Source organism: Erithacus rubecula (assembly GCF_903797595.1).
Source record: "Erithacus rubecula genome assembly, chromosome: 3".
Taxonomy (NCBI): domain Eukaryota; kingdom Metazoa; phylum Chordata; class Aves; order Passeriformes; family Muscicapidae; genus Erithacus; species Erithacus rubecula.
Window position 1 is genome coordinate 475,487 of NC_136689.1, and position 118,947 is coordinate 594,433.

At 54.4% G+C, this 118,947-nt stretch overlaps 3 protein-coding genes across 5 annotated transcripts; 1 reads left to right on the forward strand and 2 right to left on the reverse strand.

Annotated features, from left to right (window-relative positions):
- Nucleotides 1-542: 542 nt before the first annotated feature.
- Nucleotides 543-7,488, reverse strand: CSPG5 (chondroitin sulfate proteoglycan 5; the record flags this gene model as incomplete). The annotated part of the gene is given in 9 exon segments (XM_079302218.1): nt 543-832; nt 2,442-2,514; nt 3,392-3,580; nt 4,843-5,637; nt 5,639-5,889; nt 5,891-5,950; nt 5,953-6,047; nt 7,426-7,467; nt 7,470-7,488. Coding segments are annotated over 9 exon segments (1,680 nt in total). The 3' UTR covers nt 543-676.
- Nucleotides 7,489-14,894: 7,406 nt separating this feature from the next.
- Nucleotides 14,895-81,415, reverse strand: SMARCC1 (SWI/SNF related BAF chromatin remodeling complex subunit C1). The gene is given in 29 exon segments (XM_079301198.1): nt 14,895-16,289; nt 18,173-18,295; nt 25,326-25,584; nt 28,996-29,130; nt 32,651-32,805; nt 33,702-33,816; nt 35,082-35,137; nt 42,165-42,326; nt 43,866-44,124; nt 50,892-50,951; nt 52,470-52,583; nt 53,088-53,168; nt 53,170-53,242; nt 53,873-53,986; nt 57,533-57,604; nt 58,090-58,211; nt 58,901-58,938; nt 59,552-59,611; nt 60,221-60,345; nt 60,834-60,952; nt 61,358-61,483; nt 62,194-62,269; nt 65,502-65,571; nt 66,545-66,614; nt 67,841-67,933; nt 68,610-68,691; nt 71,962-72,047; nt 74,501-74,620; nt 81,179-81,415. Coding segments are annotated over 29 exon segments (3,270 nt in total). The 5' UTR covers nt 81,401-81,415; the 3' UTR covers nt 14,895-16,206.
- Nucleotides 81,416-82,880: 1,465 nt separating this feature from the next.
- Nucleotides 82,881-114,693, forward strand: DHX30 (DExH-box helicase 30). 3 transcript variants are annotated; one of them, XM_079301193.1, is made up of 20 exons: nt 82,881-83,047; nt 86,389-86,438; nt 96,032-96,162; nt 98,166-98,276; nt 100,985-101,340; nt 102,636-102,762; nt 103,671-103,820; nt 104,286-104,438; nt 105,174-105,995; nt 107,053-107,131; nt 107,615-107,719; nt 108,727-108,902; nt 111,229-111,435; nt 111,699-111,780; nt 112,428-112,621; nt 112,697-112,856; nt 113,035-113,192; nt 113,641-113,744; nt 113,822-113,961; nt 114,363-114,693. In XM_079301193.1, the coding sequence occupies exons 2-20, from the start codon at nt 86,408-86,410 to the stop codon at nt 114,596-114,598; spliced, it is 3,522 nt and encodes a 1,173-aa protein (XP_079157319.1). In that variant the 5' UTR covers nt 82,881-83,047; nt 86,389-86,407; the 3' UTR covers nt 114,599-114,693. The 3 variants fall into 3 exon arrangements, with proteins under 3 accessions (XP_079157319.1, XP_079157317.1, XP_079157318.1); XM_079301191.1 differs by lacking the exons at nt 82,881-83,047; nt 86,389-86,438 and adding an exon at nt 90,428-90,635; XM_079301192.1 differs by lacking the exons at nt 82,881-83,047; nt 86,389-86,438 and adding an exon at nt 90,692-90,846.
- The last annotated feature ends 4,254 nt before the right edge of the window (nt 114,694-118,947 follow it).

Here is a 118,947-nt window from a genome sequence, read left to right on the forward strand (position 1 = left end):
GAACCTGGGAGCTGGGGGGTGACACCCAAAATCCCGCGGGCATCCTGGGCAGCTCCACTGAGGGATGGGGATGGAGCAAACCTTGGAGCAGCCCAGGCACCTCCAGACATCCCGGGGTGTCCCAGCTGCTGCCGGGGTGTCCAGGGGGGCGAGATGTGCTGCACCCCTGGCCTGGCAGAGGCAGGAAGGTGCCTGCAGAGGGTGACAAATGGGGGCCTACTACCCACCACCCCCGGGTGTCGCTCAGATGGGACCCTGTGCAAGCAGGGACTGAATCCCTGTCGGGGGACAGGAATGTCCGTGTCGGGAGATTGCAGGCACCGGAGAGAGCCTTAACTTTAAAAAAAAAAAAGGTTTATTTATTTCAAGATCTTCCCTTTTTTTTTTTTCCCCTCCTTTTTTGTTGTTTTTACCTGTATTTCAAAAAAAGTGGGGCAAAAGTACAAAAAAAGTCAGTTGCGGAACGGCAAAGGTTTAGAAATCACAGCGCGGAACGAACCCAAGCGAGAAACACGGAGCACGAACCAAACACCCCCCACGACACGGCCGAATTATCACCGGAATTTTGGCTTTCCTCTGTACAAAACACACCAAAGCATGCCACGGAGCGGGAAGGGGAGGGCGGCGGGGGGAGCGGGAGCGGGGCGAGCCTGGCTGCGCCCCCCGGCCCCGCCGCTCACGTCAGGTTGTTCTGGAGGCAGTTCAGCTCCCCCACGTCCTGCTCCCCTTTGTCGTGCTTGGGCGACGTCGAGTTGTGGATGTTGAAGGGCTCCTCGTCCTTCAGGCAGGATTTCAGCGAGTCCTGCAGCTTGTGGGGAGCGCTGGGATCGTCCTGCGGGGGGGAGGAGAGGGGGGGTCAGGGCAGGGTGATGGGGGACACCCAGCGAGGGCAGCGCTGTCCCCTGGCAGAGAAAATCCCCTCCCCAGCTCAGAAGGCGGCACGGGGGCACCGCGGGGACAGGGTGCGACCTCCCTGTCCCCCAGCACGGCCTCCCCACCTCGGGGTGCTGCGGCTCCCAAAGCCACCAGTGCCCACGGGCTGTGCCATCCGGGAGCCCCTGTGCCATCCCGGAGCCTGTGCCAGCCACGGGCACATCCCCCCGGCCACCCGCCCCCGGCCCCTCCCGGTTTCTCTTCCCATCCCTCGCATCTCCCGCTCCCCGCCACAATCAGCCACTCCCAGGGGAGGCCACAGGGGTTGGGTTTATTGGGTTCCTCAGCGTACAGCCGGTGTCCCCGCGCCGCTCCAAGGCCGGGCACGCCTCTCTGTCCCCGCTGTCCCCCCTGAGCGTCTCCCCGCGCCAGGGCCGGGCTGTGCCCGCACGATCCCGCAGCGGGGCGGGGCGGGGGGGCTGTCCTGGGGGGCCGTGCTGGTTCCGATGCTGCTGCTGCCACTTGGAGAGCGGCACAGTGACGCGGACACTCAAGGGCCGCTGTCACACAGGGACAGGATTCTCCATCTCCCGGGCAGCGGCCGGTCCGGAGCTGGTGCCATCGGCTCCACCGCTGCAGAAGCCCCAAAAAGCCCTTTCCAGGGGTGTCGACCCTGCTGACCCCTCCTCATCCTCGGAGTGCTGCGTCCCAGGCACCGCGTGCCGAACCCTCCGGCTCCGGAGGGCACGAGGGACGTGTCAGAGCCCGGCACCGAGTTCATCCCGAGGTTCATCCTGCCGGCAGCGGGGACGGGCCGGGCCCGGAGCCTCCTGCCCGGGCTACGGCTGCTAAAGGCGCTCGGAAGACGGGGAACACCGGCCATGGGTGGGGAAAGGCTAAAGGGACCTACGCTCCTCCTCCGGCTCGCGCTCCGCAAAGCCCTTGGCTTCTCTCTGTTCCGAGTCGAAAGACAGGAGGTCGGGAGGGAACCCGGGAGATGCCGGCGGGCGCATCCCAGCCACGGCAGCATCCCGGAGCGAGCCATCCTCCTGGACACCGCTGGTCCTGCCCAGTGGTGCCACAGCCAGGGAGCATCGTCTGTCCCGGCTGCCCCTCCCTGCAAACTCCGGCACAGCCACCCCTGCCACCCACACACCGAGCCAAAGCCACCGGCAGCTCGGGATGGCGGCTCCCCGGGGAGCCACACGGGCAGGAGGGGACAGAGCGGGGACACTGCCCCCGTGCCCGGCCCAGGTCCGGTTTGGGTCATTGGGGACCGAACAGTGAGGGGACAGAACGGTGACACTGCCCCCGTGCCCGGCCCAGGTCCGGTTTGGGTCATTGGGGACCGAACAACAAGGAGACAAAGGGGTGACACTGCCCCTCTGTCTGGCCCAGGATCGGTTTGGGTCATTGGGGACCGAGCAGAAAGGGGACAGAGCGGTGACCATGGCAGGATGGGGACAGCAGAGCAGCGCTGGAATCACGGGGAGGGGCAGAGGTTACAGACAGAGGGACACGGATGAGGTGGGAAGGGGGACGGGGGGTGGTGCCACACAGCTCCTTACGTTTGGGTGGGAGCCCTCGGCGATGGTGGAGAGGGAGAAGTTGTCGTTGTGCAGCTCGGACGGGGTGCGGTATCTGCAGGAGAGCAGCGCTGAGAGCAGGACCCCGCACAGCCCCGCCCGCGGACTGGGGTCACCCTGGTTTGGGGGAGTCCCAAACTGGAGTTCTGGGGGGATAAATATCTCCAGGAATGGAAGTCCGAGCTAAATACTCCCAGATCTAAGGGCTTTGGAGGGATGAATCTTCTCTCCTCTGCGGGTTTGGGGTTTTACACCCCCAGCTCTGAGGATCTGGGGAGCTCAATGCCTCCAGGTCTGGGGGGCTTGAGGATTTAGTGCACCCAGGGATGGAGGTCTGTGGGCTTAAATGTCCTCAGCTCTGGAGGTTTCGGGGCTAAATGCACCCAGAGACGGAGTTGGGGATAAACGAGCCCAATGTGACATTTGGGGGGGCTCGGTGCCCCCCGCTGTGGGGTTTTGGGGTAGCTGGGCTCTGGGCAGGAGAGCAGGAAGGAGAGCCCGGGGCAGGGCTGGAGAGGGAGACCCGGGAGCTGGCGCGGAGCTTCCCTGCTAATTACACTTGGCATTTCCAAACACTAATTAACAGCTCATTAGGGACTGGCTGGGAAGGCTCCCTCGTCCCTGCTCCGGGAGCCGGGCAGCAGCGGCTGGGGCGGGGGGGTGACCCCAAACCCTTCCCTGTCACCCCCCAGCCCTGTCCCCAGCCGGAGCGTCCCCGATGGCAGCCCAGCCGGTGTCCGCAGCTCCCAGCGAAGCAGATTAACTGGTGCCAGTCAGGAGCAGCTTTGAGGGATTAGCGGTGCAGCAGGAGCCACATCCACGCCTCCCGCCCCCGGCAGCTTTCCCAGCCACCCTCACCGGGGGTCCCGGTGACGCCGAAAGGACGGGCTGGGGGTCAGGGCAGGGGGTTTGGGGGTGTCCCCGTCACTCACTTGGTCTTGCGCAGTTTGCTGTTCTCCGTCTTGAGCAGGTAGAGCTTCTTGGCGAAGAACACGGTGAGCATGAAGAGCAGCAGCACCACGAGCGCGGCCGAGCCCACGGCCACGCACATCACCTGGAAGTCGGTGACGATGGACTCGCAGCGCGTGCCCTTGTGCCACGTGTAGTCCTGCGTGTTGCACCTGCCGGGGGACGCGCTCAGAGCCAGCCCCCGCCCTCAAAACGCGTCCCCCCGCCCCAAAACGTGCCCCCCGCCTCACAGAGCATCCTCGGGAGATGCGCTGTTTGTGCCTGGAGGGATTACGGGTGTCTGAGCGGGGGTGACACCGAGTGACATGGGGACACTGGGGGACACCGGGAGCGGGGCCGGGGTGTCCCAGAGGGCGCTGGGGGCCCGCACCGGTGACTTGCAGCCCCAGCGGGGTCCCCCCGAAGCGCGGGCTCGGTGCCAGCCGCAGGGCACAGCCCGGTGCGTGCGGCGCAGCCGGCATCGCCTCCCGGGCGCAATCTGCCGGGCCCGATTAGCGCGGCCGCCCCGCAGCCCCGGCTGCGCGGCCCTGACCTAATTCCTGCCCAGCCGCCGCTCGGGGGGCAGGGAAACCCCCGCGCCTCCCGAGGGATGGGGCTGGGAGCGGGTGCAGGGCCATGGGCAGCCCGGGAACGGGGTGCCGAGGAGATGGAAAGGTCCGGAACGGAATGGACAAAGGAGGGAAAGGCTGGGAACCGGCGGTTCAGGGGGATGGAGAGCCCAGGGATGGAGTAGAGAGAAAGCAGAGCCCAGGAATGAGGGGAGTGGAGGGTGGAGGGACTTGGAATGGAGATGGGGAGCCCAAGGATGGGGTGCAAGGAGGATGGAGAGGTGGGGAGTGAGGTACACAATGGATGGAAAGACTGAGAATCATCCAGGAGGATGGAGAGCCCAGGGATGGGGAAGAGGGAATGGAGAGCCAAGGAATGAGGTACTTGGGGTTGGACAGACTAGGAATGGGATGAAAGGGATGGAGATGCCAGGAATGGAGTGCAGGGGGACGGAAACACTGGAAATAGGGCACATGGGGGGTGGAGAGTCTGGGGCTGGGGCACAGTGGGATGAAGAGATCAGGGATGGGATGCATGGAGAAGGGAGAGACTGGGGGTGGGGCTGCACAATAGATGGAAGGACTGGGAGTGAGATACATGGGAATGGAGAACCTGGGGATGGAAAGATTGGGGATGGACAACTCCGGGATGGGACACAGGGGATGGAGAGCCCCGGGATGGTGTGCAGGGGATGGAGAGCCCCGGGATGGGCTGCAGGGGATGGAGAGCCCTGGGATGGGCTGCAGGGGATGGAGAACCCCAGAATGGGCTGCAGGGGATGGAAAGCCCCGGGATGGGGCACAGAGGACAGTGAAGCCCGGGATGCCGAGCCCCCACCCGCAGCCCCCGGGGCCCCGTCCCTTACCGGCAGAAGGCCCCGTGGCTCTCCACCAGGTAGCACTGGCCGCCGTTGTGGCAGTAGCTGGGGACGAGGTCGCAGAGGGAGCGGCAGGAGCTGTTGTGGCGCACGTAGCCGCTCCGGCACTCGGAGCCGTTGTCCCGCTCCCCCGGGCGCGGCCAGGCCGTGGGCGGCGGCGGCGGGGCCGCGGCTCGGTGCCCGGTGGGCCGGGGCTCCGGCGGGGCCGGGGCGGCGCCGGGCGCGGCCGAGGCTGGCGGCCGGTAGCCGTTCTCATCCTCCAGCCCCCCGTCTTCCTCCTCCTCTTCTTCCTCCTCGTCCTCCAGCTCGTCCTCGTCGTCCCCGTCGGCGTAGAGGAGGTGGTGGGGGTAGAAATCGGCGTCGTCGAAGGGCGTGAAGTCGTCGTAGAGCTCGTGCAGGGCCCAGGGCGTGGCCGCCCCCTCGGGCTCCCGCCGCCGCGCCGAGCCGGCCGCGCCCCGGCCGGCCCCGGGGAAGCCCCCCAGTCCCTCGCCCCCCTCGAACAGGTCGTAGTAGTCGACGTCGATGATGTCCGAGCCCGCGCGCTCGCCCGGGGGCTTGGCCGGGCCCGTGGCGGCGGTGATGGGCTCCTGCAGCCACGTCAGGTCGGTCCAGCCGCGGGCGCCCTGCGCCGGGGCCGGGCTGGAGGCGGCGGCCCAGAGCTCCGGGGGACCCCCCGAGTCCCCCCCGGCGGCGGCCGCGGGGCCGGGCTGGCCCAGCGCGGGGGTGCGCGGCTCGGCCGAGCCCCCGGCCGCCGGCAGCAGCTCGGGTTCGGCCGAGTCGGGTGGCGGGCTGGGGCCCGGGGGGGCTGGGCAGGGCGGCCGGCAGCCCCCCGGAGCCCCCCGGGCCGAGCGTGGGCCGGTCACCGCTGCCCGGCTCCTCGGGGCTGCCCAGAGCCCCCGGCAGCGCGGCCCCGGCCCCGGGCCAGGTCACGGCTCGGGGGGGGCACGGCGCTGGCCTCGCCCTCGCAGCCCGGCACCCCTCGGGCCCGGCCGAGGGCTCGGTGGTGGCCGCGCCCCCCCCGGGGGGCTCCAGCTGGGGTCCCCGCTGCGGCCCCCCCGGCGCTCGTGCTGTTGTTGGGTGCCCCCGCGGGGTCTCCCACTCGCCGCCTCCCCATTGCGGGGGGGCTGCTCTCCAACGAGCCTCCCAGGCTCTCCCCTCACCAACGCTGGAGTTTTGGGGGGGCCACGCGGATGCTGGGGGGGAGCAAGGAGAGAAAGAGGTGTCAGAGGTGCCCCCGCACCCCTGGGAGGACGCGGCGGCCTGGGGGGGTCCAACAGGTCCCCACCTGCTCCGCCTCGCACCCACCAGCGCCACGACAAGGATCTGGGGGGGGCAGAGGGGGCTGCACCCCGAATCCTTGAATCTCCCGGCGACTGATGGGCTGAACCCCACAGAACTGCGGGTGCCCCCCACCCAATCCTGTGACACCCCCCTCAGCACAGCCCCCCACAAGCCCAGCTGCCCTTCAAGGGGATCCATCCCCCTGCAGAGGGATCCAGCCCCTGCTGCAAGGGGGGCCAGCCCTTCCCCAAAGAAATCAGCCCCCCACAAGGGGATCCAGCCCCCCCCCCCCCAATCGATTCAGCCCTTCTGTGGTTCTCGTAAGGGCACTGCACACATACAGCCCTGCGAGGGGATCCAGCCCCGCTCCCCCCCCCATGGACCCGTCTCTCTTTGCCGGGGGTCCAGCCCCTGTGGCCGCTGCGGATGCAGCCGCTGCACACAGCGGGATCAGCGCCTGCAGCGGGATCAGCCCCTCCGCAATGGAATCCAGCCCCTTCCGAGGGGATCAGCCCTCTCTGCCTCCCGCATGTCCATCCAGACACACGGCAGGATCCAGCCCTCCCCACAGCGGGATCCAGCCCCCTGCAAGCGGATCCAGCCCTCCTCGGTTCGTGCAAGTGCACCCCATACACAGAACCAGATCCCGCCCCTGCAACAGGATCCAGCTCCCTGCAAGGGTACCCAGCCCCTTCCCAAGGGTATCCAACTCCCCCTGCAATGGAATCCAGCCCCTTCCAAGGGGATCCAACCCCCTCCGCTTCCTGCAAGTGCACCCCATAATCATTCCCAAGAGGACCCAGCCCCTGCAAGGGAATCCGCTCCCTCCTGCAAGGGGCTCCAGCCCTTCCCCGGCTCCTGCAGATGCTCCCCCTGCACACGCGGGGATCCAGCCCCTGCCGCAAGGATCCGCCCCGGCAAGGGGATCCGGCCCCGGCAAGGGGATCCAGCCCTTCCCTCAAGGGGATCCAGCCCCACGCAAGGGATCCGGCCCCGGCAAGGGGATCCCGCTCGCCCTGCAAGGAGATCCAGCCCTGCCCTGGCTCCTGCAGATGCCCCCCCATAAAAGGGATCCAGCCCCCGGCGACAGGATCGATGCCATCACTCCCCGCAGTGGGATCCGAGCCCCCGCCCAGGGGGATCCACCTCCCCCCGGGGCTGCAGCCCCCGGCAATGGGATCCAGTCCCGCTGAGGGGATCCCCCCACCCCCGCAGCCCCCCCCGGGGGATCCCCCCCGCCCGGGATCCGCCCCCCCCGCGCCCATCCCGTGTCCGGTCCCCGGTACGCACCGAGGGCGCCGATCGCCAGCAGCAGGGCCAGGGCGCGGGGGCGCGGGGGGCGCAGGGGGCCATGGCGCATGGAGGGACCCCGGCTCCGCCAGGGGCCGGCACCGGCAGCGGCTCCGCCCGCCCCGCTCCGAGCGAGCCGCGCCGAGCCGAGCGGAGCCGCGCCGAGCCGGGGGGGCCGGGCCGGGCGGCGGGGCGGGGACCGCGGGCGCGGCGGCGGCTCCGGGCACGGGCACGGGCACGCACCCCCCCGGCACCCCGCGGGCAGCGCCGGGGGCGCGTCTCGGCACCGCCAGCGCCGGGGGACACAGCCCGGTACCCCCCGGCATCGGGGGACACACCTCGGTACCGGAGGGGGACACTGGGACACATCCCGACACCCCCAACCCCGAGGGACACACATCCTGCCACCCCTAGCGTGGGTATCCTCTGGGGGGGGCAAGGGGCACATTCGGCACTCCCGGCCTTGGGGGGACACCCTCCGAGCCCCCCAGCATCGCCATCCTCGGGGACACCGGGGGACACATCCCGCACCAGCATCCCTGGGCAGGGCACACGCGGGCACATCCTGGCACCGCTGTCCCTGGGTGACACTGGGGACACATCCCGGCACCCCGAATGGGCATTTCTGCAGTGGGGACACCGAGACACCCTCCTGGCACCCGCGCGGGGTGTCCCGGGGTCCCCCAGCGCCCGCACCCCTCTCTGACCCCCCAAACTGCTCCTGCACGGGACCCTTCCATCCCTGCACCAGCACCGGATCCCCCCCAGTATCCCAGCTGGTGCGGGCGACCCCACCAGCACTCCCACCCCCCCTCACCTGCCCAGGGCGTGGCTGGGACCGCTCAGAGACCCTGCAGAGACCCCAGGGTGGCTTTGGAGCCTCCTGCCCCCCGCCTGGGCGCCCCCGGCCCGGGCATTGCTGCCACCACGGCCTGTGTCCCAGTGACCATGGGCTGGCTGTCCCCAGCGGGCAGGGGCCGCTCCAGCGCCTTTGGGAAGCCGGGCCAGAGCCGGGCCAGGAGCAGGCGCGGCCGTGCCCGGGCCAGCGGGACCCCCGCCCCTCGCCCCGGCTCCGCAGGGGTGTGGCGGTGCTGGGCCGGCACCGGGACACCCCGGGCTGCTCGGGGGACCCGCCCCTGGGAGCCGCTGCTCCTTCGCTGTCCCTGCTCCACGGATTCCTCATCCCCCGCGGCCCCTGGCAGAGCCTTCCCAAGGTCACCGCGTGTCCTTGGACACCTCCACCTGCAGCGCAGGAATGTGTCCGGCATGGCTGCTGTACAGCCTGCATCCCGCATCGGGCATCCCAATGGGCATCCTACATCCCACATCCCGGATCTTGCATCCCACATCCCAAATCCTGCATCTCACATCCCATATCCCAAATCCTGCATCCCATATCCCAGATCTCACATCCCATATCCCAGATCCTGCATCCCACTTCGGCTGTCCCACACCAGACACCCCGTACCCCCCACCCCGCTGCAGGACGCCCGGGGCGGTGCCGGGGGCTCCCTGGGGACCCCATTTCGGTGTCCCCACATCAGCTGGGGTGTGACCCCCCCCCCGTGTCTCCCCGTGTCCCCCCGTGCGGGGCTGGGCTGGGGGCACCCCGGGAGGGGGGTCCCCTCTCCCCCTGCAGCCGCGGCTCCTGGCCGGGCTCCGGCCGGGAACAAGCCCCGCTCTGTCCCTCTCAAAGGGGGATTGAAGGGGCTGCACCTGCTTAGTATTCCCCAGGCTTCCGGGCCGGGATGCGTTTCCAAGGGGACCGGCCGAGGGGCCGCCAGCACGGGCGGGGGACACGGCCCTGACGGTGGGAAAGGGTGGGAGGGGGCTGAGGGTCCCGGGGGATGAGGGTCCCGGGGGTTGAGGGGTCCCTGCCTGGCAGCAGGAGGCTGAGGGAATGAGGGTGGGATTGGGAATGGGGCTGGGGCTGGGTAGGATTTAGGATTGGGGATGGAGCTGTGTGGGATCTGGGAATGGAGATGGGGCTGGGATGGAGCCTGGGCACGGCAGCAGCCCATGGAAGTTTCCAGCACCCACAGTAACTCCAGGGGGCAGGAGGCTGGGGGGGCTGGCAGGGACCCCAGGACCAGGCCTGGACCCCCCCAGGGTCACACCTTGGACCCCTCCATGGCCGGAGGCTCTGCCAGCCCTCGGGAGGGGCTGGGCCCTGTCCTGGAGCAGCAGCTCCTTCTCTCCAGAGGTTGTGTGCCCAGTGTCCCACACAGCCCTGGGGCACCCCATCCAGGGGTGCTCCCCATCCTGAGGGATCCCCCTCCCACCCTCACCGCTGTCCCCTCGGAGCTCCAGTGTCACCCCAGGGTTCAGAGCCTTGTGCTGGGGACAGGGGGGTGTCAGCATCCCCACCCTGCCAGGGACATTCCCTGAGCCCCCGGCGTGGGAGAAGCCCCCAGCTCTGGGCAGGAACATCCAGAAGGGAGAACCCTGGAGCCTCCCTGTTCCCACACCCAGGGGCAAAGCAGGGCTGAGCCTCGAGGCACCAATTCCACCACTGTGCCCAAAGCCAGGAGCAGCCGAGCCCAGCCTGGGTCAGAGCCAGATCCCACATCCCTACAAACCTGCCTTGGGCTGGGCTTCCTCTGCAGCAGGGGGTTGGATGAGGGATGGCAGGACAGACAGGCAGGTGGACAGACAGACAGGATGGACAGACAGGCAGGATGGACAGACAGGATGGACAGACAGACAGGATGGACAGACAGGCAGGATGGACAGACAGGATGGACAGACAGGCAGATGGACAGACAGGCAGGATGGACAGACAAACATGATGAACAGACAGACAGAATGGACAGGATGGACAGGCAGGATGGACAGACAGACAAGATGGACAGACAGACATGATGAACAGACAGACAGGTGGACAGACAGGCAGGATGGACAGACAGATATGATGAACAGACAGACAGAATGGACAGGCAGGATGGACAGACAGACAGGTGGACAGCCATGGCTCTTCAGTCTCAAAGGAGAAATCCAGCACCAGCTCCCTCATCTGGGAAGAACCAGCTGCTGTTGCCAAGTCTGGGTTTTCCTGGGAGAGTTACTCAGAATATTAAAGATGATTTGAAAGACTGGGAATTGCAGCCACCCTTTGGGGCCATCCCAGAGCAAATCTGTGCACTCTGTGCATCTGTGCTGTGACCTGGGGAGGGGTCTCACCCCAAACCCCTCCCTGCCCAGTTCAGCACTGGCTGTGGGGTTTGAATCCTGCCCTACCTTGGGATCCCCAGAACCCAAGGGAGGGGCTTGGCTCCCCCTGTCCTGCTTCACGGGCAGCCCCACACCAGCACCTTCCTCCTCCCTGGGGGCTGCAGGTGCCTGGATTGTGACCCAGGGATGGACAGACAGACAGACAAGGCCTGGGAGAGGCACAAGCCGGGCTGGGATCCCCCCCTTCCCAGCTCCCAGCAGCAGCTGAGCTCCAGGAACCCTCAGTCCTCATTCCCGAGTCCAGCGGTGATCCCGGGGTGTCCTTGGATGAGGGGCAGGATGGGCAGGGTCAGCACCTCCCTCCCACCCTCTCCCTGCCCCTTTCCCTCCCCCTCAGCTGGGTACTGGAGCGGCTCAAATCTCCTTTTATCCACATTTCTTCCTTTACAAATATTGGAAAAGTGCAAAGGAAATGAAGAACTGAAACACAGAGCCAGGACTGAGGTTGATGTTCGCTGCTCCCCCCGGACACCCGAACCCTCCCCTGGCTCACAACATCCTGAGCCCGGCTCAGTCAGGCGCGGTTTTAGGCACAGCTTTGTCCTTGATCGGGGCTGGCACCACCCGGGCTGGCTCCGAGGTGACGAATCCCGATGCGACACCGATCCCTGGAGCAGCCGCAGCGACTCCGGGCTCAGCCACAGTGCCCAGCGCTCTGTGCAGGGAACAGATTCCCCCTCCCCAAACCGCACCCGAACCGCTCCGACAGCGCTGACCCCAAAATCACCCGGGGCACAAACACGCACAGACCCACAAACTCTGTGTGTCCTGTGGGGCTGGAACAGGGATCTTCCCAAAAATCCCTGCCCGACCTGCACGGGGGCTGGTGCACGTGTGTCTGCAGAGGCAGAGCTGCCCCAGGCAGGGGCAGAGCAGCCTCCAGCTCTGCTGGTTCGTGCTCTCCCGCCCATTCCCGAGCCACATTCCCCCGGGGCTGCAGAGGGACAAGGTGGGAGAGGTTTAATAATCACCTGCCGCAGCTCTGAGCTGCAAAGAGTGAGGAGAACACTGAGAAAAGCGAGGCTGAGCTTTGGGGAGAGGAGACAGCAGGGAGCTGCATCTCAGGGATGGAACCCTGCATTTAGGGAAGGAGCTCTGCATCCCAAGGATGGAGCCCTGCACCCCAAGGATGGAGCTCTGCATCCCAAGGATGGAGCCCTGCACCCCAAAGATGGAGCTCTGCATCCCAAGGATGGAGCCCTGAATCCAAGGATGGAGCCCTGCATTCAGGGATGGAGCCCTGCATCCAAGGATGGAGCTCTGCATCCCAAGGATGGAGCCCTGCACCCCAAGGATGGAGCTCTGCATCCCAAGGATGGAGCTCTGCATCCCAAGGATGGAGCTCTGCACCCCAAGGATGGAGCCCTGCATCCCAAGAATGGAGCCCTGCATCCAAGGATGGAGCTCTGCATCCCAAGGATGGAGCTCTGCACCCCAAGGATGGAGCCCTGCACCCCAAGGACCCATCCCAGCTGTGCCCAGCCCCTTTGTGTCTGTGAAGGAGCACAGTGTGCACAGGTGACAAAGCTGTCCCTGACCAGGGTAAGTGACTGTGAGCCCCAGCTCTGCTCCCACACCTTCCTCCCTCCCACCTGGAGCAGCTGGTTTAGTTCCTGTGATTTTGCCAAGAGGGCACTAAAGGCCCTTCAGAAAAGCTTCTCACCTCCAAGGCTTGGCTTGTTTCTGCTGGAACGTGGGTGAGTCAGGGAGGCTGTTCCACAGTCAGACAAGGAGTGAAGACACAGCTTCACCCCTGAGACACAGGAGAGGGTTGCAGGAGGGCTGAGCTAAGCCTGCAGTGGTGAACATGAACCTCGTCCCTCCCACAGCAGTTTCACCACCCCAGGGTCTGGGATCTGCAGGAGGGAACCCAAAATTGAGCAGTAGAGAGAACCAGACCTGCAGGGCACCAAAATGCACCTGGAGCATCCTCTGAGGGCAGCAGGCAGAGCCAGAGCAGTGGGACACAACAGCCCAGCCCTGGCACTGGGCAGGAACAAGGGACCATGGAATGGGTCATGGGGGTCTGGAGGATCCCCAGCAGCAGCTCAGTGAGATGTCCCTCAGGTCCCTGATCCTGGCACAGCCCTGGCACTGCCCTGGCACTGTCCTGGCACGGCTCTGGCACAGCCTCCTGTGCCGGGCTCTGTTATTATCTGGGGGCGCTGGCACTGCCCTGGCACAGCCCTGGCACAGCCCTGGCACTGTCCTGGCACGGCTCTGGCACAGCCTCCTGTGCCGGGCTCTGTTATTACCCGGGGGCGCTGGCACTGCCCTGGCACTGCCCTGGCACTGTCCTGGCACGGCTCTGGCACGGCCCTGGCACTGCCCTGGCACGGCTCTGGCACAGCCCTGGCACTGTCCTGGCACTGCCCTGGCATGGTTCTGGCACAGCCTCCTGTGCCGGGCTCTGTTATTACCCGGGGGCGCTGGCACTGCACTGGCACAGCCCTGGCACAGCCCTGGCACTGTCCTGGCACGGCTCTGGCACAGCCCTGGCACGGCTCTGGCACAGCCCTGGCACTGTCCTGGCACGGCTCTGGCACAGCCCTGGCACTGTCCTGGCACGGCTCTGGCACAGCCTCCTGTGCCGGGCTCTGTTATTACCCGGGGGCGCTGGCTCGGCCCGTTCCCATCCCGTGACCCCTGCAGGGAACAGGAGCTGCCCTGCGACCCCGGGGGTGGCACAGCAGCGAGGGGACACCGTGCACAGACACCTCCAACCCCAGCCCCAGCACCGGGGGCTTCAAAAAGCAGAAAATGGCACCCGAGGCAGGGGACGGGGGGCTCCGGGTGTTTTGGGGAGGGACAGAGGCTGAGCCTGCTCCTGCTCTGTTCAGGAACAGCCCCCGGTCACCTCCCCCCTCTCCAGCAGGATCCCATTACTCGGATGAAGATGCAAACCCCTCCCAGCCGTGCTGGGAATTTTGTGGAGCAGGCAGAAGGATTCACCCTGAGCACTTCCCTTTATCCTAAGGACACGTTGGATTGCAGTGACCTCAAGAGTGGTTTTGGAGCAGCCACAGGCAGGTCAGAGCTGTGTCCTCACCCTGCACCAGGGAACAGCAATAAATTCACTGCCTAACCCTGCTCCTGCTGCAGCCCCCAGCCCATCCCAGCCCAGCTGTGGGATCCAAACAGCCACAGCAGCATCAGAACCCCAGAAGGGTTTGGGTTGCACTGGAGGGACCTCAAAGCTCATCCCACCCCATTCCTGCCATGGCAGGGACACCTCCCACTGTCCCAGGTGATCCAACCCCAATGTCCAACCTGGCCATGGACACTGCCAGGATCCAGGGGCAGCCACAGCTGCTCTGGGAATTCTCAATTCCCAATATCCATCCATCTCATTCCTCTGGCAGTGGAGCCATTCCCTGTGTCCTGTCCCTTGTCCCCAGTCCCTCTCCAGCTCTCCTGGATCCCTTTAGGAGCTCTGAGCTCTCCCTAGAGCATTCCCAGCTCTCCCAGCCTGGCTCCAGCCCTGCAGGGAGCAGAGGGCAGAATCCCCCTTCCCTGCCCACCCTGGCACTGGGGGGTCTCTATCCAATCCCTCACCCACCAGCATTCCCAAAACTGGGATCCCCAAACCCATCCATTCTCTCCTCACTCCAGCCCTGCCCAGCAGCTGCTGTGACTACCAAGATTTGAAGTCTGTGAACAGAAAACTTCCAAAACTGACATTTATGACTTACCTTTCTGTGCATCCCTCAGGAAAACCATCTCCAGGATGAGAGGAGGAGAAATGACCAGTGCTGGCTGTGCTGCAGGTGAGGAGCTCATGGTGCCAGGGGACAAGTCCTGCTGGAATCCAGGAGCTCCTTCTCTTTTCTTCCCTTTTCCTCCCTTTTCATCCTGCCCAGTGCATGAGCAGCTCCAAGGAGCCCACAGAGGATGGTCAGGACACCCAGCCCTGCAGACCCCCAGCCCATCCAAGGAATTCCCAGCTGGGAATGTGCCTTTCATGTCACCCTGCTCCTGGGGACAGAGCTCTGTCCTTGCTCCTTCCCAGGAATGAAGGGCTGTGGGCATTAGGGGCCACTTCTGAGGCAAAGCAGTGGGAATGGGTGGAAAACAACCCAGACTGGACTCTGCTTCCAGCTCAATGTCTGCCCCAACTCAGGTTTAGTGTTTGCTCCCCTGGAGTTCACACTCAGCCCCAGAACAGCCCAGGATCACAGCAACAGTTCCCAGCTCTTCCCACACACAAAGGCAAAGCAGACTTCACAAACTCCACAGGCTTTGTACAAAAACCACTTTTTTTTTGCTTTTATTTCACAAAATTGGGTGGCTGCTGCAGGAATCAAACGGCCCTATACAGAGATCAGGTGAAAAAGTGGGCACAGGGATTATTTATACAGAAACAAAACAGAGCCCAGGATCCAGGCCCTCGGCAGGATCAGCACTAGGACAGTAAAAAATAGTCTCCACCTGGATCCTGGGATCACTCACTAAAAACAACCTGAGCTTACTCTAAACTGGACTAAGGGCTGCACCAGAAACCCCACACTCACCCCAAAGACCCTGGGGGGAAGGAAGCCTTGGGAAGGGGGATGGGAAGGCCCTGGCTGCTCTCTGTGCACCGTGGAGTCGTGCTGGAAGACCTGGCAAACCCTCAGTTTTTAAATGGTGGAAGTGCTTCTGGAGGTTCCAGGGTTTTTGGGAGCCTCTCTCCAGCCCAAGCTCAACTGCCACCTGGACAAAAGGCACCCCTGGAATCCAGGAGCAGCTTCCAGACCCTTGGCAGGGAAACCCCAAAGGCTCCTGGGCCAGGATGAGGGCACAGAACCCGAACCACGGGCACAAAAGGACTTTTTGCAGGACTTTCCCCCAAGTTTTGGCAGCTCTGGGGTGCTCCCAGATGTGCCTCTGCAGCTGTTCCCTTCCCCAGCCCTGCAGCTGCACTGGGGGGGTGACAGGAGCTGTCCCAGCCCTGGCTGTCCAGAGGTAGTTCTGGCATTCCCATCCCAGCCATCCCAACCCAATCCCAAATTCTAGCACTTCTTCGCTACCTACTTTAATTTTTAATTTTTTTTTTTGTTTGTTTTCTTAGTTTTAAAAAGTACAAAGTATATGCTCCAAAAAGAGGGACTAAAAACAGGGGGGTTATTCCTCAGTTGGCTACTGCACCCAGCTACTCAGGGAAGGTCCAACTACCACCTCCAAAGGCAAAGCAAAGTAAAAAGTGGAGCAGGAACCTCCTACCATGGAGTGGTTTTATTGGGACTGAGTCACTCCCAGGGATCAGTATTTCCTGTAATAAGTTAGAGGCAGCTCCAGGCACCACCAGGACCCCCAGCTCCGGTGTGGCCTCTCCCCTGGGTGCTTTGTGCACCCCAGAGCACCCTAAAGCTCAGCTCCTGCCCCAAGCCTGCCCCGCTCCAGGCTGGGCTGGGCTGAGCCCAAAGCACCGAGAGGAGAGACCCCGCCTGGAGCCTGCAGGGGAAGGGGCTGCCGGCCCCCCGGAGCTGGGACACCTCCCGGGCACAGCAGGGAACTGAGGAATCTCGTTTGGTCACCGGAGTGGCTGCGCAGCTCCTCGTCCCGCGGCGCTCAGGGCGCGGCAGCGGCGGGCGGAGCCCCCGCCGGGGGGGGCGTCACTCCTTCCGCGGGAGGGGCCGGGGCCGGGCCGGGGTCTGCGGGGACAGGGGACAGTGAGGGACACGGCAGGGACACAGGGGACAGGGCACTGTGCCATGGCAGGGACACAGGGACAGGGGGACACAGCACTGTGCCATGGCAGGGACACAGGGGACACGGCCCTGTGCCATGGCAGGGACACAGGGACAGGGGGACACAGCACTGTGCCATGGCAGGGACACAGGGGACACGGCCCTGTGCCATGGCAGGGACACAGGGACAGGGGGACACAGCACTGTGCCATGGCAGGGACACAGGGGACACAGCCCTGTGCCATGGCAGGGACACAGGGGACACAGGGACAGGGGGACACGGCCCTGTGCCATGGCAGGCTCTGCCCAGGGGGAATCCTGCACACCCTGCAGCAGCAGCAGCACCTTTGTTTTGTTTTCACCACCCAGCAGTGCACGGGTTGGTGACAGAGATAAGAATTCCCGTGTTTTTACAGGAATGCAGCTCAGCAGCTGGCAATCCATGCCAAGCAACTGGCACCTCTCAGCCCCAGCTCCCTGCCCAAATGCAGCTCTCTTCTGTTTGAGCCATGGACAATAGGTTTGATAGGAGCAGAGGCTGCTCTCTGAGGGATGATGTGGGTTAAAGCACAGGGATGCAGGAGGCAAGAAAGGAGGGGTGCCAAGACAGGAGATGCTAATGGAACATGACTGACTTGTTCAGTAGGGGAGGAAAAAAGGAGAAAGGAAGAGAAGGGAAGAGAGCAAACAGGAATCCAAGCTGACACAAGACATCCCCAGTGGTAAGGGCTCAGGAAAAAGGGTGGAAAGCTCAGTGAAGCTGGGGGAGCAGAGCAGCAGGAGCAATGGCCAAGCAGAAATAGCACAGGCTGAGCTTTCCCAGGCTGGGAATGCCCGTGAGTCAGAGCTCACAGCAACTCCTGTGCTGAAGCCAAAACCAAAAGGGCTTTTCCCAATTATTTTTTGGGAGAGGTGCTACAAGTGATGACAATGCCTGCTTGCCTGGTGGGAACCACACTGAGCATTTGGGGGTGAAGATTCCTGAGCAGCAGCTGGGCCAGGCTGCAATTAATGGCAGATTTATTGAGGAGTTCCTGGTGGAGAATTCCTCAGCCATTCATTCCCCTCTGTGCCAGCTTCTCTTCTGCCTTCTGGGCTTGGCCACTCTCACTCATTCAAGCAACTCCCACACCATGGCTCCTGATCCAGCTGCTTTTTTGGCTGCCATAAATCAACTTCATTTTTAGAGGTGCAGATTTTATACTGGGAATGTTCCTTACGTGCTTTATCTTCTTCCTAATCAGGACTTCCTTGCTCCAATTCAGGGTGCAAAGTTTTCAGTAAGGAATTATTGAATTGGATCCTACTCTGACCTCCACTATTTAGGAATTATAGTGAATTCCTGACCCTCCCTAAGTCAGGAGAGGCTTTTGATCATCACCACCAAGCCTCTGTATCATTATAAATAAAATAAAGGATGCTATAAATAAAATAAAGGACAATGGGATATGTTGGGATGCCCAGAGGGCTGAGGAGCACTTAAAGCTTCCAGCACATCCCTGGCACCACTCTGGGGCTGGCAGTGTGCACAGACCCTGCTGCTGCTGCAGGGAGCAGGGAATTCCCAGCACAGAGGAGCCCAGGAGTGTCCCAGAGCCCCAGGAGTGTCCCAGAGCCCCAGGAGTGTCCCAGGAGTGTCCCAGAGCCACAGGACTGCCCCAGACCCACCCCAGATCCCCAGGATGCCACAGACCCACCCCAGACCCCCAGGACTGCCCCAGACCACCCCAGACCCCCAGGACTGCCCCAGACCCACCCCAGACCCCTAGGACTGTCCCAGACCCACCCCAGACCCCCAGGATGCCCCAGACCCACCCCAGACCCCCAGGTGCCCCAGGGTCACTCACACATCCCGTTGGGGGCTGCCAGTGGCACACGTGGCCCCAGCAGGTTGCCAGCCATGGGCACAGACATCATCCTGCCTGGCATGGGCTGTCCTGGCATCATGGAGCCAGGCCCTGGCATCTGACCTGCAGGGAGGAGAGAGCAGCATGAGCCCTGCTCTGGCTGTGCTCCCTGCCAGGAAATGCCTTTTCACCCCTGCACACCTCCAGCAGGGGCAGAGCACTGCAACCTCTGCTCCAGGGAAAAGTGGGAGACACCAGAGTGAGAGCCAGCACTGCACTGCAACCACAGCAGAAGGACATCCCATGGAACACAAGTGCTGGGATCAAAGGGAATAACAAGGCAGAGGAGCCCCTGATGGGAAGGAGCAGCCATGAGGCCTCTAGGATAAATTCAGTGGCAGAACTGGAGCCACACAGTTAAACTGGGCTGCACAGGAGCCCCTGCTGTGACTCCCTGTTTTGCTGTGAGGGAGGATTCAAGGCTCCTCCTCACAAACCAGCTCTTGGGAAACCTCCCTGGGCACCCCCAGCCTGGGGCTGAAGCTTTAAAACCTCACTTGAGGGATGGTTTGGCATAATCCAATTCCATTTCCTCCACCACACCTCCATGGAGGGCCAGTATTTAATTGAAATGGCTCCTTGCCCCTAACCTCAGGCAAGGGGGGAAGGAGCTCAGAGCCAAAGGGGCTCCAGGAGAGCTGGAGAGGGACAGGGGACAAGGGGTGGAGGGACAGGACACAGGGAATGGCTCCACTGCCACAGGAATGGGAAACATCTCCACTTCCAACCTCCCCAAGACTTAGAGGCTTTGGAGCAGAAGATATTCACAGTCTCATTCACTGGCAAAATCAAGGTTGATCAGGGAATAAAAACATAAAAACTGGAACAATACAGCTGTGTTTGAGAGGCCCAGAAAAGGTGGGAACTGAGCAATTCCCAGCCTGGGAGCTGCCACCTGACTGAGCCTCAATAATTTGGCCATCCCTGAACAGCACAGGCCTATGAGATTCTCTCTCACTAACAAAGTGATTAATGTTAAATCCCTCTTCTGGAACATCCAAAGCTGAATCAGACTTTACTACACCCTGAGAGGCATCATGTGAAACTCCAGCACTGGGCAGGAATTCCTTCAGAAAGGATGTCAAACCTGCAGGGACATGAAGGTTCAAGGATGTTTTATATGCAAATCAACCCCAGCTGAGCTAAAATCACCACTGAACAGAACCTAAATCCACTTTATAAAATGTCTGTCCTTCATAAATGCCAAGTGTGGCCCATCCCTGGAATGTCCCAGGCCAGGCTGGATGGGCTGGAGCAGCTGGGGCAGTGGGAGGTGTCCCTGCAGGGCAGGGGGGGCACTGGGTGATCCTTGAGGTCTCTTCCAACCCCAAATCTCCCAGCAGTGCTCACAGGGAAGCTCCCTCCCTCCTGGACCAGCTTTTTTCCCCTGTTAAACCCTGGAGGTTTAAATCCCAGTGGTGCTGGAGCAGCTCCTCTGAGTGGGGCTTTGGCTGCTCATTCTCCCCCTTCCTGGCATGGGAGGCAACATTTTGATCCCAAAATGCAGAGGAACCAGCCCATCCCATCCCAGCTCCAAAGCACCTGAGTGGGATTAACCAGGGAAATCCCTGCTGCCACCATGGCAAAACCAAAGCCCTGCTTCTACAGAGATGGTTTTGTTTTTGGTTTTTTTTTTTCCCAACAGAAAGCGCTCCAAGACAGAGGCTCAAGCAGAAAATGTGGAAGTGTGACCTACATAGGGGGGAGAGCTTAGAACAGCAGCTGTGGGAAGAGATCCAGCCCAAAGGTTCAGCACAAGGAGACTGAACTGCCTGAAAAGCCCTGACAGAGGGGCTGGGCAGGTTCAGCCTCCCCTGCTGCCAGGGCAGCTCCACATCCTGGGCAATTGGGGAGGAATTGCCTTTAGAGGCTCTCCAAGGTATTTATCTCCATGAAAAAGCCTCTCCCTCTATTAAATCAGCACTTGAGGAGCACTGGGCTGATGAGCAGCCAGAGGGGTTTTGTTTTGATGCACGAGGCTTGGAGCTGATCCAAATCCTGCCCAGCCTGAGCAGGGAGAAGCTGTGGGCACAGCACAGGCAGGGCTGTGCCCTGGGCAGGATTTGGGAGGTGGGATGAGCCCACACCCTGTGCTGCCATCCCAAGGTGTGCTCCTTCCCCCTGGGAACAGCTCCCCCAGCAATCCTGCAATGGTTTGGGATGGAAGGGACCCTAAAGCTCATCTCACTCCAGGGATATTCCAACAGCAGATCCATCCCTCCCTCCTCCCACTGCCCCCCCAGCCAGCCACTGTGAATAATTAACCACAATAACTCATTTAGCCTCGTGTCTTGGGGAAGGAGAGGCACAGTTTCCACTTCACTACCCCCAGCACCTCTGCACCCAGCACCTCTGCACCCAGCACCTCTGCACCCAGCACCTCTGCATCCAGCACCTCTGCATCCAGCACATCTGCACCCAGCACATCTGCACCCAGCACATCTGCATCCAGCACCTCTGCATCCAGCACCTCTGCATCCAGCACCTCTGCATCCAGCACATCTGCACCCAGCACCTCTGCATCCAGCACCTCTGCACCCAGCACCTCTGCACCCAGCACCTCTGCACCCAGCACCTCTGCACCCAGCACCTCTGCACCCAGCACATCTGCACCCAGCACCTCTGCACCCAGCACCTCTGCACCCAGCACCTCTGCATCCAGCACCTCTGCACCCAGCACCTCTGCTTCCAGCACCTCTGCATCCAGCACCTCTGCACCCAGCACCTCTGCATCCAGCACCTCTGCACCCAGCACCTCTGCACCCAGCACCTCTGCATCCAGCACCTCTGCACCCAGCACCTCTGCACCCAGCACCTCTGCACCCAGCACCTCTGCACCCAGCACCTCTGCACCCAGCACCTCTGCTTCCAGCACCTCTGCACCCAGCACCTCTGCTTCCAGCACCTCTGCTTCCAGCACCTCTGCACCCAGCACCTCTGCATCCAGCACCTCTGCATCCAGCACCTCTGCTTCCAGCACCTCTGCACCCAGCACCTCTGCTTCCAGCACCTCTGCTTCCAGCACCTCTGCACCCAGCACCTCTGCACCCAGCACATCTGCATCCAGCACCTCTGCACCCAGCACCTCTGCACCCAGCACCTCTGCACCCAGCACCTCTGCACCCAGCACCTCTGCATCCAGCACCTCTGCATCCAGCACCTCTGCATCCAGCACCTCTGCTTCCAGCACCTCTGCACCCAGCACCTCTGCTTCCAGCACCTCTGCTTCCAGCACCTCTGCACCCAGCACCTCTGCACCCAGCACATCTGCATCCAGCACCTCTGCACCCAGCACCTCTGCACCCAGCACCTCTGCATCCAGCACCTCTGCATCCAGCACCTCTGCTTCCAGCACCTCTGCATCCAGCACCTCTGCACCCAGCACCTCTGCACCCAGCACCTCTGCTTCCAGCACCTCTGCCCTCCCTGCCACTGCTGGGATCACCATCCTGAGCCCCCTGGGAAACACTTAGGATATACTGGGAATTCCTCCTGGATACTCTTGGGAATATCTCCTGGGTACACTAGAATATTTCCAGGATACAGTGGGAATTCCTCCTGGACACACTGGGAATATCTCCAGGATACAGTGGGAATTCCTCCTGGATACAGTGGGAATCTCTCCTGGATACTCTGGGAATTCCTCCTGGATACAGTGGGAATCTCTCCTGGATACTCTGGGAATTCCTCCAGGACACACTGGGAATCTCTCCTGGGGAAGCTGCTGCTGTTCCCCTCCCAGGCAAGGACCCTCCACCCAAGGGCCCAGGGAGAGAGAGCAGCACAAGAGTCACTCCAGAGGAGCTGCTGGCCTGGGCTCACTTGGATTTACTGTTTGATTCTAGAAAGTTTGTAATAAATCAAATATTTACTCCTTTGATTCACTATCCCAGACCCAAACACCTCTTGCCTGGGGCAGGTTTCAAGGGTGGTGTCAATGTTCCTGTGCCAGTGACCACCCTAGAGCTCCAATCCCAAATTTCAGCCTGATTCCAATGCCATGGATCAGCTCCAACCCCAAATTCCACCCTGGTTCCAGTGCCATGGATCAGCTCCAACCCCAAATTCCACCCTGGTTCCAGTGCCATGGATCAGCTCCAACCCCAAATTCCACCCTGGTTCCAATGCCATGGATCAGCTCCAACCCCAAATTTCAGCCTGGTTCCAGTGCCATGGATCAGCTCCAACCCCAAATTCCACCCTGGTTCCAATGCCATGGATCAGCTCCAATCCCATCCACCACCCCCTGACTTGCATTTCCTCTCATCCCACTGCACCTCCCCAGCAAGCTCTGCACATCTGATGGAGAAATAAGAAGCACTGACAGCTGTTAGGGAATATTTATCTAAAGGAAGTGAACTCAAAATCCTTTTCTGCACCCAAAAAGCCCCCTGGAATCATCACCAGTCTAATAAGGAAGCAAACAGTATCCAGGAACTTAATTTAAACCCACAAATAATTAAATGCTCAGCAGGTGAAAAATTTCAAGCCCCAAATTCCTGACAAAGTATGGTTTTTTTCTTTTTTTTTTTTTTTTTTGTATTTCAGCTATTGACAGAAAATGAAGTAAAATGTGTCAGGGAAAAGGTTATTAAAGTTGCTCATCCAGCTGTGGTGGGAAGTGTATCCTGCCCTCCTCACTCCATTTCTGCCTTAGGTTAGAAATTATTTACCAGGTGAGAATCTCACCTGGAGGAAGAGTTAATAATGACAGCTACTAATTCCCAGCTATCTCTCTTCCTCTAAGAATTTCCACAAGTTTCTTGTGTTCCACACCCACCAGAACCAAGAGTTCTCATCCCACTGAGCAGCAGCCCAGAGCTTGAAGAAAAATCAATGAAGTGCCCAAAGTGATACCATGGGAAAAAATTGGGAATTTGATTTTCTGCTACAACAACAAGGTGCAGCTTTTCACAGTGAAACTGGAATCCAACTCTGTTTTCCTATTTTAAAAGTTTCCATTGCAGGGCAAAGGGGAGAACAAAATAAGCTCAGTGAAAATGAGTTCCATGGTGCAGCAGAGGCAGAAGGGCCATGGCAAGGAGAATGGGTGACCCTGGGCTGGAGATGCTCTCCATCACCTCACCCACTCCCCAGATTTTGGGATCCAAGGCTGCAGAGACTCAGGGGATGCCCTGAGGGAACTCACAGTGTGGGGCTGAAGTTCACCAGGTTTCCCTTTCCTCTCCATGCTCTCAAGTCAGAGTCAGCTCTGGCACCTGTGGCTTCCCAGCCCTCCTACAAATTGCAGTGAGATTTCAGGCAATGAGGCTGCCCTGCAGGAGCAGCTGGGCTCTGCACTGAGGGCTCTGCTCCCTGAGCAGGGCTCACACTCCTCCTTTCCAGAGCTGCCAGACAGAGGCAGAGCCTGTCCTGGGGATGGAGTGAGAGCTCTGATGCTGCCAGGAGCCAGCAGTGCTGAGCTCAGTGCCCCCTCACAGGGCAGGTGCTGCTGGAAAAGCCAATCCCCTGAGCTGGGAGATGCTCTGCTGTCACCAGCCCACATTGCTGTGCCTGCCCTGGGAGTGAGAGCCTGGGGGCTGGGAGGGGCTGGGTAACACAGGGCTAAACAACAACTAAACAAGTTGAGAATGGCTTTTCTGGGGTCATATAGAAGCCAAACTGGTCATATTAGCTAAAGGCACTGAAACATTTGTTTAAGGTTGCTATTAGTAGCTCAGATTTCCCAATTAGCCAAACAAAGCAAAAAAACAAAAGCATAGCATAAAATCCAAAACCATGTTTCCCTTTAACTAATACATAACAAGAATTCTACAATACTACCAACTTCTTCCCCCCTTTTCTCTTTTTAAAAAAGAAACCCAAAGTCTCTGCAGGTGAATCACAAATTGGGAGGTGCAAGCAGAATTCTTTGGCAGTGTGTGAGCCAAGGGTGGGACCAAACCAGCACCCAAACAGGGATTTTTGTCCACAGTAAACCAGGATCTCCCTGAGCCTGCCCAGACCCTGTTCCCCTCCTGCCCACCTGCACCTGCTGAGGGAACCCACTTTGGTCACTCTGCACATCCAGCTGGATTAGACACTCCCAATTTTCCTGGTCACCTGCAAGTCCTGCTGTTTTCCTGTGCCCTTCTGCTCCAAACCAAACACTTTTTGTCCCAAGAGGAAAACTCAAGTTCCTGCAGCTCCTTGTTGCCATGTTCTATTTGGATCATGGCAGCCAAACTTTCCACCTTCTTCAGCTGCTGCCTATGAAAAATCTTCCCAAATATTTCTGGCTAATAACTGATCAGGTCTTCCTCTGGAACAGCTGTACCCTGCCCCAGACAGGTTCCCATGTGCCAGACACTGTTACTTGATTTTAAATTACCATTTCAACAGGCTTTGGCAAGTAAAAGCTGCCAAGTCACATCATCACCTCTGGAATCAGGAGCACCCTGAGCAGGACAGGGCAGGAGAGGCAGGACTGGAGACTTCCAGGGGACCCCTGTGAGCAGCAGGGTGCTGTGACCCTCCCCTGCACCAGACACAGCCAGGAACCTCTCCCAGTCAGCTCCTGCCCAAGGAAGCTCCTGCAGGAGTTTCCTGTCTCTGCTGCTTGTCCCAGTCCTTCCCTTTGATTTCTGTTCCTGGTTTGGTGTGCCACGAGCTGCAGAATTTGAGGAGTGATTGTTTTTGAAGGAGCACCTGCTCAGATCACCGAGTATAAAACAAGTCTAAGGAAATACAAATAACCTAAAAACATCTGGAAGGGCTTGGGGCAGTTTCATATTTCATTTTACTTGTGAGCTTGACTGTCCCAGGCAGGAGACTCCCAGCCCTGCTGGACAATCTGCTCTGGATGAGGGAAAAAGTGTTTTCCTGTGGCTGGAAGGAATTTCTCCTGTTGGTGCCCACTGCCTCTGGCCCTGCTGGGGGGAGCCTGTCCCACCCTCATTCCTGATTTTTGGGGTTCCCCACCCTCCACAAGACACCTCCACCCCCACATCTGGAATGAATGAGCTGCAGAACAAGCCAAGCTCCTCCTTGCAGCAAACTGCCAGTGGCAGCACCATAAACCAGTAACCCAGAGCAGCCCTGGGCAGCCTCCTCTGGCTGCTGCTCCCCTCAGGGCAGCCCCTGCAGCTCTTACCTGGCTGAGGTGGGTGAGGAGGTGGCATCTGGTGGTGCATCATGGGGTAGGGAGGGGGCTGCTGGTGGGGCAGCAGCCCTGGGTGGGCTGGAGCCCCCAGGGGGGTGATGCCAGGCCCGCTGGGGTGCTGGTGGGGCTGCTGGGGGGTCTGGCTGTGCTGCTGCTCCAGCTGCTGGCGAGCCCTGAGCTCGGCGTACTTCAGCTGCTCCATGTGGAAGTTCTGCCTCTCTGTCAGCAGCTGCTGCCTCTGCTGCTCCAGCTGGCCAGGAACAGGACAAAAGCACAGCTCAGTTAGGAATGGTGTGTTTGTAACACCAGTCAAGGGGCTGGGGTGGAAGCAATGCTTTGGGTTTTTCAGAATCTCTGCTGCTTAGTGTGTAACTCTGACTCCATGTTAGGTGTTAGTAAATTCTCTTCACAGGGAGTTGGACAAAACAATTCCTTCCCAGCTAGAGAATCAAGGACAAGTGGTACCAAAAAGCAGAAACAATGGCAAGGGAAGGGGGCAAAGCAGGGGCTGAGACTGCACAGCCTGGGGCTGTGGCTGGATAAGCGACCCCAAAGTGTAAAAACTCACCTGGGATCCATCTGGGATTTGATTTGGGTGTAGCCCCATTCAGGCCCTTGCACTGCCCAAGGTGAATCCTTTCAGTAAATTCCTATTTAATCCCTTTTGCTCTGTCTGGTCTCTGTTCCAGGTCAGCCTCTCCAGGCAACAGAAGCCTCTCAGCCCAACCCCACCAAACCAGACTGAATTACTGTCCTGTGGGTGTCTGCAGCAGCTCCTGGGAAAGCTCCTGAGCCTTTTCTAGCTGGAACAGGAACTCACCTTGTTCTGCCCCAAAATCTCTCAGAGCTCTGCACGGAGAACTCAGCCCTAACACAGCTCTGGGAGGAACTGGGGGTTTTTCTCTCCCTCTCCTGTGTGTTGGAATGAGAGAGAGCAGGAATGTCAGGGGATTTTCCAGGTAAGCCTGAGGCAGAATGTGTGTGCAGCTGCAGAGCTCAGCACCACAGGCTGGATCCTTCCACCCCTCTGAGTGCAGGAATTGGATGCCACAGCAGCCAGACACCACTGACTGCCACTATTAAGGGCTTTATGTAAAAAAAAACTCCTGTCAGGCCAATTAACATCAAAGAGGCTACTTTGATTAATTATCAAGTCATGTAGAGAGTGAAATCTGGTGTAGGGAAGGTGTTGCTGCCCTGGATGATCCAGAGGATCCTTCCAACCCAGACCAGTCTGAGACTCCAGGAAAAGACAAAAGTGCTACAGAAAGCATTTCCTGCCAGGGGGCATTTGTGTGATGGATCAGTGCCCTGGTGAAGGATGTTTGATTTATTTCAGGAATATTGACCCATTCCCACACTGTTACCCGACCTGGGGCTGCGTGACTGGGGTTCAGATACTGGAGGAGTGTCTGAAGGTAAACTGCAGAATTGATCTGAAAAGCAGGTTGCCAGGGAGGCTCTCACCTAGCAGAGCCCCCCAAGCCCCCCAGGCTGCCTCAGCAGTGGTGCTGGCAGCCTGGGATGGGCTGCAGCAGCTGACAGAGCTCCATTGAGCAGCCCCAGATGGGCTGAGCTCATGAATTAACCATCTTCCTCCGGGGGGGCTGAGGGCCCACAATGGCATCATTCACACTGCCCTGGCTCTTTTCTGCTCCAGCTCCCTGATCTGGCTGGGGGAAGCCCCCACTGACCCACCCACTGCCAAATGGGCTGTGGGGAAACATTCCCGAGCTGGCAGGCAGCTGCAGGAGCAACTCCTGCAAACGACCCCAAACAAAGGCTCAGCAACACTTTGTTATTCCTCTGAGACCCTTTGTGACCCTGCTTTGCTCTCTTTGTGGCACCCCATCCTGCTGCTGTTTACAAGAGTCTTTACAGGGATGAAAATTCATATTTGAGAAAGGAAAAGCAGGAAAAACTTCCCTTCTACACAATCCCTGTGGCTGGTGAGGAAAGACAGCTGGACAGAGGGAAAAAAAGGCACAAAACTCTAAGTTATAACACCCATTTCTGTGCTGCTGTGCTACAGCACAGAACCTCCTCTCAGCAGGAATTTCCCCATGGAAAGGTGCTCAGGAATTGGAAGTGCCCATCCCTGGGGGTGCCCCAGGAATTCCTGGAGGTGGCACAGAGTGCTCTGGGCTGGGGACAAGGTGGGGATGATCCTGGAGGGCTTTTCCAGCCTCAGGATTCAGGGATTCCTCCCTGAACAGAACCAGCAAAGCTTCAGGTGCCATTAGAAATTCTGGGTCAGTAAAGCTGCAGCAGCAGGATTCCCACACTCAGCACTGGCATCAAACACAAATAAAAGTGTTTTGCCTGAAATGCAGCAGCACTGACTCCTGTCAACACTCCCAGTCCCTGCTCCTCCCTGCAAGGAAAAGCCAGGGCAGCAGGAGTGACAGGCACAGTGTGCAGTGGCAGCAAGGAGGTTTTTCTGCTTTAATTATTCCACTAAATATCCACAATGACAGGTGAAAAGACAGAATTTAACCACCAGGAAGCCAAGGGGGAAATCTGTATGCACATTTTTAAAAAGGGAAATGTCATATGCCTCAAAAGGGAGGGAAAAAACCCCTTCCTGTCACTAATGGAATATATCCCCAAAGAAAGAATCTGCAGGGAACCTTTCCAAAAGAGTTGGGTCCATTTCCTGAGCTGCCAGTCAAGCAGAGGCTGAAACAGGATGTGGAGCAATCCAGAAATTCCTGCTGACATCCTGCTCCAAGAGAAGCCCATATCTTAAACTCCACCAGTGTGTGAGGGGGGATTTTGGGTTGGGAAGGGGCTTTCCATGGGGAGGGATGGGCTCAGCAGAGCCCAGGGAATGCTCTGGCTCACAGGATGAGCTCTGGGTGCTGTGAACAGCAGGATGCCCCTCCCAGCCTCAGACAGGATCCCAGCAATGCCAAATGGAATTGTAATTCCATTCAATTCACACAGAAGGGCAAATGTGGAAATCCCTGGAACTATGAATCAGCACATTCCAGGCTGAATCTTCAACCCATCCATAGTAACTGTCTGCTCACAACAATGAGGCACAACAGAAAAAGGAAATTAAGGATGGCCATTCTGACAGAAATGAGATTTTGAGTCATCTTTGCAGCAGCTGCAGAGGAAGCACTTCCCCAAAGCCTCTGGCCCTACAGGTGACAACTCCTTGTAATTCCTGAGTAATCCAGGCCCAGACAGCTCCTGTCCATGTCCTACCTCCACTCCTGCCTTCCCAGCTCAGGCAGACCCCTCCTCATCACCACAAAGTGACTGAGCCCTCCCCTCCACCTCCGCACCCCCCCAGCTGCTCAGTGCCCAAAATCCTGACCTGTCTCCTTGTCCCCCTCTCCACTGGGGCAGGGGAAAGGCAGCCAGGGCTGGTTCCCTTTCCCAGGGAAGGAAGGAAGGGTTTCCCCCTTTCACTCCTTCCAGGGAAAAGCTGTTCTTGGATACAATCCATATGGAAAAGCCATAAAAAGTCTCAATTCCTGCTTGGAGCAAGGATGAGGAAGCAAACCCAGGATCCCCCAGAGATAAGGAGGAAAAGGCACAAATGCCAGAGTGGGAAGGAATTATGGGCTCCACACACAGAGGAGCTGCTGCCTCTGCAGATGTTGGCACAAGGTCTGTGCAGGGAGAGACTGAACCCCAAATTCCCACTTACTGCCTCCTTCTCCCTGTCCATGATGGTTTCCAGCTCCTCAAAGTGGCGAAGTTTTATCTCCAGCTTCTTCATCTGGGTCTCCACCAGAAGGGCCACCAGGGACTTGATCTTCCTCTCCTCCACAGCTGCCAGGTGCTGGGGATGGAACACAGGGATTGTTCTGTGACACTGGGCACTGCAAGGGGCTTGGAGGGAGGGAATCATCCAGCTCCACTTCTGGACACAAAACAGGCAATTAGATTGTCATATATGAAGAACCAGAGGCCCTTGGAAGATTATGAAGGTTTTAATCCAGTAAATAAGTGTGAAGGTTTAATACAAGAGGTGTGGAGGATGCTCAGAGCTCTGCCTTGGAGCCCTCCCAGCACTTCCAGTGGGAATGCAAATGAGGGAGAAGGGTCTGTGCAGGGGAGTCAGCTGAGGGTCACCCAAAAAGCTCCCAGCAGGAGCCACAGAGGGAGCTGTGACCCAGAATGACCCCAAACCAGGGAGATGGCACTGCCATGCCTTCATTAAAATAGATTTTTCTCAAGCAGAAGGCAAATTGATTCTTTATAAAGATTAACTTCACCCCATTTATGCACGCACAGAAATAACAGCAGAGATCTGTGTATTTATATTTGATACATGAGCCAGCCATGGAAGTGTTTCACACCCTCAGAGTGTGACAAGTGTGGTCATGATGCCTTTCCTCATTTTTGTTAAAATCCTGCTGCTCAGGAAGAGAAGAGCCTGAGGATGCACCCACCATGCCCTGCCTGGGGGGCTCTGCATCCACAGTGTCCTGGCACATCCCAGGGCTGGGGCAGCAGGGAAAGGTGAGGGGGAAAAAGGAAAAAAGGAGCAGCTGGAGCTCATCCAGCTCCAGCTGCACACAGACCCCTGCTGAGGGAGCTGGGCCCCAAACTGGCTCAGAGCTGGGGGAAGCAGCACTAAACCCTCCCTGGAACACAGAATATAACCAGAATTTCTCAAAGCCATGTGATATGGGGCCATTTGACAAGTTCACCTCCCTGACCCCCAGCACTGAAGGGGGGCTCAGCAAATGGGGGTAAATGCACTCCTGACTCTCTAAAGTGAATTTCAAACCAAGTCTGAGAGAAGCACAGGGACCCCCAGCTCATCCAACACCACAGCCCTGTGAAACTCCAGCTGCTGCTCCAAACCTGACCCAAACTGCACACAAAATAAAGAAACAAAGCTGTCAGAACAGGAAACTTCATGTCAAGGACACTGTTTAGCAAAAGAAACTCATTTGTATGAAAATTCAGAGTGAAGGAATCACCTGGTGATACAGAATGTTTCACTCTGTTTCACATGTGCAATTTTAATCATGAAATGGGATGAACAGCTAATTAAAGCACATGACTAGGGAAAGCAGAGTCTCAAAATACACCTTGGAAAGGAAATTATCCCTGAAATTTTTCCTAGAGAGACTCAAAGAAGCTGTTCCTCAGCCTGGCATTGCCCAAGGCTTTCTGTGGGCAAAGGACAAATCCCTAGAGCTGCAGCTGAGGGAAATCAGGAATTCACAAACCACAGAATCACAAATGCAGTGGTGATTTGAAAAGCCTGATAAACCCAGCACTGCACCAGCCTCAGCCATGAATGAGCAAGTGATCCCCAAGGGCTTTTCCAACCTAAATGGTTCTGTAAAAAAGAATCATGGGATGCATTAATGGTTTGGGAGGGATCTTAAATCCCACCCAGTGCCAGCCCTGTCATGGCAGGGACCCTTCCCCTGTCCCAGGTGATCCAAACCCAGTGTCCAGCCTGGCCTTGGACATTCCAGGGATCCAGGGGCAGCCACAGCTGCTCTGGGAATTCCCAATTCCCAATATCCCATCCATCCCATTCCTCTGGCAGTGGAGCCATTCCCTGTGTCTGTCCCTCCATCCCCATCCCTCTCCAGCTCTCCTGGCAGGGGGAATTGTTGGATCCAGAGCAGGAGTTCTGCAGCTCAGCCCCAGCTGGAGCAGAGATCCATCAGGGATATTCTTGCACAGAAAGGAAAAACCAGCTCACACTGGGTGTCCATGGAGAGGAAAATGAGCAGAAGGCACTTAAATTTTAATGCTGTTTGCTCAGAAACCAGAACCTGCAAAAACTCATTTAAATTGTTGGTCTGTATGAAACAGAGTGTCACCCTGAACATTCATGTTCACCATTTCTCAAACAGCACAACTCCACTTCTGGAAGCCAACAGAAAAAAAAAAAAAAAAACAACAAACCACAAACAAGGAAAAGAACCCCAAACAAACAAAGCCCCCATTTCAATCACTTGTCTTTAACTCCTGTCTTCCCTCAGAATCCAACTGCAATATTGCTGTGGTATAAAATCCTAGGGAAAACAGCTTTTCACATGAGCAGGCCTGGAGTTTATGATGAAGAGTTTAATTACCCCCTCAGACAAGACACAGACCACCCAAAGCTCTAATGTTGTCTGGATTTTTAAGTGAGTGGGAAGAGAAATCCCTGTTGAACCTGAATTCTACTCTGAAGTGTCAACCTCCTAATTACAATGCATTATTCTCTGTAATGGAGAGCTGAAGCTCTTCCAGAACATTATTAATTATTGCCATAATGAAGTGCCCCAGGCAGGGCCCTGCTCCCTCCAAGGTTTTCTCCAGAGGAAGGGGAGCAGCTCATCCTTATGGGTGCCATAAAACAGATGGAATCTCGTGGTTCCTCATACAAATACAGGATTTTCCAGCCTGGTGAGGATATCTGTGAGTCTGATGAGGTGAGAGTCACCCTCAGGTCCAAAGGGATGCACTGGGAACCCCCCTGGACTCTGCACTTCACCAAAATGCTGAAACTCAGCTTTGGCTGCAAGCTGGGATTTGCATGGACAAGGAAATCCACCAGGAATAAACACCACCCATGCCTTGCTCTTGGTTTCTAGAACAGGTGGACATGGAATGGGGAACTGAATAAAAAAAAAACCCAAATTAAAACTTGAATCCAGAGAAAATTTTAAAGAGAAAGCAGATTTGATAAAGACACTCTAAAAGCAAAGAAAGCAGTGTGGCTCCTGCAAGAAGGAAAAGCAAAGACAAGGTGCAATTAGCAGTGACAGGGTAAAGAAAAGCTGATTCAACACAGCTCATTAGAGACCACACACAGCCAGGAGCCCAAGGGGAGACACCAACTCTGAATTCTGCTCTGACAAAACACCAAAGCACAAACTGGGATCATCAATACAAGTGTGCAGGAAAACTTACATCACATGCAGGAAAAGTCAGAGTTGAAGGTTTTGGAATACAGTAATATATATTTAAAGCAAAATAGAGGTTTTAAGGCAAAGGGTAGTCCTTCTTCACCTTCTTCATGGTTTTGAGTCATATTGTGTAACTAGATAAAAAAAATTCTGCATTATGAGCCACAGGTGGTTGGTTATGGAGTTAAAAGTAAAAAAAATTAAGTAACATTTCATAATTGAACAGTTTACCCTTAAAAACCCATGTAGAGAAAGAAACAGAGCTCCATTTAAAATTTTTTTAGCTTGAGGTGCTGCAAAACTCATGCTTTATGAAACTGTAATATAAATAAAAACCAATAAACATCTAAATAAAAAAAAAAAATTACTGTCTTGCTAATTTAGTCCCAAACCTATAAAAACCCCCAAAAACCACAACAGTGGGACAGCACCAACCTTGGCCTTGGTGGCAGCAGAGGCCAAGGCAGCAGCTGCAGCTGTGGCCACGTTTCCCTCTGAGATCTCATGCTCCACTTTCTTCTTGCCAGCCTCAGCCTCCTTGTCCTTGCTGCCATCCACGTTCTCCTTGTTCTCCTCTGCCTCCTTTTCCTCTGCAAGACACCCCCAGCCCAGCCTGTCACACATCCCCAGCATGGGAGGGCACCAGGCTAATTAGGCACTAATTAACTGATGCTCAGCTCCAGCACTGCTCCCCATCCACATGCTGACAGGGGAGCCCCAGATTGAGAGGGTCTGATCCAACAAATGGGGAAACTTTCAATCTTTAAATGTTTTTCATTCCCATCCTTGCCATCAGCTCCCCCTTCAGCGTTTCCAAATCAACTCCAGCAAATCCAAATGCTCCCTATTCCACCCACCCTAAAAACCTGAATCTAAGCTGCAGGAAAAAAGCAAATTATCCATTTCCATCCCTGGCAGTGCCCAAGCCAGGCTGGACAGGGTTTGGAGCTCCTGGGACAGTGGAATTGTCCCTGCCATGGCAGGGGTGGCACTGGGTGATCCTTACAGCCCCTTCCAACCCAAACTGTTCCATGGTTTTATGAGGCACAGAGGAAATGTCAAAAAGATAAGGTTTTATGAAGATGTTTTTACTCCTCAGCCTGCCAAAATCCAGGCTTGGCATCACTTCCCAGAGAAACTGAGCTGAAACAGGAACTCCCAAGGGGAGCAGTGAGCAGAGAATCCCAGACTGGACTGGGCTGGAAGGGACCTCAAATCCCACCCAGTGCCCCCCTGCCAAGGCAGGGACCCTCCCCATGCCCCAGGCTGCTCCAAACCCTAAACACCTCCAGCAGTTCCACTTGTCTGCACCCAAAGGGATCAGAGGGAATATGGGCATCCCCCACTCTATGGGGCTGCAGCTCCCTATGCCCAGGGGGGGATGTGGAGCCTGGGCTCTGCAGGGAGGTTGGGGTGGCTCCTGAGGGGCAGGGGGGGTTCCCTGCTGTGCCTGGGGCTGTCCCTGCCCTCTGGGAGCAGCTCTTACCTGCCCTGGGCTCTGCAGCCCCTTCCCCCTCCGGCTCCTTCTCCGCGCTCCGCTCGCTCTCCCCCTCGGGCACCTTCTCCCCCTCCTCAGTCTCACTCTCAGCCTTGCTCTCCACCTGAGGGGCAGGGGGTGGACAGTGGCAGGGACAGAAGATGCTCATGTTAACTCTGGTTTTTCATTCCACAGTGGAAGAGGTGACATTTCAAAGGGTGGCTGTTGCTTCGGCCAAATCTGACAAACCAACCCAAAATGTGAATAAAAGCAAATGCTAAACTGGACAAGTGCAGTGAGCCAGACCAGGGTTACTCTGTGGGTACAAAACCTACTCAGCTAAGATCACAGAATCATGGAATGCCTGGGAATATGCAGATTTCCAAGCCCATGTCCCTGTTTATCAGGGAGGCAGAGTGGGAAATAACCCCACTGAGTAGCCCCAGGTTACCCTGAACTCCTCATCTGGTGAAGGAGGCAACAGAAATATCTCCTGTTCCTGCAGACTCCAGAAAAAAACACCCCCATTTATTTATTATTCAATTCCTGCTACGCTTCTGATTCATAAATAGTAATTTAAAAATTAAATGTACATATATAATTAAAATATTAATCTTATTAAAATACATATTAAACAACATTATATTAATGTATAAACAAATTAAATAGCAATAATTAAAAGATAAGAATAATTTAGCAGTAATTAAACTGCTATCCTGGAATTTCAGGTTACCAGTTTAATCCCAGTTCACATCTGAAACACTCACTACAGTTTGAGGGTTTAGAATTTGGGGTTTAGAATACAGTAACATGGGACAAGATGGAGGTTCTGGGGAATTGGCTCTTCTTCCTTCTTAATTTCAGGTAGTTTTGTTTGGATAGAAAATCCCACAGTGTGGGTCACAGGTGTTTGGTCACTGGGCCAAAAGCATAAATAATACAGATATCAGTTTCTAATTGGACAGTTAATTGGCTTTAAAAGACCTTGGAACTGGCTGGATTCACCAATATTTTCTCACTTTTGGCTTGTTACCTGGAAGTGCTGCAGAACTTACTGTAATAAAAATAAGAATCAATAAACAACTGAGTCTGAACATGACAATCTGTCTCTGTGCTTCAATCCTGACTGAGTGAAGGCAGAAAAGAACAGCCACTAAAATATGGGGCCACCAAAATGAGGGGGCACCAAAATGAGGGGCCACCAAAATGAGGGGGCCACCAAAATGAGGGGGCCACCAAAATGAGGGGCACCAAAATGAGGGGACACCAAAATATGGGGCCACTAAAATGAGGGGCCACCAAAATGAGGGGCACCAGCTGCCACAGCTGTCAGCAGGCAGCCAAGCCTGAATTCAGGGCTGAAGGGCCAGAGCAGCAGCCCCCACTCACCTTCTCTGCTGGCTGCCCCTCTGCCTCTGTCTCCATCTTCTCCTCCTCAGCTCCATCTGACAAACAAAGAGGGAAGGTTTCAGAATTGCCCCCACAGCCACTCCCCACTCTCTGTTTTGGGTTTAACTGAGCTCTGCTGGTCCCTGCAGTGGGGCCAAGCCCTGCCCAGCCTGGGGCACTTCCCTCTCCCTCCTGCCCCAGACAGACCAGGAAAAGCCCAGCTGGTGCTAAGGTGAGACCACCTGAGGCCAGAAGAAGAAATAATACAGAAAATGATGGAGGAGCCACTGCTGCAGGTGCTGGATGGAGGCAGGAGTGCATCCTGACACAGCCCTTGGCAATCCATTTATTGCTCTGTAAAACATTGATCTGCAATGTTCCTGTGATGTTGCTGGCTCTGGAGATCAGGGGGAACAACCAGCCCTGGAAACACCATGGAGGTGCCTGGATAATGCCCCAGAATCCCTGATATCTTCTGGGATTGTTCAGAAGTTCAAGAAATCCCAATTTATCCACAGCTCTGCAAGGAGGGACAGGAGGAAGCAGAACCTTGTGGTCCTGGCCCAGGATTTCACAATTTAATGTAGAGAGGCATTAAAGGAGCTTATGGGATCCTGGACTGGGGGGATGCAGAACTGCTGGTGACAAGTCCTGATCCATCTCTAAGCTTCTGAAGACATCAGCTGCTGCTGGGGGCTCATTTTCAGTAATCCTCATTTTCCTGCTAATTCCTGTGTGCTACACTGAAGAAAAACAAGGTACCAAGTGTTCTTCTTCAACAGCAACAGTTCTGTAGAGAAATTTTTACACAAGCCCCTTTCATATATAAGAAAAACCAACTAAAATATCTGACTGAAGGGTAATAGCTTTCCTCTGGGCCTATTTTAAGATGATAAACCCACTTATCTGAACTATCTGCCACCATAATTCAGTTTAGGGAGACTGGGGATGTTCTTCCTCACAGGTTTTATCTCAGAGTCAGGATTTAGTGACCCAATAATGTCACAGGGAGAATCTCTATTAGATTTTGTCAGACAGCTCTTTCCAGCCTAGAAGCAGAGTTCCAAACTGGGCTTGAAAGTGTCACTCCTCCCAGGAAAGGGAAGGATTTACAAAGAAAGCTGGATTCAATCCTTGAAGGAAAAAAAAGGGGAGACAAAGTGCAGAACACTGAGTGAGCCCAGGTTGAGGGAACTCAAACCAAAAAAATACTGCACAGAAATACCTGAATTTACATTCTTGGGTGGGGAGGATCATCAAGATCACCCCAGGGCCACCCCTGCCATGGCAGGGACACTTCCACTGTCCCAGCTGCTCCCATGTGTGACACCAAGATTACTGCAAACACCCTGATTTAACCTGGCTTCTCTGGTGCTGGCTGCTGCAATAAATGTTAGGTTAACATTAGGCTGACAGCTTCAGACAGGTTGGAGTCAATGGGTTTTGAAAAGTGTTTTCCTGCATCAGCTGCAGAGCCCTGATGTGCAGTGACAGTGTGGTGGCTGCAGCTCCCAGGCCACCAGGCCCCAGGGTGGGACAACACACGTGCAAGGGACACCAGGTCCCATTATCCACTGTCAGAGTGGGGGAATGGGTTTGCCTGGGTGGAATCAGGTTTTTGTTTCTCCATCCAACAGGTCCCATTATCCACTGTCAGAGTGGGGGAAATGGGTTTGCCTGGGTGGAATCAGGTTTTTGTTTCTCCATCCAACAGGTCCCATTATCCACTGTCAGAGTGGGGGAATGGGTTTGCCTGGGTGGAATCAGGTTTTTGTTTCTCCATCACAGGCTGCTCAAAGGATGCCAGAGTCATTAAGGCTGGAAAAGACTTTCAGGACTATGGAGGTCAAGCTGTGCCAGATCCCCACCCTGTCACCAGCCCAGAGCTCTGAGTGCCACCTCCAGACATTCCTGGGACACCTCTGATGTCCCAGGAACATCAGGGACATGGTTCCACCTTCCTTTAATATTTAACACCCTTTCCATGAGGAATTCCTCAGGAAGCACCTCAATATAGTAGAATCTGGTAAAACTTAATCCCTAATTGCAAAATGCAAGGATGACACAAAGCCCAGAGCATGCCTGACCTTCTGCACAGCCCTGACAGAATTGCCTCTGGGCCCTGGCACAGACACAAACACAACTGGACTGATCTCCCTGTGGGATAATGAGCCTAATGAAAATCCATCCCAGAGGAATTGATCAGCTGGAGATCTGTGTCCCTGGGACAAATGGGGAAGCCTTGACTGGAAGGAGAGAGCCCCTGAAATCCCCTTACTGCACCAAAGCTGCTCCTGAACTCTCCTCAGCAGGTTTGGGGTTGCACCTTGCAGGAGGTGGCAATCAAGGATGCCAATCCCAGACTCATTAAAGCTGGAATGAGACCTCTGAGACCACTGAGCTGCCCTGTGCCTGATCCCCACCTTGTCCCCAGCCCAGAGCCCCAAGTGCCACCTGCAGGAACTCCTGGGACACTCCAAACCACCCCCTGAGCACCTTTCCATGGGGAACTCCTGCTGCTGCCCACCCTGCCCTGCCCTGCCCAGCCTGAGGCTGCTCCCTCCTGCCCTGCCCCTGCTCCCTCAATCAAAGGACATTTCTCAGCTGAGGAAGGGGCAGATGCTTGTGAGCCACCACAGGACACCTCTCAAGAGGAAAAAAACACTGGGAGATGAGGAACCATCACCTGTCCAAGCCTCCCCTTCCACCTGAACCAGCAGCTGCTCTGTTTCCATGGAATTTTGCTCTGTTTTGCACAGAACACTGAGCCCTTTTTTCTAATACATGAACTTTGAGCCCAGTGACTTCACAGAGACCTGAAATGGACTTTGTGTCAACAAGGAAACCTGAGAACCATCTCCTGTAAGAATTCCCTGTTACCAAAGAGATGCAGAAGCAGCAGGTCAGGAAGCTCTGCTGTGGTGAGAGAACAAACAAAGCTCTGCAAACAAAAGCAGAGTCACCTGCCTGGCTGTGGCTCAGCACACACTGAGGATGCCCTGCAGACAGCCCAGACTCCTCCTGCCACTGGCAGGTGACAGCACCTGCCACAGCCAGGCTGGAATATCAATATTTAACTGAGAGGATCACACACTAGCTGTGGAAACACCCTGGATATGAAAATGCTGCTGCTATCTAAACCCTTCACATTTAAATCATTTAACCCTTCCCTTCAAAGCATTTGCATTCCCCACAGTGAATCAGGGCTGCACAGCCACCAGAGCTGCCTCTGCTCCTGCCCCACACAGCCTGGGGGCTCCAGGGGGGAACTGGGGGAGCTGCTGGGGGAACTGGGACAGACTGATGGGCTGAACCCCCCAGTCTGGGAATGCTTCCATCACCTGGAAAGCAGGAGAGAAATCTCCCTGCCTGAAATAGCAGTGTGTGTGTGCCCTCCTTGTGTGTGTCTGGGAATGACTCAAAGCCATCCCAGAATGGTCAGTGTGACCCTGCACTGAGCCCTGCACAGGCCAGGGCTCAGGAAATCAAAGCAGAACTCCCCCAGCCCTGGCACAGCAGCTCCAGCCCCAGGAGTGGTGTCAGTGGAAACACTGGTTGTGTAAAAGCTGAAATGCTCAGTAACTCCAGCACAGCCCCTCCAGAGGCTGCCTGGAGAAATCAGGGCCATTAACCACCTCTGCAATGACACCAACAGACACTTCCCAGGAATTATTAACCACCACAGCTGTGCTGGATACTCCCCTGCTCTGGAGCTCAGTCCCAGCCTGAGGAGCTGGATCTCTGCTCCCCTCAGGCCATTTCACTGGCACAGCAGCTCCAGTGGCTGCTCCTCAGCCTGCACTGGGGCAGGACTCAGGAAGCTCTTACATTTATGGTGGGAACTGTTTTAAAACCTCAGAGCAGCTGTGGCTGCCCCTGGATCCCTGGAATGTGCCAGGCCAGGCTGGGCATTGGGGTTTGGAGCTCCTGGGACAGTGGGAGGTGTCCCTGCCATGGCAGGGGTGGCACTGGGTGGCTTTGGGGTCCTTCCAACCCAAAGCTTGCTGTAATTCTATGAAAGCAGGAACAGAGACAGAGCCCACCACACCCACCACAGCACCTGAACCACTCCAGTCTCCTCCTGACTCCACTGAAGCCACATTTTATCAACTTAAAAGGAATTATCACCAGCTTTTAGAAAACCTAACAATGAAGACTTAGGAAATTCTTGGGTATTAACTTAAGCTTCTCCAATCTGTTCCAGTAATTTTCGCTTTTCATATTCCATATTGACTATAATTCACTGATGTTAAATAGTTTTAAAATTATTATGGAGATCTTTTTAAATATAACTACTAATGAACTTAAGTATGGAACCTTAAGCAGATGTTGTTGATTTGTCCATAGCTGCATTTAAATATAAAACCAGCACCCTGTGATTGCATTAGAGAATGGATGGAGGGACAGGACACAAGGAACGGCTGTGAAGAGAAAAAGGGCAGAGTTAGATTGGATATTGGGAAGGAATTGTTCCCTGTGAGGCTGGGCAGGGACTGGGATGGATTCCCAGAGAATCCAGGCTGCCCCTGGATCCCTGGCAGTGCCCAAGGCCAGGCTGGATGGGGCTCACCTGGGACTGTGGGAGGTGTCCCTGCCATGGCAGAGCTGGCACTGGGTGATCCCTGAGGTCCCCTCCATCCTTTGATTCTGACACTAGAGCAGCCAGTGAGCCCATTCCCACCTGGAAGCCCAGGCAGATGTTTCCATCCCTGCACAGCTGCTGTGAGGCACAAACCCTGTGTCAGAGCCCAGCCCAGCCCATGGCACAGTCTCTGCAGGGACACCCAGGTCCCTGTGCCCAGCTCTGGGGCTGGGAGGCACCACAGATTGCTGAGTGACCCAGTTCACTGGCTGAGCAGCTCCCCCAGGGAGAACCATCTGCTCCTGTCCTAATTTATTCCATTAGCCACAGCCCCGTGTAATCGCATTAACGCTGGGCAGGGCTGGGCTGGGCTGGGCTGCCCACCCCTCACCACTGACTCTGCCCTGGGGGCTGCCCTCAGACCCCCCTGCCACCCCTGCCAGGCTCCTCTGAGCCCCCATGTCCAGCCTGGCCCAAATCCTGCCAGAGAGAGGGCCAGCTGCAACCTGGCAGTGGGGAGAACTCCAAGCAGCAAACGTGGTACAGGGACAGGAGGAACAGCTCAGGATGTGCCAGGGGAGGCTCAGGCTGGACATCAGCAGGAATTCCTTCATGGAAAGGGTTGTTAGATACTGCCAGGGGCTGCCCAGGGAGGTTTGCAGTGCCCATCCCTGGAGGTGGCACTCAGAGCTCTGGGTTGGGACAAGGTGGGGATCAGGCACAGCTGGGACTGTGACCTTGGAGGGTTTTTCCAGCTGAAATGATCCTGAGAAGTCCCTAACAATCCACAGTGAACATGTACCAGGAGAATATGGGAAAGGGGAACAAAGTCTGGAATAAAAGTTTAACTTGATCTGACCTTATTTTAAAACAACTCTGAAATTAAACTCAGCCCCAGATGGAGATTTGGCTTATAGCTGACTTGTAAATGAACCCCCCAGCCTTGTCCTTCCAGCAGAGCTCCAGTGCCTGCTGCAGCTCTGAGGAACAGGGAACAGCAGATATTCCAGATGTTTCTCTTCCCTTCCCAGCACACCCCATCCCAAAGTCCTGAGCTGCCTCATGGCAAGTCAGTCCCACTGAGTGCACAACTGAGATATGTGACAGAAGGGCTGAGTGGTTTGTTTGCTTCTTTTCTAATTAAGAACTATCTTGCTGATTTAAATGGCATTTTGCAATCTAATTCACTGGGTAGTTTTGCAATGGACATTAAGTGCTATAAATAGCAGCCCTCCATGGGTAGCAGCTGACAACTGAAGAGCACCAAAGCCAGTCCCCTGTGATGCCATCCCACAGTCTGGCACCTTGCTGGTGTCCCTGGCTGGGGTGACAGCAGGTCAGCTGTGCAATGCAGCAGCACATCCCAAATCCAGCCCCCCAGTCAAGCTCCATCTCATCCTGCTCAGCTTCAGCCAGAGCCAGACGTGCCTTTTCATGTCCAGCCACTAAAGTCACTACAGTCATTTGTGATAAGCTCAACAAAGCAGGAGCCAACAGGGCTGAGAGGAAAATAACAGTGACAAGATGGCAGAGCTGCAAGCAAATGAGCAAGGTCTGAGAAAGCTGTGGGGATGGAGAAAACTGTGTCTGCTCCTCCTGCTGGGCAGGGCACACAGAGAGGGGCACACAGGGCTCCACCTGCCAGGGAGCTGCTTTGACATCCAGAGCAATGAGGAACCAATTTGCACCAGGCAGGGTTTCAGAGAAGAGACTTCACAGCACAGTATTTGCTGAACACAGCAGAAATTAAACCAGAGCTTGTTAACACTCACAGGTAATGCCCAGCACCATTCCAGCCCAAGCAGGGCCAGGACAGGCTTATCATGTGCCAGTCCAGCACTCCATCAGAAATCCCTGTCCTGCTGCCTCCACAGTGAGCAGCACACCCAGAGTGCCAGGTTCACCCCAAACCCCACTGCCCAAACCCCTCAGTCTGCTTTAACACCCTAATTCTATATCCTGCTCTGCAATTTCTGGTGAAGCCACTCTGTGCATCCCATGCAACAGCATTTCCACATAGTGAGAGCAGGAAAACAAGCTCCTAAAACTCAAGGCATTCCTAAATGCCCTAGCTCAGTGTCCAAGTCAATCCTGCAGAATGACCCATCCCCTTCCCCCTGCCCACAGCTGCCACCTCCTGCTGGAGGAGAATGCAGGGTTTGTCAGATGCCCCATGGCATTCCCCCAGCACTCACCCATCCTGTCAGACCCACAGGGAATGCCCCAGGCTCTCTCCCCCAGCACTCACCCATCCTGTCAGACCCACAGGGAATGCCCCAGGCTCTCTCCCCCAGCACTCACCCATCCTGTCAGACCCACAGGGAATGCCCCAGGCTCTCCCCAGCACTCACCCATCCTGTCAGACCCACAGGGAATGCCCCAGGCTCTCCCCAGCACTCACCCATCCTGTCAGACCCACAGGGAATGCCCCAGGCTCTCCCCAGCACTCACCCATCCTGTCAGACCCACAGGGAATGCCCCAGGCTCTCCCCAGCACTCACCCATCCTGTCAGGCTCCTCAGGTCCTGTGCCTGCAATGCAGCTGCTCTCCAGCCCAAAGGTTGGATCCACCTTCCCCGAGGCTCTGGCTGCCTCCTGCACCTTCTTCACGTGGGCTTCCACCAGCTCCAGGGGCACCTCCTCCCTGACCCTGGAGAACTCCTCTGTGGGACACACACACACACACCATGAGCCACTCTGGGCCTCCTGCAGCAAACCAAACCCCATTTCCTCTGCCTGTGTGCAGGTAAAGCCTGGGACAGGGGAACTCTCAAATACCCGAGCTCCTTCCTGCCACACGAGGTGCCTGATTTTGTCTTTCATGTGTGGTAGAAAAAAAGTCTCTTCCCAATTACATAAAATTGTGTTTCATGTGGAAAAACAAGGAAAAAATTGAAAGATGTTTTATCCCATGTCCACTCAGGACTTGAACCTTCTGGTGCAGGATGTCCCTGCCCATTGCAGGAGGTGGAACAGGACCTTTAAGGCCTGGGAATTCTAGGGTCTCTGGCAAGTAATTTCACACAGGTAAAAGAGGAAAACTGCAAGATCCCCTCTGAATTTACCCAGAGCTGCAGTGGGACAGGGGCAGAGGAACAGAGCAGGAGCAGTGAGGGCAGAAGGCAACAGCAGCCACTGCCAGCACTCAGTGGCCTTTGGGGCCCTGCAGCTTCACAGAGTGCTGGGGATGGAGGAACTGGAGAGCAGCCAGGCAGGCTCACCTGCAAATGGGATCTCAGGAAAGCACAGCACTGAGAGGTTCTGGCCTCCAGTGCTCCAACAGAACACAAAGCTGCAAGAGCAGAGCTGAGCCACATCACCTGCACCCACAGCTGCCATCTGAGGAGCCTGGACCCCTCTGGCTGGGGGAGGGACACGGGGGGCAGGGACACACAGGGGTCAGGGACACGGGGGTCGGGGACACAAGGGGATGAGGGACACAGGATGAGAGACAAGGGACACACAGGAGTCCAGGACACAGGGGTGAGCAGCACAGGGGTCAGGGACACAAGGGGATGGGGGACACAGGAATCAGTTACACAGGGGTCAGTCACACACAGGTGACAGTGACACACACAGGTAACAGTGACACAGGTGACAGTGACAGAGGCACACACGGGTGAGTCACACACAGGTGACAGTGACACACACAGGTGACAGTGACACAGGTGACACAGGCACACACGGGTCAGTCACACACAGGTGACAGTGACACAGGTGACAGTGACAGAGGCACACACAGGGGTGACAGTGACACACACAGGTGACAGTGACAGAGGCACACACGGGTGACACAGGCACATACGGGTCAGTCACACACAGGTGACAGTGACACACAGGGGTCAGTGACACAGGTGACACAGGCACACACGGGTGACAGTGACACACAGGGGTCAGTGACACACAGGGGTTAGTGACACACAGGGGTCAGTGACACACAGGGGTTAGTGACACAGGTGACACAGGCACACACGGGTCAGTCACACACAGGTGACAGTGACACAGGTGACAGTGACAGAGGCACACACAGGGGTGACAGTGACACACACAGGTGACAGTGACAGAGGCACACACGGGTGACAGTGACACACAGGGGTCAGTGACACACAGGGGTTAGTGACACAGGTGACACAGGCACACACGGGTCAGTCACACACAGGTGACAGTGACACAGGTGACAGCGGCAGGCTCCGGGGCCGTACCCAGCGCGGCCTTGGCGGCGGCCGAGGCCACGCGCGGATCCACCACGGAGGCCAGGAAGGCCACGGTGCTCATGACGGGGTTGCCAGACTGGCTGAAGGGCACGGGCTGGTAGGCCAGGGGGCCCAGGGACGCCTCCGAGTTCTCCAGGTAGGGATCCTCGATGGGCAGGCGCAGGAAGTGCAGGATGCACTCGTCCTGCGTGCGGCTGCCCACGTGCTCCGACACCTTGTTCCAGTCATCCTTGTACATCTCCAGAGCCTGCAGGCACACAGACAGACAGACAGAGAACACAGAGACACACAGACACAGACATACAGAGAACACAGAGACACACAGACACAGACAGACAGAGAACACAGAGACACACAGACACGGGCACAGAGACACACAGACACAGACAGACAGACAGAGAACACAAAGAAACACAGACACAGAGACACAGACAGACAGAGAACACAGAGACACACAGACACAGACACGGGCACAGAGACACACAGACACAGACAGACACACAGACACAGACACGGGCACAGAGACACAGACATACAGAGAACATACAGAAACACAGACACAGAGACACAGACATACAGACAGAGAACAAACAGACAGACAGAGACACACAGAGTACACACAGAGAACACAGACACAGACACGGGCACAGACACACACAGACACAGACAGAGAACATACAGAAACACAGACACAGAAACACAGACATACAGACAGAGAGAGAACAGACAGACAGACAGAGAACAGACAGACAGACAGAGACACACAGAGTACACACAGAGAACACAGACAGAGACAGACATACAGACAGACAGAGAACACACAGACACAGACAAACACAGACAACACAGAGCACACACACACACAGAACACACAGAAACACAGACAGCACACACAGAAACACAAACACAGAGCACACACAGAAACACACACAGAAACACACAAACACAGCACACACAGAAACACAGAAACACACACAGAAACACACACAGAAACACAGAAACACACAGAGAAACACACAAACACAGAGCACACACAGAAACACACACAGAAACACACAAACACAGCACACACAGAAACACACAGAAACATACAAACACAGAGCACACACAGAAACACAGAAACACACAAACACAGAGCACACACAGAAACACACACAGAAACACAGAAACACAGCACACACAGAAACACAGAAACACACACAGAAACACACACAGAAACACACACAGAAACACAGAAACACAGCACACACAGAAACACAGAAACACACACAGAAACACACACAGAAACACACACAGAAACACAGAAACACAGCACACACAGAAACACAGAAACACACACAGAAACACACACAGAAACACAGAAACACAGCACACACAGAAACACACACAGAAACACACACAGAAACACAGAAACACAGCACACACAGAAACACAGAAACACACACAGAAACACACACAGAAACACAGAAACACAGCACACACAGAAACACAGAAACACACACAGAAACACAGAAACACAGACAGCACACACAGAAACACACAAACACAGAGCACACACAGAAACACACAAACACAGAGCACACACAGAAACACACAGAGAAACACAGACAGCACACACAGAAACACACAAACACAGAGCACACACAGAAACAGACAAACACACACAGAAACACAGACAGCACAAAGCACAGGTGAGTGCACACAAATCACACAGAGAAACAGATCACAGGTAAATGCACACAAATGACACAGAAAAACAGAAATAGAAATATATATAAACCACATAGAAATAGCACAGGTAAATGTACATAAATCACAGAGAGAAAGATATAAATATATATAAATCACATAAATGCAAATATAAATAGATATATAATTAATAAACTAAAATAAATTTAATATAATATATAGTTATATATAAATATATAAATCACACATAAATAAATATATATAAATCAAATATATATAAAAACAAAAATAAAAAGAAATATAAAAGTAAACATCAATGTAAATATAAATAAATCTAAACATATATAAATCACTTATAAATATAAATGTAAATTTAAAAATATATATAAGTGTGTGTGAGACTGCTCGTGGAAAGCAGCACTGCTAGGGCCATTTTTAAATTTTTACTGCCATTTTGGTTGGGTTTTTTTTTTTTTTTTTGGTCATTTTAAGTCAGATTTTAAGTCAGATTTTCCCCCTGGATTTTTTTCCCAACCTTTTTCCAGATTTCCCTCCCAGGAATCTCTGGGTTTGGGGTCATTTTTGGGTGTATTTGTGCAGATTTTAGGACTCCCAATGCTATTTTCAGCGGGTTTTTCTGGCCATTTAGAGTTGGATTTCCCACAGAATTTTTTCCCCTGTGTTTGCCAATTTTTTTCTGTTTTTCCCCCTGGGAATCCCTGGAATCTCACTGGGTTTTGGGATAATTTTCATTTCCTTTGTGCAGATATTAGAAATTTTTAGGCCATTTTTAGTGCATTTGAGGGCAGATTTTGGGCTATTTTAAATGCAATTTTCCCCATATTTTTTTCCTTGTGTTTCCCAACTTTTTCTCACCTCAGAAATCCCTAGAATTTCCCCGGATTTGGGACCAATTTAGGGTGTTTTAGTGTAGATTTTGAATGTCCAGTGAGCAATTTTAGGACTTTTTAGAGGGGTTTTTTAGGAATTTTTTGCCATTTAATTTTTTGCCATCCTGGTTATTGTGGTGATGGATCAATACATGGGGATGGGACAACTACTAAAAATGGTTTTTATCTGGTATCAAGATTATCTACATCAGAAAAGGGAATTTCCCTGGGATATCACAGACATTGAAGGCACAGGGATCATCTCAGGAGATCCAACAGGAGCCATGGAAAAGCATCAAAAGGGGAAAAGAGGGAAATGCATCCCAAATCCTGAAGGCAGGAGAGCAGCTCTGCTGTGATTTATTACTGAAATCATTACTGGCTAGAGAAGGCACTTAAAAAAGGAAGAACTTCCAGATTATATCAAAGACATAATTCTAAATTTCAGCTATTTTCAAACTTCCTCAAGAAAAGTCTTAAAACAATTCAGCAGCTACTGAAGGCTTTGCTTTATTTCCTGAAAAACCAACATATTAATCCTGTAAAACCCTCCAAGTCACAGCCTAATAAATTATTACTCCTTAACAAGCCATTTTTTTTCCCTGAGAATTGTTTCAGTGAAGTATCTGGACAGTATAAAATAAATACTGACATATCCTGAACCATTAACTTTTACATTTCTGAGAGGATTCACTGTGCAGTCACCCAGAAAAGGCAAAGAATCATTTGAGCTTCTGGCAGAAGATGCTCAATGTGAAAATGAGTTTTCCCAAGTCAATCTCACCCACAAGGGTGAGAATTCCCAGAAATCTGAACCTTCCACTGAGAACTCCCAGAAATCTGAACCTTCCACTGAGAACTCCCAGAAATCTGAACCTTCCACTGAGAACTCCCAGAAATCTGAACCTTCCACTGAGAATTCCCAGAAATCTGAACCTTCCACTGAGAATTCCCAGAAATCTGAACCTTCCACTGAGAATTCCCAAAAATCTGAACCTTCCACTGAGAATTCCCAGAAATCTGAACCTTCCACTGAGAATTCCCAGAAATCTGAACCTTCCACTGAGAATTCCCAAAAATCTGAACCTTCCACTGAGAATTCCCAGAAATCTGAACCTTCCACTGAGAATTCCCAGAAATCTGAACCTTCCACTGAGAACTCCCAGAAATCTGAACCTTCCACTGAGAACTCCCAAAAATCTGAACCTTCCACTGAGAATTCCCAGAAATCTGAACCTTCCACTGAGAATTCCCAAAAATCTGAACCTTCCACTGAGAATTCCCAAAAATCTGAACCTTCCACTGAGAATTCCCAAAAATCTGAACCTTCCACTGAGAATTCCCAGAAATCTGAACCTCCCAGCCTGATTTAACTGGTTTAACTCTGATTGAACTCTGCTTTCAGAGCACACAGGGCTCCTGTGCTGGAGGTTTCAGCATTTCCCTGGGACCAAGATCCAAACTGAGCCACCAGCTCAGGGTTCCTCCACCTGGGAAGGGCCCAGAATATGGAAGAACTTCTGTGGAACACCAAAACCAGGCTGGATAGGGCTTGGAGCTAGCTGGGAGAGTGGAGTGTCCTGCCCATGGCAGGGTGGGGTGGGATGAGCTCTAAGGGCCCTTCCAAACACACAGCTGTGCTCAGAGCAGCTCTGGAGGAAAAGGGTTTTAGTATTTATTCAGTTAAAACAGGCTCTGAGAATTCCTCAAGGACAAAACCTTGACCTGGATGGGCCCTCAGGGACATGGTGGCTGCAGAGGCTCAGCTGAGCTGGGGGAAATGCTCCTGTTTGCAAAGATGTGGATTTGAGCAAACTGCCTCAAGGACAGAGCATCCCACCCAAAATGGGAGATGCACCAGGAGAGAAACACCTGAGCTGCCTCTGTGGGCAGCACCCCAAACCCTGCTCAACACCAGGGAACCAACACCCCAAACCCTGCTCCTTACAAACAGCACCCCCAAACCCTGCTCCTCACTGGGGAACCAGCACCCCAAACCCTGCTCAACACCAGGGAACCAACACCCCAAACCCTGCTCCTCACTGGGGAACCAGCACCCCAAACCCTGCTCAACACCAGGGAACCAACACCCCAAACCCTGCTCCTTACAAACAGCACCCCCAAACCCTGCTCCTCACTGGGGAACTCCCAAACTCTGCTCCTCACTGGGGAACCAACACCCCAAACCCTGCTCCTCACTGGGGAACCCCCAAACCCTGCTCCTCACTGGGCAACCCCCAAACTCTGCTCCTCACTGAGGAACCAACACCCCAAACCCTGCTCCTTACAAACAGCACCCCCAAACCCTGCTCCTCACTGGGGAACCCCCAAACCCTGTTCCTCACTGGGGAACCAGCACCCCAAACCCTGCTCCTCACTGGGGAACCCCCAAACCCTGCTCCTCACTGGGGAACCCCCAAACCCTGTTCCCCAGCAGAGAACCAGCACCCCCACCCTGAGCCCTTCTCCCAAGGTTTGGGGCACAGCAGACTCAGCTCAGTAGCTCCCACCCATTTATTCTCTGCCCAGCCTTCATTTCCCTCTCCCTAATTTCATCTCTGGGCTCTCTGCCTGTCTCCATTTTTAACCCCACACGAGCCCAGCTCTGACTCTCAGCCCCCAAATTTCTGCTTTCTGCTCCTTCCCCTTCCCTGTCTGTTGTTTTCCTGCCAGACAAACCCTCACTGGCAATAAATGTCCTTCCTAAAAATAGCTGAAAATGCATTTAACTCTGCCTGAGCCATGGAGACACTGTGCAGGGAGGGGGGTTTGGGGAGGAAAACTCTATTTCCTCCCCCAAATTATTCAGTCAACAGGCAGAAGGCCAATAATTATTTCAGATACAATTTATTATTTGGAACTTCACTGCCTATCTATTTGCCCAAAGCTACCCTGAGGATTTAATTGGACTGAGCTGGCTTGTTACAGCTGAATTACTTATGCTTGAACTGATATACTCTTTACTGATTTATTCATAGAGCAAGTCCATGAAAAAGGAGGAATAAAAACATCAATTTAAACTCATTAAACAGAATTGCAATCTGAAGAGTTAGGGGGGTTTGGTTTGTTTTAAGCACAGAATATGTCACTGGATTATTTCATTGGGCTATAATGTGCAGTGTATCATCATAAGCTAAAAACACACAAACCAATGAATTTTAAATAATGGCACTATTAATATTAGATATTTAACTAAATAAAAAAAAGAAAGAAGTCAATCTATCAAGGCATCAGCCTTGTTTGTCCTTGCACAAATGCCATGGAAAACATCTTAGCTGTTTACACTCTGTAAGCAAAATTTTTCCATGTGCCAATAGAAAAGTATTGGCTAAACAGTGAATATCAACCTCAAATAAAGAGGGAGAAAAGGGAGATTTTGGCTGTTTGATGACCACACTCCATATGTGTGAAGACTGAATCACAGCTGCTGCTTTGGCACTGACACAGGTCCATCCTCCAGGCTCTTCCCCAGGAAATTAACTTTTCAATGGGTTTATTGACACATGGGAAGACAAAAAAAGCTGAAACAACCAGGCAATTGCAGTTTGCCCTGAGCTCTGCAAGTAAAACCCAACAAAAAAACAGAGCCCCAAACTAGAATTCTCAGAACTCTCAATTACTTCAAAAGAAAGAAATCAGCCTCCACATCAGGAAAATGTTATTGTGAAAGCAAAGCTGGGGAGAAGATCTTTTCTTTGCAGCACTTTCAATTATCTCAGGCCACTGAGACTCTTCCAGAGAGGAAGAATTGCCCTGATGTGAGAGCCCAGAACCCTCTGCAGCTCCTGGAGATCCAAACATCCATCCCCTCCTGGGGCCACCAGCCTGCAGCAGCTCCTGGAGATCACTGGGAGGCCCCTCAGGGAACCAGCTCAGGGAATTTTTTGGCTAGACTTCCAGAAAAAGCTCAAAGAACACCCCAAGTGCAGCTACAGTGAAAACAAGGAGATGGAAGGGATGGAGGAACTACCAAAGAATTTCCCTTCTCCGTGGCCTCAACTGCTTCTCAACCACTTCAACTTCCAAAATCAGCTCTTGCCCTAAGCTATGGCTTGGCAATCAACATTTCCAAGCAATTATCTGAGTGCCAGGTAAGCCTGTACCTGAATTATTTACCACTATTTGACATTATTTACTTACTGACATTATTTCATACTCTCAGTGAGTCCTGCTGAATGAAAACACCTCTCTGCACTGCAAAACCTGTTCTTGACTTATTCAAAGTTGTTAAATGCTTCATTTCTGGCTTGCAGGTCCAAGTCAGCACCAAACCTTGGACACAGGCAGCCCCTCTCTCACAGGGATGCTCCTGCCATCTCTCTCTGGTAGATGGCAGCTGTTATCTAAGCCCAAAAAATGCACAGGTGGATTCTGAAAGCCTGCACTACCCCTCCAGGTTTGGTTTCCCACCCTTGGCTTGGCCTCATGAACTCACCTCCAACAGCAGCAGTGTCTCCTGCTCTGTCCATTCCCTGCCAGCACTTGCACCTTTACTCTGCAAAAGACAGGAGGGAAAAAAACCAAATAAAAAAGTGAAACACAGGACTTGCTGCACAAAAGCTTGTAGAAGAACACACTGAGGAAGAAAGGGAAGAATCTATGATTTGATCCTCTCAAACCTTCCCCCTGCAGCTGAGCAGCCCCTGGCCATGCCCTGCAGGGATCCATGTGATTTATTGACTCCTCACTGAAGTTACACATCCCAACTTCCCACCACACCTTCCCCAGGGGTGCAAAGGGACCTGGCACTCTCTTCTCAGTGATCTGTGCCTGCACACACAGCAGAGAGGAGTTCCCTGAACAATAAAGCCCTGAGTGGGATGGGCACAGTGTGGGCTGCTCCAAAATATATTAATTTATCTCCAAATTGATCAGTAACTCAGTAGAGAAATAAGAGCTCTTTACAGGGGAATGAGCTATGTGGGAAGGCAGAGTAATTCCAGCATCCAGCTATGATTACACCTTGTGCTAAACTGCTCAGATTGGATACAAATTCCAAATTCGTGGTGAAACTTCCCCTCCTGTGACACCCTGACCTCAGGACTAAGAACATCAGCACCCTTGGATGGCTTTGTGCTGGACTGAAAGGAAGAGGCTATTTAGGATAATAAATGTTATCTCCAGATGCATTTCAAACAGCTCATTAACCCACAGAGAACATTCATCAATGAGTCACCCAAGTGCTGCTCTCCAGAACCAAGCAGGGAAATCTGCCAACAAACCTGCTGCAGTTCACAGCTCCTGTAAACAGAGCAGAGCCCAGAACCACAACAGACTGATCAGTCTGGAGAGTATTTATATCTCCCTTAACAAGTGAGAAAAGCTATCCAGGGGTAGAGCCAGCCTTATAACAATACCTCTAGAACTGGTTTGGGGGTTTTGAAAGGATGGTCTGAAGTAAAGAGTGTTTAAATTTTCAGTTTAAGCAGTGACCTCTGAGGACAATGAACCAGTGACATGGAGTGAGCCTGGTGTCCCAGCAGGGGCTCTGTCCAGCTCTGGGGAACCCCAGTTCCCACTGGGGGCTGTGCTGGGGCACCCTGCACTCCCACAGCACCTCAGGGACACACAGGGAGCAGGGACAGGCAGGGGCTGTGCAATCAACACTGCACTGCAAGGATTGTCCCAGGCTGAATCATCCTGTGCAGCACTCTGCAGTGACACTGCCCTGTCCCCTGCAAGGCCCAGGACCCAAACAGTGGGAACTGGGAGAGCAGGAGAGCAGAGATCCTGCTGGAAGCTCTGTGCCCTCAGTCACTGGATGGGTTGCTGAAGCTGAACCATTCCAGCAGGAGCACAATGAGTTTGGCATCTGAGGGCTGACACTGTGCTCTGGGCTGGGAAGTTGTCCATGTCTTTATTCCCACAAAATCAGAATTCCAGCACAAGCTCCCACTGCAGTGTCCTGCACATCCAAACCAGGATGGGTTGTCACCTCAGTGACACAGAGTGGGGACACCTGAGGAACAACCAAGCCCACGGGGAGCTGTGGGGAGAGCCCCAGGACACCTGCCTTGGCCAAAGTCTTTTTGGAGTAGATGTCTGTGCGAAGGCCAAAGTTCTGCAGGTCAGTTGGCTTCTCCTTGTTCTTCTCAGGGAAGCTCAGCATCTGCTGGGCAGCTGGGACCTGGGAACAAGGGCAGGAACTGAAAGTTAGCCAAGGTTTGCAGACCAACCCTCAACAGAACATGGACTGCAGAGAGAAACTGAACACAAAACATTAACACAGATGTCTGAGCAATGTGTGAGTGGTTCTGCACAGAACTGGTCAGGCAGGGACATTTCCCCAGCTGGACACACAGGGGACATTTCCCCAGCTGGACAGGAGGTCCCTGCAGGAACAGGGGAGGTCCCTGCAGCACAGGGGGGTCCCTGCAGGAACAGGGGGGGTCCCTGCAGGAACAGGAACAGGGGGGGTCCCTGCAGGAACAGGAACAGGGGGGGTCCCTGCAGGAACAGGAACAGGGGGGGTCCCTGCAGGAACAGGGACAGGGGGGGTCCCTGCAGGAACAGGGACAGGGGGGGTCCCTGCAGGAACAGGGACAGGGGGGTCCCTGCAGGAACAGGGACAGGAGGGGTCCCTGCAGGAACAGAGGGAAGGGTCCCTGGAGGAACAGGGGGCTGGGCTCACCTGGGGGGTGCGGATGTGCAGGGGCATCAGCCCTGAGGGGGTGTCAGCCAGCACATTGAAGTGGGGGGTCGGGGGGGGGCCCCATGGCCATGGGGCGGCTCTCGGGGTCCACCTGGTAGTTGATGAGCCCCCACTGCTCCAGGAAGGCATGGACCCTGTGGAAAACAGGATGAATCCAACCTCTACCACAAAAGCTTGGCAGTGTGGGAGGTGACAAAGACAAAGCTGGTGTTTCTGCACCAAATCCAGACACAGGAGCTTCTCTAGTTCTTTATTAATCCCAAACAGCAAAATAAATCCCACAGCAGGAGCTCTGCACACCTGAGGGCACTGCAGTTGATGTACAAACCAAAGCCTGACTCTGTACAGCTCTGGGCCCCAATGAAAGACCCTGAGGGGCTGGAGGGTGTCCAGGGCAGGGAGCAGAGCTGGGGAGGGGCTGGAGAATTCCTGAGGGAGCTGCCAAGGGGCTCAGATGGAGAAAAGGAGGCTCAGGGAGAACTTCTGGCTCTGCACAGCTCCCTAACAGGAGGGGACAGCCCCAGGTCAGGTTCTGCTCCTGGGAACAGGGTCAGGAGGAGAGGAAACAGCCTCAGGCTGGGCCAGGGGAAGGACAGGGTGGAACCAGCAGGAATTCCCTCCTGGAAAGGTGCTCAGCCCTTGGAACTGAGGTGACCTAGAGGTGTCCAAGGACAGCCTGGATGTGACAGCCAGTGCTCTGCTGGGATGGAGCACAGGCTGGACTCTTTAGCTGCCACCTGGCAATGCCCAAAGCCCAGAGGCACCTCATGACAGCACAGACGTCCCCAGTGAGGTTCCTCCTGCAGGCTGTGCTGGTCAGGTACTCCTGCGGGTTCAGCCGGTACGTGTCGATCATGAAGTTCCTGTAGGCCAGGTATCTGCAACACAGCACAGCCTGTGTCAGTCAGAACAGCCTGTGTCAGTCAGCACAGCACAGGTATCTGCAGCACAGCACAGCCTGTGTCAGTCAGCACAGCCTGTGTCAGTCAGCACAGGTATCTGCAACACAGCACAGCCTGTGTCAGTCAGAACAGGTATCTGCAACAGAGCACAGCCTGTGTCAGCACAGAACAGCCTGTGTCAGTCAGCACAGCCTGTGTCAGTCAGCACAGCACAGGTATCTGCAACACAGCACAGCCTGTGTCAGCACAGAACAGCCTGTGTCAGCACAGAACAGCCTGTGTCAGCACAGAACAGGTATCTGCAACACAGCACAGCCTGTGTCAGCACAGAACAGCCTGTGTCAGTCAGCACAGGTATCTGCAACACAGCACAGCCTGTGTCAGTCAGCACAGCACAGCCTGTGTCAGTCAGCACAGGTATCTGCAACACAGCACAGCCTGTGTCAGTCAGCACAGCACAGCCTGTGTCAGTCAGCACAGCCTGTGTCAGTCAGCACAGCCTGTGTCAGTCAGCACAGGTATCTGCAACACAGCACAGCCTGTGTCAGTCAGAACAGCCTGTGTCAGTCAGCACAGGTATCTGCAACACAGCACAGCCTGTGTCAGTCAGAACAGGTATCTGCAACACAGCACAGCCTGTGTCAGCACAGAACAGCCTGTGTCAGTCAGCACAGCACAGGTATCTGCAACACAGCACAGCCTGTGTCAGTCAGCACAGGTATCTGCAACACAGCACAACCTGTGTCAGCACAGAACAGCCTGTGTCAGTCAGCACAGCCTGTGTCAGTCAGCACAGGTATCTGCAACACAGCACAGCCTGTGTCAGTCAGCACAGCCTGTGTCAGTCAGCACAGCCTGTGTCAGTCAGCACAGCACAGGTATCTGCAACACAGCACAGCCTGTGTCAGTCAGCACAGCACAGGTATCTGCAACACAGCACAGCCTGTGTCAGTCAGCACAGGTATCTGCAACACAGCACAGCCTGTGTCAGTCAGCACAGCCTGTGTCAGTCAGCACAGCACAGGTATCTGCAACACAGCACAGCCTGTGTCAGTCAGCACAGGTATCTGCAACACAGCACAGCCTGTGTCAGTCAGCACAGCACAGCCACTGCAACACCCACCCAGAGCCCTGCTGCTGCTGAGGGAGCACCAGCACATCTCCTTCACTGCTGACATTTCAGCCTGCACCAATGGATAAGTGGGATTTGCCCTCCAGACTCTCTCACTCTGCATTTCCCCCCGTGTTTGGGTCAGCAGCACATGGAAACGTGTTTCAGTTGTAAATCACACAATTATCTGCTGTAACTTGGTCACTGGGCAAATATTCCCACAATAGAATGGAAGCTGCAGGATGGAAATAACAGGGTCTGGTGTTCATAGAGGAACAGGATAAATAATCCTGTGTGAAGGAAGAAAGCTGCAGAGAAAAGCAGAAGTGGATGGAACACTGCTGTGAATGCATGTGGAGTTTCTAATGGATGAAGGGATGAGGCAGGAAAGGCTGGAGAAGCAACATGGAAAAGAAAAGATCTTTGAAAAGCAGAGAACAAGAGTCCAGAGGCAGCACAGCTGGGAACAGCTGGAGCAGAAACAAGCCCTCAGAGAGTCCCCCATTGCAGTAAGTTTCTGGAATATACTGATGCTTCCTAATACAAATTATCCTGAAGAAAATAACCTGCCATAAAGTTATTGACAGCCCTGCTCTTTAGAGGGAACAAACCCAATCTGGCACCACCCAGGCTGGATGGGGCTTGGAACAACCTGGACCAGGGAAGGTGTCCCTGCCCATGGCAGGTAGGTGGAATGAGATGGGCTTTAAAATCCTTTTGTACCCAAATTATTGCAAGATTCTATCAAGTGAGTATCCAGTGCAAAGCTCTGTGTAAAACAGTGGTTTAAAAGCAGATTTCTGCCTTTGGAAAATTCCAGGGGGGAATATTTCACATGCTGTGTGTGAAGCAGCTGGGAACCAAAAATATAAATCATCCAGGCAAGGCCTGAGCAGGCAGATGCTGCAAGCACATGTCCCTGCCAAAATCCCACATCTTCCTCCTGACCAAATCATATGTGCAACTGGCTGGAAGAAAATTGCTGGAGTAGGTGTTTGGCTCCATGTGGGATGTTTGGGAGGCAAGAAACAAAAAGGAGCTTTTTCCACAGAGGAATAGTGAGGAACATTTCTGAATGCTCCAGGGGAGGAGGGGAAGAACCTGCCCAGGAACAAGTCTTGGCTGCAAAAATTAGCATTTATTAGCAAAGGTCACTTGACGAGGTGGAGAGAGAATCCCAAGGCAGAAACATCCCCAGGTTTACTCTGGAGGGAGATGGTTCTGAGCCATGACACAACCCATCAGCTGAACCCTGTCAGCAGTGAGAAGAGAAGTCAAGCAGGATTTAGCTCAATCCCTGCTCAGCCAGGGCTCACCCCCAGGCACTGCTGTCACAAGGCTGAACCTGTGTGAGCTCCCCAAACACTCAGCTGGGGGCAACTCATCTCCATTCAGAGGGAAGCTCCTCTTTTATTTCAAAAGAAAACACAAAGCCAGGGCCATGTGCTGCTCCTGGCACCAAAAATAAATCTCCAGGATGACATGAGGACTGGGAGGAGCCCTCAACAGCCAGGGGCAGCCCAGGGAGGGGCACACAGGGGACATTTGTTGTGATGCCAGCTGGAGAAGGGCACCTGAGCCTGCAGTGACAGTCACAGGGGCAAGAGACCCAGGAGAGAAACTCCAGCTGCCTGTCACTCTGAGAAACCCCCAAATTACAGTCTGCTGGGCAGCAAGCTGCAGGAACAGAGCCAGTGCTGGCTGGACTTGGGAACAAACCCCCTTTGCAATGGCAGGGAGTGGAACAAGAGGATCTCTGCAGTCCCCAAGCCATGCTGGGGCTCTGGGGTCCAGCTCTGTCCCTCTGCACTCACACATGCAGTGAGGACACCATACACTGCAAATCCCTGGGGTGCCAGGGCCCTCAGGGGTGTATGGGCCAAGCTCCCACCCAAGCCATGAATTCTCACCAGGTTCCTCAGGGCTTTGTCCTGCCAGGCCTGAAAGACTCCAAGGAGGAGCAATCCCAAGTCCCCATCCCAGCCCCTCATCCTGTTCAGAGTTCAGAACTCCCCTTTTCTCCAGGCAGAACCTGTTTCTGTCCTGGATCAAGATCACTCTGAATAACCAAACTCAAAACAGAAAACTCACTGCACAGCCTGAGACAGGATTTACAACACAGGGAAATACAGAAATACAGCATGGCATGAGGAGAGAGGGAGGAACAAGGAGGATTGCTCCATTTCTATCCTTTCAGGATATTTTAACATGACTTTGAAAGTCTTGTACCACACTGAATTCAATAATTTGTTTTGGTTTTGCTCAGGGGAAAGTAGTTTTATTTTACCTGGATAACCCAATACCACTATACAAACATTGTACAAGTCCTTCTTTCAGGCCCTACAGGAATTATCAGGATTTATGGGATGGGAAGCTCCTTTATCCTGCCCACAGCCACAGGTTTAACTCACATTTCTGGAGTCTTGGATTTGTTTTTCCCATTGAAGAACTCTGGAAGTGCACGACGCTCGATCACGTGGATACTGCAACAGAAAAGTTCAGGAGTCAGATCCTGAGGCAGCAACAAATATCCTCCCTCTAGAGCCAGTGACTTCTCCTCAAAGTCAAGTTCTGGAGCAAAATAAAAAGGCTTTCAGTAGTAGAGACAAACTCAGAATGGTCACACAAAGACTAGAGAAGGGAGAAAGGAATGAAGGTGGGAATTAGAGGGAAATCAACCTAATCAAAAACTGCTGAGGAGGCAGAGTGAAGATCTCTGTTTGAAATTCTCCTCATTCCCAATCCCTGAGAACAAAAAGATTTCAACACAAAACACAGGAACCAGACCCAAACAAGGGTCACTTCAGCCCCCAGACCCAAACAAGGGTCCCCTACCCCAGCCTCAGGCAGATTTCCAGAACCCCAGTGGCAGTGCAGCCCCCAGGCTGGTTTCCTGCCCCAGCCCCCAGCCCCAGGCTGGTCTCCAGCTCACCAGTGGCAGTGCAGCCCCCAGCCCAGCCCCTCTCACCAGTTGTAGTCAAACCAGGAGGCATAGCTGGGGATGATGATGTGGTTGGTCTGCTCGGTGACATTGTCCTCCCCCGGGTCAATGGAGCGGCTCTGGTCACCCTTGTTGGGGTCCTCATCCTCCTGGGGACAGAGGGGACACAGGACAGCACTGAGGGGACAGCAGAGTGAGCACAGCCCCCCCAGATTCTGGGACAGCCCAGCAGGAGGGAGAGCTCTGCTCCCTCTCTGCAGCCCCAGTTCCATCTCCTGACCCCAAAGGATCAGGAGAGGGGCACAGGATGGGACAAGAACTGTACAAACACCTCAGGTGTTGTCAGAGCAATGGTAAAAATAACCACAGGCAGACCCTAAGGAGTCACTGGTATCAATAATGGATCTCCAAACAACAAGGTGTCACTCTGAACACAGCCAGGGATCTGACAATTGTTAAAAATAGTGCCTGGCCTGCCACAAATGGAATTCAATACAGAAACTACCCCTGCAGCTCTATTGAAATGATCAGGAAGCCAAAGCAGGGTTTAGATTTAGTCCTAAAACCTCAAAAAAAGAAAAAAAAATAAAGAAGAACCTCTGAAAAACCTCTCATCTGAAAAATGCTTCTTGAAAAAAATACTTTACATTTGTCTCCTCATTCTCCTTTTTAATACACTAAATTTAAAAATACCAAGTAATCCCACAGAATCTGGAGAGTTTTATATTAACAAACCCCCAATCCTGCCAGGAACTGATTCAATCTTAGAGACCACTTGAAAATGAGTACAGGTGAAATTCCTGAAGGTGAGAATTTAGGGAGAAGCAGGTGCTGTTACCTTTCCTCCAGTTGCCACTGTCTCCTCATCCTGCTCATCTGCAAGGTACAAACATTGAGAATTACACCAATAAACTCATTTAAATGCTCGTGAGCCTTTCCAGCAACACAACTGCTTAATTGGAAAGGACATTTAATTTCTTTTGGGAAGGAACAAAGTGGATCCCACACCACTAAAGCAATTACACCTTTACCTATCCCAGACCAGGGAACAGGTAAGAATACAGAGGAAGGATAATGAGAATTTCTCAACACTTCAGAATCCATAATTAATTACTTCCTTTCCTAGATGACTCCTGTATAATCAGAGATGGGATATGAGTTGGTGTCTCATCTCAAGGCTCAGCAAAGCTCAGGGAACCTGTGATTTACCCTGATTCCCAATTAAAAAAAAAAAAAATTCTGCAGGAAAAGAGTTTGTATGTCATGTTAAAAAAATAAAAATAACAGTAATATATGAGGAAACAGCCTTGCAGTGAAAAGAGGTGGTACACTGGAACTTGAACATGTATGAAATATGAACTAACTCAACAAAACAGCAGAACTAGAGACAGCTTTTTAAACTGAGAGGTTTAGAAATATCTCAAATATATTCCCAAGCATTGACTGCAAGCAGTATTCCATGCAGAGGGGGAGGGGAGCAGGGCTGTACCCAGGTCTGCCACGGTTCCTCCTTTCACAGGGGTGTTCTCACTGTCCTTCTTTGGGTTCACTGCAAGAAGAGTGAGCAGTGGTGAGAGAGCAGCACACACAGCACCCTGCAGCCTCCCCACTGCCCTGCACTCCCAGCTCCACCAAAGCAGGAGCTGCCAGGGTAACCCTGCCCTCCCCACCTGTCCAACACACAAGGAACCAAACCAGGAACACCCAAAATCAGACTCCCAAAATAACCTGGAGTCAGGGATGCAGAGGAATTCTTTTTCCCAGAATTATTATTATTGCACACATCAACACTTCCCTGAAAAGGACTAAAAGCACTTGACATGTAACATGTTTTCCACTCATTTAACATCTGGGATATTCTGCTCCAGAAAACTCCACTTCCCCCAGCATGAACAGGTGAAGTGAAACATTTCAGTAGATCGTTGCAAACCTATTTTTAAAGGTGTCTTTTATAAATGCAGTTTTATATTTTAAAAGGCCAAGAGGAGGTGACTCTGCTGCCCTTTTCAGCTGTTACATCCCTGACCAGATAAATTGATGGGCAGAGATCACCTGCCCCATGGCCAGGGAGCATTTCAAAGACTGGACAAAACAGACACAATTTTAATGCAGTTCAATTTTGAACATTCAAAGAGCCCAAAGTGTTCCCATCTTTTACCATTTTTGGGAAGTACCACTTCTTCTATGTTGGGTACTGGGGTGGGATCCTCCATGTCCTTGGTGAGATCCTCCTGCTCATCCTCCTCCTTCTGCCCCCTCCTTTTCCCATAGAGAGCTGCTTGGCTGGAACAGAGCAGACACAGGGGCTCTGCCACATCTCCTCTGGACACTGCTCAGGAGGGTCAGACCCTCCTGAAACCACTCTGGGAACAGAGGCAGAACAGCCCCAGGCCTCCCCACAGACCCCTGTGCAAACTCAGCCTTTACACTTGGAAGGAGGAATTCAGATTATCAACTCCTTCTTGATAAAGTCCCAGTTTTGTCATATTGGAGCTCGACATGTCCACAAACAAGATGGGAATTTTTAGCTCTGAAGTTCTCCCCTCTATACCCACACATAAAATCCCATCATTAAGTTTTTATTTGGGTAAATTATTGGTAGAATAAGGAATTGCACAGGCTGTTCAGAAATAATGTCTCAAATACCCAGAAATAATTATGGGACCCAGGTCAAAGAGCTCTCCCTTCCCATAAGAATTTCTTGCGTTTCTTTATTTCCTCATTTCTTTGCACCTCAAATTCCAGGACTGTGGAAACTTCCAGACACTCACCCTTTCTTCCCAGTCTTTTTCCTGGACTCCACAGGGGTGGGGGGTGGGGAAGGGGAATGTTTCCTCTTCCTTGTGCTGGCTGCTGCTTTCCTGTCCCTCCTCTCTGGGCTCCTCACAGGCTGGGGGGGAGCAGAGCTGGAGTTATTCCCAAATTCTCTGACTGCACAGCTGGAGGCTGCATCCTTCCTTAGCCTACCCCAAAAGTGCATGCCACAGCTCTTCTGGGTACCTGTGCCAGCCCCTCCTCACCCTCCCAGGAATTCTGAATTGCCAATATCCATCCATTCCTCTGGCAGTGGAGCCATTCCCTGTGTCCTGTCCCTCCATCCCTTGTCCCCAATCCAGCTCTCCTGGATCCCTTCAGGAGCTCTGAGCTCTCCCTGCATCCCTCCCTGCTCTATCCATGCAGACAAAGGACACTGCTGTCCCTCCAGGCCCTGGCAGGAGCTCTGAGCTCTCCCTGCATCCCTCCCTGCTCTATCCATGCAGACAAAGGACACTGCTGTCCCTCCAGGCCCACTCACCTCCTCATTCTTCATGGAGATCCTCTGGCGAAAGCTGACGGATTTCCTGTTCTCATCCACCTCGTAATCCTCCTCATTCATCCACTCATTGAACACATCAGTGTCCAGAATCCACTTGGCATGAACCTGCACACAGCAGACAGGACAGGCTGATGCTTTGGGAGGGAGTAAATCCATGAGACCTCCCAGGATTGAGGACATTCCCAGAGTTTCATCAGGTCTGCATGTCCCAATCTCTGGTTTCTCACACACTCCTGGCAGTGTCACAAGGCAAATCCACAAAGCATGAACAGGACCCTGAATTCAACCTCTGCTCCTCAACCCTTTCCAGGCTTCCTGAAGTGTGAGGTCAGTTCTGGGAGCTGGGACAGAGCTCTGGGTTACCAGTGTTCTCTGGATGCTGAAAATTACCACCCAAACCACCTAAATACGCAGATCCCCTTGGGAGATGTGCACAAACACCAAAAAGTGAGGGAGAGTTGGTCATTCCCTGGAGAGACAAGACCAACTGTCTGGATTTAAAATATCCACCTTCACACAGTTTGATTTACACAGCTGAAAAACTTCTTTGCTTTGGAGTAATTTATACAATTAATTACTGTTCATACAATACTCTCTGACTATTCCTAGTAATGTTTATACTCCCAAATCCTCTTTTCCAGGGAATTAGAGGTGTTAGAACAGACTGCAGGCTCCTTTCAGCCTGAGCTGCTGTGACTGCAGGCCAGCAGCACACACAGAAAGTGGCCAGGGTAACTCAGTGAGTGCAGAACAACCAAAACCAACACCCAGCAGCCCCAGCAGGGCAAACCTGGGGAGGACTGAGCCACACTCACCTTCCAGGGCTTCTCAGGAATGGGGGGATCCTCAATTTCTGCATCAATCTCGTTGGCATGGACCCAGGTGTCATAGCTGGAGGGGAGAGCAGAGAGCAGCTCAGCCAGCAGCAGGGATTTCCAGCAGCTCTGGCACTGCAGATCCACTGCACACAGGGAATAACCCTGCCCTGGGCCAGAGGAACTGCACACAGGGAATAACCCTGCTGTGTGCCACAGGGAATAACCCTGCTGTGTGCCACAGGGAATAACCCTGCCCTGTGCCACAGGGAATAACCCTGCCCCTGTGCCACAGGGAATAACCCTGCCCCTGTGCCACAGGGAATAACCCTGCCCTGTGCCACAGGGAATAACCCTGCCCTGTGCCACAGGGAATAACCCTGCCCCTGTGTGCCACAGGGAATAACCCTGCCCCTGTGTGCCACAGGGAATAACCCTGCCCCTGTGTGCCACAGGGAATAACCCTGCCCTGGGCCACAGGGAATAACCCTGCCCTGTGCCACAGGGAATAACCCTGCCCTGTGCCACAGGGAATAACCCTGCCCTGTGCCACAGGGAATAACCCTGCCCCTGTGTGCCACAGGGAATAACCCTGCCCCTGTGTGCCACAGGGAATAACCCTGCTGTGTGCCACAGGGAATAACCCTGCTGCCCCTAGGGATAACCCTGCCCTGTGCCACAGGGGAATAACCCTGCCCTGTTCCACAGGGAATAACCCTGCCCTGTGCCACAGGGAATAACCCTGCCCTGTGCCACAGGGAATAACCCTGCCCTGTGCCACAGGGAATAACCCTGCCCTGGGCCACAGGGAATAACCCTGCCCTGGGCCACAGGGAATAACCCTGCCCTGTGCCACAGGGAATAACCCTGCCCTGGGCCACAGGGAATAACCCTGCCCTGGGCCACAGGGAATAACCCTGCCCTGGGCCACAGGGAATAACCCTGCCCTGGGCCACAGGGAATAACCCTGCCCTGGGCCACAGGGAATAACCCTGCCCTGGGCCACAGGGAATAACCCTGCCCCTGTGTGCCACAGGGAATAACCCTGCTGTGTGCCACAGGGAATAACCCTGCTGTGTGCCACAGGGAATAACCCTGCCCCTGTGCCACAGGGAATAACCCTGCCCTGTGCCACAGGGAATAACCCTGCCCTGTGCCACAGGGAATAACCCTGCCCTGTGCCACAGGGAATAACCCTGCCCCTGAGCCACAGGGAATAACCCTGCCCTGTGCCACAGGGAATAACCCTGCTGTGTGCCACAGGGAATAACCCTGCCCCTGTGTGCCACAGGGAATAACCCTGCCCCTGTGCCACAGGGAATAACCCTGCCCCTGTGTGCCACAGGGAATAACCCTGCCCCTGTGCCACAGGGAATAACCCTGCCCCTGTGCCACAGGGAATTACCCTGCCCCTGTGCCACAGGGAATAACCCTGCCCGTGTGCCACAGGGAATAACCCTGCCCCTGTGTGCCACAGGGAATAACCCTGCCCCTGTGTGCCACAGGGAATAACCCTGCCCTGTGCCACAGGGAATAACCCTGCCCTGTGCCACAGGGAATAACCCTGCCCCTGTGCCACAGGGAATAACCCTGCCCCTGTGCCACAGGGAATAACCCTGCCCGTGTGCCACAGGGAATAACCCTGCCCGTGTGCCACAGGGAATAACCCTGCCCCTGTGTGCCACAGGGAATAACCCTGCCCCTGTGCCACAGGGAATAACCCTGCCCCTGTGCCACAGGGAATAACCCTGCCCTGGGCCACAGGGAATAACCCTGCCCTGGGCCACAGGGAATAACCCTGCCCCTGTGCCACAGGGAATAACCCTGCCCCTGTGTGCCACAGGGAATAACCCTGCCCTGTGCCACAGGGAATAACCCTGCCCCTGTGCCACAGGGAATAACCCTGCCCCTGAGCCACAGGGAATAACCCTGCCCCTGTGTGCCACAGGGAATAACCCTGCCCTGTGCCACAGGGAATAACCCTGCCCCTGTGCCACAGGGAATAACCCTGCCCCTGTGTGCCACAGGGAATAACCCTGCCCCTGTGTGCCACAGGGAATAACCCTGCCCCTGTGTGCCACAGGGAATAACCCTGCCCCTGTGTGCCACAGGGAATAACCCTGCCCCTGTGTGCCACAGGGAATAACCCTGCCCCTGTGTGCCACAGGGAATAACCCTGCCCTGTGCCACAGGGAATAACCCTGCCCCTGTGCCACAGGGACTGGGCACAGTGCAGAGGGAGGTTCCTGGGGCATCCAAGGCACATTGGGATTTAAAAACCCTCTCCCTGGACGAGCTCCAGCTTCAAGTGCAGATCTGGAGAGATGCAGGGGGTAAAGGCAGCTCTGAGTCACCCAAGCAAACCCTGCCATTAATCTCATTCACTTCTATCTGCTCTCCTGACTTCAAAGGAAGAGCTGCTGGATTCCTGGAAGGGAGGAAGCTGCACTCCATCCTAGAAACCATTCATTATTTATATTCACTCTTTCACAATATTCCCTCAAAAGTCTCTTTATTAACAAACTGCACTGAGCAAAGCCAAAGTACTTTGTCATCAGCACCAGGTACTGAGGAACAGGGAGAAGTCAAGTGCAAGGAAAGATGTGCACACAGCATTCCTGGTTTTATACCAGCTTTGTGTGTACCTGGTCTAAAAACACCAATACAAACTTGAGTACTGATAGAAATATAAAAATATTCAAAGGCTCTTCATCTGTATGAATAAAAAAACTTCAGTGTCATCACTGTTTGCTCTCCTCCACTGAAAGCCCCATATCAGATAAGAATTCCTAGGAATTCAGTATCTGAACAGATTTTAGTGACCTGATAAAGCTAATTAAGTAGAAGTCAATATTGGGTTATCAATGTTTTGATTGATCTTCCATAGCCTGGGCTCAGAAACCAGTAATTGCAAATGCACTGAAGCCCCTAACAGCACATACACTGAATTTTAACATGTTCCAACTGCAAAGGGCAGGTTTCTCCAAAGAGTGCTTTAACATCCACTGGCACCTGACTGAAGACAAGCCTTGGAGTGAAATATCTTGTCAAAGTTCAGCCAGGTGACTGAAGTTCTCCCTAAACAGTTTAAGGAAAGGCTCATTCCACTTTAAAATCTGCTTCAATTTCCAAGCAGTTCCTTGTGGCTCTGCAGAACTCCTTCCCCAGCCTCACCCACCTGCCAGTGCCACAGATTCACTTTTAAACCAATGGTCAATTCTTTTCAAGCTTTGCACATTGGGATCAAGACTTTTCCACCAACACACAGTTAAGACTTGGGATTTGCTTTCCCCCCAACCTTTATTTACCTGTCTGGAAAAAAGCCCCAATGCACCAGCACCTGCTTGTCCTTTTTCATCACAGGTCTCAACCACTCATCTGCAAAGGGAAGGAGATCCAGGTCAGGAGAGAAGGGAAAAGCACAGCAATTCACTTTTACAGAGGGAAGTTCCTGCAAACCCCTCTGCTCAAGGGCCTGAGCTGGGGAGGGACCTTAAAGCTCATCCCAACCCCCCTGCCCTGGCAGGGACACCTCCCACTGTCCAGCCTGGCCTGGGCACTGCCAGGATCCAGGGCAGACACAGCTGCTCTGGGAACTCCATCCCAACATCCCATCTCTCCAGAACCAAACCCTGCAGCCCAAATCCCAGAGCAGCATTCCAGGAGAAATCCCAAGGATGTGAACCTGTCTGTCCAATCCCTGCTGGAATTTTGGGCTGCTCCCCACAGTGTCAGCTGGCACAGGGCTGCCACAGGGACAGACACAAACCCTCCCTGAGCCTGCAAACTGCAGGGAGCACTTCCATCTAGTGGCCAGCACAGGCCAGGAAATGTGGGAAATGTGGGATTATTTCTGGCTGTGCAACTTGGCCTTGAGGACAAACACCCACCAGGTAATTAAATGTATTTAAGATCTGCTGAAAGAGGCAGCTGTGAAAATGCTTTTTTTGGACCTTGCACTTCATGCAGGCAGAGTGAACTTTAACACAGCCAAGCCTCATCAGGAGCTCTCCTTGCCACCCACACACAGGGACTGCAGCAGCATTACTAGAGAATTCCTGGACAGCCAGAACTCAGAACCAGGGAATGGCTGAGGCTGGAAAAGCTCTCCAAGAACACAGAGTGCAGTCACTCCCCAGTGTCCCCAAGTGCCACATCCACACAGCTCTGAAATCCCCCCAGGGATGGGACTCCAGGAGGGATTTTCCCAATATCCCCTAAGCCCTCCATGCACACTATCCACAATGCAGCAGGTGTTCCTCAGGAGCAGGCTGGCAACAGTGCTGCTGAACACTTCCAAAGCTTCTCATGGCACTAATCACAAAACCTAAAAGCTGTCACAGAACATTACCATCATCCATTGAGGTAGGACTTGGATACACATGGTGGGTAGCCTTGGACTTCTCTTCAGTGACTGTTCCCTGTGGGAAACATGGAAGAGGAGAAACCCTCAGCACACCACCCCAAAACTCAGCTGCTGCTCAAAACTTCCATCCCATAAACATGTAGGAGGTTTATTTAACAGCACCACAAGCTGCAAATCCCATCCAAGGCTGGCAGCAGCAGCAGGAGGAATCAGAGCAGGAGTGGGATGTGCAGATACTCTGGGATCAGGGGCTGAAGGGCTAAAGCTCCCATAACTCAGAAAAGGGACAGGGGCAGCTCTGAGCAGCAGCAAAGGGAGCTGGAAAATAACAGAAGTTGGAGCAGGGAGGACTTGGATACCAGGGAGCCACAGGCAATGGACTGGGCTAGTGGGGAGATGACAGCAAGGGGTTAAAAAAATGCAAATAACCAAGGCAGTGAGGAAGCAAAGTTAGTGATGAGACGAGAATTCAGAGGCAGAGCACAGGAAAACCCCAAAAGCAGAATTAGGGACAATTTCTGTTTTCATCTCTTCAGGTCCCTGTGGAGACAAAGCTGCTTTAAGAATCCCTTAAATCACTCATGGATACAGTGTGGAGCTCACTACAGACTTCCTTTATGAAAGGAAAATTGACTCATTCACTCTAATTTAAGCAAGAACACCCATCCTGAATCAGCCAAATAATTAAGAGCAACTTGCAAAAATCTGCCCAACTGAGGCTGAGACAATGGCTCATAATCACAACACAGGAAATACATTAAATCTGGAAAAGAAACTCTCTGGCTGCAGCTGTGAATTGTGCTGACACAAAAGCCATCAGAGCACCCAGAGGTCACACCCCAGGGTGTTTCTCCCCAGACAAGAGAGAAGACTGTTCATGTTTTAAGAGATTAAGCTATTAATCTTGCTCAAGGCATCCTTCAGCACCTGGAATTACAAGGGCAAGGTGCTGATTCTTCTCTGAGGCTGCCCAGCACCAGCAATGAAGTGAAATAAAGCAAAAACCAACGAGCATGTAAAGAGTGAAGCTTCCTCCTGCTGTGCCACACATCTGGAACAGCTGCCTCAGGTTTGGACAAACCTGAACTGAGCAATGAATCAGCCAGGCCTGTCCCAGCTCACCCAGAGCCACCTGCAGCAGGTCCAGGTTGGCTTTCAGAGCACAGCTGGAGTCAGGCTCCAGGGAGGATCAAAACCATCCCCCAGGGAGCTGCTGGGCTGCCCAGTGCCCTCAGACAGCCCTGAGCTCAGAGCTGAGCAGCCCTGGGCTGTGACACCCACCTGGTGACGTTTGACAATGTCCTTCAGCTTGTTGGCCAGCTTCAGCTCCATGTCAGGAATGAGGTAGATGGTTGGTCTGCTCAGACAGTTGTTCTGTGAGAGAAAAGCAAGTTCAACAAGGAATTAGGAGGTGATCTGTGGCAAAAATCAGAATATCCCTACTCCAATCCCCAGTGCTGGAACTGCAATGGAACCCAGAGCAGGGCAGGGGTGCCAGCCCCAGGAGCCCTGGGACAGGGACATTCCCCTCACACACCTCCCCACAAAGCCCTGCCCAGGTTTCTACCATGCCCTCAAACCCCTGTATGTGGGCAGGGTTTTTGTAATAAGAATATTGCTGTTCTTCCTGTTTCCAGTCCTAACCAACACCTGAAAGTTATGTTTTGACTACATTACACACTGAACTTGGCTTCAGAGTTTGAAAAAAATCATACATTATTCCCATGCAGCAGTTAAAAAAATCAAACTTCAAATTAAATACTCCACAGAGCTGCTTAATGGGTACAGATAATAACTTGATTGACAAAGTGAGACTAAAATGTGTCCTAACCTGGAATGGGTGTGTACAGTCCCAAGGGTGCCACTTGCACAGGGACATGGGGACACTCGGATGTTTTCCCTTCCCACAGCTTTTCCTCACCCTCTGGATATCCACAGAGGGTCATTCTGCATCTTTCAAGTGGAACTGGGACTGGGACAGGGAGGGGACAGTCCCCCACTCCCACAGGATGAATCCCTTCCCTCCCTGGGTGCCCAGGGCTGCCCCCACCTGCACCAGGGTTTTCTCAATGGTCATGAACATCTCCACGTTCCGATCCATCCGGGAGGGATTCTGCAGGTCAAACCTCCTCCTGGGGAGGGAAAGCATTCACAAATATCAACCTGAACTGCACATCCCCAGCTGCCAGCAGTCCAGAACCTTCCCTGCTCCACACAAACACTGGCTCAGGACACTTCCAGCACAGCCACAACTATTTCTGCTGCACTTGGCACCCTCACGAGCAAGGAAACCACAATGGACCGAACCAACAAATGCAGCTGAGTTGTGAGATGTTTGGGGACAAACAGGAAGGGTGACAGTGCCCACCAAAGCCTGCAGCAGGGCTGTGCATTCCACCACAGTCACAGGGGTAATGAGACACACAACCACCATGGATTTCAACACCAGATGGAAAATTCATGGACAGCTCTCGTGGTTCTCTTACTTCCAGCTGCACCCATCCACCAGTCCTGGGAATCCAGAGAACCAGCAATTCCTCTGCCTGGTGTGAGGACAATCCACCCCCCAGAACACAGCCAGCTAAAAATCCATGGCAGCACCTTACCACTGCATTTGCTGGACCTTGGTGCTTTAATTTTGTTATTTCACAGACAAATCATCACAATTATTGCAATGCCAATGGAGATCTGTCCATCAGAAATGGGGGAGAACACAAAACCTGAGAAATGCTCTGGGAAGGAGCAGGAGAGCCCCCAAATTCCCTGTGCTGTACCCACCTGTCCCTGAACGCATCTAGAACTCACAGATGGGCCAAGCCAAGTGAGGGGGTTTGAGTGGTGACCCCCAGAGGCTGAGGAGGGTCAAGCCCAGCCCCAAACCAGCCCCAGGGGCTGAGCCCCAGGATCCAGCCTCTCCCACAGCCCAGCAGCTGCTGAACCCTCAGGTGTGTCCCTCAGATGCAGGACACACATCCCTGCACCTGCAGCCTTGGAACAGCTGCTGCAGGTCTGGAAAGGCTCCCTGGGTGGGAGGTGGTGCCAGGGGGTGAGACCAAAGCCCTGCACAGCCAGAGCAGTGGGGAAAGCCTGGAGTCAGCAGCCAGCTCAAAGCAGTCACTGCACAGCCAAGGGCTCGTCCCTACAAACACATCCCTGCTTCAGCCACAGATCCCTTCTCCCAGCCATGAATGCTCAGAGAAGGTGAAGGAAAGCAAAGCTCAGCCCCAAGGCCTGTGACCCCACTGAACCAGACACAACAGCCCAGCTGGGATCAGCACCTCTCCCCCAGGAGCTGCTGGATCTGCAGGAGGGAGGTGCCAGCCAGGGGCTTCTGTGGGAACTCTGGGGTGGGCAGCTCTGCCAACAGCCTCTGTCAGGGGGGTGGTTTCTGCCCTAAAGCACATCAGGACTGCCCTTCACACTGAGGACATGGCAAACAAATCAGATGTAAGTCCTGGCATATTTATTGGAATCAGCCTTTTAAGGGGGAATTTATGACCTTGTTCTGTGCCTTGGGAAGTTCACCCTGACTTGCAGAAGCAGGGCCAGACATCCAAGTGTCAGGTCACTGTTAATGAAGTATTTTACACCTATAATACAGAGGATTTCTGAGCCAAGATCAAGCCCCTCCTCCAGTATTCAGCCATGGTTTGTATCCAGAACACCCAGAATGGCTCCATGGGAGACAAAACCAAACAAAAGCTACAGACCTCTTGGTACCTGTGAGACAAAGCCACTCAGGGCACAACCACAAGTTTGACATTTTTTGCTCAGAACCTGCACTGTGCACGCCCCCAGATCCCTGCCTGCTTCAGAAACCCAGAGAAGGACACAGATCCATTAACAACAGCACTGATTGAGCTGCCCATTTGGATAAAATGGCACTAAATCCTCCTGCCCTCAGCTCAGACTCCCTGTGCCAGCTGGGACAGCTATGTCCAGCTCTCAGACATACCTATTGTGGCGAGGAAAGGGACTTCTCCTATAAGACAGATCAGTCACAAATAGGTTAAGCAGGAGCGACAATGCAGAGCATTCAAAAATCAAATCAAGCACAGTGCAGGCAAACAGCACAGATTATTTGGTAGAGTCAGTGGGGACACATTCCAGGCTCTAGGGCTGATCCTGAGTTAAGGTGCAAGATTACTGCCCTGTCCAGCCCACATGCACAGACACCAGGCACTACCCACACTAATCCTGGGCAGCACAAGGCAGGGACAGGGGAGGAGGCAGGGACAGAGCCCAGCTGGGCTGGACAGCTGGCTGCAAACCACACTGTCCTGGGCAAAACGTGGGGATTGAAACATTCCAATGCTCCTCAAGCTGGAACCACTCAATTCCTGTCTCTTAAGGCAAAGACACCCCGATGAACCACTCTGCAAAGAGGTGCCAGGGGTTGGTGAGGTTGGATAGGTAAACCCCTGAGTGTGGTTTATTCCTGCTATATCCACCTCAGACACAGCAGGTATGAATAGAAATAATTCCTAAAAACAACCAACCAGTCCCAAACAACTTTGTTTTGCCTCTCAAATGGCTCTTGTGTATAAAAACAACACAATTCCAGGGATGCTGTTACAGATTGGAAACATCACACCCAAGCTATTGAAATTTGTGGATGGGAACAACCTCTGCTTAATTTTATTGCTTGCTTACATTCATTGACTTTTCATCCTCATTTTTTTTTGCCCAATGCTCTCAAAAAGAGTAATTTCAAGGCCAGGTTGGGTGGGGCTCAGAGCAGCCTGGGATAGTAGAAGGTCCCTGCCATGGCAGGGGTGGAACTGGGTGGGCTTTAGGGTCCTTCCAGCCCAAACCACTGCAGGATTTTATGATCCTGTGCTGCTGTTCCCTTGGGAAGAGAATTCTAACTTAAAAACACCCAGGTTAAACCACCCCTGGGATGTCACAGGGATATTTTTCATCCCAGTATCAACAGCTCCAGGAGGAGAGTTTCTAAGTGCTTGCACTCCCTGTTTTTTGGAGCAATGGAAATCCCAGCACTCATTAGAATCTGCAGTGCTTCATGCTTTCCCAAATACAACTAAACCAAATAATCAATACAGCAACAAAGATTTATGTCTCACAGATCTGAGACACTGATTCTGTTTCATTTTCTCAGTCAGACAGCATGGAAATAAAAAAAGAGCCTCAAACTTGTCATTAACTCCAACTACAGGCTCAAAACCTTAAACTTTGCCAACTTCTCTTTAAATTTAGAAGTGTGGGGGTGTGTCTTAGAAAAGCTACCATCAGCAAAACAGGAAGAAAAAATTCCCTCTTCCCATCTCCACTGCCTTGCCTGCCCAATTCTCCAGGAAGAATTAAACTTTAGGTAGTTTGCATAAGCAATTCATGTGCTTGGTTTCATGCAAAAGGTGTTTAAACCACAAATACAAACTTACCAGCCCTGTTCATTCTTATATTTGTAAGCAGCACCAAGAATGTGACATAATGTACCTCCAGCTTTGAAATCCATGAAGCACTTTGCCTGGAAGACAAAAAACAAGGAAAAACAGTAATGCTGACTTTTATGCAATTATTTTCAACAAACACGTATTGGTTAGCTGAGTTTTAGATAGAACATATCAAATAAGAAGTTAATTTTCAGATGAAACACTTTTGGAGTTTGAGGTTCTCCTTTCAGAATGTTTCCTGAAGATTAAATGTGTTTGGATTAAGCAGAGTTCTTTGTGTCTGCAAGAACTTGATGTATCTGAAAGCTGCTCCTTGCAGAGCTGTAAAAATCCCAAGTACCCTTTGAACACCCATTTCATAGTAAATTAAACCTCAAATGGTAGCTGTCAGGAGGCAGCTCTTCATCTGTATGAGAACATCAAACCAGATCATCAGAGATGAAGCAGAGCTCAGATATCCCAGCTCACATCCCTCCCCCATGGAAAGCTGTCAGCAGCTGCACAGCCACACTGCAGATCTGCCCTAAAACACCAAATCCAGCTCATCCCAACCCAGCTCCTTCCTTCCCTCTTAGCTTTACCATCCCAAAGCAGGAATTCCACAACACCCAAACAGGAGCATGAGGAGGGTGGAAGTTCCAGAGTCCCACCAAGGCCTTTCTCTGAAAGGTTATTGAATAAAACCCTGCTTCCTGCACAGAAAAGTCAATTTTTCTGATCCATTTTAGTCTGGGATTGTATTTGCATCTTTCCTGATCTCTCTGGTCAGGAGGGCTGTGCTTGGGAACAGCCAGCTGCTGTCCAAGTGATCCTGGAAATGGAGACAGGAGGAAGGCAGCACCAGCATCTGCTTTGATCCTGGATTATTCTGTTTCTCAGGAAACATAAAACACCTGCACAAGGCACAAAGCAGAATCTGGGGAGCTATTCAGGGCCAGGCTCTGGTTCCCACCAGGGCTGAGAAGAGACCCCCCAAACAGCAGAAGATGCACTGAGGAGCTGTGTCCTGCTGGAAGGAGATCCAAGTGCTGTAAAGGAACCTGAGCCAAGGGGAGCAGATTAGACCTTTGAAGCAGTGAGAACAAACACAGGAACAACATCTTTATGATGCCACTGCAAGGTTTATTGCCCATTTTTAAGATAAGACAAATTGATTTAAGGCTTGGGAGCACTCCAGTGGTTGATGCACTTGTGGAATGTGGGCAGGTTTATGGTTTGTGCTGCCACATTTATAAATAAAGCTCTGCAAATTCCCTCTGTCCCTAAAGCTTCCCATTATCTGAGGTATCAGCAGAGGTGGTGAGATCTCCATGGCACCTTGGGAGCTTCTGGGTGCACTCCAAAGCACCAGGAGATTCACAAAACCCCAAAAGGGTTTGGGTGGAGGAACCTTAAAGCTCATCCCATTCCACCCCTGCATGGCAGAGACACCTTCCAGTGTCTCAGGCTGCTCCAGCCCCAGTGTCCAGCCTGGCCCTGGGCACTGCCAGGGATCCAGGGACAGCCACAGCTGCTCTGGGCACCTGTGCCAGCCCTGCCCATGCTCACAAGGAACAATTCCTTCTAAAATTTATCTGGGAATTGTTCTGACATTCACCCCATGAGTGTGAACAACCTTCCAGTGAAGGAGCATGGAGAGGTTACAGGGGTAAAACCCCTGGGGGAAACCAGCAGAGAACACAAAAAGGCACTCCTGTCCCATGGAGCCACCACCACAGCAGTTCTGCCAGCAGCTTTCAGGAAAACTTCAGCTTCAGTTGGCTTCAACATCTTAACTGGCTAGAAATGATTCCAGCTTTGTGTACCCACCTCAAAGAGCCCTCAATGCCAGCACACATCCTGTGGCAAAGATGAGCACACACTTCCCTGCTGATGCCACACTTACAGGGTTAGGACAATTGTCCTGGCCCACAGACCTCCCCTAAATCACCAGCAGGGCCTTGGCACCAGGCTGGCACCCTGCCCTCCCCCAGAGCCCTCTGTGCTGCACCCCCTGCCCTCCCTGGGACAAGATGCTCTGGGTGCTGGGCAGGGCTCCAGGCTGCAGCTGGGAAGCAGCAGAGCCCTCACAATGTTGATATTGTTTCTGGCTGCCTGTGTCCCAAGGGACTGGAGAGTTATCCCAGAGCAGGCAGGTAACTATGAGCTGCTGCAGAACGTGGCAAAGTCACTTCTCAGCCTTGGCAGCTTGACAAGTTTGGAGTTTAATCAACCAAAACACCTAATGGAAGCTTGCTTGCCTTGGAAAGTGCATTTTATCCACTCAGTTTAGGATGCACCAGGATGATGAATTACACTGAGTTTCAGCAGAAATTAAAATCTTCCCACAGCATTTCAGAAACCACTTCAAACACACAGAGAATAAGCTGTGTGCACTGAAAATCTGCCCTAAGGGGATGTGTGGTACCCCAGCCCTTCCAGAGGCTGCACTGGGAGGAGCTGGGCTGGAGCAGGGATGTCCCAGTGCCCTGGGCAGGTCCCAGCAGGACACAGAGCTGGCACAGCAGGGGACAAGGCCAGTACTCACAGGGAGCTTGGTGAAGGCAGGATTGGTGACATGTTTTCCAAAGGCATCTTCCTGGAACTGCAGCAGCTGCACCACCAGCCCAGCCAGAGTTTTATTGGTAGGAGCATCTGCTTGGACGTACTGCAAGACAAAAAGCAGATGTGTGTTGAGGAGAGGGAAACACAGTGAGGGTGACACCCCAGCTCCCTCCTGCACTGGGAGAGCAGAGTTTGAGGATTTGGGGATCCCTGGGGAGGGGGACAGGAGCAGCACAGAGCACAAGAATTTTCCAGGCTGGAGGCTAAAAAGGCAGCACTCACCTGTGGCTCATGCCCAGCCCCAGGGCTGGGTTACACACAGGGATTAAGCACCCAAGCTACTCTCAGCTCCTAATAAAGAACAGGCTCACTCTGCCCACACACACTCAGCTTTCTGCAGTAACTCCTGCTGCAATCAGCTCCTAATTAATCCTCACAGCACCCCTGTGGTATAAATAGGATGTCCTGCACAGAGGGAAAAGCTGAGCCACACAAAGGCATTTATGATGTTTTGGGACAATCTGAGCAGCTCCCAATAAAATGGCATTTACATTGTGAATGTAAAATCACAGCATGGAATATTAATTAACCCCCTCCCGTGGTGCTGAGGTTCTGTCACCCCTAATATTCAGTATTCATTCACTGGATGTCACCTCCTCACTGTGCCAGACTGCCAAGAGAACAAACATCACTTTTCCAGGCAGAACATGGAGCAATTTGAGCTACCCCAGTCTCTCAGCCTTTGCTCTTCCCTCAAATCAGATTCTTCTAAAACCCCTTTAAAAATACAATTCTGAGACCCAGAACCCTCAAAGTTTTAAAGCTGTGGTGCCAAGTACCAGTCAAACCTAACTGAGCTTTGCAAAGCATCAGCTCCAAAGCCAAAGACACCACAAAGAGATTGTGTGAATAGAAACAATTATAATTTCAATCTGACCACCCCAAGATGTGAGTTCCTCCAGCACTTTCTCAGGAGCAGACACGTATCTGAGAAATTAAATCTTACCAACTCAAAGGACACAAATTCCCATGAGGCTCCTGAGTGTCCTGTGTATAAATCCTGACCTAGAAACATGAGCCTGGGATGAACTGAAGGCTAAAATTTCAAAGCTGCATTTCAATTTGCCCTCTTCCCTCCCCCAGGAATTAATGCTTTAATTATATCAAAATCACAGAATATCCTGAGTTGGAAGGGATCCACAAAGATCACTGAGTCCAACTGTTGGCTCTGCACAGGACTTTGGATAAGGGGCTGGAGTGACTGGACAAGGGGGGACAGCTTCCCACTGCCAGAGGGCAGAGCTGGATGGGATTTTGGGAAGGAATTCCTGCCTGGGAGGGTGAGGAGGGGCTGGGGTGGAATTCCCAGAGCAGCTGTGGCTGCCCCTGGATCCTGGCAGTGCCCAAGGCCAGGCTGGACATTGGGGTTGGAGCACCTGGGACAGTGGGAGATGTCCCTGCCATGGCAGGGGTGACATTGGATGGGCTTTAAGGTCCCTTCCAACCCAAACCAGTCTGGGATTTTATGAACCCCCTAAAAAAAAAAATTACATATATATATATCTAGGAGGGGTAGCATCCTTGTACTGATTCACACTTTTTTTTTTTCAGATATTTTTCTTCAGAGAAAAAGGAAAATTACACAAGAATACACCTTGCAAAGCCTATTCTCAGACATGAACTTTTCCAGGCAATCATTCCTTTTCTTGCAGCTCCTTTTTTTACCTCTTGCAGGAGGCACTGACAGCTGGAAGCTGAAAAGGAAGACAACAGCTTCTCATCTTCCTTTGCACTGCCACTATCCTGCAGATCCTTTTAATGAGAAGCCCATTACCTTGCCTGAGGTTCCCTGAACAATAATGGGAAAAGCCCTTCAAAGAGAAGCCCAAGACTCCCCTCCATCATTTCTGCATGCTAACGAGCAGCACAAATGGATCTTTGAGCAGAAAAACACAGCAGACAATTTCCCAGTCAATTCACAGTGGGTTTGAGGGACCACAGAGGCATCAAGTCCAACAGACCTCCAGCTTTTCCCCCCATGTCCACAAAATGATCCTGCAGCAAATAAAGGTTTTAAGCAGTCAATTCCAGAGGACAGAATGATGCTCTGTTCCACAAGAGGATTTTGCTCTTTGCTGAAATGTCAAAGCCCCACTGCCACAGCAGAGATTTCTAACATTTCCACGATAATTGGAAACACAAAAAGACCCTGCCAGCTTTAGGCAGAGAGAGTGGTGAGAAAGCAGAGTGCAGAGGGAATCACTGCAGCTGCCCTGGAAGCCTTTGTCACCCAGAGGGGACAGAGGCAGAGGCAGCCCTGCCATGGGCACTGCCCCAGAGCTCTGTGCTGTGCCCTGCTGCACACCCCTGCCCCTGAACAAAGCACTTCAGCTCACAGCAGCACGCAGGAGGGAAGGGAAACCCACACCACAATCCAGCCGGGATCTGGGTTACAACTCTTGCTCCTTTTCAGAGGTGGGGACAAAAGAGCTGCAGAGACAGAACCTCCCTGGATCACCCGAGCCAGCCACGGGAGGGTCGTGCCAAGGACAGCCCTGGGGACAGCAGGGGACAGCAGGGGACAGCAGGCAGACACAGCTGATGGAACAAGTGCCTGGCCCTGGCCCCAGCAGCTGCCAGCAACCTGCTGTCCTCTGCTCTGGGAATTTCATGGCAGGGAGGAACAGGATCCCACCAAGCTCACCCTACAGACACAGCCCAAGGATCCCAGATCCCTACAGACACAGCCCAAGGATCCCAGATCCCTACAGACACAGCCCAAGGATCCCAGCTCACCCTACAGACACAGCCCAAGGATCCCAGATCCCCACAGACACAGCCCAAGGATCCCAGATCCCCACAGACACAGCCCAAGGATCCCAGCTCACCCTACAGGCACAGCCCAAGGATCCCAGATCCCTACAGACACAGCCCAAGGATCCCAGATCCCCTACAGACACAGCCCAAGGATCCCAGATCCCCACAGACACAGCCCAAGGATCCCAGATCTCTACAGACACTCCCTGGCCAGGATCCCAGATCCCCACAGACACTCCCTGGCAGGATCCCAGATCCCTACAGACACTCCCTGGCCAGGATCCCAGATCCCCACAGACACTCCCTGGCCAGGATCCCAGATCCCTACAGACACAGCCCAAGGATCCCAGATCCCTACAGACACTCCCTGGCCAGGATCCCAGATCCCTACAGACACAGCCCAAGGATCCCAGCTCACCCTACAGACACAGCCCAAGGATCCCAGATCCCTACAGACACTCCTGGGCAGGATCCTAGATCCCCACAGACACTCCTGGGCAGGATCCCAGATCCCCACAGACACTCCTGGGCAGGATCCCAGATCCCCACAGACACTCCTGGGCAGGATCCCAGATCCCCACAGACACTCCTGGGCAGGATCCCAGATCCCCACAGACACTCCTGGGCAGGATCCCAGATCCCCACAGACACTCCCGGGCAGGATCCCAGATCCCCACAGACACAGCCCAAGGATCCCAGATCCCTACAGACACAGCCCAAGGATCCCAGATCCCTACAGACACTCCCTGGCAGGATCCCAGATCCCTACAGACACAGCCCAAGGATCCCAGATCCCTACAGACACAGCCCAAGGATCCCAGATCCCTACAGACACAGCCCAAGGATCCCAGATCCCTACAGACACAGCCCAAGGATCCCAGATCCCCACAGACACAGCCCAAGGATCCCAGATCCCTACAGACACTCCCTGGCAGGATCCCAGATCCCCACAGACACTCCCTGGCAGGATCCCAGATCCCTACAGACACAGCCCAAGGATCCCAGATCCCCACAGACACAGCCCAAGGATCCCAGATCCCCACAGACACAGCCCAAGGATCCCAGATCCCCACAGACACAGCCCAAGGATCCCAGATCCCCTACAGACACAGCCCAAGGATCCCAGATCCCCTACAGACACAGCCCAAGGATCCCAGATCCCCACAGACACAGCCCAAGGATCCCAGATCCCTACAGACACAGCCCAAGGATCCCAGATCCCCACAGACACTCCTGGGCAGGATCCCAGATCCCTACAGACACAGCCCAAGGATCCCAGATCCCCACAGACACAGCCCAAGGATCCCAGATCCCCTACAGACACAGCCCAAGGATCCCAGATCCCCTACAGACACAGCCCAAGGATCCCAGATCCCCACAGACACAGCCCAAGGATCCCAGATCCCCACAGACACAGCCCAAGGATCCCAGATCCCCACAGACACAGCCCAAGGATCCCAGATCCCCTACAGACACTCCCTGGGCTCCAGCCCAACCCCTGGAGCAGCCCCAGCCCCGTGCTGAGCCCCTGCACTGATCCCCTCTAACCCAACATTCCACCTGCTCCTTAAAAACCACAACATTCTCCTCCCTGCCTCCCAAAAATCTGCTTCTCCAGCCTTTTGTCTCAGAGGGGCAGAGCCATCAGAGCTCCCACAGGTCAATATATTGCCCTGGATATGAACAACACACCCAGATGGGTCCTTGGGGAGCACAGCTGTAAGGCCAAAGACAGGGGCTGCATCTTTCATCAGGCAGCTGCTAAAACCCCTCCCAAACCACCTTAGAAAGAGGCTTTATAGACAATAAATCACTGCTTTGGGACACCCCATTTTAAAATGAGGGATGTGGCTTACTGAGAAAGAATTACTTAAACAATGCACAATATAAATGAGCATTAATGTAATAAAAAAAGAATTGCCCAGTTTATTTCTGAACTGTGAATTTCTGGGCACCTCCTGCATGTCCTGATGCACACAAACAACACAAACTGACTTCCACCATCACACACAAACAGGGGGTGGGAAGGAGCCTGGAACAAATAAGTTCAGTATAATATTAATAATTTCATTGTCTGACATTATGTTTGGTGCCTGTCAATGAGTTTTTCAAGATCTGGTGTGAGTTTTCCACACTACTACTGAAACCTCTTTCGTTCTTAATGGTGCTCTGGAGACACAGAGAACTCCCCAGCAGCTGCTGCACTCCAGAGACAGAAAACTCCTCGATATTAAAGTCTTGTCTAATCTAGAGACAAAATGATCAGCTCTGTAAATGCAGTTCTCCAACTCTCCAGCCCCTGGGGACCTCTGGATCCGTGACCCAGCTCGGTGCTGCTGCTCCTGGATTCTCTCCCACTGGTCCCAGTGTCCTGGAGCTCCCAGAGCTGGACACACCGACTGCTGCTGACAGCTTCACCACTGACATGTACAAACATCTATTTTTAAGAGGAGAAATTGGACAAAAGCCAGTTAAAACCACCATGGACCTCTCTGCAAGGAGCCACAGCAAGATGAAAACAGGCACAAGATGAACCAGAGTCCATTTACAGCACAGCCAAAAGGGATTCAACCCTTCCCTCTGGAGTGTTAAGATTCCACCTTTAAACACTAGTATTAGCTTTCTTGTTTCCCTAAACCAAAATCACTTTTCATTTTTTAAAAGGATTTTCACAGCAACATTCCAAAACCCGCTCACTCTGTAAAGTCTCCTTATCCCAACTCTAATTACCTTCCAGAACCATGAGAATTAAATATCAAATTTTTGTAACCAGCCTGAATGGAGGGGCTATTCCTGCAGCACACACAACCTGCCCAGCCACAGAGACAGCCCCAGCCTGGCTGGGGGGGCTGGAGCCACAGCAAACACCTTTGTGTGCTCAGCAGGGCACCTGGAGCCTCTCAGAGTTCCGGGGATTTGCTGGGATCCGGGAAAGGGAAACCACAGCTCCTCCAGAACCGCAAGCGGAACAGGGCAAAGCGCAGAAATATTCTGTTACATTTCCCTGTCAGCACAAAGAGCTGCACCCCACACCCCGAGCCGAGCTGGAAGGACTGGAAAAACACACCCGGGCTGGTTTCACCCCGCTCCGAGCCAGCTCGGATTCCCGTTCTCAGGTTCCCTGCCGCACAAAGAGCCCAGCCTGTGCTCAGTCCCGGCTGAGGGGCACCGGGATGGCCCCAAAATTGGGGAAACCCGGAGATTGGGGCACCCCGGGCAGCGCAGCATCCCCGGGCATCGCTCCCAGCAGATAAAGCCCTTCCAGCACCGCTGCGGCGCCCTGGACGCGCTGCCAAGTTACACCGGGTATTGAAAGGAAGTTAGAAAATCAGCGCACGGGGAAACAAACAAACAAACAAAACAAACAAAATCAACACTTAAAGAAAGCGAAGCAGCCGAGCCGAGGGAAGCGTGCGAGGAGGAAGAGGAGCCCAGGGCAGCGGAGCGAGCAATGCCGAGAGCAGCACGCGGGGCTTCACCGCGCCCGGACGCGGCTGCCAGCGGCTCCCGAAGGATTCTGGAGGATTTTTCCTCCCTTTTTCCAGCACTCCCGACACCGCCGGGGCGCGGCTGAAGCGAAACCCGGCCGGGCCGGGACCTGCCCGCACAGGAAAGTCGCTGCCCGGGGCGAGCGCGCAGCGGGCACGGCCTGGGAGGCACCGGGGCTGCCCCACGCACGGCCCCGGGCACCACCGGGCACGGCCGGCGCTGAGGGAGCGCAACCGCCGCCGGGGCAGCCCCCGAGCCGCCCGCACCCGCTGCGGCGGGCTCACAAAGCGCGGCGCGGACCTCGGGCCGCCCCGTCCCACCCGCGGCCATCCCCTCCGCGCCCGCCGGGCCGCACCTTCTTGTAGTGCTTCCCCAGCCACACGCGGACCGAGTCGAGCTGGGACACGGTGTCGGGGCTCTCCCAGAACTTGCCGGCGGGGCCGCCGTCCTTGCGGCGCGCCGCGGCCAGCGCGGGGCCGGGCCCGCCCGCCGGAGCCGCCGCGGGGCCGCTCCCGGGGCCTCCGCCCGCCGCCAGCGCCGCCGCCGCCATTGTCCCCGCGCGCCCCGCGCCGCGCATGCGCCGCGCCCCGGCCCGCGCCCCGCCCACCGCGGGAGCGCGCGCGGCCCCGGAACGGGAACGGGCTCGGGAACACGGACGGGGACGGGAGCGTGCTTGGGGGAAGGCTAACGGGAACGCGCGCGCCGCTCCCGTGCGGCTCCGCCCCTCGACAGGCCCCGCCCCTCATGGCCCCGCCCGAGCCGCTCCCGCTGAGGGACCCCGGGGACGGCGGGTCCGGAACCGTGCGGTCCGTGCTCTCGGTACCGCCCGGCAGCGCTCCGGGCCCCGAACCGTGCGGTCCGTGCTCTCGGTACCGCCCGGGAGCGCTTTGGAGCCCGAACCGTGCGGTCCGTGCTCTCGGTACCGCCCGGGAGCGCTTTGGAGCCCGAACCGTGCGGTCCGTGCTCTCGGTACCGCCCGGGAGCGCTTTGGAGCCCGAACCGTGCGGTCCGTGCTCTCGGTACCGCCCGGGAGCGCTTTGGAGCCCGAACACACCGTGCGTGCTCTCGGTACCGCCCGGGAGCGCTCCGGGCCCCGAACCGTGCGGTCCGTGCCCTCGGTACCGCCCGGGAGCGCTCCCTGAGATACCCTGAGATCCAATTAGGGAATAAATTGGGTGCTGACATAATTACCTCCACCAAATATAATATAATATAATCTGCACCAAGCCTTCACTGCTGGGTACCTTTATCTTTTCATAACCACATCCACACCCATGAAATGGATCATTATGAAGCATTTTCCCCAAATTTCCTTCATAACAACCACTTAGTTTTGAGTGTCTACTAATGGCTTATTTATTTATTTATTTATTTATTTATTTATCGAACATAACAGAGAAATATATTTTTAAAAGGCAAAAATAAGTATATAATACATATTTAATGTATAAAAACACAGCATATAAATACAGCATATTTTAGTTCAAACATTATTAAATACATAGTCAAAAAGTCATTTATTAAAATCACAATCCTCAATATAAAACCGTCCCTTGCATTACTGCAGTTTGGAAATGTTCCCCCACCCCTGAACAGTCCAAAGCAGAAATAAACACCTGCAGGAAAGGAAACCTCTGGAGATACAGGGAATAATAAACCCACCAAACATCCAGAAATGTGAAATTCAGAATTTCAGAACTTGAAATCTCATCGCATTCCATGGCAGGGACACTTTCCCCTGTCCCAGGCTGCTCCAGCCCCGGTGTCCAGCCTGGCCGCGGACACTGCAGGGATCCAGGGGCAGCCGCGGCTTCTCGGGCAGCTCCGGGATCGGGACCGGGATCGGGACCGGGAGCGGGATCGGGACCGGGATCGGGACCGGGATCGGGACCGGGATCGGGATCGGGATCGGGATCCGAACCGATCCCACGGCGGGGCCGAGGTTACGGCGCCCCCTCAAGCCGCGCTGCCCATTGGCTCTGCTGTTGCCATGGGAACGGCCACCGTCGCCCATTGGCTCGTCTGTTGCCGTGGAGACAGACCCCGCCCCGCACCCACGCGCGTCTCCGCGCTGTGGCGCCGCTGGCCGCAGGGAAGGCGCGGGCAGCCTCACTTCCGGGGCAGGGTCGGAAGTAAAGCGCGCGCCGCGCCGGAAGCGCGCGCGGGGGCTGCCGGGAGCTGTAGTCCCGAGGGGCGGCCCGGCGGCGGCAGTCGCGGTGCGGAGGTCGGTGCGGGGCGAGCGAGGGTCGGGCCGCGACCCCTGGGGAGAACCGGGGGGGGGGCGACGGGGGCGGGACGGCGGCGGGAGGAGGGGGAGGAGCGGGGGATGGCGCCGAGCAGAGCGGGGTGAGGCGGGCAGGGCCGTGCGGGGCCGCGGCCTGTGCGGGCGGGGCGGCGCGGGCGGGGATGCTCGGCGGCAGCGGCGGGGCCGGGGATGCTCGGGGGGCCCGGGGATGCTCGGGGGGGCTCGGGGCAGCGCTGCCCGCGGGGGCTGGGCGCGGGGCCGGCGGCAGAGCCCCGGGAGCGCGGCTGTGGCCGGGGTTGCCGGCGCTGCCCGGGCAGGCTCCGCTCCGCACGGAGCTGCTCTCCCGCAGCCTCTCCCCTCCTCTCCGCGCCTCCCGTGGCTCGGCCCGGGCTCTGCCCTGGCCGCGGGGCTGTGGCTCCCGTTTGGCCCGGGGGTGTCGCGGAGCGTTCCCACCTGCAGCCCTTCATTGTCCCCTCGGAGAGCCGCAGCCTGGGAAGGTTCGTGCGCGGCTCCGCTGCTGCTCCGGCCCCGATAACCAACAGGACAAATCCAAAACCGCTGCTGCAAGTGGCCTGCTGGCTCTGGCCGGAGCCGGGGCAGGGATCCCTGCGGCTGGATGTGGGAGACAGCAGCATTTCTCCTTTGTTCTCTTCACAAAGCACTCGGGGCTCTGCCCCTTGCAGCCCCGCTGGACTATCCCAGCAGCCAATAATCAGAATTGCTGTGGTTTTCCCTGCGTTTCTCTCGGGGATGTGGTTTTCCCTCATGCAGTTGTTTGCCAGTGGATCAAGGCACCCCAACAAAGGCCCAACTCCTTCCCATCCTTTGGGGTTTATCTAACAGTTTTCTGTGCCACATTGCCTGGTTTCCCTCTTTGCAGCAGGAGCACTGAGTCTGTCCCTAACAAACTTTTAGTGGCTCTTTTCCCACCTGGGACTCTGGAGTTTGCTGGGTGTGAGGCACGAGGCTCCCGTGGATTCTCATTCCAGCTGTGCCACTGCCTGTCCTGTGTCATCATGGTCCATTTCTTCCCAAATCCAGTGTCCTTGGAGCTCCCACATCTCTCCTGTCACCAGAAAAATACATTTTGAGTCTTCCAGTATCCCCTTTCTATGCTGGTCCTGCATCCCTGTGTTTCCCTGGGGGCTGGAGCAGCTGCCACACTTGGACACTTCTTTTATTTTGGGATCAGGATCTGCAGGAACAAACCCTGGGATTTCCCCAGGCTGCTGGATGTGCTGCAAGTGATTCCCAGGTCTGGATCCTGGTCTTGAGATTCAGCAGATCCTTTATTCTTCTCCCTGTCCTGCCCTGCTCCCACCCAGTCTGACTCTTACTGGCTCCCAGTGAGGCTCCCAGTTCAGCTGGGGTCTGCATAGGATCATACAAACAGCTGGGTTGGAATCTTGCTTATCCAAGGGGATCTCAGTTGTTCATCTTGGAACCTCATCCCTGGAAGGATTTTCAAATTTTTATTTCTTTGTTCTTGAGCAGAAAAGACCATTTCCATCAACTTTATATTGCATTTATCCATTGAATCGTGGGATGTTTTGGGTTGGAAAGGAGTGTAAGGATCATCCAGTGCCACCCCTGCCATGACAGGGACAATTCCAGTGTCCCAGGCTGCTCCAGCCCTGTCCAGCCTGGCCTTGGACATTCCAGGGATCCAGGGACAGCCACAGCTTCCCTGTGTCAGGGCCTTCACCCTCCCAGGGAACAATTCCATCCCTATATCCCATCCATCCCTGCCCTCTTTCAGCTCAAAGCCATTTTTGGAAGAGCCCTTTTTCCCATCCCAGCGTGGCTGAGCCATTCCTTGTTCCCTGAGTTCCCCTTAGGGAATGTTGCAGTGTGTCTGCCCAGCTGGTGCCTTGTCCCAGGATGCTGGGGAGGGATTCCCTGCATTCCCTGGGGTACAGCTCCCCCTCTTTGGTCACACTTCTGAATTTGGGAGGGGGATGTGGCCAATGCCCTGGGAGTTTGGATTCCCTGCAGCATTCCCTGCACACTCCTGCTTTCCTGGAGTTTGGATTCCCTGCACACTCCAGGTTTCCTGGAGTTTGGATTCCCTGCACACTCCAGGTTTCCTGGAGTTTGGATTCCCTGCACACTCCTGGTTTCCTGGAGTTTGGATTCCCTGCACACTCCTGCTTTCCTGGATTTCAGATTCCCTGCACACTCCTGGTTTCCTGGAGTTTGGATTCCCTGCACACTCCTGGTTTCCTGGAGTTTGGATTCCCTGCACACTCCTGGTTTCCTGGAGTTTGGATTCCCTGCACACTCCTGGTTTCCTGGAGTTTGGATTCCCTGCACACTCCTGGTTTCCTGGATTTCGGATTCCCTGCAGCATTCCCTGTCACACTCCAGGTTTCCTCTCCCCAGACTTCAGAGGGTTCAAGGATTGACTCTTTGCTGCTGGAGCAATACTGCACTCACACAATTCATCACAAATCATCCTTGGCTGGGATGGTCCCTGTGGAAGGGGGCACAGGCTGCTCTGTGCCAAGGCTCCAGCCTTGGGAATCTCACTCCAGGACCACAAAAGAGTTCCCTGACTTTGTTCCCTGCAGTCATTTACTCACACCAGGGATATTTCCCTCTGAGATTTACTCTGTTTTTATTGATTTCATCCTTGGAAAAGGCCAGGTGTGGCCCTGTCCATGGGGAGGGAACCATGGACAAGGTATCAAGAATGGGGTGGATTTATTTGAAGCCTTTCTTTTTTTTTTTTTTTTCCCTACTGAAGTAATTTTATCTTATTGAAAGCAAAAGTGAATAATTGGAATGATAATTGCAGGCTATTAATTGCATACACAGGAAGTCATTGATAGGGACAGGTAATGTCCATAAAATCCCAGAATATCCTGACTTGGAAGGGACCCACCAGGATCATGGAAATGCTCCAAACTAATTTTGTGTGTAAATGATGATCTTCAATCCTCACCCATCTGATCCAAGCTTATAGAAAATCCTTGTTGCTGTTTCCAAGCATCCCCACAGTGTATTTAATACTTGACAAGACAGATGAAACACCCCAAAACAAAGTTGGTTTGTCTTATTTGAGTGAAAGTTATTTTAGTAACGAGTTTCAGTTTCAGTAAAGAGCATAATCCAAAGTACATTTCTATTTCTTCTGGGTTGTTTTTTTGGGGGAGCAGGTTTCATTTAAGGGAATAATGGCAATAATCCACTTTACCCTGGCCTAAAAGGCTTTTCAAACCCCCTGATTTTCAGCAGATAGACTAAGCAGTAGACCTGAACCACTTGCCAGGGAGTGGCAGTTCTAACCCAGTTTCTTTGTGCTCCCTCCTGCTGCCCAGGACCCACCTTCCCGCCGGGATGGAGATGTTCTCGCTGAACTCCCTCAAAGGTAGGAGCTGACACCTGCACTTCTGCTGGCATTGCAGCAGGTGGGGAGCAGCTATTTGGGTGGGCAGGGAGCTCAGTGCTGTCCTGGCTGGGGCAGCACAGAGAGAATGTGGCAGGGAAGGGACAGAAGGGACAGGATTTCAGGGGTTGGAGCCCTGCGGTGTTATCCAGACACACTGGACACTTGTTTGCTGCTTAGCTTCAAGTCCAGGTTTTTTCTCTTTTAATTTTGTCCTCCTAAATATTCCTCCATCCCTCAGTACCAATTCCATGAGCTCTTTGTCCTTGGGATTTGATCCTGTAATACCTGTCACTGTCACCATGGCTCTTTTCCCTGTCATTGCTTTGCCAGCCTTCCTTTCAATCATATTTTGTCCTCAGAAATCCCTCAGGTCACTGGTTTCTGTTTTAACTTGTGGATCTTTCCTGAGCTCTGTTACTTGGTGCTAAAGAAAGTGGATAGAATGGAATAAAATATTCATGAATAAAATATTGCAGCTCTGGCTGAAGCATCCCAGGGAATTCCCTTTCCTTTGGCACTCAGGAAACTGCTCTGAGTCACCAGCATGGGGCTGCTGGGTTTAAACTAAAAATCCCAGGATTCTCCCAGTGCAGGGCAGGAATTGTGCACAAAGTCCCTTCAGCTGGGAACAAAGCCCCTCTCCTCCACCAAATCCTGGAGCCAGGGTGGAGAGATGGAACTTTCCTGGTGAGGGCTGGTGGTTTGTCATGGCCAGGCTGGGTTTGGGACTTGGGATGCTCCAGCCCTGGGGATAAAGGAATTCATTTGTTACTGAAACTTGGCTCCTTAAGGAGCTGCTGCCTCTGCACAGGCTTGGCTGGAGGGGCTGCTCCAGCCCAGCTCATCCCAGGAGCTGCCAAAGCTGGGAGATGGCTCTGGAGATGCTGCCTGTGCTGCTCTCTGCAAAATAAAGATACTTGCAACCGGCGACTTCTGGAATTTTTTAATAAATTGACTCTTCACTGCTGTTTCTGTGCCCACAAGATAATTTTTTATATCATTTCTGGGGACAAACCACCAGCCCCTCACCCCTGACTGTCCCTGCACATTGGAACTGCCTGTCAACCTCTTTCCCCAGCTTTTCCATCCCCTTGCCTGTGTGTTCCCAAGTTTTCTCCAACTTTTCCAGTCCCTTGCCTGTGTGTTTCTAAAATTTTCTCAGCTTTCCCAGCCCCTGCCTGTCTTCCCAATATTTTACCATTCCCTTGCTCATGTTCCCAATGTTTTCCCAGCTTGTCCAGCTCCCTGCCTCTGTGTTCCCAAATTTTCTCCAGCTTTCCCAACCCCCTGTGTTTCCCAAGTTTTCTCATCACCCTGCCCATGTTCCCCTGGTTTCTCCAACTTTTCCATCCCCCTACCTGTTCTTAAGATTTTCTCAGCCCTCTGCCCATGTGTTCCCAAGTTTTCCCATCTTTTCCATCCCCTGTCCATGTGTTCCCAAGTTTTCCCATCTTTTCCATCCCTGTCCCTGTGTTCCCAAGTTTTCCCATCTTTTCCATCCCCTGCCCATGTGTTCCCAAGTTTTCCCAGTTTTTCCATCCCTGTCCCTGTGTTCCCAAGTTTTCCCAGTTTTTCCATCCCTGTCCATGTGTTCCCAAGTTTTCCCAGCAGCTCCATCCCCTTTAGCATCTTCTCAGTTCATTTTGCTTTCCCAGCAGGATCTGGGGATGTTGCTCTTTCCAGCCTCCCTTTCCTTCCAGTCCTCCTTGAAGCTTTTGTTTCCAAACCACCTCGGTTTATTCCTGAATAAATAGTAAAATTACAGTAAAACAATGCAAATAATAGTTTGTGTAATGTGCTGTCACAAGATTAACACAGGATTAATTCCCTTCAATGGAACCAGTTATTTTCCTTTTTAGTGGTCTGGGTGATCTTTGGATGTGTTTTGAATGAACAATCAGTTTTGAATGATTTTTCCCATTTTAGTGGACCAATCTCTTAAAATTTGTAATCTAAGTGCCAGAATAACTTCATGTCTTCCAAAAAAAGTGGCTTTTTTTTTTTTTTTTTTTTTTTTGTGATCTGGTGCTGAGTCAAGATCTGTGTTTTTCCATTTTTTAAAGTAAAAACTTACAGATACAAATCAGCAGGTAATTCAAAGGTTCTAAAAAGTGAATATGGGAGAAGGTGTAATAAGACTTTGAGTGTTCAACTCTTCCAAAACTCTTTGTTGGTGTTTTTTTTTTTTTTTTTTTGCTTTTTTCCCTTTTTAATTGTTTTTGCTAAAGGGTTTTATTTAATAACTTTGTTCTTCTTTATTTCTTCTCGTGGAGTTGTAAAACTGAACTGTGCTATTGTATCAGTCAATATTTTTTCTCTTATTGAAGATGCTCTTTCTGATTTAAAAAGAAACAAAACCCACTTAAAAACTTTTAAAAATCCCTTTTGCATCATGATGCTTAACCAACTATTCATGCTAATTTCCACCTTACACACAAAATACTCAATAATAAAATATTTGACATAAAAATGAGACCCTGGTTTAAAGAAATGCAAAACTTAATGATAGTCCCAGTACAGCCAGGGCAAATACAGATTAATTTCTTAGGGAAAAAAAAAAAAAATCAGATTTAAATAAACAAATAAATAATTCTGTGGGTTAGGAATTTCTACCTGCTCTACAGCCTTAAGAATTCTATACCAGTACAGAAATAATGAAATAATTGATATAGAAATAATATATGAAATAATATATGTATATATATTATATACACACATATAATACATCTATTTCATTACATATTATAAAATATACATGTTTCATATAATATATGGAATAATTAATGTAGAACTGAGTAACAGCAGGACTTGGAATTGGGAGAAGTGGGGAAGGGCTGGTTTATTTTATAAAGATTCTAAGATCAAAATTTTCATTTCAGATTTTACAGATTCAAGATTTGATATAGTTTTAAGATTTCAAGCTCTTGAGAAGAGTTATTTTAAAGCTTAGAGGGATTTTAAGATTTGCAGTGTTGATCTCTATTAGCGAATAACGGGCTGTAGTGGAGTTGGATTTTAGGAATAGGCACTTGTCCCATGGGTGTGGGACAAGGATCTGTGCGCTCCGGTGCGCCCGCGATTCCCGGTGTTCTGTTGCCGGATTCCCGGTGTTCTATTGCCGCGATTCCCGGTGTTCCATGGCCGCAATTCCCGGTGTTCCATAGCCGGAATTCCCGGTGTTCCATGGCCGCGATTCCCGGTGTTCCATTGCCGGAATTCCCGGTGTTCCATGGCTGAAATTCCCGGTGTTCCATGGCCGCAATTCCCGGTGTTCTATTGCCGCGATTCCCGGTGTTCCATTGCCGCAATTCCCTGTGTTCTATTGCCGCGATTCCCGGTGTTCCATTGCCGGAATTCCCGGTGTTCTATTGCCGCAATTCCCGGTGTTCTATTGCCGCAATTCCCGGTGTTCCATGGCCGAAATTCCCGGTGTTCCATGGCTGAAATTCCCGGTGTTCTATTGCCGCAATTCCCGGTGTTCCATGGCCGCAATTCGCGGTGTTCCATAGCCGGAATTCCCGGTGTTCTATTGCCGCGATTCCCGGTGTTTCATGGCCGGAATTCCCGGTGCTTCACGACCTGAATCCCGGTGTTCCATAGCCGGAATTCCCGGTGTTTCATTGCCGGAATTCCCTGTGCTCCATCTCCGGAATTCCCAGTGATCCCTTGCTGGAATTCCCGGTGTTTCATGGCCTGAATTCCCGGTGCGCCCCGGCCGCAATTCCCGGTGTTTCATGGTTTGAATCCCGGAGCTCCACGGGCGCAACTCCGGGTGTTTCATGGCCGGAATTCCCGGTGCTCCCCGGCTGCAATTCCCGGGAAAGCTGCGCTCCCCCAGCACGGCCAGGACAGCATCTCCTCCTCTCTCCCCTCTCCACCTCCTCCCTTTCCCGTCACCTTTTCCCTTCCCCTCCTTCCCCCGCCTCTCCCGGGCCGCTCGGGGTCCTCCCGCCCGCTGGGGGGCGCCGCCGCGCTCGGCCCCAGCGCTGCCCGCGGCCGCGGGGCGGCCCAAGATGGCGGCGCTGGGGCTGCTGCTGCAGGCGGCGGGGCCGCTGCGCCTCTGCCGCGGCCCCCGCGGGCCCTGCGCGGCTCCCCGCGGGCTCTGCTCGGCTCCCCGCGGGCCCGCCGAGCCCCGCCGCGACGAGGAGGACGAGGAGGAGCCCGAGGCGGCGCAGGGTGAGCAGCCGGCGCTCGGGGCCCCGCGCGGCGCTCGCGCAGCGGAAGGGAGGGGCGAGCCCGGGCCCGCGGCGGGGAGGGGGAGCCGCCACATCCCTCCCTCCCTCCATCCCTCCTTCCCTCCCTCCCTCCCTCCCTCCCATCCTTCCTTCCCGCGGCTCCGCCGGGACCGGGATGCGCGGCCAGGGAGAGGAGCCGCCGAGCTGCGCAGGTACCGGGGCAGCGCCGAGCCGCTTTGCGGCCGCCCTTTGTTGGCCCGAGTTTGGGTTTCCCGGTGATTCCCCTCAAGGTCGCCGAGCCGGGCCTGGGCCAAACTCCGGCCGTGGGCGAGGCGAGAGGAGAATCCCCCGTGGAGCTGCGGGCTGGGCTGGGCGGCTCGGGCAGCCCGTTAGAGCCGTTCGGTTCCCCGCTCGGTGCTCGGGATGCGCCGGGAGAGCGCGGGCAGCGCTGCGGGCACGGGCAGCTCCGCGCCGGGCGGGCACAGACAGCTCCGTGCCGGGCCTGTGCTGCTGCCGCTGCTCCGAGCGTCTCCCGCCCGGTGTCAGCGCTCCGTGCCGGGCCTGTGCTGCTGCCGCTGCTCCGAGCGTCTCCCGTCGGTGTCAGCGCTCCGTGCCGGGCCTGTGCCGTTCCCCCGGAGCATCTCCCGTCGGTGTCAGCGCTCCGTGCCGGGGCTGTGCCGTTCCCCCGGAGCATCTCCCGTCGGTGTCAGCGCTCCGTGCCGGGGCTGTGCCGTTCCCCCGGAGCATCTCCCGTCGGTGTCAGCGCTCCGTGCCGGGGCTGTGCCGTTCCCCCGGAGCATCTCCCGTCGGTGTCAGCGCTCCGTGCCGGGGCTATGTCGCCGCCGTTCCCCCGGGACATCTCCCGTCGGTGTCAGCGCTCCGTGCCGGGGCTGTGCCGTTCCCCCGGAGCATCTCCCGTCGGTGTCAGCGCTCCGTGCCGGGGCTATGTCGCCGCCGTTCCCCCGGGACATCTCCCGTCGGTGTCAGCGCTCCGTGCCGGGGCTGTGCCGTTCCCCCGGAGCATCTCCCGTCGGTGTCAGCGCTCCGTGCCGGGGCTGTGCCGTTCCCCCGGGACATCTCCCGTCGGTGTCAGCGCTCCGTGCCGGGGTTGTGCCGTTCCCCCGGAGCATCTCCCGTCGGTGTCAGCGCTCCGTGCCGGGGTTGTGCCGTTCCCCCGGAGCATCTCCCGTCGGTGTCAGCGCGTCTGGGCCCCGTGCGGGCGGTGAATGCCTCCCCTCCGCTCGGGACCGGCTCTGCTGTGAAAGAATGTTTAAACTCGCCTTCGGTGCCGTGTTTTCAATGGCTTTTTGTTGGATTCTGGAGCGTGGAGGGCGCTTGGAGCTTAGAGAGATGCGAGGGGTTTTGTGCCTTTGAAAATTGCTCTTTCGCTTTCAGTTTTCTTTCGTTGGGCTATTATTATATTAGAACTTTTTCTTTTTTTCTCAGCCCTCGTGTTTCTGTGATGGTGCTTTTTTCTCACTCTCAAGCACTATTAAGTTACTGTTTTCTCAGTAATTTCTGGATTCTTTGGGTCTTGGTTCCATTTGCCTTTTAGAAGCTGCCGAGTTACATCTTGGAGTTCAGAGTGGGATGGACTTTTAATTATTGCATTCAAGCTGTTTAACAGAGCAAATTAACTCCCTGCTAAAGCAAGTGCCGAACCACCCCAAATTATTGTTTAATGAGCTGCTTCAGGTGTTGCCTGAGAAAATGAATGAACCAGGATTTTTTTTTTCTTTCCTCTTTTGTACTTCATCCCTCATCACTTTTTTTTCTAATGTGTTTTCAGGCAGTCCCTGAGCACTTTTATTTTTGGTCTTCTGTTCACTCATCCTCCCAATTTGTGTGGTGGATTGACCATGGAAGGCTCTTGAGATGGCACTGTGGTGACACTGGAATTGTTTCCAGTATTGCATTTGTTTTGGATGAACAAATAAAAACCCTCAGGGTCTCGTGAACCTGCCCTACCTGTCCAGCTGCTCCTTGAACACGTGGAGATCATAAATGTCATTTGAAAAACCTTTTTCTGAGGTGTGTTCTGAGCCCTCAGCTTGTGAGCTGGTGTCTCACTAGCTGTCCTCGTTCGGCTGCTTTGTTATTAGCCTTGGATGAAAATATGGAAAAATCCACTCAGACCCAGGCCAGCTTCAAAAAGTCACTGTTAGATCCATGTTGTTATCTGTTTTGGTGCACTCCTGAGCTGCCAGGTGGAACCTTCTGTGTCTCCCTCCATCTCTGCAGTGGAACATGTCTGGGCTAATTCCTTGTGAAATGGATATTGTGGAGCCCCAGGGCTTTTTTTTTTTTTTTTTTTTTTTTTTTTTTTTTTTTTTTTTTTTCCTTGAGGATTTTTTGATGTCTTAAAACAGTTTTGGATTTATTACTTGAACTTATCATATTTTGAGGAATTTTGATAGTTTGTCCTTGGTGCTCATTTGTTAGTTTTCCAGGGAGCAGAATTGGAGAGAAGAGAGAAACTGATGGATCTCCTCTGTCCTCCTTCAAGAAGACTTTGAGCTGTTTTTTTTTTGAGCTCTGGTACCTGGGTGTTTTCCCTCCTCAGATTTCTTGGGGTTTGGAGGAGGCTGGGCCACTCCAGCTGGGTGGTTTGTTGGTTTTGGGGTCTGGTTTTTGTGTTTTTCAGTGTAGCTTGGAATTATCCTGCACTTTCACAATCAAATTAAGCTTAAAGCACTCACTGGCTTTGAGGAACTTTAATTAGTTAATTGGCTTCTTTGATAGCCCCACCCTGACTTGTCTACTCTCCAAGACAGGCTTTTAATATTCCTTTGTGGTGTCAGAGCTGTGGTTTGGGTGTTATGTGTGGCTCAGTTTGGGGAGTTTTGGGTTGTACTCCTTGTGCTCCCACTGACACAATTCCACCCAAACATCCACTCTGAGCTGTGGCACACCTGAGACACTTCTTGGACAAGATGCTGAGAATTGCCATTAGGCAGGGAAGGCACTGCAGATCCAGCTCTGCACTTTGGGATTGTTTCTGTGGAAGCTCCAAGGGAGGGGTGGCTTCCTGCAGGGTGAGATGCTTTCAGCTCTGGAACTGGGGCAGGAATGGGCTGAAGGTGATCCAGCAGCCCTTGGCACTGCCAGAATGTGCTGCTGAATGTGACATTGGCAGCTGGGGAGAAAACACTGCACCTTGTCAGGAATTGCAGATCTGAGCTTTGTTAGTCAGAGACCCTGTTTTCCCCTCTAGAGCAGATTCAATACTGAGTCCTCACCAAGGAGTCACCTCAGAATGTGAGAAACTGCCTCTGTCGTAGGTAACTGTACTTGGGGGGGCATTTAAAACTCTGCTTCTTGCCCCTCTTATACAGAATATCCCAGGCTATTGCTTGTGAAAGAGGAAACAACTGGAAGCCAAATAACCAGGCTGGTGCTGGAGATTTGCTTTTTGCTTTTCTTTTTAAATAAGTGAATTAAAAGGTACATTTGGGAGTTGTGTTACTGCTATTCCCTCTGTTAGTCCCACCAATGTGGAATGGAATAGAATGCAGAGTGCCAAAATCTTGGACAGTTTTCCTGAGCAGGCCAAAGTCTGAATATAGAGGAGCTTGCTTGAGTAGATAGAAATAGCACATTTGCTGTATAATTACAGAAAATTGGCTCATAGTTTTTTGTAAGGCTGAGAGCATTTTCCTTTTCCCTTGGCCAATACATAGAAGGTAATTCATGGGCAAATCCTGTTCATAAATCAGAGTAATTCCTGCACTTCCCTTGGAGTTATCCAAGGCTACCAGAAGCATTTCTCAACATCCAGGTGGTTCTTTTGTGGTTTACAAGGAGCAGCTTGATGTGACCACTGAACCCTCTGTACTGAGCTGTGGACCAGGCTGCTGGGTTTTACTGGAGAGGGTGATGGGACCAGCAATGGCTTTTTGTTCTCCTTAGCAAATGTCCAAAGGCTGGCAGTGCCAGGCCTGCAGTGGCACAGCAGAGCTCTGCATCTCCCAAGGTTTCCCAGTTGCTCACTTCCAGGAGTGAGCAGCTTCTCAGAAAGCATCTCTTCCTGTGGGACACAACCTCTCCTAAATTATTCTTGCAAGGCCAGGCTGGATGGGCTTGGAGCAAGCTGGAATGGTGGAAGGTGCCCCTGCCCATTTGTTAAATAAATGAATGGAAGGTCTTCAAGGGTCTTTCCAACCCAAACCATTCTGGGATTATCTGCAGTTCCTGTGTTTCTTCATGACAGTAACTCCAGATTTAGTTTTCAGCAGAACATGGTGGCACATCTTGGTGATGCTCAAGTGACTCCTGGCTCCTCCTTTCTCCTTGGATTTGGTGGCTCAGTTGGAATTTCTGGTTTCTGATGGTACCAGTGATCTGTGTGCTGGCTTCTGATTCATTCTGAAACTTACCCTGAATTCCTGCAGGGGATTGAGAAACCCTCTGAAAGGGAATGCTCAGCCCTGGGGTGGTGTCCTTGCTGCCCAGGGAGTGTGTGGGATGAGTCTGAATGTGAGATGAGCTGAGCTTGGTGCTGCAGAGAGGAGATCCTGTCCCTCTCCCTGTGCCCTTGTGCTGCTCTTGGTACCTGTTAATTTATTTGTGAGCCCAGCAAGAACGTGTGTGTCTCCTTTCCCTGCCTTGGCTCTCTGTGGGATTGGGGTGCAGGTTGTGTCCCTGCACATCTGGCTTAGTGGGAGTGTTGGAGCCTGGGAGAAGGGGCAGACCTCCCTGTTTGTGAGGTGTAGGAACATCTGGCACTGTTACCACACTGATCTGATCTGGCTGCACCTGCTGATGGGAAAAGGGCCCTTCCCAGAGCTGCCCATGGCAGTGGTGCAGGTGAGAGGGGCTGGAGCAGCTCCTCACTGCTCAAACTGCTGGAGCTGGTCAGGGAGGAGGCTGGGATGGGAGGTGGGTGTGACACAGCTCTGTCTGGGGCAGTGGGATTTGATTATTATTATTATTTTAATGGGTGATTTGATCTGGGGGCCAGTCCCACATGCCCTCTGTCCTGCTGCCCCTGGGGCTGCTGTGTCTCCAAACACTGTTGGCAAACTTCTTTCCAGGAGCTTCTCTGGGCAATTCAGTACTAAACCACATTCCCAGGCTCTAATCCAGCTGTCTCAGTCATTTCAGGAAAAAGTCCTCAGGCATTTTTTCAGTTCCTGCTGCTGGCTGGATCTAATGTGCACCTTGTGATTTAACCCATGGCTGGGGGGGATGTTGCAAACACCCAGATTGTTGAAAGTTGTTACTGCTCAGTTGGGATTTGATATTGAGGAGTGGCAAACAGAGCTGGTGGGGAACATCCCACCCCCAGTGATCCAGGCCCTCTCTGGTGCCTTGCCTGCTCCCCTCTGAGCCCTGTGCTGGAACTCTGCACAGGAACTGGGCCACACTTAGCTCCCCTTCTTTTTTCCTTTTTTCCAGATTCCAGAGACTTACTAAAGGAATTTCCACAGCCTAAAAACTTGCTCAACAGCGTGATTGGCCGAGCCCTGGGCATTTCCCATGCAAGGGACAAGCTGGTGTACATCCACACTAATGGGCCAAGGAAAAAGGTAATCCTGTGCTGCTGGAAGGGTGGCACACACAGAGTGGGAAGGGAGCCATGGAGCTGCTAATCCTGGGAGTGATTTCCTAGAGAAAATCATAGAAGAGTTTTAATTCCACTTAGGAAGAAGTGAGAATTCATTTCATTCTATTTTTCCTGATCTTCATGCTTTAAAGGTGTACAAATGCAGGTGCTGTTCTTTTTGTGTGGATGTTTTTCTTTTAAGTGACTTGTTGTATTTGGCCTTTCTCAGCAGAAAGACATAGAATCTATGCTTAAACATGCTTAAAGGTGTCCTACTGCCTTAGAAAATAAGGATTTAAAAGCTGTGATTTAGCCCTGGATTTGACTGTAGATTCCAGTAGGACAAATTCTGAAGCCTAAAATGTGCAATTGTGACCAGAAAAGAGGAGGTTCTTTGCAGTGGAGGGAGACTTCTAATAGTGCTTAAGAGCAGGATGAAATGCAGCCTCTTTGTTTGTGAAATGGAGCAGAGGAATTCCAAGCAAACAGTTTTCCAGGTAGTTGGAGCTGTCACTGGGATGCCTCAGGCCCAGATCTGGCTCTGGGCTATGAACTGAGCTGGAATTCTTACTAATGGTGCTCCATGGTCAAGGCTTTGCCTCCTCCTGTCACACCAGCTCCATCCAGAGCTCAAAGCCCTTTCCAGCTGAAATTTAACTGTAACCTACATTCCAGGAAAAGACTCAGTTCTGATGGATTAACATTTTCCAGTAACATTCTGTCTAAAACTTCCCAGACAGTTTTTATTGCCACATCCTTTTTAAGCATCCCTGGGTTTTAGGGGATACATTGGTAATGTTACTTTAGAGTTCTTAGTGATTTGTTTTTCTTGATCTTTCTCAAGCAGTGGTGCAGTTTCCCAAGTTAAATTTTGGAATACCATATCCAGTGCCTCATCCCTAAAATTTGGAATACCCCAGGCAGTGCCTCATTGCTTTAGTTTGTGTAATTGGTTCCCATTCTTGCCAGCACTTAAATACATTAATGTGGAGAGTAATTTAAGATTAAAACAAAAAATTAAACCAGGAAAACAATAAAGGAGATAAAGGAGCCCTGAGGAAAAAGTGAGGGTTGTCTCACTGAGAAAAATCAACCCAACAGATTTGAACAGAAGGACAGGTGGGAGCCTGGAGAGCTCTTGCTGGATGTGAACAGGGGGTCTGTGGGCACTTGGCCTTCCTGAGACACCTTTTTTCCCAGCAGGTCTGTGCTTTCCAGGCAGAGCCCTGAGGCAGAATCCATAGCAATTCCCTCCAGAGCCAGGCTCAGGGGTGGGAGGGCAGCCAGGCAGGTGCTGGAGCCCAGCAGCCTGTGCTCCAGCCTGGAGGGTGAGGCTTTCCCAGCAGAGCCACTGCTGCCTTTCATCCCTGCTGCAGAAAGAGCAAAGTGTTCCCTGGGCATTTCCCTCGTGGAGCCTTGTGGCACCTGCAGGGCTGGGAGCAGAGCAAGCTCTTGGTTTGGAGCACTTCTCTGAGGAGAGCCAGGCTCAGTGTCAGCATTCTTTGCCTGTGCAGGATCTCAGTGCTCCCTTGCAGAGCTGTGTAGGGCTGGAGCTGGGTGCTGGGGTGCCTGGAGCTGAGGCAGTGCTGTGCTGCTCCCATTGCAGTGAGGAAGCACTTGGGAAGATTTCCTTGCTGTGGCAGCTGGGAGGTGTTGAGAGGGGATCTGCTCAGGGCTGCTGCAGTGTGCAGAGGGACAGCTCTGGCATGGAATTGTTCCTGTAATGACCTGCTGACATTTATCCCTGACCTGCTGGGACATCACAGCCTGTGCTGGAGCTCAGCCCTGCAGCTCCTCTGTGCCCTGCTCAGCCTTTTCCTTCAGTGCTCCTGGGGTGGAGTGTCCCCTGAAGGGACCAGGTGCTTTGGCCACTGTTCTGTTCTGTATCTCTGTTCTGTGCCTGGCGTGCAGAGGTGGTTGGAGTGGCTGTGCTCTGGGGAGGGCAGAGCTTGCCCTGCTCACCCTGTGGCTGTCCTTGCCTTTCAGAAAGTCACCCTGCACATAAAGTGGCCGAAGAACGTGGAGGTGGAGGGCTATGGGACCAAGAAGATCGATGCGGAGCGGCAGGCGGCGGCTGCAGCCTGCCAGCTCTTCAAGGTGAGCCCAGCCTGCCCAGCCTGCTGCACTGCCTGCTGCCCATGTAGCTCTTCCTCTTGGCCTGGGCACTCCCTTTGTTGGCCCCTCTCTTAGGGTGAAGTCTTGAGGCTGAATCCATGTGAGCTTCAAATCCTCCTTGCTTCAGCTAGTCCTGGGCCTTAGTCAGCTCCTTAGTCTCAGCATCTACAGAGAGTTGAGTTTCCCTCAGGTGGGTTTGCTGTCACTAACTCCCACTTGTGCCAGTGCAGCAGGCTGTGTTTGCACCTTCCTGTTTCCTCTTCATCAAAGCCAGTGTGGCAGTTACCTGTTGTAATTTACTATCATTCTACAGTTAGGCTTTGTTTGGCACTTATGGCTGGAAATGGGTGTGTGCAGCCAGTATCAAACAGGCACAGTAAAACTATAAAGATCACTCCTGAAGGTGTTTTATAGCTGAGAAAAAGATGCAGTTTTATCTCCAGATCTGTCCCTGGCTGTTTTGTGTTATCTTGAGTGAGTGAGACTGATTCTGGAGTTTCCTGTTGATCTGTTCAGTGGGAGCAGGGATATCTCTGTGCTCAGGGGGTGCTGTGGATCTCTGGCAGTGACACAGCTGGTAGATCAGAATGCTGTGTGAGAAAATAGTCAGCCTTCAGAAATTCAGGAGAGAAAGGTGAAAACTCAGCTTCTTCAGCTGCTTATGCTGATCCTGTAATCCTGTGGTCAGCAAAATTTGTTTCACTCACTGACTTCATTTCACCTCACTCAGTCAGCATTCTCTGGGAGTACTCCTGGTTTTATCCTCTCTAGTCCAGTTCTCTATTTTCTATTAGACCCTGGGAGTTTTCAAAGGAAAAAAAAAAAAACATACTGATAGATTTTCCCCAAATTTTGGAAATGGCTGAGGTTTACTTTAGAGCTTAAACCAAAACCCAACCCCCTGAAACCACAGATTGAACATGCAAATCTTTCTTTGCCAGCTAAGCTGGAACCTGGCAGAAGACCCCTGTGAGGAGAGGCCTTGTATGATCACAGCAGTAGAAAGTGCTACAAATGCTGCCTTAAAAAGTCAGCAGCTCAAGAAAATTAATAGTGTCTGATTAGTGCAGAGAGTGAATACAGAGGCTTTGAGCAGAGCAGTGAGCCAGGTGAACTTTGGTGTCTTAGGTACTCCCACAGCACAAAATAATACAGCTTTGTCTAATAAAGGGCCATTAAGGCAATTAAATGGCCTAAAACTGTGACTTCTGATTTATTAAAATTAAAGCTAGAAGTTGTTGCAGCAGTCTGATAATTTTGAAATGGTGTGTGCTGCACTCTGGATATGTCTGGAGCTTCCTGCAAGGTTCAGTCCTAAATGGTGATGGTAGGAGAGTTTTTAATTACTGCAGGCTTGCTTCAGAACCTGATGGGTTAGGGACATTTTCCTGCTGCTTGTACAAATATTTGTTCCTGGGAAATGGAAGGAGATGAATTCCTGAATTCTCACCCTGTATTATCCCAGATTATGCTAGTTCAGGCTAGCCTTCCCAAAAAGATGCATTTCCTGCTCTGAGGGTGCTGAATTTAGCCAGGAGTTTGTACAACCCCAATAAATCCTGGCCCACCCATTGAAAGGAGCTGTGTGGGGCTGAGAGCCATACCCTGGGGAGGGAGGGCAGGGACCAGATTCCTGTGGGGACAGAAAGTGTCCTGAAAGTGCCTTTCCTCATTTCTCTCTGTGGGGAAGGTGGGACAGCTCCTGCCCTGCCATCTCCAGCAGGGTGTGGGACCCCAGAGCTGCAGGGGTGATCCCAGAGGTACAGGGTGTGGGATGCCAGAGGTGCAGGGGGGAATCCCAGAGGTGCAGAGGGGAATCCCAGAGCTGCAGAGGGGTATCCCAGAGCTGCAGGGGGGAATCCCAGAGGTGCAGAGGGGAATCCCAGAGGTGCAGAGGGGAATCCCAGAGGTGCAGAGGGGAATCCCAGAGCTGCAGAGGGGGATCCCAGAGCTGCAGGGGGGAATCCCAGAGCTGCAGAGGGGAATCCCAGAGGTGCAGAGGGGAATCCCAGAGCTGCAGAGGGGGATCCCAGAGCTGCAGGGACAGTTCCCAGAGCTGCAGGGACAGTTCCCGGAGCTGCAGGGACAGTTCCCGGAGCTGCAGGGACAGTTCCCAGAGCTGCAGGGACAGTTCCCAGAGCTGCAAGGGATCCCAGAGCTGCAGGGACAGTTCCCGGAGCTGCAGGGACAGTTCCCAGAGCTGCAGGGGATCCCAGAGCTGCAGGGACAGTTCCCGGAGCTGCAGGGACAGTTCCCGGAGCTGCAGGGACAGTTCCCGAAGCTGCAGGGACAGTTCCCAGAGCTGCAGGGACAGTTCCCAGAGCTGCAGGGACAGTTCCCGGAGCTGCAGGGACAGTTCCCGGAGCTGCAGGGACAGTTCCCGGAGCTGCAGGGACAGTTCCCGGAGCTGCAGGGACAGTTCCCGGAGCTGCAGGGACAGTTCCCGGAGCTGCAGGGACAGTTCCCGGAGCTGCAGGGACAGTTCCCAGAGCTGCAGGGACAGTTCCCAGAGCTGCAGGGACAGTTCCCAGAGCTGCAGGGACAGTTCCCAGAGCTGCAGGGACAGTTCCCAGTGCTGCAGGGACAGTTCCCAGAGCTGCAGGGACAGTTCCCAGAGCTGCAGGGACAGTTCCCAGAGCTGCAGGGGATCCCAGAGCTGCAGGGGATCCCAAGTCTGCCCGTCTCCCCAGGGCTGGGGCTTGCTGGGCCCCCGGAATGAGCTGTTTGACGCTGCCAAGTACCGGCTGCTGGCCGACCAGCTGGGCTGTCCCGACGAGCGCTGGTGCCCCGAGGGCAAGTGGCGCTCCAAGTCCGGGCCCTCCCTCGCCGACCTGTCCACCTGCTGGCGCCGCATGGAGCCCGACGAGGCCATCCAGCCCATGGAGCAGGGCAGGCTGCCCAAGGCCATGAGGAGGGAGGAGCTGGAGGAAGGGGAGCTGGAGGAGGGCGAGCTGGAGGAGGGCGAGCTGGAGGAGGAGGCCATCGATGTCTCGGATTACCTGCCCATGGCACAGCAGGACGCGCGGACCCCGGGCAGGGACGCCAGGTGGGTGTGCCTGGGAGGGGCGGGGTGGGGCAGCCAGGTGGGTGTGCCTGGGAGGGGCAGGGCAGACAGGTGGGTGTGCCCGGGAGGGGCAGGGCAGACAAGTGGGTGTGCCCGGGAGGGGCAGGGCAGACAGGTGGGTGTGCCCGGGAGGGGCAGGGCAGCCAGGTGGGTGTGCCTGGGAGGGGCAGGGCAGACAGGTGGGTGTGCCTGGGAGGGGCAGGGCAGCCAGGTGGGTGTGCCTGGGAGGGGCAGGGCAGCCAGGTGGGTGTGCCTGGGAGGGGCGGGGCAGCCAGGTGGGTGTGCCTGGGAGAGGCGGGGCAGCCAGGTGGGTGTGCCTGGGAGGGGCGGGGCAGCCAGGTGGGTGTGCCTGGGAGGGGCAGGGCAGACAGGTGGGTGTGCCTGGGAGGGGCAGGGCAGCCAGGTGGGTGTGCCTGGGAGGGGCAGGGCAGACAGGTGGGTGTGCCCGGGAGGGGCAGGGCAGACAGGTGGGTGTGCCTGGGAGGGGCAGGGCAGACAGGTGGGTGTGCCCGGGAGGGGCAGGGCAGCCAGGTGGGTGTGCCTGGGAGGGGCAGGGCAGACAGGTGGGTGTGCCTGGGAGGGGCAGGGCAGCCAGGTGGGTGTGCCTGGGAGGGGCAGGGCAGACAGGTGGGTGTGCCTGGGAGGGGCAGGGCAGCCAGGTGGGTGTGCCTGGGAGGGGCAGGGCAGCCAGGTGGGTGTGCCTGGGAGGGGCGGGGCAGCCAGGTGGGTGTGCCCCTGAGGGGCAGGGCGGGGCAGCCAGGTGGGTGTGCCTGGGAGAGGCAGGGCAGCCAGGTGGGTGTGCCTGGGAGGGGCAGGGCAGCCAGGTGGGTGTGCCCGGGAGGGGCAGGGCAGCCAGGTGGGTGTGCCTGGGAGGGGCAGGGCAGACAGGTGGGTGTGCCCGGGAGGGGCAGGGCAGACAGGTGGGTGTGCCTGGGAGGGGCAGGGCAGACAGGTGGGTGTGCCTGGGAGGGGCAGGGCAGGGGCAGGGAGGGTTTTCCTTCAGGTGGGCCAGAGGAATAGTGGTGTAGCCTGCGCCCATACCTCAGACCCCTCCCCTGCAGCTCTGCTCTCTGGGACACCTCTGTACAAGGTGGCTCTGCTGGGCTGGGTGGTTGTGTCTGACAGGTTTTAGTAGCAAGGGGCAGCTGGACTCTGCCCTTGCCCAGTATTCCCTGGGCTTCAGCTGAGTAGTTTGAGAGCTCAGCAGCACTCCTGCAGTGAGGTAGGGGTGAGCACAGGTGACATTTGTACATCCAGCTCTGCTCATGTCCATGCAGCCGAGGAGGGAGTTCCATTGAAATGACAGATGACAACACCGCCATCCGTGCCCTGACGCAGTTCCCACTCCCCAAAAACCTCCTGGCCCAAGTGATTCAGATTGCAACCTCTTCCTCCACAGTCAAGGTAAGGTGCTGTCTGACTCCTGCCAGGGGGGAAGCTCAGAAGCTCCAGCTAAAATCACTTTGGATGTTTTCTTTGGGCAGCAGAACTGGGGAGAGGAGGGAAGTTAAAACCAGGCCTAGAGAAATCAGTGTGAACAGCAAAGAAAACACTTGGTGGTGAGAATTGAGGGAACATCTTAATAGAACCATGAGGAATGTTGCCCCTGAGGCCAGGGCAGTGGAGGAGCTGCTATCTTAATGAAGGAAGTATTTTCTAAGGTTTCCTTTTTCCATATACCTGCAACAAGCACAAGTTTGTGTTGCTGGGAGCAATGTGTAACTTCTGTGCTGATAGAATCTTTCCACAACTCAATTATTGCCTGTATCCAGTGATCCTCCTTCCTGGGATGTGTCACCCACCTCCCAGAGCTCATGTGCTCAGCAGAAAGGAGCTGAGCTCCACCCTCAGGCTCTCAGGATGTTCCCCACACCTGTCTGCTCTCACTTTGGCTTAGACAGCACCTTGTGAGCTGTGGGGTGGAGTTCAGTGCAGTAACCTTCTCCTAGTGCTCCATTAAAAAAAATCCAACAAAATCTAAATCCAGCAAAAAATCCCCATGGTGGGAGGTCCAGAGGGGCCACACGAGGAGTGGCTGAGGTCACTGGGTTGGTTCAGCTGGGGCAGAGCAGAGCTCAGGAGCTGAGGGGCAGCTCCAATCTCTGCTACCTGTGACAGGGACAGGACCCAGGGCAGGCTCAGGCTGGAGCTCAGGGGAAGGTTCTTCCCCAGAGGGTGCTGGGGTTCCAGGAGGTTTGGCCAGCGCTGCCAGGCACAGGGGGGGTTGCTGGGCTGTCTGTGCAGGGCCAGGGCAGGGGCTGGTGCTCCCCTGGGCCCAGGCTGTCCCTCAGCCTGGAGCTGTGTCCCTGCAGGAGTACATGCAGTTCCGCACCGTGGGCACCAAGACCAAGATCTGCAAGCTGACGCTGCGCTGGCCCTGCCCCATGACCTTCGCTGCCAAGGGCCGGCGCAAGGTGGAGGCTGAGAACAAGGCAGCAGCTCTGGCCTGCCAGAAGCTCAAGGTGAGTGCCCCTGGCTCCTGCAGCCCTGGGGAGTGCCTGTGGGTACAGGCTCCTTCTGCCCCCCTCGCTGGGTTTCACCCTGATGGGATGCTGGACACTTCCTGATCTTTGACTAGTGTAATGAACTAACGCTTAATGAACATGTGTTTCCAAACCTTGGGATTCACAGCATGTCAGAAGCACAACAGGGGACTCCACTAGAGGCTTTTGTGGTCATGGCTGCTGTTCCTCTGATGGCTCTGTGTGAGACCTTGCAAGTGTAGTGTCAGGGCAGATGGTTGCTTCTGGTTCTCCAGAGCTGGAATGGGATCATGTGTGGTTTCTAGCTGGGGCAAGAAAAGCAGGAATTGATGGCTTTGGGATGGTGAGGAGTTGGCCTGTCCAAACATGGGATCCAAGTGCTCTGTATCCCAGCCCTTGGTGTGAGCAGCCTCAGACCTGGTGCTGTTTGCCTGTTCCCTGCAGAGCCTTGGCCTGGTGGACAAGAACAACAACCCCCTGAGCCATGCCATGTACAACATGACTTCCCTGCGGGAGCTGGGTGAGAACCAGAGGAAGCCCTGCCACATCAAAGTCCCTGAGGCCACCCTGCGCAAGATTGAGAACTACCTGAACCACGTAAGGCTCAGCCCCTGGGCATCCCCTTTGCCTGGTCCCATTGCACTCCAGGAATTGGATGTGTTTGAAAGCTTCCTGTCAAAATGTTAGGGGAATTCATGGTTTGATTGTTGCCACGAAACCTGATCAGTCTCTGCTGCCCTTTGGGGAAGGGAGACCCTTTCTGGCCAGTGGCCTTCCCTTGTGGGGGACTCTGAGGTTCTTAAAGTTGAATCCAAAAGTTGTGATGGATTAAAAGTTCAGCAACTTTTAGTCCCGTGAACATCTGGGCCAATGCTTTGATTTGTGTTCTAGACAGTTCCTGACCTGTTGCTCCTTGTAGTTCTTCCTGTGGGATGTGGGACTTCTGTTTTTTCTTTTGCCAAGACAAAATATTTTTGGCTTAACCAAAAGCTTGTGTTTTGCATAAATTATGTGTCTGGGTGGTGGTGTAACCTGATAGTTTCCAGAAGTTGTCTTTGAGGGTCTGTTGCATTGGAGAGCTGAAGTTACTGCTCTGTGCCTGTTGGTTCAGGCAGCAGCACTAATACCCCTCCTGAAATAGGGAATGCAGCAAGGAGCACACAGGGGGCTGCCCAAATTAGTTCTCACTTTAAATAACCTCAGTTCAGAGCAAGGTCTGAGGAGACCTTGGCCGAGCCAGGCTGGCCGAGTGTGTTCCAGGCACTTGCTCCTTTCTGTCCTTCTCAGGACCGGCACTAACCTTGTGTCCTTGCCCACTCTCCCCCGTGCCAGTACCCCGTGGACATCAGGGAGTCCAGGCCCCGGATTGCCGACGACATGATGAACCTGACCAAGGAATCGGGTGCCATCAGCGACGCCATCACGGGCAAGACCTACATCCCCATGCTGGAAGCCGAGGAAGTGCGCCTTAGCCAGAACCTGCTGGCCCTGTGGAAAAGGAGAGGGGCCTCGTGGCAGGAGAGCCACCCGCTGCCGGTGGACCCTCACAAGGACACCATCCTGTCGGCCATCGAGCAGAACCCGGTGGTGGTGATCGCGGGGGACACGGGCTGCGGGAAAACCACGCGCATCCCGCAGCTGCTGCTGGAGCACTACATCCTGGAGGGGCGCGGCGCGCGCTGCAACGTGGTGATCACGCAGCCGCGCCGCATCAGCGCCATCTCGGTGGCGCAGCGCGTGGCGCAGGAGCTGGGGCCCAACATGAGGAAGAACGTGGGCTACCAGGTGCGGCTGGAGAGCAAGCCCCCCGCCCGGGGAGGGGCCCTGCTCTTCTGCACCGTGGGCATCCTGCTCAGGAAGCTGCAGGGCAACCCCAGCCTGGAGGGCGTCAGCCACGTGGTGGTGGACGAGGTGCACGAGCGGGACGTGAACACGGATTTCCTGCTGATCCTGCTCAAAGGCATCCAGAAGCTGAACCCTGACCTGCGCCTGGTGCTGATGAGCGCCACGGGGGACAACCAGCGCTTCTCCCACTACTTTGGGGACTGCCCCGTGGTCAAGGTGCCGGGCTTCATGTACCCGGTGAAGGAATATTACCTGGAGGAGATCCTGGCCAAGCTGGGCCGGCACCGGCATCGGCACTACGAGATCAAGGTGGGTGTGCAGCCAGGGGGGTGCTCTGTCCCTTCTGCCTGTCAACAGGGGCACACTCGGGGCCTGGCTCTGCTCCTGCTTCCCTGTGGTTTTTGGACACTTTGCTGAGCTTTAACTCCATGCCAGTCCTCCTGAGGTGAAGTCAGCTTAGTAGAACCCCAGAGTATTTTGATGAAATTTTGCATAAAATGACCTCACGTTGGGGTCAGGTTGCTTTTGCCTCCCTGTAATGGGAAGTTGGATGTCTGAGTAGGCTGAGAGCTCATTGCTGTGTGTACACAGACACAGCTGAATGTTTGCACACCCTGGGCAAGCCTGGCCCAGGACTGGCATGGTTGTGGCTTCCAGCACTGTTACCTCAGTCCTCACCGTCCTGCATGACTGAATTCTCTGATTGCTGCTTTCTGCAGCTGGTCCAGCCCTCTGGAAAATGCCCTCCAGACGTGTGCTGTGCTCTGGTAATCCTACACCAGTGGTGGGTCATGGAGTCACACAGTCACAGAGGTTGGCCAGCATCTCCAGACGTTTTCTGGTCCAGCCAGCTGGTCTGGAGTCTGTCAGCACAGTTTTCCAGCCTGGAGAGAGATCCCTCCCTGTGGTTGAGCAAGTGACTGGAGTATCAGCCACTTCTCCCAGTCCTGGATCATCAGCAAACTCGCTTGGGGTTTCCCATTGCCTCCAGGGCATTCTTCCTGTTTCTGTTGTGGCAGGGTTTTTATCTGAGCTTTAATGGTCCGTTCCAAATTCCTGAGAGCTACAGAAGCTGCTGCTTGGAGCCCGATGGATTTGAACTCCCAGATGCATGTGGCAGTTTTGTCCACAAAAACCTCATGGGAATTCTGTTACATTTGAGGTGCTGTTCAGCAGAGGTGCACAGATCTGGACAGTGGGGAGGGACTGTGCTTGCTGTGTGCAGAGCAGGGGAGCTGGCAGCAGCTGTGACCAGAGCAGGCTCCTGGCTGCAGCCCTGGGCAGGCATTTGCTGTGTGCAGAAGGTGCTTTGGGGTGCCCTGTGCTGTGCTGGCAGCCCCTGACCTGCCTGTCCTGTCCCACCCAGCAATCTGATGATGAGTGTGTCCTGGACCTGGACCTGATCACCGACCTCGTGCTGCAGATCGACGCCCACGGAGAGCCAGGTGGGTCCTGCCTGGCCCTGAGCTGCTCTTCTGCTGGGGGGAGGCAAAGGGAGCCCCTCCTGAGCCTTTGCAGAGACACCACAGTGCTGAGCCCTTCCTGCAAGGGCTCCTGGAATTCCTGCTCATCCAGGTGTTCTCAGCCATGTGGCACAAGCAAATTCTGAGTTATCAGCTAAGACAGGGTTGGACTCCTCAGTGTCCTGGGCAGCTGTTCCAGGATTTGTGTGTGCTCCAGCACTGGCAGCCTTGTGCTGCACAGTTACCTTTGGTATTGGAGCCCCACCCTGTCAAATACCCTTTCCTGGAAGGTGAAGTGTTTGGAAAGAAGGCAGGACTCTGGGGTGACTTCCAGGACATTTAAGTGTCTCAAAGCTCATTCACTGTCAAACTCCAGTAGCCTGGTTGCTTTCTGCCCTGGAAACATGTGTCTTTACTGGGGAAAAGCATTTAGAGGTGTGTGTTCTGAGCTCCTGTGTGTTCCAGGTGGGATCCTGTGCTTCCTCCCTGGCTGGCAGGAGATCAAGGGGGTGCAGCAGCGGCTGCTGGAGATGCTGGGCTCACAGAACAGCCGCTACCTCGTCTTGCCAGGTGAGAGGGCAGGGCCAGCCCCTCCTCCCTGCACTGGGGAGGATCTGGGACACTTGGCTTGATGTGCCCCTTCAGCTTTGCTCTGCTGCAGAGCTGCTGAGCTTTGATGTCCCAGCTGTGTGGTGGTGTGTGGTAAGTGTGAGTAACTCCTAGCAGAGGCTGAGTAACTCCTGTGAGTGATCAAAGAGAATGGCTCCCATTTGCCTCCAGCAGTTTGGAGTTAGGCAAGGGAAGGCAGCTCAGTTCTGCACTGCTGTAGCTGCATGCTGAGCCTGCCAAAAAAGATCTCAGGGCCTGTTCTGTGGGATGCAGGTGAACTCTGGAGCTCAGCTTTGATCAGTGAATTTAACATTCCTTGCCCCAGGAGGAAATTCACAACAAAAGCCAGTTTTGCTCTGCAAAACTCTTGAGGGTTTTGGCATTTTTTATTTGTTTTTAGCAGCTCTGCCTATCCAGTGTCAAACCAGGCCAGGCAGGGGCAGAGCTTTGAGCAGCTGTGCTGTTAATAAGTGCAGGTGTGGTTTGGTGGGAAGTGCCTGCTCTCCTCTGCCAGCAATTCCTGCGTGGTGCTGAGCTGTGGCAGGGCAAAACTGGGATACAGGGCAGCCACAGGCCCTTGCTGAGAGCCCCTCCTGACAGAGTGGGCCCTGTGGCAGTGGGAATTCCCATTCCCTTGTCCCAGGGGACACTTGAGGAGGGGCAGCTGCAGAACTGGACTGTGGGAGGGAGTGCCATTCCTGCCAGGGCTATTCCTGGGGTGCCAGCACGCTCTGGGACAGGAGGTGAGCAGAGCTCCTCCTGCTGCTGAGCCACAGGCTGGAGTAGCTGAATTGAGGCCTTCCCAAATGACTTGTGGAATATTTTCCCTGGGGTCTGGCTGGCAGGAAGCTGCTGGCAGTGACCACTGGCAGCTGGTGTCCCCATTTCTGCCCTGTTTCTGGAAGCAGGAGGCGACAGTACAGGGAGAAGCTCAGCAGGGCAGCTCTAACTCTGGTTTAATTTCCCAGTGCACTCCAACATCCCCATGATGGACCAGCAGAACATCTTCCAGAGGCCTCCACCAGGTGTCAGGAAGATTGTCCTGGCCACCAACATTGCAGAGACCTCCATCACCATCAACGACATCGTGCACGTGGTGGACAGTGGCACGCACAAGGAGGAGCGCTACGACCTCAAGACCAAGGTACTGCTGCCCTCCACTGCTCTGGGCACTGGAGCTGGGGCTGTGCCATTAATGGGGTGATGGGGCTGTCCCCTTGGCCCCTGGGGCTCAGGTGTTGTGGTGTTTGGGGAGTGTTTGCTGTGTCCAGGATCCCCATCAAATTCGGAGTTTTTTCAAACAAATTTAAGGCAAATCCTTCTCACTTCCCAACTTGTGTTTCACTGTAGAACACTGGTAGCTTTTCTGCTTTCAGCCTTTTTCTTTAATAAAAAACCTCTTGCTGGCACTCACAGGGCAGCCTTGACCTGTTAGATCCTGCCCTTGTTTCCAGCTCTCCTGGCCCAGTCCCTGTTCCTCAGCTTTCTGAGGGGATCTGCTGCCCCCAGGCCCATTCCTGGCAGTGCTGGGCCCTGAGCCTGGGCAGGCTCTTGTTTGTGCACCTTTGCAACAAACTGAAGGCAGCTGTGCTGCTGTTGCTGTTGGGAAAAGGAATTCTAGCTGCATCCCTGTGTCCCTGTTCTGGAACATCATCTCCCAGGGCCACGGGGCCATTCACACCTTGGAGCAGTTCTGGTCTAAACCCAAATACCTTTGGTATTGCCCAGTTTGGTCCCAGTTCAGAGTGCAGATCCTGAGGCAGGGCTGGGGCAGGTGTCCAGCAGGTGGCATCTGGGTCCCATCCACACAACCCTGGAGCTGCTGCTGGTCAGAGACTGGCACTGCAAGAGGCAGGAGAGTGGGAAAGGCTTCCCTGGCCCTTTGGGACCATTCCTAAGCCATGAGAGTCTGAATTCTCTTGGCTGGGTGGAAAAATGGCAAAGGGAGGGGCTTTGGATGTGGGCCTGGAGTGAGAGGATGAGAGGGAATGGCTTCTCACTGCCAGAGGGCAGGGTTAGATGGGATACTGGGAAGGAATGCTTGGCTGGGAGGCTGGGGAGGGGCTGGAATGGGTTTTCCAGAGAAGCTGGGCTGCCCGTGGATCCTTGAAGGTGTTCAGGGTTGGGCTGCACAGGGCTTGGAGTAGCCTGGGTCAGGGCCATAGCAGGGGTGGAACAGGGTGGGCTTTAAGGTCCCTTCCAGCCCAAAGCAGTCTGGGATTGCATGGTTTGAGCAGATCCCAGTTGGGATCACACAGTTTGAGCAGATCCCAGTCTGGGATCACAGGGTTTGAGCAGATCCCAGTTGGGATCACAGGGTTTGAGCAGATCCCATTCTGGGATCACAGGGTTTGAGCAGATCCCAGTTGGGATCACAGGGTTTGAGCAGATCCCATTCTGGGATCACAGGGTTTGAGCAGATCCCAGTTGGGATCACAGGGTTTGAGCAGATCCCAGCTGTGATCACACAGATTGAGCAGCTCCCAGCTGTGGTCACACAGATTGAGCAGCTCCCAGCTGTGATCACACAGATTGAGCAGCTCCCAGCTGTGGTCACAGTTTGAGCAGCTCCCAGCTGTGATCACACAGATTGAGCATCTCCCAGCTGTGGTCACAGTTTGAGCAGCTCCCAGCTGTGATCACAGTTTGAGCAGCTCCCAGCTGTGGTCACACAGTTTGATCAGCTCCCAGCTGTGGTCACAGTTTGAGCATCTCCCAGCTGTGGTCACACAGTTTGAGCAGCTCCCAGCTGTGATCACACAGTTTAATCAGCTCCCAGCTGTGGTCACAGTTTGAGCATCTCCCAGCTGTGGTCACACAGTTTGAGCAGCTCCCAGCTGTGATCACACAGTTTGATCAGCTCCCAGCTGTGGTCACACAGTTTGATCAGCTCCCAGCTGTGATCACACAGTTTAATCAGCTCCCAGCTGTGGTCACAGTTTGAGCAGCTCCCAGCTGTGATCACACAGTTTGATCAGCTCCCAGCTGTGGTCACACAGTTTGAGCAGCTCCCAGCTGTGATCACACAGATTGAGCATCTCCCAGCTGTGGTCACAGTTTGATCAGCTCCCAGCTGTGGTCACAGTTTGAGCAGCTCCCAGCTGTGGTCACAGTTTGAGCAGCTCCCAGCTGTGGTCACAGTTTGATCAGCTCCCAGCTGTGATCACAGTTTGATCAGCTCCCAGCTGTGATCACAGTTTGATCAGCTCCCAGCTGTGATCACAGTTTGAGCAGCTCCCAGCTGTGATCACAGTTTGAGCAGCTCCCAGCTGTGGTCACAGTTTGATCAGCTCCCAGCTGTGGTCACACAGATTGATCAGCTCCCAGCTGTGGTCACAGTTTGAGCAGCTCCCAGCTGTGATCACAGTTTGATCAGCTCCCAGCTGTGGTCACAGTTTGATCAGCTCCCAGCTGTGGTGACACAGCTGGAGCAGGCAGGGCTGTGGCAGTCTCACGCTGTGTCCCCCCAGGTGTCGTGCCTGGAGACCGTGTGGGTGTCCAAGTCCAACGTGGTGCAGCGGCGCGGCCGCGCCGGGCGCTGCCAGTCGGGCTTTGCCTATCACCTGTTCCCGCGCAGCCGCCTGGACAAGATGCCCACGTACCAGGTGCCCGAGATCCTGCGCACGCCCCTGGAGAACCTGGTGGTGCAGGCCAAGATCCACATGCCAGAGAAAACGGTGAGCAGGGTCCTGCAGCCCCAGAGGGCTGAGAGCCCGAGTTCTTGCTTTGCTGAACACCGTGGGAAGTTCAGAGCAGGGAGTGTGTAGATCCCTGAGATTACAGAGTGAGTCTGGATGCCTGAAGGGATGGAGAGGGCTGAACTCACAGCCCTGGAGGCAAACAGGGAATTGTGCTGTAGGCTGGGTCCCTGAGGGCTCTCACACCTGTATTGCACACAGGCTCACTTTTTTCCTTTTTCCCTTCCCCTGCGGTGCTGCAGGCAGTTGAATTTCTCTCCAAGGCTCTGGACAGCCCTGACATTAAAGCTGTGGATGAAGCCGTGATCTTGCTGCAGGAGATTGGTGAGTTAATTCTGTGCCCTGGAAACGTGTTTGCTGTCTCTGCATGGGAGGTGGGACTTGGCACAGGCTGCTGTGGGGCAGACTGGGCAGGGTTGTCCCTGGATGGGGATAGCAGTTGACAGTCACTTTCCCAAACCACATGCCTTGTGCTGTTTTATATCCCACACTGCTTTCCTTAAAAATTGGGGATAACTTTGCTAAGTTAAAAAAATAAAGAGGAGGCAACAGAAAGAAGGGAAGAAGTGGTGGTGGTGATCTGGTGTTCAGGGTGGGGGACAGAAGGAAGGGAAGTGGTGATCTGGAGTTCAGAGGTGGGGACAGAAGGAAGGGAAGTGGTGATCTGGAGTTCAGAGGTGGGGACAGAAGGAAGGGAAGTGGTGATCTGGAGTTCAGAGGTGGGGACAGAAGGAAGGGAAATGGTGATCTGGAGTTCAGGGCTGGGCCTTGTTGATGGTTCTGTGGTTGTGACAGCTGTTTCTTTGTCCTAAGCTCTGTTAGACCTGGGGGGTTCTGGGCTTATTGCAGGCCCCTGTCCGTGTGCCTCCTCTGGAGGTCCCCCCAAATCTTGCCAGCCCTGGCAGTTGCCAAATCCCTGCTGTGGCTGCACGGGGGCTGATGGCTGTGCCACGTGGGTGGCTGTCCTGCAGGAGTGCTGGACCAGCGGGAAGCCCTGACCACTCTGGGCAAACGGCTGGCCCAGATCTCCACGGACCCTCGGCTGGCCAAGGCCATCGTGCTGGCCTCCATCTACCGCTGCCTGCACCCGCTGCTGGTCATCGTGTCGTGCCTGACCAGGGACCCCTTCAGCAGCAGCCTGCAGAACCGTGCTGAGGTGGACAAGGTGAGGAGCAGGGCTGGGGCACGGCTGGGGAGCAGGGCTGGGGCTGCCCGTGGCTCACCTGTGTCCCCGTGGCAGGCCAAGGCCGTGCTGAGCCGGGAGAGCGGCAGTGACCACCTGGCGTTCGTGCGGGCCGTGGCGGGCTGGGAGGAGGTGCTGCGGCGCCGGGACAGCCGTGCCAGGGACAACTACCTGCAGGACTACTACCTGTACGGGCCCAGCCTGCGCTTCATCAACGGTCAGTTCTCAGCCAGCCTGGCCCTGCCCTGGCCCCAGGCTGTGCTGCACACCCAGGGACACACTAATGGCCTGGGCTGGGCCTGTATCCTGTATCCTGTCCCAGCCTACCCTGGTGGGGTGACCCATTCCGTGGGGTCAAGAGGAGGTCAAATCTCATCCCTGTCTTCTCCCTCCAGGCCTCGTCAAGCAGTTCTCTGAGAACCTCTACGAGGCATTCCTGGTGTCATCCCCGTCCGACTGTACCATGCCCTCGTCCGTGTGTAACCAGTACAGTGAGGAGGAGGAGCTGGTCAAGGGCGTCCTCATGGCTGGGCTCTACCCCAACCTCATCCAGGTACTGGCACTGCCATTGCTCCCTGGGGATGGCTGTCACAGCAGGTGGCACGGGGAAGTGTTGAGGTGCCAGAGAAGCTTCTGCTCTCTTGGGTGTGAGTGTCCAAGCCAGGCATCCTGCCCTGTGCTCCAGTGCTGTCTCTGATCCCCACTCATGACGAGTGGCCACCCCAGCTTGTGTGGGTCCATGCTTAGGTTCTCATCTTTTGGTGTTGGAGCTACTGAAGTGGCATTTTTCTCCTCTTTGCTACCTAATGTGGCATCTTCCTCCTCCTGTTGTCTGTGGTGGCACTGGGTGCCTGCCAAGTGTGGTCACCCCAGGAACGCTCCACTAACCCATGGAGCTCCTGGGAGTGCAGGGACATCATCCCCCTGCCCCTGTCAGAGGGGTGGCTGTGGCTGTCAGGCTGCTGCAGGTGCAGGTGTGTGACAGTCCCCTCCCCTGGCAGGTGAGGCAAGGCAAGGTGACACGCCAGGGCAAGTTCAAGCCCAACAGTTACGCGTACCGGACCAAGGCCGGCACCGTGCTGCTGCACAAGTCCACCATCAACAGGTGGGTGATGGATGGGGAGGGGTCCCGGGGGCAGCCCCTCCCTGGGCTGGGCTGGGCTGACAGGGCTGCTCCTGCAGGGAGGCCTCCAAGCTCTACAGCCGCTGGCTCACCTACTTCATGGCCGTCAAGTCCAACGGCGGCGTCTTCGTGCGCGACTCGTCGCAGGTGCACCCGCTGGCCGTGCTGCTCATGACTGACACCGACATCCACGTGCGAGGTGAGCGCTGCAGCTGCTCCTGCCCCGCGTCCTGCCTGCAGGGCTGCTGGGCTGGGCACACCTTGCTGTGCTGGGGCTCTGCAGGTGATGGGAGACAACGCCAGCCCCGGCAGGCTGAGCCTTAGGGCTGTGCCTGGCCATCCTGGGGAAGGAGCTGGGCTGGCAGCATCCCACATCCCTGGGGATGTGTCCCTTCAGCCTGCGGGGTTTTGGCAGTGCTGCAGTCACTATGGCCCGCGAGCTCAGTGGGGCAATGCCATCAGCCACCTCCTGTGGCAGACTGGGAGGATCCCAGTGTGTGCTCAGAGCTCGGCGTGTGTGGCAGCCTGGTTGAGTCTGAGTGTGGGGAGGAGCTGCCTTGGGGAGCCCCAGTCCCCGCTCACACCCTGTCCCTCCCCAAGATGACGGCTGGCGAGCGACGGTGTCGCTGACGGACAGCGACCTGCTGGTGCTGGAGGGGGACTCGTACACCATCCGCCTGCTGCGCGACTTCCGCGTGTCCCTGTCCAAGATGGTGGAGACGTGCCTGTGCTACGAGATGGCCGCCATCCCCGGGGACCTGCACCACCAGCACAGCCAGCTGCTCGACATCCTGGTGGATCTGCTCAAGGGCCCTCCCGGCAGCTTCGGCTCGTAGGCGGAGCTGCAGCCTCGTGTGGGGACTTGTAATTTGTATAAAGATGTTCACAAATGTTTATTTAAATAAAGTTCTATTTATCCCTTGTGAAGTCATCTCTCTCCATCCTAGAAGATTAATGTTGTCTGAATCTCCTGCTGTCGGCTCCGTGCATGGTCACCGCGTGGAAGAGCAGCGCAGTCCCGCCGGGAACGCACTGGGAGCGCCGACGGACCCCGGCTCTGGACACCCACCCGCCCCTGCCCTGCCCTGCCCTGCCTGGGAACACGGACACGGCTGCTGGGCCTCCTCTGCCCCCTGCCCCGGGGCCGGGCGGAGCTGCTGCGGGCTGTGCCAGGACCGGGCTGTGGCAGGGAGGGCAGCGCCGTGGCGGCGCACGGAGAGGAGTCCCCGCGGATCCCAGCGCAGCCGCCGACGCGCGGACGCGACTCGTCCTTCCCAACCTGCCTGTACTTCTCGTCCTCTTGCGTTGTTCCGATGGTTTTTTAAGAGTTCCTGTTCTCCCCACGTGGAGGAGGCCGGATCCCCGTCCCTTGTGCACCACAGGACGTGATTGTAGCTGCCAGGCTGCCTGTGAGCGCCGCTCCTGCGGGAAGCCAGGAGCAGAGGCACAAAACCCTTTGTTTTCTATGAACAGGGACCATATTTCTGTGGAAGGAGGATTGCGACAGGCACAGCACTCGCTGAGGAATCTGGAGTTTAATCCCAGCTTTGCCTTGGATTCTCTGTCCGGAGAAGACAGTGACCTACCTCACAGGGCTGTTGTGAGGGTCGGGGTTTGTAACGGAGCCCTCGGGCCCAGGGCTGTGCCCCCCGGGGCCCGGGCTCCTTTCTTTTTATTCCCATTTCTTACACTTTGTACCTGCAGCCGGGAATGGGAGCGAGGCCGTTTCCATGGCACAGGGGCTCTGCCCTTTGGTTCTCCCAGTTCTGCCATTTAAGTTCCTGCTCATGGGCTTCGAGGCGCCGTGGCTGTGCCAGCACAAGGCCCGGGGGGCCCATGGAGTCCTGCAGCCTGGGGTCACTCCAAACTGCTCATCTTCATTTCACTTGCTTGAGGTTGTCACTATTATTTGACCAGTGTTTGTTTCTTTTGGCCTGTATAATGGGCAGTATGGTTTTCCCTTCCAGCAGGTTTAAAAAAAAAAAAGAAAAAGACAAAAAAAAAAAAAAAAAGACTAAGCTATTGTCTAAATGGTTCCGAACTAGTGTGATATTGGGATACTTCCGTGGCTGTTATGTGATACTGGATCTTTTTACAACATAGATTAAAGACAATAAAAAGGGATAGAGTAGGAACTGCCTCTGTCCTCTTCATTCTTCTTTCCTTTCTTTTTCTTTTTTTTTTTTATTTTGAAGTTTGGAATTCTGTGCCTTTTCTCTGGGTAGGGAAGAGCAGCAACAGCTGTTCCTGTGCTGGGAGAGGAGCAGAGCTCTGTGGGGGAGTGAGGGGCTGCAGGGCTGTGCTGTGCCCCCCACACTGACCTCAGCAACCCTGAGGGGACGGGGTGGCACTGAGGGGGGGCTGCTGGGGAGATGTGTCCCAGAGGAACCAGCCCAGGGTGTCCCTGAATTGAGAGAAACCAGCCCAGGGTGTCCCTGAATTGAGAGAAACCAGCCCAGGGTGTCCCTGAATTGAGAGAAACCAGCCCAGGGTGTCCCTGAATTGAGAGAAACCAGCCCAGGGTGTCCCTGAGCCCAGAGAAACCAGCCCAGGGTGTCCCTGAGCCCAGAGGAACCAGCCCAGGGTGTTCCTGAATTGAGAGGAACCAGCCCAGGGTGTTACAGAGCCCAGAGAAACCAGCCCAGGGTGTCCCTGATGTGAAATCAGCCCAGGGTGTCCCAGAACCCAGAGAAACCAGTCCAGGGTGTCCCTGAGCCCCCTGAGCCCCGGCTTGAGGAGCAAAGCAGGAACGGGAATTCTCTTGTGCCTGAAACCAGGGACACCCCAATTCCACCCGCCCCCGCCACACCAGGGCTGTGCCCCCGGCCCCTCCCGCCCCACAGAGCCACAGCAGCCTCAGGAGGAACATCTAGAAGCTTTATTTCAACCCTTTACAATAGTAAGAATCACAACATCGAGTCAGGAAATGTTGCTAAGGAGACGACGCTCGTACAGCCCCCGGCGAGGGGAGACACAAAGGCAGAAGCCGGCGATGGTTCCCCGGAGCCGCTGTCAGGAGCACGGAGCTGCCCTCCCCGCCCCGAGTCCCCCGCTCGGGCACCCTGCAATAATCCTATGACACAAGAGAACACGTCACATCCAGAGAACACGTCACGCGCTGCTCGCGCCCCGCAACAGCCCGGTGAGGTAAAATTGAATCCCCCCCACCTTTGCAGATGGGGAAACTGAGGCAGAGAGGTTGAGTGGCTTCCACGGAGGGAGCCAAGAGCCGGGATCGCCCTGCGCCCGAGCGGCTCCGGGCACCGCTCCTGCCGCGCCCCGAGGGCGCCACGGGCCCGGAGCCTCTGCGGGTCTCGGCCGCGCCTGAGGGGGAGCGACGAGGGAGATCGGAGCCCCTCAGAGCCCTTCCCCTGCTGCTGCTGCTGCTGCTGCTGCCGGAGCCTCTCCCGCCCGCCCACCGGCCCCGAGCCTCGGGGGGACCTGCTCTGAGCCTGGAGACCACCGGGCCCCAGCCATGGCCACCGAGCCTTGGGGGGACCCTGCTCTGAGGAGCCTCATCCATGGCCACCGGGCCCCAGCCATGGCCACCGGGCCCCAGCAGAACTCAGCCCTGCCCTCAGCAGAGCCCCGTCACCTCCAGGACGCCACCGACACCAAGCTCTAAGAAAACGAGAAGTTCTGCCCTAAACACAAACGCGGGGGTCGCGGGACCCCCCCTCACACACCGACACTGGGCGGGGACGACGCGAGGGGCGGCGGAGAAAGAAAAAAACTACATTCAGAGAGAGCCGGGAGCCGAGCAGGAGCCGCGGCCTCGGTTCCTTGTTCTTGTTTAACAGGAGAAAAAGCCCAAGGGAACTAACTGTAAATGCCACTGAAACGCTGGGAGGCAGCCCAGCCCCGCCGGGATGGAGCTCAGAGCCAGCCCAGCCCTCAAAGCAGCGCCCGCCTTGGCTGAGCATCCTGCCCTGAGCCTGGCCTTGCTGAGCCCCCAGCCCTGCCTGGATGAGCCTGGCTTTGCTGAGCCCCCAGCCCTGCCCCTGAGCCTGGCTTTGCTGAGCCCCCAGCCCTGCCCCTGAGCCTGGCCTTGCTGAGCCCCCAGCCCTGCCCCTGAGCCTGGCTTTGCTGAGCCCCCAGCCCTGCCCCTGAGCCTGGCTTTGCTGAGCCCCCAGCCCTGCCTGGACGAACCTGGTTTTGCTGAGCCCCCAGCCCTGCCTGGATGAGCCTGGCTTTGCTGAGCCCCCAGCCCTGCCCCTGAGCCTGGCCTTGCTGAGCCCCCAGCCCTGCCTGGATGAGCCTGGCTTTGCTGAGCCCCCAGCCCTGCCTGGCCCTGCTCAGCCTCAGCCCAGCCCAGTCCCCCAAAGCCAGGAGCCAGCTCGGGATAGGAACGTGTACATTCATCTCGCCCTCATTCCCAGCACAAATCCCATTTTCCCGGATTTGCCGCCTCCACCGGCGCCTGCAGCCCCTTCCCCCGGCAGCGTTCAAGGTCTCAGCGCTGCCCAGCTCATCCCACCTCTCCAGGCAGCAAACCAAAGCCATTCCCACCACACACGGCTCCTTCCCAGCCTAGCAATATGTACAGCCGCTTCCTCAAAACAAAATTAAAAAAGAAATCCGTATTAAACTGAAGCTGTCCTAGAAACACCACGGCAAACTCTAGTGAATCTGGATTTAGTTCATCGGCTAAACACAGGCACAACAAGTGTTAGAGAAGTGGCACAGAAGCACGGGCCGGGGCTGAGCGGGGCCGGGGTCTGGGCGGGGACGCGGCCACCACCGCCCAGAGCTCGGGAAACGGGGATCAGAAAATCGGGAATGGCGAAAAGCAGCGCAGGGAGAAGGTGACCTCACTGCCCCTTCGCAGCGGGGCACGGAGCGTTTGCTTTTTGCAATCTCAGAAGATAAAGTGCAATGTTGCCACTTGCCTTCCTCCTGCCGTCCCTTCGCCCGGGGCCTCAGCTGGGCACCCCGGGAACCTCCCTGGGGATCACCGGGAATCATCCTGGGGAATCACCGGGAATCATCCTGGGGATCACCGGGAATCATCCTGGGGATCACCGGGAATCATCCTGGGGAATCACCGGAATCATCCTGGGGATCACCGGGAATCATCCTGGGGATCACCGGGAATCATCCTGGGGAATCACCGGGAATCATCCTGGGGAATCACAGGGAATCATCCTGGGGAATCACCGGGAACCTCCCTGGGGATCACCGGGAA

Bases quoted from the DNA above. Each gene is read 5' to 3' on its own strand.
- DHX30 (XM_079301191.1), top strand. From the start codon at position 90,473: ATGGCGGCGCTGGGGCTGCTGCTGCAGGCGGCGGGGCCGCTGCGCCTC. The intron at 98,277-100,984 runs GTGAGCCCAGCC...CCGTCTCCCCAG, and splicing joins CAGCCTGCCAGCTCTTCAAG to GGCTGGGGCTTGCTGGGCCC. The intron at 113,193-113,640 runs GTACTGGCACTG...CTCCCCTGGCAG, and splicing joins TCTACCCCAACCTCATCCAG to GTGAGGCAAGGCAAGGTGAC.